This window comes from Neovison vison, chromosome 2 (assembly GCF_020171115.1).
Source record: "Neovison vison isolate M4711 chromosome 2, ASM_NN_V1, whole genome shotgun sequence".
Classification (NCBI taxonomy): domain Eukaryota; kingdom Metazoa; phylum Chordata; class Mammalia; order Carnivora; family Mustelidae; genus Neogale; species Neogale vison.
In genome coordinates, this window is record NC_058092.1 from 198,588,567 (window position 1) to 198,731,541 (window position 142,975).

The following is a 142,975-nucleotide window of genomic DNA, read 5'->3' on the forward strand; positions in this document are numbered from 1 at the left end:
GAGTAGGCTTCCCTCTGAGGAGAGTCCGAGAGGTCGCGTGTCTTCTCAGAATGAGAGATGATGAAGGATGGGCTCAGGTGTCCTGGCTAGATAGGTCTTCCATCCCCAAAGCCTGTCATCTTGTTCGCTTTTGTTCCTTCAGAAATATTCATCAGGGGCCTGCGGCACGATAGGCACTGAATATTCAGGGATGAATAAAACCAGGTTCTTGCTCTCCTGGTTCACAGCCGTTTTGAGGGAGAGGCCCAAACAGGTAGTTATCCTCTGGTGCCATAAAGGCATGGATTCTTCATAAGTGAGAGACTTTTGAATTGCTCACAAGAGCTTCCCTTCTGGATAGTTTAAGTGGAAAAGGAATTTATGAGCAGCCATTGGATAACTCCCAGAATCCTGTGTCAGATGAAAATTTTGCCTCAAATAATGCCATAGGACGAACCCTGAACTCAGTGCACTAGAACAGGTCTTTCTTTGCAACCAGCTGGTGTTGCTAAGGGAGCGAGCAGGTCCAGTTTCTAAGTTATGAGGCATCTTGGATTTGAGAATAGAAAGGGCTTTTGTGAGCATATAATCTTCTGTAGAGAGTTAGGAAACAATAGTTCTCATTATAGACCTGTGGTGAGGTTGCAAGCAGGGACCTCCTAGCTTCTCATTTTTCCTCTTTTGCTGAATTCAAATGGAGCGGACGCCAAATTCTCTTTAAAGAGACAGGTGCATTAAAAGTAAAAAAGAAAAAAAAAAGAAAAGAAAAGAAACAAATCCCAGAGCAATTGTAAAAGTGCCTTAGGAGTCTGTCTGTTTTATCAGAATGCTCAAAAGTTTATTCCAGCAAAAAGGATTTGGAGGGGCTGAGGACACATTCAGGGTCCTGGCCAAGTCCCTCTGCCAGCCAGTGCCCCCGTCCCCAGCTGCCACCTCAGCTGGACAGAAGCCACCTCCCGGGGAGGCCACGGGACCACCCGTGCTGCTCTGGCTGTCACCCCAGGGGGAGAGAGCCTCTCTGTAATCTCAGGAGATCTGCTCCTGCCCTCCGTGGCCTCTGAGCTCCGTCAGCTCAGCCGAAATGAGGGATGAACTGCGTGGTTCCACTGAAACCCGCTCCCCTGCCGGGCACTAGCTGGACACAACCGAGTTTCCTGAGCTGTCTGCTTGGCTCCAGCTTTTCTGGAGGCTCCCATCTGGCCACCTCAGGCTAGCTTTGGGATGGACCTCAAGACCATCCTGTGCCCAAAGAGTGGGCGTTCCAAAGGGATTACAGGGCAGAGAAATCCTCTAAGTCTTTTCTGAAGGCAGAAGGTGACTCAGTGACTCAGCATGGAAAGAAAGTTCAGGGCAGGACTTGAATTAAAAAAAAAAAAAGAAAAAGATTAAAGCATCAGGACCCCCTGAGAGGCTGGCCTGGGGCCACACAGGTTGCACTAAGCACGCTCTGGGGGTGGCCTCTGGGACCTTGCTTCGGGCCCACCCACAGCTGCACTCATGGCTCAGGGATTCTATACCCGTTGTTCAAGTATTTAAACCACTTGTGGATTTAAGACAATGGCCTCTCATTCTTTGACCTTCTTCCTGTGGACAGCTGGGGACTGTGTCTGCTTCCCTCAAAGCTGGGCTGGCCTGTGATGTCTTTGACAGATAGGGCACGGTGAATGTGATCTGTGTGCCTCTTGAGGTGCCTCCCAGAAGGCCATGCGGCACTGACCTGCCACGTATGGAGCCCCGTGATCCTCTGCGTACCGGGCAGGCTGCAAGTTGGAGCGCTGGAGGACAGTTCCAGCTGAGCCTAGCCTTCTAGCCCTTAGGGAAAGAAGCTTCCAGATGACTTCAGGATCCTGCCTTAGAGTTCCACCAAACCTTTGGGTCTTCCCCACGGAGCCCCAGACTTGCTGTAGAAGAGTTGAGCTATCTACGCTGGGCCCTGGCTGAATTTCCAACCATGACCATCATAAAATGATGGTTTTACACCAGCTGTAGGGTGGTTTGAAATGCAGCAAGTAACTGGGACTGAATTCCTGCATTGAAAGTTGAGGGAACTGAGCTCAGAGGAAGAGAGGAAGTGATTAGGTCAGAGTCACACAGCCAGCACAGGGCAGAACTGGAGCCTACTTTTCACCTGTGTGAGCTCAGTGGGCCTGCTGTGCCATCTCTCGGATCTGCCTGACTCCTCAGGGTCATACTTCAAGAGGGAGTTTGCAAACTAGAACATGTTTAGAAGATGTAGCCCCAAACCAGGCTCTGGGAGGACAGTTAAGGGACCGGGGAAGTTTAGCTTTGACAGACGATGTCTTAGTGGAATCTATGGGTTGTCTTTGGATAGGCGGGGAGGATAGGAAAAGATAGGCACTGTGGCCCTAGATGGAGACTCAAGATCAGAGGGCTGCGTGGGGCAGGGTTTGGCTCAGTTAAAGGAAGAGCTCTGCTGAATCCTCCTGCTGGAAGAAGACTGGGCTGTCCAAGGAGGCTGGGAGTTCCCATTCCTGGGGGGCAGTCGAGGACATCTGGATCCCCCTGAATGGAAGCCATGAAACAAGCAAGCCACAGGTTGGAATAGGAGCATAAGACTTTTTACCCCCCACCCCCCACATCTGAGAGATCAGGATTTAGGTGATAGGAAGGATCCTCATTTACTCGATTGTCCCCAGGGTACAGAGGGCACAGTCTGATCAGTGTGTCCCCATGGGGAAATGTCCACCTGTGTGCTCAGGTTTGATTCACCCCCCCCCACCGCGAAGCTCTTTATAATAACATTTCTTTTATGAACACTGACAAATTAAATTGGTCCTGCTCTGATCACTTCTAGAAATCCAAAGGCACTTAGCTTCAAGTGTACAAGATTTATTATTCTGGAAACACCAGCAGAGGCGTCTCTGCATCTTGGCATCAGGTCGGAATAAGAAATTCTCCATGCTGGTGTCAGGGAAGGAAAAAGCAGCTCCGCTGAGCAAGGACTGGGCAAGCCTGGGCTCCTTAGAGTTTAGTGCCCTTGGGTTGGGACATTGATGTGCAGCTTTCTCTGTAGGTAGAGAATTTTCATTCTGCCTATAGCCTAATGTTTTTAGATGAACGGATATTAGTGGCATCCCAGTCGGCCGGAATGCCTGTGTTTCTTTCTTGGCGGCTCGCATGTGTGTGCCCTGAAACATATGAGCTCTCCTAGTCTCCCTGTGGCCTTTCAGGGAGGCTCATCTGCTAAGATGCTTGTTAAAATTCCTTATCCTCTGGCCTCTTCTCTGCAGGTCCTGATTTAGTAGATGGGGTGGGACTGGGTATCTGTGTGAGCAGGGCCCAGGTTACTCTGTGACCAGTTGAGCTCAGGAAAACTCATGGGTAGGGAAGAAGAAACAGCCCCTTGTGCCGAAGTGTTTATCTGGCCAGATTATGCTAGGGTTGGCCCTGCGCTCATACCTGGAACTGACTTGAAAGCACCAGAAGCTGGGAGATAGAAGACTGAAAGGCAAGTTGGGGGTCCCTACCCTCCCATCCCCCCCATTGCACGGCCAAGGTTGAGCAGGCAGGGTCTGGTGGCTCCAGCTTCTTGGCCTTTGCTCTATCCCGGGCCTTCAGGAGTCGCTGCCCACCAAGTTCAGCAGGGCATTCTTGTAGTCGCCACTGGTGTCTCCCTGAGGACAGGAGAGACAGGGAGTCACAAAAGGTATTTGCCAGCTGCGGTTATTACAACAGTCCTGCTCCTTGGGGCAAGGCCTGGCACGTCCCTCTGCAGTTCCTATGCTGCAGGCCCACACGATGCCTCCTGTCTTTCCTTGTTTGCCATCTGGGGATACTTCTTTGTATCTCCTTTTGATTCTCTTACTAACTACCAGGCAGCTTCATGTAGGAAATGAGTCACAGACACAGCTCTGCTCTGGAGCAAGGAAGGCATTTTGACGGCCTCCAGCCCCACTGGCTGCCCCAGGGCTCTGCCCTTTATTCCATTCAGGACCCCAAAGTGTCTAACTATTCGTTTATTTGACATGACCGGTCATTTACTCAACACCTCCCGCTGCAGGTGGGAACTGCGGGGTGCCCAGTGGAGGCAGAGGGTGCAGTGGGCAGAGCCCGGCTTTGGGTCCACGCAGAACCTGGACCACGCCCTGACGCCGCGGCTGGGACGAGTCCTGTCACCACCTTGAGACTTCTTCTCATCTGTCAGATGACACTGATGCTGATATGAGTCTTGCTGAGATGTGGTGAGGCGTAAACAGCAGGAGAAGCGTGGGCTTGCCCGCACAGTGGCTGGCTCACGTCAGGGTCAAGCGGCGTCTGTCTCCCAGTAGGATTGACCCCACATGGCCATGGCTGAACCCCGTTTCTCTGGTCTACCATGCCCCCTTGCTGTCAGGCAGGTCCTGATAGGTCTGATTGGTTTAAGATCTGCACACAGCCAGGGGAAACAGAGGAGGGCATATCACCCAACACCCTTCTTATGTGCTTGACGAAAATGGGAGCAAGAGGCTGTGGTATTCATCAAGGCCACATGGCAAGTGATGGTGCTGGGCTAGTTCCACTGTTCTATGCGCCGTAGCTGTTTATGCCTCATGGGAATCACGTAGTCCTTAACTTTTAGTCAAATTTGCTTGTGCAATCATTTGGGCCTGAAATATTCTGGTAGATTTTCAACCACATTTTAAATTTATCCTTTTCTTCCCTTCCTCCTCCCTTCCTTCCTTCCTTCCTTCCTTCCTTCTTTGCTTCCCCGCCTTCCTTCCTTTCCTCCCTCCTTTCCCTTCCTCCCTTCCTTCCTTGCTTTCTTTCCACAATGTTTTGTAATAAGGTATTTTTTTTTCTGTGTTGTTTTGTGTTTTTTAGAAAACTATTCATCCTGTCTATCTTTTTAAAAGCGTGGGTATAGGGGCACCTGGGAGGCTCAGTGGGTTAAAGCCTCTGCCTTTGGCTCGGGTCATGATTCCAGAGTCCTGGGATCGAGCCCCACATCAGGCTCTCTGCTCAGCAGGGAACCTCCTTCCTTCTCTCTCTCTGCCTGCCTCTCTGCCTACTTGCGATTTCTGTCTGTCAAATGAATAAATAAAAAAAACTTTTAAAAAAAGCATGGGTATACAATTATACATAGGGCTTTTATAAATTTTCCATATTAATTTCTATGCAGGAGTTTTGAAAGTTGGTATCACTGTTGGAAATCATTTTTGCTTTATGACATCTACAGAGAGTGGTCTATACTAAAAAGAAAGTATTTGGCCACGGAAGTCACAACTCCAACTCAGTTTTCTTAAGCGGCACCTGTAGGCAAAACCTAAAGAGGGTGGGCTTCTTGTGTGTCTAGACAGGGGACTCCATTATCGATTACATTGATCATGTGCTAAATAGCCTGCTAAACCTTTTTCCACCGTGATTGGATCCACTCCACCACTTGGATCCTGGACGGATCCAAGTGACCCTTCTGTCTCAGTGTGGTTGTTCTTCTGAAGTCTGACTGTGGCTCTATTCAACTGTGGTGGTGAGAAGGTAGAGGAATCTCCGTGATGGCCACAGGAGCCACGGATGGGTGAAAAAATTCCTAACTCTCTGTCAGGACTGGGTGTTGGGAAAACCATCAGCAGCTTGGGCTGGTCTGCGGATAGCCCTCCTGTCTTTTGACCAGAGTGGCCGGAAAGCCAAAAACAAAACAAAGAGAATTCTATTGTCCCTCACTCCTACCTATCCGTTACCCCTTTCTGAAATGTCTTTAGGGAGAAATGTCTTTTTAACATATTGTGAGTTATGTGTTTATTGGAAATTGAGGCTGACAACAGACATTTGTAGAGTAACCTGACATGACCTAAGGGTCAATGAAGACTCAGGGATGTACTTCTCGAGGTTCGACTTCTCTTAATGATATGGTCAAGGCCTCATTTGCATTAATTTCTAGAAGAACTATTTCTCTCAACAGTATGGCCTTGTGATGGTGTGAGGATCACTGTGTGTTTTCTCAGCTCTAGAACGTTCCCTGACTGGCATCTAGTTAGGTAGCCTGCTGGAACCCATCTGATTTGTCTCCTTAAAATTGTGCTGCTTCACGATTTTGCTGAAGGGCTACTTCAGTCTGGATTTTAAAGGCTGCTGCCTGATTCCTACTGAACTATTCACTGTCATTGACATTCAGATGTGGTCTCCTTGGCAAGGGTTCATTGTGTCCTTTCCAAAGGAGCAAGTGTAACTCGAATGCAAAGCCAACTCTGGGGGCCAAGTACAGGGGTTTCCATGGTCTGGTCCCTGTGCGTCCCCCCAAGCCCCCTCCAGGCCCTAGCCACACTGACCCCCTTGCCGAGCTCTATATATACTGTGTGGCTATGAATGCACGGGTGTGACTCTCACCAGGAAGGGATGGACACATGTTACGTAGGACTCTAGTCCCAGTATCCAGGTCCCCCAGTAATGTCTGCTTCAAACCGGGGGTAGGGTTGGGGACCCCGACTTACCACGATCATGCTGCTGAGGGTCTTGCCGTACATCTTTGTGAACTGACACTTGATGAGATTTAAGTCGATCTCACTTCTCGAAACGATGTTTCTTATGAGGGTCCCGTCGCGCGTCCCTGCTCCCTGGACAAGACGCAATAGTCAACAGTCACTGCCCGTATTTCTGGTGCAGCTCTGTGATGAGGGACTGACCTGTGCCCTGGGGCAAGGGGGCTTTCACAGGGGCCCAGAGATGCGGGAATGAGCCTCTGCTTCAGGGGCCAAAGCACTGCGAGGGGGGCTTCAGTGACTCAGAGTTTCTGTTCCCTTCATCTCTTCTCCCTCACCCTTGTGTGTCTTTATTGGGAGCCCAATGCTTCAAAGTGACGTGTGTGTTTGGTTTGCCACATCAGCTTCTAGACACAGAATACTCACTGCTCTAAAAGTAAGACTTCTTCCTAGAGGAGCAATGCCAGGAAATTCAGCTTACCGGGCCAATTCTCAAGCAGGACCTTCCTGCCTACATCCATCTTTGACTAGTCTTGGGTTAGACGGCACCTGCGGCCAAGGGAACTCCATGCCCCCTCTCACTTCCTGCCCAGACCACTTGGGGTTCTCACTTCCAGTGGTGTTAAGTGGGCACTGACTTCAGGCTCAGGGAATTCCTCTACATTCCTCTACCTTCCAGTTTGGTTCCAGGTGCCAGAAACTCCACCTACTACAGGAGGCTGGACTGGTTCTGCCAGTCACCAGCTATGTGACCTTGACCCAAACCTTGGTTTCACCACCTCTAGCACTGCAGTTATGACCTAGGTCTCCCAGGATTGCTGCAAGGAGTCGATGCAATGCACACCTGTGAAAATACCTGCTCAAATTCAGCCTTTGGGAGCTGGAGCTTCCCCTCCCCAGACTCAGTTTACCCTTTGAGAGCTATAGCGTTCTGATCACAAGAGGCTGGAATTAGAGAAGACACAGGTGTCGAAGGCAGCAGTGGCTCTGAGCGCCTTGGCTTGGCAGCGGCCGCTGAGTAGCCTGAGAACAAGGGGTACCAAAGACGGAAGAGTTACCTTCAGGGCGTTGTAAAGTCGCTCTGCGAAGTAGCTGTGCAGGTTCCGGGTGCATTTCACTGGCAAACAGGAAAGCTCTGTTAAAACTTGAGGTTGTAGGTGGCATTGGTGTGTGTGTATTTATTTATGTCTTGCCTTGGATCTTAAGGGTGAGTGTCATGAAGTTTTTGGCCTATTTATTTATGTGTTGCTTAGTTCCAAAATGGGAGGCTTGGCATTGGGTGGGGTAGGACAGGGAAGGAAGCCTAGGTCACTGGGCACAGGTCTAAAGGCACAGAGCGGGCAGGCAGAGGGTGAGGTGAAAATGTCCTGGGGTCTGCGGGGCTGGCCGCTCTGAGCATGGCTCTGTCCAGCCCCACCCCTGGGCTCTTACACTCCGGAACCAGCTTTGCCAGGCACCCAGCCACTCCATGGGATTCAGGGTGCCCACTTTACACCGCCACTCATCAGGAAGGTTTCTGCGTTTGAGTTTCCACGTGACAGTGGGGCACTGCCCTGGAGCACTGGGGCACCCAGAGACATCTGGCCCACAGAGTGGGCCCCTGTTTGCTTTCACAGATGCTTCTTCAGAGGTTCGGCACCTGCGTCAGGGAGCTCGGCACTTAAGCTCAGGGCAGCAGAAAGAGCGTGGGCTTTGTGTGAAGGAGGCAGGAGTTTGGCTCTTCCCTGATGGCATGGTATGACTTCATTCTTTGACTTGTCTGCTCTGCACTGTCCTCGTCTGTGGTGTGAATTGTGGGAGTGTTCAAGGGCAAGGGGGTAGGAAGCGCCCGGGGCAGGATGGCACTGTGCACCTTTGCTTTTCCTCTCTGGAAGATTTATTCAGGAGGTTGTTCAAATTCAGTGCATGGGGCTAACTTGCTGAGCCTGGGGCAGGGGGACGCTGCGCTGCTCCAACATAGATGGTTTTTATCACAGCAGCCAAAGCCTGCCGGAGATGGTCAGATGTCCCAGTCCACTCTGAAAGACCTGGACATCTGGATCTCCCCGGGCTGCCCGTCACAAAATGGTGAGAGCTCTGTGTGGAGGGGAGCACCCTAACCCTGGGGGCCTGTCCTTGGCTCCATCCTGGATGGGAGGAGAGGAAAGTCTCCCTGCCTCTGGGCCTCCGCTCCTCACTGTGCAATGACTTCTTTCACGATGGTCTTGGTTTTGTCTGGAACAGGTCCTCCTAAGTAGACCTGACATCATGCTGGAGGGAAGGTTCTCGGTGCTGCCCAGGATCAGACTATCAGTCATTGAGTCTGGACTCCAACTACACATCATCATTTCTTTAGTGAGAGCAGCACCCTGGCTAAGGTCCAGACAGGTGACTTTCTTTAGGGCTTTATGATCAGAACCAGGGTGTTCTCTGTGTGGCCACCGTGGGTGAGCACAGGCCCTGGGTTGGGCATAATCCTGCAAGTGCACACACATGTTCACATCCTCACGTGTTCTCACCTGCACCATGCTCACACTCATGCTTGCACATGCACACAGCACAGGGGTTATGGGGGCAGGACCCGGCTAACTGAAGACACGAGGGCAGGATAGTCCCAGGATCCTGGGCTGAAGGGTACATGCGTGTCTGGCCTGGAGGCGGGGAGGGGGAGAGGGTCCATGGAAAGTGGACATAGGGACCCACTCATTTGCTCTTGCCACCCCAGGCGCTGCCCCCCTGCTGAGCCCAGTGGCTGCAGACACCTGTGGGTCTGAGCACCAAGCCCTATGTCTTACCCACTGTGAGCATGGCCTCCTCCAAGGAGCCATGGGTCTCACTCTGGATGCTGTCCTCAATGCTCTTGCCGGCAATTTTCTCATATTCCTCGAACACTGCAGAGAGACGTCTTCTCTTGTGGGATATGCAGATCTCAGGGCGACACCCCCAGCATCTCAGATCCGAGATTGCACATCCATGTGTCACCCCGGACCTCCACTTGGTTGCCCGGGAAAGGGTCCAAGTCTCCCTGGCTCTCTCCCCAGCATCGCTACCAGATGAGGACGTACACTGGATGGCCCACGTGAAGGGATGGGCCGTGTGGCCAGGGCCCCCAGCTGGAGCCTGACAGTGCCTCCCCCACCCTGGTACCTCTCATCAGGTGTGTGGCACTGCGCGTGCACAGGATGGTGATGAATTTCATCTCATCTGTCCCATGAATCTTCTCGCCTGCCGCATACAGATCCTAGCATTGGGGCAGCCACAAGAAGCCAGTGAAGGAGAGCAAGGAGGTGATGGTCAGCCTCCATCTACCTACCAGGTCAGAATTTTCTTCTCTTGCTATCCCTGAGATGCTAAAATCCCTTCTGGGTATGGGGCCAGAAGCTGCTCTAGGAACTCCCCTGCCCCCATCCCGGGGCTTTGCTCTGCTTCTGAGCATCCCCAGCACTCTGCCAGCAGACTGAAGTATAGTGATCTGAATAGTCCCATCTGGTCCCCACGTTCGGGGCTGTTCCTGCTAGAACAGCGCTTCAGTGGAGCCCTCCCAAGCTACTCCCTCCCTGTTCCTGACTCTCCCCAAACACTCTCACTTTCCTTCTGGAACCCAAGAGGGTAAAGTTCTGCAGAGAGTTGAGCTGGGTTCCAGCCTAGCCTAGTGTCAAAGAAAGCCCGCATGGAGAGAGGGGCTGCGTAGGGCTTCCAGCCACCAGCCACCAGCGGATGGGGCAGTTGGCGCACGGGGCGGTAGCTGCTGAGAGTATATGTATGTAGCCTCACCTGTGCATCTTGGACGGCCTGTCCTGGGTCCACAAAGCCACTCACGTCATCCCTGCTGCCCTAGGAACAGAAGGGGAGGCATGTAAGGCAGGCTAGTCCAGCAGAGTAACTGGGGCAGAGGGGAAAGCTGGGTGGGAGGGCAGGCAGGGCTCTACTGCTTTTTGGCCATGGCAACTTTAGCAGGTTAGTTACCCTCTCCAGGGCCAGATTTTGTCGTCTATAAAGTGATAGTAGTAAGGGATGCCTCGTAGGGAGCCGGGGGATTCAGTGAGCTGAGATGAGCAGAGTTCCAGGCATGGGGCATGGTGGGTAGGACCTGCTGGGTGACAGGGTAGTCTCCTCCTGGTTCTGGGGTGTCCCCTTGTGGCTGGGTCAGTGACATGTGGTGGTGAGAATCCTCCAGCCACGCTGAGAGCTATCCAAGGAGCCCGGTCACTGGCGCTCTACCCAGGTCCTGAACTCCCCCCACCCCAGCAGCTCTCCCCAAGGACTGATCCTTGGAGCCCAGCTGTTGGGGGGTCCTTCAGGCAAGGGACTCCCAGGAGCCTAGGCGCTGATACCTGTAGGAGGCACACCAGGATCCTTTCCAGGTAGCCGCTGGTGTCTCCTCGGATATCTTCCTCCAGGCTGGACCCATAGTCTGCGGGGGAAACAGGACCACAAGGCATGGACTGGCTTCCCTCCTCCCAGCCCGGGTTTCCCACACTTCTCCCAGTTCAAGCAGTCTGGTAGGGGCGAGTCATCGGAGTGGACACACCGCCCAGGGGTCTGAGTGGCAGGGGCTCCACCACCTGGCGGTCATTCAGAAGGAGAACGTAACACAGGCTGCCAGCATAGATCGAAGCACAGAGCGAGGTCAGGCGGAAAGACCCGCAGGGGACCACGGAGCTCGCTTCGTATGTGGTTTGGCAAAGCCAGAATCTTCAGGCAGATTGTCTGTCGGGCAGACCACATGGAGGCCAGGATGGCCTCTGGTCAGCTTGCATCTCGAAGGCTCCACAACAGCCTGTGGTCCATAGCCCGCACTGCAGCAGGGGCAACCTGTGCCTGGCCAGGAAGGAGCCAGCCCCATCCAGGGCTGACACAGCCTGAGACCCACAGTGCCATGCCCTCGAGGGGCAGAGAGTTTAGGGGTACATATCCCTCCCTCTGCAGCCTATGGGCTTCAGGGGGGCATAGAGACCATCAGACCACAGGACTGGGCACACAGCAGGTGCTCAGCACCCATGTGTAGAAAGGCCCAGAAAGGGTCTTTTCCAGCGAAGGCCCAGGGCACTGCTTGTCCCTCATCCCCTCTCAGGCTGCCAAAGCTTGTGGCCATTCCCAAGCAAGCCCTTAGGACCAGGCCCCGCGTCCTCCCTTACCCTCCTCATAGGCCTTCATTATCTCCCGCAGCTGGTTCTTGGTCCGAGAAGCCAGGATTTCAATGATGACACCCTCTTCGGTCCCCAAGCCCTGTGGACAAAAATCTCTGTCTGCTGGAGAGCTCCACTGGGCTTGCCTCTTCTGTCCCTACCCTCCTCTGTCAAGAGGCGAGAGGAAGAGCCTCAGGAAGAATGGGTCTGTGCTCTGCCCCCCTCTGATGGGGGCTTCTGCTGGAGGGTGTTACTGGGGGATGTCGCCTGTGTTTGTCCCCAGGGGCAGATCCTGCGGGCAGGGGAGGCAATGGGAGAGTTCTGTCTCAGCTCTGCCCTCCGTGCTGGGTGATCTCTAGCACGTCACTCCACCTCGCCGAGCCTAGGGGTCCTCATCTGTCTTCGGGTAACGAGCCGGCCCAGCCCAAAGGTGGATCGGAGAGAACAGGTGGGAAAGGCCAGGCGTGCACACCCAGTGAGTGTCCTTTCGACGGCGATGATTAGAGTCGCTGGGCCCTGACTCCCTCCTCATTCTCTGCCAGTGCTAGAGGAACCAAGGGAGTCACAAGAGATGACAGGAGGAAGAGGACGGGGAAGAGGCTGCAGAGGTCGCCCTGTCATTCCCGCACACCTGGTGTGGCCCTGTCCTGAGAAGTGCTGATTCTGGCTTCCTGGTGGCCGCAGGACAGCAAAAGCTGGCCTGTCTGGGCGGCAGGCTGCAGGCTCCCCAGGCTGGGCCGTTCCGAAGGGTGGTTCACCGGGAGCTTGGAGGTCCCGTGCCAGGGTCTCTAGGGGAGCGCGTCCCCAGCTGTGGCCCCAGCCAGCCCTTGTAACATTCCTGCCCCTCCCCCCGGCTACCTTCATGGCATCGTGCAGCTCCTTGGCTTCGAATCTGTACGGAGGGTACATGAGGGCCACGATGAGCCTCTCGAACTTGCCGCTCAGCTCCGACTGCAAGGTCTCGGTGAGATCCTAATGTGAGCAGAAGGAAGAGCAATGATCTGGACATTTGCCTCCCCAGGGGCAGGCAGCTGGGTGGCAGCCAGTCCTGGAGGCTCCGGAGGGCCTCTTGCAGGCTCTACTTTGAGCGGGAGCTGGGGTTTCGGGGGCCAACGGTGCAGCTTCTATGAGCAGCATTACCTTTACCCGTGAACTGGACCGTGAGACTCCCGCCTTCTACCATTGCTTAGGGGACTGGTGGAGAGATGTGCGTGGCTCGACTCAGCTCTCACGGCCATGCTGGGCACATTATAAGCCCGAAATATGTGTTTGTCATTGCTCACCATCAAATCCCGTCATAGCCCGTGGGCACTCAACAAATTCAGGAATGAATTAAGGAATCCGTTTCATGTGGGTCTGCTTCTAAGGGCACCAGTCTCCACAAGGAGCCACAAGGCTATACCCTGCTGAGATCAGTATAGCCAAGGACCAAGGGCCTTGTTGGACCTGGATTTAAATCCCAACCTTCTTGCTTATAGGCTCTGGGATCTTTGTAGAGCTTATTCTTAGAACATCAGTTTCCCTAATGATGAACGTAGGGAATAATGCACAGTTGTGAATGTTAAGAGAAAAAAATTAAGAAAAAAAAAAAAGAAAGAAAGGGAAGGAAGGAAGACAGGAAGAAAGAAAGACGTGCATTGACACCCCTTGGAATGTTGGGGCTTCATCATTCACCTTCTGACATTCAATCTCCAAACTAAGGACATGCAGCGACAGAAGCTTCTGGAAGCCGAGGCTATCTGTGCCTTGTTTCTGTGTTTAGGTAGTACCCCCAGTGCCTGGCTCTATCCTAGGGTCGTGGAGGGAGGGAAATGAGAAAGAGGGTCCAGCGCATGTGTTCCCTGCCCCTGGAGCTCCCCTGAGGCAGAGGGAGCAGGCACAGACATGGGAGCTCTAACGTGAGAAGAGAGTGGACAGGTCATAGCACAGAAAGTAGCCTGGCCGGCTCCTCTGCACGTAGGTGAGAGGAGGATTCCCAGGCTTTGGGAACAGCGTGAGCAAAGCATAGAAGCAGGGTGGGGAGCCATAAATAATGTAACCAGATAAAACACAGGATGGCAAGTGAAATTTTAATTTCAGATACACAATTAATAATATTTTTAGTTTAAGCATGCCCTCTGTGCCTCATGCTTTTAGAAGCTGGTCTCTAGCCGAAGGCCTGGTCCAGAAAAAAGCTGCCTGCCAGGCGGTCTCTGGTCACAGCAGCCCCTCAGCCTCCCAAGGAAAGCCTCCTGTCCTCCTTTTACCTTGCCAAATTGCGCCTTGAAGGACTTGGCAATTTGCTGCCGCTGAGCGTTGCTTCTCTTCGTGAGCACATCGATGATGGCCTGCTCATTGGTCCCTGCAGGGGTGCACAGTGTGAACATTCCTATGGCCCCCAAGGGGGCTGAGGAGGAGGGCGAGAAGCTGCTGGGTGGCCAAGCAGTGGGTGCACAACTCATGGATAGCTCCCAGAACTGACAATGTTCATGGTGTAGATAGAACACCCAAACAGAAAATCCATCTATCCCTCCCCTGCCTCCCACCCACAAGATGTTGGGGTGCTGCCTGAGGCCAGTCTCAGAGTGGTAGAGCTGAGGTCCCTCTGATCATTGATCTGCCCTGGACATCCTCCAGGGCCTTTGGTGTTCAGATAGGAGGACCTTCTACCCTGTTCTCTCTCGGGCTGGTGGTAGCAGGGGCAAGTCAGGACTGAGGGCCCAGCAAACTGGGTCTGAGTCCTGGTCCAGCTGTCTCATTGCCCAGAGCATCTGCTCTCTCCTTTGGGAAGTGGGGGTAACAGCAGAGATCTCACAGGAAACAGAGGTCATGAACACAACGTCAAGGTTCATCTAGGAAGGAGGGCAACCCCTTGCTTGCTTCAGGAATGTGCATCCTGGAGACTGGAAAGAGGCTGCCTATGCCCAGCCCGAGCTGAGTGGGGAAGTCCAGCTTGGCCCTACAGGTCCAGGGTTCCCGAGGCCATTCTGTGAGTGTGAAAGCTCTGAAGAGTGGGGTACAGTTGCGGACACAGGGTTGCGCAGGCACGCACAGCTGATGGTGACCCCTTCCCTCCCTCCTGACTCAGGGAGGCACAACCACTCTCCCTCTTCTACAGCTGTGCAGGGCGGGGTGTAGACCAGTGCTGGGATGGGAGCACCCATGTGCTTCTCTGGGCTGGACTCCATCTCGGGAGTGCAGTGTCCCCTGGCTACCCGTCTCCAGAGCTGTGGGGCTCGTAGTCTTGAGCAGAGTGGCCAGACCCCAGAGAGGCCCGTGGGCAGGTCTGCAGACATCCACTTACCGATCCCCTTCATGGCTTTGTAGAGGGTCTCTGCATCGGGGTCCGGGTTAAAGTGGGGGCTGCCCTTCACAGTAATCCCCTCCTGTTCCACCTGCAAAAGAGCCCAAGCTTGTTCCAAGTGGGAAGGCTGGCGGGGGTGGGTGGGAGGGAGGCAGATCACCAGCCCATCACAGCGGAGGCTTGGGTCCCTCCTGCCCCAGCCTGGCATGGGTCTCTGTGACGGTCTGCCTTGGATGAAGAGAGGCCTGAGAGATCCTTCCTGGCCCAGGACTGTAGCTCCTGGATATGACAGTTACCAGCAGATATGTGTCAAGGAAGGGGTGCCTCGGTCCACTTGGCACTGAGTTGCCCTATGGTTCTTCCATTTTGGGGCTGCGGAGGCCTGGGGGGTGGGTGTGGAGGCCCTGTGTGGCCCTTACTGCCTTGGCTAAGGGGAGGACTGTCCTGTCAGCTCCAGCCTCAAGGAAGAAGGAGGGCCCCTCTGAGGAGGAGTGAGGCAGGACTGAGCTCGTCTGCGTCCAGGGCCACCGTGAGTGGGGGGAATCTCAGCCTTCAGCACCAGGGCCAGCCCTGTGAAGCTGGCGTACATTGACCCTAGAAGGTGGCTGGTGCTGTGTCTGTGTGCAGACCCGCTGCCCAGCCTTCAGGGTCAGGAGGAAGGAAGCACTGGAGGAAGTCCTAGGAGAGGGGGCTGGCCCCAGAGAAGGCCAGCAGTGATTTTATTGGGGTGACAAGACACAGAAATGACCACGAGTGTGCTCCTGGCCACCTGGCTGTCTTCAGAAGGGTCGCACAGTTTTCCTTGCCTCAGCCTCCTTGCCAGACCTGTCCCTGGATCTTTTGTGATAGGATTCCCGTGGCTAGCGGGAGGTTCCTAGTGGGTAACAGGAACTTGGGAGAAGGGGTGGGGACACCGCAGGGTGTGCGTACAGGGGTTATGAAGGAACACAAAGGGCAGGATGTCCTATGGGAGGTAGCTTTCTTGGGTTTAGGCAGGCTGCATCTAATCTCCTGGGATGGGGTGGGCGGTGGGGGGTGGGTGTCTGTGACTCAAGCCAGGCCCTCAGAGGCGTCAGCTGGGTAGGAAGCTACCATTAAGTGAGAGTACTGTGAGAGACCATACCTGCCTGGCCTGGCTGTGAGGGTTTGCTGCTTCCCCTCTGGGCTCTGTGGCTGCCATGTCACCTCCACAGAATGGCTCTTTGATTAATAGGCTGACACCAGCCAGAACCGCAGCTTGTGGGAAGAAGCCACAGAATCTTTCCTGCCCCCGCTCCCGCCCTGGGGTGTGGGCTGTGGATCAGGCCAAGCCTCTCCCCGCTGGCGTCATCTGAGGGCAAACAGCAGGCCCTGCCCACCCACACCCGAGAGCTCCCTCCAGCACCATCGACAGGCACTCCTGTTGGTGGGAAAGGGCCACATACCCCCAAACCACAGGACAATGGGCGAGTAAGGACAGGCTTCGTGGAGCTGAATGTGCTGCTTTGAAAGTATGCAGACAAGGTTGGGAAGAGAAGTGTGGTTTGAGGTCAAGCTGCCTTCTTTCCGAGAAGTGGGTGTTCACAAGCAGGTAGAGATCCAACAGCCCAGAGCCTTTACAAGTACGCAGGCTCATGGAGGACAGAAGGTTAGGTTTAGAAAGAACGGCATGAGGCTCTGGAAATTGTGAAGTAAACACAATAACCAAAGTTCTTGGGCCCTTGATCTGAGCCAGATCTCTAATCCCAGGGCTTGCCTGAGGGCTCTTTAGCCTTGTGCCCTGTAGAATTTCTCGGGTAAAAATAAGTAATCTTTCTTAAGTATGTGTTTTTAGAAGGCTGGTAGAGGAGTGGAGGGAGATTGGAGATGGGCACTGAATTTGAAGAAGACTCAGAGATTCCTCAGTGGAAAGGAGTTTAGTCCCACCGTGTTTGGTCTCCCATGAAACTATTCACTTCCTCCTCCTTCTTTTTTTTTTTTTTTTTAAGATTTTATTTATTTATTTGACAGAGAGAGGTCACAAGTAGGCAGAGAGGCAGGCAGAGAGAGAGGAGGAAGCAGGCTCACTGCTGAGCAGAGAGCCTGATGCGGGACTCGATCCCAGGACCCTGAGATCATGACCTGAGCCGAAGGCAGCGGCTCAACCCACTGAGCCACCCAGGGGCCCCTCACTTCCTCCTTCTGTCTGCCCCTCATCCACTCATCTGCTTTCCCACCTTCCCACCCACCAACCCACTCATTCATTCATCTATTCATCCATTCTCCCCCCGGATACTCAAAGGCCACATCCATCCATCCATCCAACCATTTATTCATTCATTTAATCACCATGTCCATCCTTCTATCCATCCTTACATCCATCTAATCACCCGTCCAGCCATTCATTTAATCACTGTATCCATCCATCCATCCTTCCATCCTTCAAGCTCTAATTAGATCCTGAAAATGCCTGGCAGATTGCCATCTGTGGGGCTATCGGTAGGGATAGCGCTTTTGAGTAAAAGGTGAAAGGTCTTTCTGTTCCCTTTGCTTGAATTTCCAATGTCTGCTAACATTTTTTCCTATCTCATTTTTGAGCACCGTATTTCTCAGCAAGAAGTGTTAGAAATAATCCCTTGTGCAGATTCAACCCAGAAGAGCCTGTATGGTCCCAGAGGTGGCCCAGTTGTGTGCACGCATACACAGTATCCCTTGTTTGTGGAATTGGAGCTGCCGTGACCACCCTTAGCCACTGAGCGGCTGCTTTGTGCCAGGCCTCTGTGTTCGATGCCTCCAGGGCCAGAAGTACGGTGCTCATCCTCCTGGACCTCTCTAACCATGAATGCCTCATTTTACAGGCAAGGGAGCTGGGCTTAGAGTGCTTGTCAAGCTGATGTGGCTACCAAGACCCACAGCCTGACTCAGAAGCTGAGCTCTGTCTACTTCCCCCTGCTCTACTGATGACTCAACTTTTTCGGGACAGGGAATTTTCCCGGACATCTTTACTGAAGGAAGCCTTGTCCACAGGAATCCAGGTGATCTGGGAGGGAGTGCGAGGTCTGGGGACCACCCGTGAGGGGCTGTCTCCCTGCCCCCAGGCCAACACATGGTGCTGGGCAGCAGAGACTGGCCAGACCATGGGACTGAGTCCCTGGGAGCAGCCCCTTTAGTGGATCCGAGGTCGGCTCTGGGGGGAACGGTTGTCAACCCCCTTCCCAGAGGGTTGTGATTTTTGAGGCATTGAGGAGCCTCAGTCTCTCTTCCTTCTCTGTGATTTTAGGGGATTAAAAAGTACAATTATCTGGAATCAGACCCCTGAACATCAGCAGGGGGGGGGTAGGGCACCAGATCTAACTATCTGAAAGGCCCCGCTGTTAGAGAACCTGCCGGGGCCCCATGCCCAGACTGGCTTGTCCAGACAGGAATATTTTCACTGAGAAGGTGACTCAGTCCTGCCTGTGACTCTGTCTGTGAGAGCTGGGTTCTGAGGAGCTGCCCCACCTTTGCCTTCCCCCGTCACGAGGCTGCCCTGGGGAACCTGCGAGACAGAACTTCATTTCCGTAAGAGAGGCACAGACAGGTCCCTCCAGCTGATCTAGCTGATACCCTCACCCCTGAACACCCCTAGTCCTGGTCCTGGTCTGGCTGGGGGCCCAGAGGACATCTTGTCCTTAGCCAGTCACAGACGGGCTCTGCCTGTGGTCTTACTGCCCCAAGCCAGCTCTCCCGTAGGCTGTGGGCTGCCAAGGCCCCCAGTCTGGGCTCTGGAATTGGTCTGCTCTGATTCTAACCCAGACTCTACCACTTGCTTGTGCGGCAACTCTGGGCATCCGCTGAGGCTCCTTGTGCTTCCGTTCTTCATCTGTGAATAAAGACACTGTCATCCATGTTGTAGAGGTGTTCCAAGGCTTACGCAAGACACTTAGAAGTGAGATGCTTAGAGGAATGTCTGGTGCACAGTAGGTGCTCGGTTAGGGTCACCATTAACCTGCCAGGTGGGCCAGGTCCCTGCAAGGAGGCTTCTGCCTGCCTGGCTGGCTGGGGGCCCTGGTCCTCTGGGAGCAAGGCCCAGAATCAGGCCATCCAGGGCAGCAGCCTGTCCCTGTCCCTAGCTGCCTCTCTGTCCTGTCTGTCCAGGCCTGGCATGTCTGAACCCATCAGCCCCTGGGTTGTGCCATTTGTGACAAAGAGATTTCCTGAAGCAGGATAAGGCTGGGTCATCCACTGTGGCTCACAGAGTGCCTGGAGGCGGGGGTAGAGACACCCCTGACTGCTTGCTGTGGGACCCAGAGGTCACTTGGTGTCTCTGAGACTCAGTGTCCTCATCCGTGAAAAGGGAAGAGCAGTCCTGATGTCCTGGGCTGCCTGGGGGATGAAATGAAGGAGGTGTGCCTGGCCAGAAGATGTCATCGACTTGTCATCTTTGTGTCTTCAGCTCATGAGGATGAGATGGCCTCGACTCAAACCCAGATGAAACACTCCCAAGAATCTGGTAGTTCAGCTGTGAGGTGGGAGACTTGGGGACAGGCTGTGCTGTCTTCCCCGCCTCAGTCCTCCAGAACTCTATAAAGCATAGGTTTCAGACACTCAAGGCCTCTGTAGGCCAGGTCCTCTTACCCTCCCTCCTTTCTCCTCAATCTTATTGAATAAACACTATGGATTCCTAGAAGACTGTCTGCCCTCCCATGTCTTAAGTTGTGGGCATCGTTGAGATCTCCACCATCAGCCGATTTGATTGTGTTGCTCACCAGCTCAAGTGCCTTCAGTGGCTCCCCACTGCTCTTAAGGTAAAGCCCAAGCCCCTTATCCTGCCATGTGAGGCTTTGTAGGAGCTGTCCTGCCTGCTTCTCTAGGTCTATCTTCCCTGATTCCTCTGCCCACCCCACCCCCCATAGGGTCCTCAGGCCATGAAGAGCTACTTCTCTCCAAAGCCAAGCTTCCCTACCCCCACCGCCCCTGGGCCTTTGCACATACTTTTCCCTCTGCAAGGAATAATCTGCCTGATTCTCCTCAAACACATGTGTGTGCACACATACCACATACATGCACATCTCACTCAAACATGACACCCCCTAGCTTCGAGCAGCCTAACACTTCCTGTCGCGGCTCTTCCTCTGGGCTCCCCCTCCCCTCAGCTTCCTTAGGTGTGTCTCAAGGTTCCTTTATCTGGGGGTGCCTGGGTGGCTCAGCTGGTTAAGTGTCTGCCTTTGGCTCAGGTCATGGTCTCCTAGTCCTTGGATTGAGCCCTGCATTGGGTTCCCAGCTCACTGGAGAGTCGGCTTCTCTCTCCCCCTTGCCTCTCCCCCTGCTTGTGTTTTCTCTGTCTCTCTTTCAGATGAATAAATTAAAAAAAAATCTTTTAAGAAGAAAAGGTTCCTTTATCTATCTCACTAGCTGTGAGTGCCTCTAGGGCTGGGACAGTTTCTTCTCTCTTTCCCCCTCAGTGGGCAGCCTGGTGCTTGGCCAGCAGATAGCATGCCTCTCTCCACCAGCACTCTGCAGGAACCCCACAGCCTGCCGCGGCTTGCTCCCCACTTACCCAGGCTTTCCACCAGGCCATCTTGTTCTCTCGATTGTCTTTCCCAGGGAAATGAAGATCTACAAGTCGACCTTCCTTCTACTCGGGAGATCCCACAAAACTGGCTCCCACACAAGAAGCCAGGTCCTTGGGGCTGGGTGTTGGGTGTGGTGGCGAAAGTGGGGCCTCAGGCCCCACCCCTTCCCCTCTGGGCTCCGCCTGGCTCTGGGTCCCTCCCAGGGCTCCCTGGCCGCACCCAGCTACCACCCGGAGCCCGCCTGTGGAATGCTGCCACTCACTGCCAGATGTCTGGGCTGAGGCTGTAATGTCAACTGGAAATTCTGAGTCGCAGCCTTTGACCGCCCCACTTAGTAACCACAGCTGTAGTTTTAGACCGTCTTTGCCGGACCTGAGCTGTAGAAAAAAGGGAAGGATACTATGCCTCCCTTTCTTTAATTGCACAGTTTCTACACCACTAACAGTGTAGTGGGGAGCTCGGCAGAGGACGTAAGTATGAGCAGCCTCCATTTTTGGGGGGTTTCCCTTAAGTCTGGAGACTTCTTTAATCCCTGAGACCCATCTGTCCCCTTTATTCTTTGCCTCAGCCCTCGGCAAGTGTGAGTTCCGTGTCCTTCAGGAAGAAACAGGCTCCAGGACTCAGATCATCTGCGCGAGTCTGTTCGGGAGAAGCAGAGCCCTCACCCACCAGTTCTCCCAGCCCCGCTCCACGCCTGCCCTGGGCGGGGTCCCGCGGGACGCCACAACTGCCCGCCGAGGGAGGCGGACAGGGCCACTGGGAAGAGGTTAATTTTTTCCTCTCTGGAAGAGTTTTTTTTTTTAAACTCTCCCTGGGTCCCCTGACTAGAATGTTCCGCAGCAGACTTTCTCCATCCAACTCTTAACCTGCCCTTCAGGGGAAACACCAGTGCCTCAGGGACCACCCCTAGGTGCCTCCGTCGGGGGAGGCTGGGGCTTTGAGGACACCCTGCCGTCTGAGTGAAAGCTGGCTCCGTGCTGGTGTGATCGTTTTGTATTCGGGGAAACCTTTCAGAGTAACAGATACAGGTTGTCCCTTGATGCAAAGTTGTCCGGTTTCCTGACTCTGAGTCTAGTACTCTTTGCTCTGCGCTCACGGTGTCTCCAGGCTGTTCTTTCTGGAAGTAGGGGCTGGGGTGGGTGGGGACCAAGCTGGGCCGGTCTGCAGGGCGGGGCAGGCACCACCCAGAGCGGCCGGAGGACTAGGGATGACTACTAGAGAGAACCGTGGGATGCCATCTGAAGAGGAAGCGTTCATTCTGCCTCTGGTCACATGGACTGAGAAAGGTCTACCCCCGCCTTTGGATGCCCAGACTTCCCATTCTTCTTGGGAGTCCTTTGGTCATAAGTGAGGTGCCCTCCCTGGTGGGCCTTCTCGGGACTTCAGCTGCCCACACCCATGTGCCTGTTAGGGGGTGTCCGTACCATGGCCTGGGCATGTCTGGGTAATAGGTACCCTCTGGGAGGCTGTGGTCAAAGTCTAGTTATGAGGATGACCTGAGATAGGGCCGGCATGGTAGGCCCTGAGCAGAGCCGGGAGAGCCATGCCAGGCACTGAGACCAGGACAGGCCACAGAGATTGGTGCAGACGTGACCTGGCTCTCTGAGGGTCTGCGGTGCACAGTGACCCAGACAGGTCACCGGATGAGACCAAGCCTCAACAGCGTTTGTGCTCTCTCCTCAGGCTCTGTGCAGACTGCTCCAACAGCCAGAACCTCACCTTCTTTCCCCAGCCTGTCTCTTGCTCCCCTTCTGGGATATCCTGCACCTTTTGCCAGCCTTTTTAGTCTCATGATTACCACCCTAACTGACCCCCAGGACTCCTTCCTGGACCCTCTGTTCTTCCCCTTCCTCATCAGTGGTTCTAAGCCTTGGCTGTCCTTTGGAATCAAGGATTTGATTCCGAAGATTTGATTCCAAGGACTTGGAATCAAGGATTTGGGCAACTCCCACCCCAGAGATGAAAGTCCAGAGGCCCCATCTGTTCCTCCAGGGTCTCTGGGCTCAGCAGCCCCTTTCCTGGATCGCCCACTGGGTCCCACATGCCGTGGGCCTCTGTCCTCATGCCGACTCTGGAGCCTCTCACCTGCCCACTTGTACCCACATTCTGCCCTTATGCCTGCTTTCCCCTCCTGAATGGCCTTTCCTCACTCTTGGGTAGATGTGGGCAGCTCCCTGAGCCCTACTGAGTGAGCCCCGGGCCCAGGGAGCAGAGAATGGACTGCGGGCCCCTCCCTGGGGTGCCTGTCTGAATTCTCTGGGAGAGCTCCCCATGGAGGAAATCATCATAGCCTGTCCTTGCCACAGCCCGGGCAGACAGTGTGAAGACCACACCCAGGCACAAGGCTGGCCAAAGCTGCCCCAGTGCACTGGCGGTGCTCCTAGCTAGGCTGAGCTGGACTTCTCTTGAGTAATATTATGATCTTGGAGTGCCAAGATCCTCTGCGCCATATTTCACTCATGGCTCAGGGGTGACAGGAGCTGCCGTGCTCCCACTCAGCTGAGCGTGGGTGTGGGAGGGTACCATGTAGACATGGATGACGCGGGAGCAACAGACTCGGAATGAAGGCAACACAAGCAGAGGGCGGTTTTCTCTGGAAGGGCGTGTGGGGCCGAGGAAGGTGTTTTTAAGGAAGGAGGGGGATTGAACGTGGTTAGTGCTCTTGGAGTGCAGAGAAGGATGAGGATGCAGGAGAGGGAACAGAACAGGGACACCAGTTCCATAAGAGGCAGGTAGGGAAGGGGAGTCAGGGTATGAGCAGAGACTCTGGCATTAGTCAGGAAAGAAAACCCAAAGCCCAACTCCAACCCTCTGTTGTGAAATTTGAGGGAAATGGGCAGGGAATGGGGGCATGTCAGGAAAGAAAGGGCTTTGTTTCCACTGCTCTGAGGTGGTATTTGTCTGGAGACGATTAGGGGTGCTGAGTGTGGGGTGAAGTAGTGAGGTCAGAGGCAGGTGGTTTGAAATTGTCATTGTGGTGAAAATTAACCTCTGGCAGGTATCCCTCTTGAGTATTGATCCCAGACTTGGAGTCCCCCTGACAGGTCAGGCCTGAGTGAAGACCCCCTTGGTCCAGGAACATGGGACTTGTTTTAAGCAGCTGCGTACAGACCTAGGAATGCATTCTGTCCCATCCAGAGTGCGAGTTCTCCATCTTTGATCAGCCCCACCAGCCCTTCCAGAACCTTCTAGAGAGTCTGCTGACTCTCTCTCTTAACAGAGCACTCAGTGGGTTTCTCTCCTGGTGTTTGCTCTCTGGCCTGGTGAGTCAGCAAACATGGCTTTGTTCCTTTGTGTGTTTGAGCTCCAGAGCCTTTGTTTTATCCTTTAACCACTGGGGATGAAAGAATGGGCTGCCATGGCTGTAGCTCCTCATTGTTTCCTCGTTTATTAATTTCCCCCTTCTGGTTTCCATCTCAGTCAACAGGGACAGCATCTGCAGATATGTCTCTCGATTGAGTCCATTTTTTCTCTTCAATTATGTCAAATCATATTAAATTTCTAATTTAATGCCATTTTAAAACCTTGATCTTCCTTAAACTCTACCATTTTCATAATTAGTTGTTCTTGTCTTCTAGTTTTTATTTCTTTATTTTGTTTGAACATTTCACACACTCTTTTTTTTTATTTCCCTTTTAGGTTGCTCTATTATCTCTACATTCTGGGCCCCGAGTCTCTTTGTTTCTTTTATCTGCTGGCTCTCCTTGGCTAGGTATGTAGGATTTTTCTTCCCTCTTGAACTCATCTTCAGCAGGAAATGTTTTCCATGAGACGCTGCCGCTCCCAGTAGCCCGGATGGGGGAGGGACAGGGCCATGTTTGGCTTTGCTGGAACCTGGGAGATTCTGTTAGGTCCAGATAGACTCCAATGCTATCTTCTCAGCTCAGGTTTCCCACAGCATGCACACCATGCTGCTGACTTGGGACCCTCATTTCCCACAAGAACTTGGGACATGTGGTCCTGCTCTGTGTCATGGCTTGGGCTGGAGATGAGGGTTTGTGTCCTGTTTTATGGGGAGCACTGCCCTCTGCAGCTCTGACATAAAACGGAGCAGACCCAGCTCTCTGTGTGCCTGAGCACTGAGACTTCACCTCTCAGCTCCTCTGGCCAGGACACAAGTCTTTTTATTTATCTGTTTATTTATTTTTAAGATTTTATGTATTTATTTGACAGAGAGACAGAGAGTACAAGGAGGCAGAGGAGCAGGCAGAGGGAGAGGGAGAGGGAGAGGGAGAAGCAGACCATCTGCTGAGCAGGGAGCCCGATGCGGGGCTCGACCCCAGGACCCTGGGATCACGACCTGAGCTGAAGGCAGCCGCTTAACCTGCTGAGCCACCCAGGTGCCCCTGATGTAAGTCTTGTGTTCAAGACTTGACATAAGTCAAGTGTTCAAAGTCTAAGAGCCATTCACTGTTGTGAATTCATTTAAGTTCAAGTTTCTCCTTCTTCCTCCTCCTCCTCTTCTTCTTACATCTCTGGCAATTAGAACATGGCTTTCCTTATTTTTTTAACTGGAATTTGTGTTAAAAGTTGTTCTTAGCATTGAGGATTCAGGGGAGATGGGCAGGCACTTGCTTCTGAGGGCACGAGCCTGGCAGCGGTATGGGTTTCCCCCCGGAGGGTGTTCCTCAGCCCAGGACAGGCACAGGAGAGGCAAACAGTTGGTTTCATCCACTTGACTCAGAGGTTTTACCCTGGGCATGTGACACAAAGAAATGAGGCCAGGGAAGATCAGCATATTGGAGGGAGGTTGACCTGGGTGCTGGGCCCTGGGGCCTGTGCTGGAAAGAAAGTGGGGATGACTGTGGGTAGGAGGTCCTGATGGGTTAAAAAACAATGGGGTGGGAACAGTAAGTCAATAAACTGGACATGTACACAATGTTGGCAAGAGGGAGATATCTCAGTTGTGAGGTTGGTGGCTTACAAGGCTCAGGGTGTGGTCAGGGGTAGGCAGGTGGCTTGTAGGGCAAACAGGTGGAGGCCGAGAGGTCAAGGATAAAAGGTCATGGTGTTGGGTGTGACATCCCATGGATGTTGAGGTTTGCTGGGATAACAGTGGGCATTGGGCTGCATGGCCATGTTAGCTAAATACGAGGTCTATAGTTCAAAGGAAGGAGAGAGATGGTTGGAGGGAGAGGGCACAGAGTGGCACAGCAGAGTGGCAGGGCTCTTCCCTGAGTCCTTGACTGTGAGCAAGACCCATGCCCTGGGGCCCACTGGGCTCTGGAACGGGGGCTGAAGCGGGTCACTGGCACGGACCTGGCTGCCCCAGCTGCAAGTCTGCTTAGAACAGGAGGCGGCATGGGAGGCCTGTGGGTTGGAAAAGTACTTGTTGAGGGTTTAGGGCACTGCAGGTCCCGCCATCCCCTGCCAAGTACTCTCCCATTTCTCCAAGTTTAAAAGAAATATCTGCAGTTTCCAGAAAAAGGAAAAATAGTGTCATCAATGATGGTGTGGCAGAAAGCAACACTTAACGGACATGCAATTAACTAAGTGGTGATGCAAACATCTCCACGTTTGTTCCATGGTTCTGCTGACAGCGGACGGTTTAAGATAGATTTTTAAGCTAGGCTAGTAAAGGAGTATAAGCTTTGAGCGCCATCTTCTGGAACAATCCACCACATCATCCTGGCCTCCCGTCATTCTCATGCCCATCCTCAATGAGGCAACTGGGCACCTAATGCTCGAGGCCACAAGTTAGGACAGCCTCTGGGGTGGGGGGCACTGCAGGAGATGCCCATCGCCTCCTGTGCCTTCCCTCCTCTGGGACCCCAGGGGACTTGTGCTGACTGAGCCCCAAGCCCATCTCGGAGTGGGCTCCTGGCCCCAGCTCCCTGAAAGGAAGAGGTCCCTAAGCTTCTTCTTTATGGCCTCCTGTCTGTGAGGTAGCTCTCTCACCACCAGCCATCTGCTTGCTGACCCAGAGTGTGCTTCCCAGGGATGTCCCCCACCCATGGGTAGCGGGAAAGAAAAAAATGAAGGGTCAGGATTTCCGGTTACAAGAAATCCATTTTTAGATTTGAGAATCCCATCTCACCTTTGAGCTCACGAGCTGCAACCCTGGGCATTCTGCCTGTTGTCGGAGTCCCCAGAATTTCCGCAAGGGTCATGAACATGGCCCCCCAGAATGTTGAGTCACCAACATGCTTTTCTTCAGCTCCTCACTTGTCAAAAGAGAAGATGAGTCCCCACGGTCCCTTCCCGATCTTGCCATCTGACCTGAGCAACTAGGTCCTGACCCAGTATTGTCTCCGATTCCCAGGAGCTGCCACTTGGGAGCCCTCACTGTGTGTGTGAGGATGGGGCACTGTGCACTCTTCATGCTCCATCTCCACGTAGCTGTCGTCTCTACAGCGGGTACAGTGGCCTGCCCGTGGTCACCCAGATGGTCCTTAACCATGGAGTCTTTTCACAAGATCCCCCGTGTCCCCCAGAGCCCACCACTTGGAAGGGGACTCCTGACAATATCTGTTGATTAATGGCTGTTACGGGCTGTACTGTGTCCCCTCCAGATTAATCTGTGGATGCCCTAATCTCCTCAGTACATCGGAATGTGACTATTTGGAGATGGGGTCTTTAATTTTTTAAAAATTTGACAGGCAGAGGTCACAAGTAGGCATAAAGGCAGGTAGAGAGAGGGAAGAGGAAGCAGGCTCCCCATGGAGCAGAAAGCCTGATGGGGGGCTCGATCCCAGGATACTGGGATCATGACCTGAGCTGAAGGCAGTGGCTTAACCAACTGAGCCACTCAGGAGCCCCTGGTGATGGGTTCTTTAAAGAGAGCAAAATTAGATGAGGTCACTAGGGTTGGCCCTGTTCTCAGATGACTGTTGTCCTTAAGCGGGAGATAAGGACACACAGAGCAGAGGCCTATGAAGGCCTAGGAAGAGCTGGCCATTTACAAACCAAGTAGAGAGGCCTCAGCAAGCACTAAACCTGCAGACACCTTGATCTTGGACTTTTAACCTCCCAAATTGTAAGAAAATAAATTTCTGCTCTTTAAGCCACTGAGTCTCCGGTATTTTGTTCAGGCAGCCCGTGCAAACACGGTACCCCTAGATGGACAGACACCGCACATCCCGTCTGCTGTTAACTGAGCCCAGACTGCACACAAGGGACCAGCCTTCTCTGTCTCCCACCACTGTCCAAGCCCAGCCCCCTCCCCCGGCTGGCATAGGCTGGGTCTGTAGGTCAGAGGCAGCAGGTGGATGTGGGACCCCGAGAGAAAGGGCAGGTGCCAGGGGCAGGTGAGAGTGGACCCTGAGAGGATCCTACTTGCTCACATGGCTCAGCTTCTTGGGGCATCAGGAATCCAAAGACACTGAGAGAAAGGAGCAGGAGTGAAGAATGGCAGGCGATGAGGGGCCACTCACTGAGAGACAGATGGATCAGGCTCCCCATTGTGTGGCAGGATGTTGGAAGCAACTGCTCAGCCCATGGTCACACCCTCGACCTGCTCCCACACCCTGTGCTGGGCCTGACAGCAGCCGTGTGCCCACAGAGACATCCTTCCCCCATGGGCACAGCACTGGGGAGCAGCCTTTCAACTAGAGCAGGGTCCGGCAACTGGAGATTGTGGGCCACTGGGCAGCTGAGGGCACAGGGAGGCAGAGATGGGAGCGAGAGAGCAGGATGGACAGAACTCAGAGACCACAAGGCCCAGAGGCGGACATGTTTGCAGGAGAGCCTGAAAGAGAAGTTGTTGTTCCCATGGGCTTTCCAGTGCCTGGTCTCGCCTGGACTGGTGGCCTCTCTGACCACAGGTCCGGACCTGTGGCCAATGTCATTCTGTTCTGCTGCAGCCCGCTGTGCGGTCAGGCTGTGCTCTCCTGCAGGGGGACCCCTTATGGGAGGATGTCGCCAACCTTCCCATGGAAATTGTGAGCAAGCTGGGGGCTCATTCTGAAGTGGTCTGTGAAATTTTTGTGAGCTTTGCGGCTCACCTGAGAGATTCACGACTTCACAGTAGAATTCTTCATATTGAAGAATGTAGATTTCATATGCTCCCCAGGGCTCCTCCTCCTCCAGGGTTGGACCAAAGTCCTGTCTGCAGGAGGCCTGCATGGCTGTTCCCAAACCACCCAGTGCCAGGCCTGCACAGGCCTTCCGTCCTAGTGGCTCTGGCGAGGTTAGGTCCCTGGGCCTTCTTGACACAAGGTAGAAGACAGATGGAGCTCAGACCACTTGCTTCCTGATGCAAATGGCCAGATGGTACCAAGGGCCTGGCCACCTGCTTGGGGTGTGGAATGGGAAGCAAGGATAGTGAGGGGAGCTGATGGATGTTTCTGGAGACTAATTTAGTGCCTGAGCAGATCTCTGAGAACAGCACAGCAGGAAGCACCGGGTGGTGATTGAGAAGTAGTGTTTCCTTCTGCCCCACTGGCCGCCTCAACATCCCGGGCCCACTCTGGGGGGTCCCGGTGCACGGACTGTGACAGGGGAGGAGTTCCAGCATGGAGATGTGTTTGAGTGCACTGTGGCTTGCACACTCATGAAGGAGGCCTGTGGCTGAGCCGGCTGGGATCTGAGGGAAGCTTCCAGCTTCCAGAAGCACAAGCTTTGGCCCAGGTCCACTCTGTGTCTATAGGGGCCACTCCAAGTGACACCGAGAGGTATTCAGAAAATGTCTGAGGGAAGGAGTAAGCATTGCCCAGTATATTCCCCCTTGCACATGTTTCAGCTCAGGACAGCTCAGATGTCAGACATTTTCTAAATATGTCCTGCCCTGCCCCAAAACCTCAGGCAGGAGGTGGAGACAGGTGATCTTCAAGTCAGCTCTCAGCAGTGGGCTGTGCCCCTTTCTCCTTCACAAAAGCTAGGAGCCGCAGGTTGATGACAAGCCGGAAGATCTGCTGAGCTAGATCCCGGGACGGCAGGGCGGGAGCATGGGTCCAGGAAGGGGTCTCCAAAGAAGCTCCCTTTTCCTGATGCCTCCTGATACTGTCCCCACCAGAAGCAAGGCCAGGGTCCATGGCTGTGGGGCTGGGGTGGGGGGTGGTGGGGGCAGGCCTGTGTTCCTCTCAGATGTCCGTGCCTACTTCCCTACTCAGCTCAGGGATGAGGAAGGAGCGATGAGCCCAGGTTCGTATTGGCTAAAAGTAAGACAGCTCCCAGTGCCCGCTAATGAACAGGCATGTTGATGTTGGTCAGGACCAGACCTTTCTCCAGATGGGGTCATGGAGGCTCGGAGATGGCCAAGTACCATCCTATGGTTCAATGTAGCTACAACGTTGGAGCTCAGAGCCAGTTAGAAAAGTGTCCTTGGACCTCTCAGGCCGGGATCATGCTTTCACCAGTTACAGACAAAAGACCCCACTTTTTGGGAAGAGATGAAATCTCTCTGTACACATTCATGTTGTTCTAACTCCCATTCTGTAAAAAAATGTTTCACACATTTTTCTTGGTATCACAAGTACAATGAACATGTTGTCCCCGATTCTCAGAAGACTGAGAGTCGAACCACCTTTTCAGAGCTGGATGTGGCCGCTCTTGGCTCATTCGTGCTTGGCCCGTGAGCACCAGCTGCTCTGTGAAGGTGGTCCAGAGCCAGTGGTCCCATCCCACACTGCACAGGTGTCTGTGACCTACCTATCCGGAGCCTTCCCCATGGGGCTGCACAAGTGCAGGGCCACCTGCCGCTGGGTGTCCTGCATCCCCACTCCCCGCACTCCGTGTTTACACCACCTGTGGTTTTCACTCTTGTAACCCCAGAGCGAACCCAGGCATTGACTAGGGCCTCCCATTCCATGAAGGACCTTGGGAAGTGGGGCCTGGAGCAGTTGTTTGTTCTCTTTCACGCACCTATATAGTTGTTCTGGAATGGGGCCCAGAGCGGGGTCCAGTGAAACTATGAGTCCATGCCTCAGGGTTAAGCCTCCTCCTCTACTTCCTCCATTTTGAATTGGCTTATTTCTCTGAGACATGGTGCACCTAGCATTTTGTGCCAGGAAAAGCTCTCTTAGAAACAGCTTGTGAGGGGCACCTGGGTGGCTTAGCCCAGGTCATGATCTCAGGGTCCTGGGGTCGAGCACCACATCGGGCTCTCTGCTCAGTGGGGAGCCTGCTTCCCCCCTCTCTCTGCCTGCTTCTCTGCCTACTTGTGACCTCTCTCTCTCTATCAAATAAAACAACAACAACAAAAACCAGCTTGTGAGATGGATGGGCTGGGGGACACGCCAAGGGCCCACAATGGGGTGGGAGATGTTCTCAGTCACTGTTCCCGTCCTGGCTGGTGGCAGGACATGGATCTGTGGCCCAGGCCATGACAGGACGGGGAGGTCGGGAAGGGGTCCTTGAGAAAGAGCAGCTCCAGATACAAATGCTTCGGAGAGTTACACTGCAAACACTCTCCACATACTTATACACGGGCCATGCCAGGTAAGACTTTTACTTATTTATTTTTGTTTTAAATTAGGGTCATGGCTATCCAGCCACTTTAATCCATACAGATTAAAAACCCAAACCTGACTTTTTTTTTTTTTTTTACCTACACTTGTCTTACAGAAATTCCACTGAAAAGCGTTAATTATGACATTGAAGGATATGAGGGTGGAGGCAGAGAGGACTTTCATTTCCTATCAGCGTAGGTTGGAGATGACTGGGTATGGTCCCGTCGAGGGCTCATGGCCAATAGTGGAGGGTGTACATTCTAGGGAAATGGAGAGGGTCCTCTAACATTCTTCTGGGCTTAGGGACTATCTGGGGTAGCTGGAAAAGAGAAGTTGCCCTGGTGTGGTTGGTGAGCTGTAGGGGGTTTGCCTCTTTCTAGGACACATTCAGAAGTGGGGGTAGCCAAACTATGAAAACGAGGACTGCGGAGTGAAGGAGGGGAGAGACTCAAGTTTTCCCTCTGCACAAAGTTAGGGAACAAAACACAGCATTGCATTCATATTTCAGAGACATTGGGGCATTTTTTTCAAGGAGCAGAATTTGGCCAGGACCCCGGGCGTTGCAGCCCTTGGTGACCGATGAAGAGCTGGCTGTGGGAGGTGGGAGGCATCCATGTCTGCATCCAGCAGACACTAGGGCGCTCTGTCCTGGCAGGAGCAGGATAGACACGTCTCACACAGTGCAGCGATGTTCTCCCGGTAACAAACTCTCTTGCTGATCAGCAATAGATTCCAACTCCTTTGACTGCAAACCAAGACTCAATACATATGTCTAATTCAGTGCACAAGGGCTCTTAATAATCTGGGGGTTTTGGTGCATTAGAGGCTGGGCTAAGGGGGCGGGAGTGACAAAGTGGTTCCGCAGACTGCCCGGGTCGGGGTAGAGATCAGCGGCAGCATCCGGGAGGGGAGCCGGGAGCACGTGGGGAGGGGGCGCTGGCACCGTGAGTAGCAGCTGTTGATGGGGAAGCATGCCTGGCTGGACGGAAGGCAGACCTTCCCGCTGCAGGGCAACTGCCTGCAGAGGGGTTTCACTAGGGTGAAGTTGAAGCACCGGCCCTGCAGGGAAGAGGAGAGAGAGACAGTCGCTGAGATGGCGCTGGAGCAGAACGCTGGGGTTTCTCCGGCTGCTGGGGCCTGCCGGGCACCTTCTCTACTTAAGCCTATGCTGTTCCTGTTGCCCAGATCCCCACTGACCCCTCTGCTGGATCTGTGGGAGCCTGTTGGTCCCCAGAAAGACCCTTCAGTCCTCACGTGCAGTGAGGCAGACTTGGGACTTCTGTGGACCTGTCATTCATTCATTCGAAGTGTTACCTTGAGTGCCTGTGAGTGACAGAGGGCCCGGACAGCTGCTTTCTCTTATTGGGACTGTCATCATCATCACCCTCGTTTTAAAAATCCTTCCAGGGGCGCCTGGGTGGCTCAGTGGGTTAAACCTCTGCCTTTGGCTCAGGTATGATCCCAGGGTCCTGAGATAGAGCCCTGCATTGGCCTCTCTGCTCAGCAGGGAGCCTGCTTCCCCTCCACCACCCCGCCTGCCTCTCTGCCTACTTGTGATCTCTCTCTGTCAAATAAATAAATAAAATCTTTAAAAAAATCCTTCCAAACCCTTGAGAATGACCTTGGCTTTCCCTCTTAATGTAGCTACATTAGAAAAACACATACTTAAAACCTCTGAGACCCATTGGGTTTCTAAGTGTGTTCTCAATGAACCTGGGACACCTGGAGCCAGACCTTATCCTTTTTCACACCCACAAGGAAGTTTAGCCAATTGAACTTTTGGGAAACACACACTTGGGGACCTGCACCCCTCTGTGCAGAGTGGAGATGAGCCCAGAGATGGGCAAGGACTCCTTGTGGTGACTTTTGCTAGTGGGACAGCAAGACCCACATACATTTTAAACTGTCACTTTCTAGGCCACATTCTATGCAACATCACCTTAGCGTCCATTAGGTTAATATTTTATTTTTCCCATGTAAGTATTTTTGCTTTTCCTGATCGTAAAAGGTAACACTTGCCCGTTGTAGAGAATCCAGACAATACAGACAAACGTGTACAAGGAAACAGAAGTTGCTTGTTTTCTAACCACCCACGGTAACCACTCTGAATAGAATCTTGAACTCTCTGCAGATAGCAAGTTCTTTGATCCTTGATCAGCAATCCCATTTAAGATCTCTACTCCCTAGCTGGCCATTCTCACTTCCGGACCCACAGCCCCGGCGTGTGTTCTGGGGCCGCCCTCCAGCTGGCTCCCCATATTATCCCTGCTCGCTTCCCCTGCCTCCTTCTCCCCAGCCTCCAGGGCATCAGGCCCAGCCTTAGGGTCTACTCGGCCCAGACCCTGTCCTGAGCCACCTGTGTGTCTCCAGTCACCTGTCCATTCTCACCTTCTTGTGTACCCACGGACCATCCAGGCCCTCAGGCTCCCTGTTTAGGCCTGCTCGACTGTGTCCATTCCCCTGGTCACCTTGTTCTGCACTCCCCTAGCTCAGACCGCATGGGATCCTCCCCTCCGAGCAACCCCCTAGCTCCATCCTTGCCCCAGGATCACATCAAAAGCTTCTAAACTATTCTTAACTGTTCTTGTGTGTGTGTGTGTGTGTGTGTGTGCGTGTGTAAACTTAAAATCAGTTTTTCCTAAACATGTTCTTTACAATTCCACTAAAGGAGAACTAAGCCCATGAGTTCCTCCAGGAAAAGCTGGCAATGGGGTCTAGGTTTTCATGTTCTCAAATCTTTCTAGCGATGAGTAAAGCTCTGTGGCTTCGTCACAGGTCAGTACACTCGTGCTGTCCAGATGCATGGGAGTGCTGCTTTGAGAATAGATTGGAATCTTGTATCTTACCTTTATTTCTGCCTCTTTTATTTCTGCTTATTTACTCCAAAATGTGAACAGATTATTCTAGACCTAGCAACTGCTGGGGGATCCCTCTGATTTTGTTAAGAGATGACTGTGGGGCACCGGTGCGGAGGTCCACCCTCTCCCCCATGCCTGAGCCTATCCCTGGGAGCTGCCGGCTGGATCTGCCCACAGGTAGCTGGGAGGAATGAGGGGCCCCGTGTGTTGGGGAACCCTGGAGGGACACAGAGACCCTGAATCTGTGGTGCAAGTGTCAAGGGGTGAGTGGAGGAGTTTGGACATTGCGGGGGGTCTCCTTCCTCTCTGCCTTCTTACCATTTGATGATCTAAGCCAGTGACCCATCACTTCTTCCGTCAGCTCAGGCCTGCACAGGTGAAGGACTATCCTTGAATCTACTGGCAAACAGTCACTTGCTAGCCCTAACCTCCGGTGCTTTAAAGCATTATTATTTTAACCATTATTGCATTTCCTGCTACTTCATGAGGAATATGTGCATGTGTGCACGTGTCCTTGCACGTGCTTGGGCATGCCTCTGTGTGTGTGTGTGTGTGTGTGAGAGAGAGAGAGAGAGAGAGATTGAGATTGTGTGAATTTTGGGTCAGGGAGGGTTGCAGAGCGCAGGGGAGCCAGCTGCTATCACAATCCCAGAGCTGCATGTGAGAACTTCCCCAAGTTCACTGGCTTGACAGTTGCCTGTCAAGTTCAGCTTTCCTGGGAGGGGGATAAAGCCATGTCCCAGCTTTGTCACACACGCATCCCTGGTGCAGCTCCCTCTGTAGGTAAGGTCAAAGACTCAGGAGCTCCTTGACTACGAATGCATCGTAAGGCCCATCTGTATTCAGCTCTGCTTGTTCCCTGGAGAAACTCTTTTCTGGCAAACATGCCCAAGGTCTGTCAGCAGCATATTAGGAAAGTAAGGTGTTGACATTCACAACTGTTTGCCCATCTAAGACACTGCACTGTGGACAGAAGTACATTCCACATGTTTCCCTACTGCCCTCATAGTCTGGTACAGGGTCAGAGCATGAACTTGGACGTGAGCCTCCCCCGGGGTCATTCATTGCCCTACCACAGCCCTCCACAACCCTGTCACTTCAAGTCCATCACTAACTTCAGAGGCTCAGTTTCCACAGCTGTGACATGCTGAGAAGTGACCACATTGCAGAAGAGAGATACAGTCATATGGCCGCAAGGCGCTGGGCTGCTGGTGTTGTCCCAAGAGCTTCACACGGGGGCCATTCTGGGCAGGAGACTTAACTGTGTGGGACTCAGCTCTCTCTCCCATGGAGGTGTGGGAGATGGAGGAGTCAGTTGTATAGAGCCCTCAGGACAGTGTCCGGCCTGTCTGTGGGCTTTGTGTAAATGGCAGGGCTCCTGGAAAGGAGCTGCTATGCAGAGAGCCTCTCGGGGGGCACACAGATTACACACTCCGGGACACAGTTCTAGGACTGTGGGCAGCACCTGCAGTGGGGGAGGGTAAGGGGGCCTGATTTACCTGGCGGAACTAACAGTACCAGCATCTGTGAACTAGTGCGCTGCTCTGGGATAAGGCAAGGACTGAAGAGACACTGATCTCACAGGGGAGCCAGGGTTTGGGTCAAGATTAAGCAAATAGACTGAGTCTTGCTGTACCATTTTGTATATGTCAATAGGGAAAGTCAGTCTAGAAAGGAAAGTTTTTAGAAAAAATCTGGGGATTTAAAGGTAGTAGGGGTGGTGGTGCGGAGAGTCGTAGTCATTTTACAAACATCTGCAGTATCTGCTTTCCCACGTGGAAGCCCCAGGCCACGCCCATCTCTAACCCCGAGCAGCCTGGGCTAGGGGTCTGGGCTTGGGGCCGCGTTGGTATGCAGAGACTGCAGGTCCCAGTGATATTCAGACCCTTTGGTTTCTGGTTGACTAGGGCCTGGGACCAGTGCATTGAAGGCTTAAAGAGAAGGTGCCAGAACCCTGCACATACTGTAGTCCTGGGGGCCTACCAATACTCAGGACTCCAGGAGGATGGTGGGAGGGACAAGGTCAGGAGGGGACAGATGAGTGGGGAGGGAGCCCCCTCCCACAGGGCTTAGTTAATGGGCTCCCAGGTCTGCTCAGGATGAGAGGACTGACTTCAGACAGCCCTGGGTGCTGAACTTGCTCTCCGTTAGACTTTGCTGCTTTCCTGACCTCTCGGACAGTGTGTGGCTATCGACACACACACGGGGTCCCTCCTGGCTACAGAGGGGGCTGGGCCAGCTCCAGAGCTGGCATGGCAGTGGTCTGGCAGAGCCGTGGGCAGCTGGCAGTGCCCCACAATGCATGAGTCTGAATTCTGCCACCCTTCATCTGGGGTCTTAGGAATGTGACCCTTCTGGAAGGTCGTTCAGCACCCTGCCCTCACCTGGATGGGTAGGATGGCCCTTTCTGGTATCCCTTCCTTGTTCTCCATCTGGTCTCAGGACTCCCTCCATGTCTTGCTCCATCCCTCTGCCCTGAGTGGGCACCGCTGGGTGGATTCAGGGCACAGGGTTGGTGTGGTGCTCATGTGACCATCATGGGGCTGCGATTCTGGGAAGAGGCTCCAGGAGAATCAGATGGAGAAGGGAATTCTGTGTGAGCATGGCTGGGACTGAGGGCCCTGTTCAGACCCAGAGCCCAGAGCCTAGCCCCAGAGGAGCCCTGGCACCTCTGACACCACATGGAGGCCCTGCTGGGGGTCAGCACGCATCGGGGATGTCTCCTCAGCAGTGTCCTAAGCTCTTCAGGCCTGCCCAGGACTCCGAAATGCCACCTGGTACCAAGGGAGAGCCGTGCTTGCCTGATCCAAAGAAGTGACTTATGTGGTTCTCACTAGGGCTTCTGGGGACTTCAATGTCCTCCAGGCCCCTGGGCCAGTCTGTGCAAAGGGTCTGAGACCCTTTGCATGGTCAGCCATGGTGAGCCAGGAGCATGGTCTTCGTGGCCCATCAGTCTGAGCCTTGTGGGTGTTTGTGGGGTAACCATCACGGGATCAGGATCCTGACCTGACAGGCGGCAGGGCAAGGAGAGGGGTGGAGCCAGGGTCTGGGGTTCAAGTCTAGTTGCACATGGAGTTGCTGGCAGGAGTACATAGTCAAAATATGTAGCATTCTTAGACTGGCAGCTGGCCCACAGGAAGATCTGAGAACAACAAGCTGTCACTAATATTCAGTTCCATGGAGGACACCTGTAATAAGCTGGCTTCTCCCTGTTGTCCCAGGCAATGACACAAGGAGGGACTCTACTACCTGGTAAAAGCTTTCAGTGTTGGCCAACAACATGGGGTGTCACCATGCCCTCCACTAGTTCTGGCATAAGAGTGAGCCATGCAGGAGAGTCTCAGTGGATGGGGGCAGCCAGCAGACCTCCAGTGGCGAGCTCAGTGGGGAGGGATGATGGTCAGGGGCCAGGAGAACTCTGTGGCTGGCCTCCCTTTACAGCTTCTTTGACTTAAGTTTGGAGGCACTGGGTCATAAGAACTTTCCTGTTATTCTGGAGAGGATGTGCATGAAAATGTAGGTGCCAGACCCAAATCGGCCTGTGAGCCTCATGAACACCACCTCTCCACGTCTTGGCATCCTCCCTGGCAGATGCCTGGACACAATCTCTGACCCACAGTCCCAGAGTGCAATGGTCAAGGGCAAAGAGCAAAGTCCTGCTGGCCCATGGAGAGCATCCCTGTGCCCCTGCTTACCTTTCTTTTAGGCTGACACCATATCAATGGCACTTGGTTGCAGCTTTGAACAAAGTCACACAGGGTATCCAGTTTGCCCTGAAAAGCAGATGTGGCCATGGGGAAGCTGTAGGCATGGCGTTCACCTCCAAAGGGTATAGTCCTCTCTGACTTGAGATGGTCCCAGAGGGCTCTGTCCCCAGGAAGACACTGAGGGAGCCCTGCAGCATCTACCTGGGGCAGGGGCCTGGTGACCTTGTGTGTTTGGGGTCTCTGGAGTCTGAAACATGTCTTCCTCACGCTTGGGCTGCCTGGGGCCTCCTCATTCCTGTCCTCACAGCCCCCTGTAGGGTTGGGTCTCCCTCACTGGGTGGGGGCCTAGCACGTCCTGGAGTGAGAACATTTCCTGCAGACCTTGTCCTCCACGAGGCTCTGGTCTCTTCATGTCACTGGGTCCCCAGGACAATGGAGTTAGCTCAGTCCCTCACTCAGCTGAGCGGACGAATGCAAGGCTTGCAGGAGCCACTGGTATTTCTGGATACTTTTAATAGTGAACAAACCTTGCTCAGAATTCTCCTGTGAAAAATTTCCTTATTTACCCCAAAGATGCAGAAGTAGTGAAAAGAAGGGCCATATGTATCCCAATGTTCATAGCAGCAATGGCCACAGTCGCCAAACTGTGGAAAGAGCTGGGATGACCTTCAAAAGACGAATGGATAAAGAAGATGTGGTCCATATATACAATGGAAAATTATGCCCGCATCAGAAAGGACAAATACCCAACTTTTGTATCAACATGGACAGGACTGGAGGAGATTATGCTGAGTGAAATAAGTCAAGCAGAGAGAGTCAATTATCATATGGTTTCACTTATTTGTGGAGCATCAGGAATAACACGGAGGACATTAAGAGAAGGAAAGGAGAAGTGAAGCAGGGGGGAATCGGAGGGGGAGACTGTGGACTCTGAGAAACAAACTGAGGGTTTTAGAGGGGAGGGATGTGGAGGGATGCGTGAGCCTGGTGATGGGTATTAAGGAGAGCATGTATTGCATGGGACACTGGGTTATATGTAAACAATGAATTGTTATATGTAAACAATGAATCATGGAACACTGCATCAAAAACTAATGATGTACTGTACGGTGACTAACATAACATCTGACCCATAGGAGCCTGTTTATGACTGAGTTTGTGTTTCGTCATCCCCCTGCTGGTGCTGAACACCAAGCCATTGCTGGAGCTGCTCAGCAGCTCTTAAGCAAGCCAAGGACTGGCAGGCTGTAGCCAGCTACCAGCTTCTGCAAACCTGGGCCCATGCTGAGGGGGAAACCCTAGTGCTGGGCCCCACGTGGTAGTGGTGGCAGAAGCCCTCCCTTTCTGTTCTCTCCTGGGCCTGGGGATCAGGGTTCTCTCTGCTTTTTCTCAGTGCCAAGGGATCAATGTCAGTTTCAGTAAAGTTCATTTCCACCCCAGCCATAGTTTCTGGGTCCAGGCCTGTGGAGCATGATGCGGCTGCCCTCATTCTCCCTCGGCCCCACCTGCAGGGTGACCGCACCCTCTCTAATGCCCCTCTTACCTCTATCCGTCTTATTCCACCTCCTTGACACCCACAGGGGATGACCATCGTTGGGCACGACTCCATACATTTCCTCGCTGGCTCCTAGGAAGAGAAAGCAGAGTCTGCTCCTGGGTCTGGCAGCTCCTCAGTGTAGACCCATGACATCTAACCTCTTAGCACCTGTCCAAGCTCTGCCCACTCAAAAAAGCACAAGAGAGTTTTCAAGGACAAATGAGGAGCACCCTGCACCAGGACAGTGTTCTCCATGTGAAAATAAGCAAACTCCTTTTGTTTGCAGAAATGGCTTTACCCGCCCTTGGGGGAGAAGCCCAGTCTTGGGTTTGTGCAGTGTACAGGAGGGCTGTCTGGGTGGGAGCAATGGCAGGGGACGGGGCCGCACTCACCTGACCCTGGCAGATCCTTTCTCAGCACGTGGCACTGCACCCAGTCCCTGTACAGCCATAGGTGGTGAGGCCTGCTTCCTACCAGCCATGAGGCTCCGGAACCCTCTTCGGGACACTGAGTCCCCATATAACTCCTTCTTCTGGGGCCTGGTTTGGGCCCCCACCCTGGGATATCCAAGTCTGCTCCCCTGACCCTGGCTCTCTGTGCTCACCTGGACTGGGTCTGCCTCCCACCTCGATGCCAGGTAAGACAACTTCCAACCTCCACAGCCCCTCATGTCCCTAGAGTCCCACCCTAGCCAAGCTCCTGGCCCTGCCAGGGGACAGGGATGGAGATCAACGATATGCAGCCCAACAAACATCAGAGTCCAGGCAGAGGGCCAACGTTTGAAGTCTAAGGTTCCTATTCTCAAAGTTCACCCGACTCTCTCAAAAAGTCCTTTGGAAATTGATCCAAAGTCCATGTATTTTAATAGGGATCCCAGTGCTTGCTGAAACGGGCTACCTCAAGTTCAGGGGCAAAGGCCCTGGAGCAGCAGAGCTGCACACATGGGAAGGGTGTTATGAATCCCAAGTCCTTCTGAGGTCCTCCCCTGTCCCTTGGTTACTCTCTTCTTTCTGCCAGCTCTCTTTGCGCAGGGAGCTGCGCAGGGAGGTGCTGGGGCAGGGGGTGCAAATATCCCACAGGCAGCAGGAACCCTTGTGTGTGGAGTTCAGTGTGGGCATCGAGGATGCAGACCGCATCAGGACCAAAATCATGACTTACCCTTTCTATTATATGCACCGCTGGTATCTCCTTTTTCTAGAATGTTAAAGAGACATGAACATAGGCTGGAGTGGCATGGAGGGAGCTGGCTCCACCATGCAGACAGGAGGGGTCCCTATAAAGTAGCAGTTGGACAGAACACAGACTTTGGAGTGTCACTCTGCAAGCCACTGCCCATGGGTCTCTGGTCAACCAGCTGCACCGCCTGGAGCCTCAGGCTCCTGAGTTATTCAAGGGGGATTGGAGCTCCCTGGAGGGTGCATGGGGAGATAGCCGGACTAGGCTCCCTGGTCCGTGGCAGAGGGAGCTCCACCTCTCCCGCAATGAGACCTGCTTGTGTTCTGCAGGTTTGTTCTGTCCTTTCCCACCATCTGCCATCCCCTCTTCCTTCACCAGCTCTGGCTGGGGCTCTCTCAAACCCAGCGGCCAGTGTGTCTGCACTCCTCCCTTCCCCCCAGGACCAGTATTTGTCCTTTGCTAAGGCTCTGCTTGCCACACACTATGAAGGTGACATTTTACCCTCCACCCCCAGATACCCATCCAGACCAGACACAGGACTGTAAGTTCCTGAGGGCAAGGCTGGTGTCAGGTCCATTCCTGGGCCTCTATGGCCAGCAAGGGGCCCAGCATGCCCTGACCCTTAGCAAGGAGGAAGGAAGGCCAGACATCCTGGTTGAGGGCAAAGATTCTTGTTGGTGTCTGAGGCTCAGTTGTCCCAGAGGTCAGGACCCCTGCCAGCCAGCAGGATTCTCCCTTGGGGCTCTCAGTGCCTCCTGCAAGACCCACCCTCTTCCCTCAGCACCAGAGGCCTTGTCTGGTGCTCAGTCTGTCTGAGTCTCCAGAAGCCTGGCTGCTGTGAGGCCTCCCTGGCATCTGGGTCCTGGAGTGGCTTCTCCCCAGCGTCCAGGGCAGCTCATAGGCCACCTCCAGAGACATGCGTGAGGCCGGCGGCCCTTAGACACATGGTGAGTCTCTGCCTGGGAGCAGAAGACAGGCTGTGCCTCTGGTTGTTCCTGTAGGACCTGGTTGCTGATGGGCAGCTGCCACAGGCAGAATCTGGGGGTGAGGCTGGGAGGCTGAGTCCCTCATGCTGTTGGCATGGTGCCAGGAATGGGACTATGTTTGAGATGTTACTTACCTTTTTGAAGCAATATCGCCAGATGCACCAGATAAGAAACGGGAGTAAGACCAGGCCTATGACGATCCCAGCCAAGACGACAGGGTTCATATCTGGAAGATATGTTTTGCTAGGTGATGGTGTGACAGGCTGGACTGGTAGTAGAGGGACATTTGGAACGGGAAGTGGAATCTGTTCTGGCGCATTCTGCAGAAAGCACACATGTCAGCAACAGGGGTGGGCATGAGTGACCTCTTACTGGGAGCATACCCTAGTACCCACACCAGACCTCCCCATCCACCTATTCCCATGGATCTCAGATTTCCCCACCCCAGGGAACACTGAAGGCTGGAGGACAGAGACAGCACCCAGAGAGCCACTGAAGAGCCCTGGGCCACAGAGTGCACCACCAGCCCTGCTCAGAGGCTTTGTCCCAGAGCCCCGACCAGGGAGCAGAATCCCCATGGTGGGACAAAGCCAGCCCTCTCTACACCCCTCGGTGGACATGCTGCACAGCCCTGTCCTAAGCTAAGTGGTCTCCTTTCCCAGAGGCAGGGGAGGGAGATGCCTGAGGGTCTGTGTCCAGGAGACAAAGCGGCTGAAGGGAGAGGCAGGGTCAGAGCCCAGGGTGGTGTGGCTCCTCCTGAGGTCTTTCTGACATGTGTCTGCAGGGGGCGGGCTGTCAGCTGGTGGGACTCCTGATGGGCACATGGGTGAGTCAGTCTGCTGATTCAGGAATGTATGTCTGGGCATAAGCGAAGACACAGTCGGAGGACTGTCAGCACTGCTGGGACTCACCCTGGCTGGGACAAGACACTACGGTGGTGGCAATTAGGCACCATCATCCCTCCTCCCAGGCAGCTGTCTTCTCCATCCTAATGCTCTCTGTCACCCATGTCATGGTGCCCTATGCCAGGTATCCAGAAGACATGGAGCTCTGAGGAGGAGGAACCTGGGAGCAGAACCTTCTTTGCTTATGTGCCTGTCCTTGAGCTGAGCCCCAGGCCCTTCCCACAGCCTTGGTTGCTTCCCCTTCCATTGCAGGAGAGTAGGGTTAGAGAGCGCTAGCAGAGAGGGACAGCTGAGGATCACGAAAAAGCAGTGGAGGTAGAGGGGAGGCTGATGGTCTCTGCCAAATGACTGCGTGGGGCGTGGTTCCCAAGTGGGATGGGGCTTGGGCCAGTGATGGGCATGTGTGGGTTCAGCTGTACCAGCAGCTGCATTTGTATGGTGGAAACACACTTGGCCCCACCCTCCAGATGTCCTGTGTCCGGAACCTGGATTTGGAGTGTCCCAGTGTCCTAGAGGTCCTAGACTCTGGCTCCTAGCCCACAGCGCCCCAGGCTCTCTCAGCTGCCTGTCTGGAATGCAGGATGGAGCTCTGAGCTTCCCCCCAAAACAGCTGGGCCAGGGGAGGTGGCAAGGGGGGAGGCATGTGTCAGAGGCTCAGCATCATTTCTAGGCTCAGGGCTCTGGCTGTCCTCTTTCATGTGCCTCCAGTGACATGAGTTTCTGCAAGGCCTGGACAGGTGGCTGCATTGCAGGGACTCCTGTGGTCCCACTCTCAGGGCACCTGAGAAGCCTGAGTGTGGGGGCAGCTTGCCGATGACAGGCTGAGGGCTCTAAGCTGGCTATGAGAAGCTGCCCCAGCTGCCTGTCTGCAGGAGCCACTACTCAGGCCCTTGGCATCCTATCCTTCCCTCTTTCCCCCCAGGGTGTGTGCTCCTTCAGTGTAGGTGTTCTGGACAGCCCAGGAGGGAGGCTGAAGTCTTACCCTGGGGCTCACACAGTTCTTGCTCGTGATGTTAGCACCGGTGCTGATGAAGTTGATGCCATTATTTAGGCTGACTTCAACGAAGACCACCCTAAAGCAGAGAAATGGCAGAAAGTGATCAGCAGCCTGGGTGGGCACAGTTCTTGCACTCTGCTCAAACCACAGCCAGCGGCTCTCCTTGCACTGATTTGCTCATTGCACTGTGGGATCACCAGTGAGCACACGACATGGGGAAAGGGAGGGGCTCATCATAAACACTTGAGTTTAACCTCTGCAGTGAAGACTGACCAGGCATGGGGAGCCGTACATGAGGTCAGATGTCCTTGTGGTCATGGGCTAAGTTCCCAGGGAGAGTGGCTTGGTGACATTGGATTCCTCTCCATTTACAGAGTATGTTGGCTTAGCTCTCACCAGCGGCCTGGAACTGAGATACCATTCCTGGAGCCATCATCTCTAGTATCCTCCCTCCTCAGCAAAGACCCCACAGCAGGTCCCTGAGCGTCTTGTGTGACCACCGACAAGGACGAGTGTTAACAATGCCTTGAGCCTTCTCGAGAGACATGTTTTCCCCAGCACAGGTGGCATGCCACATTCTATATACCTTATAGTGATGGAAACTGTACATGTGTGGCCCCTGACCTGAGCACTTACTGATCTGGATTATCTATCTTTACTCCTGGGCAGATCACGGTGTTTTCCTCCACGGTGGTGGCTTTTTTACCTAAATGAAAATCATGAGAGAATACTGTCAATGGCATGTCCACCCACCCATCTCTCCCTTTCAGCTGGTCCCCAGCAAGCAGAGCTAACACTCTGGTGGATACCAGCTTCTCTTTCTGCCTTCCTCTGGGCCCCTACTGTGCACCAGGCCTGTGCAATGCTCTGGTTGAATGGAAAAGGCAGCCTGAGTCCCAGCTCCCTAGGGTCTTACATCTGAGGGACTGGAGGGAGACAGACTAAAAACTAACTAACAAAGAACAAAACAAATGTAGATGCAGAGAGTGACAAGTTCTGAGACAACAAGAAGCAGCGGAAGGCACAGAGAGTGGACGGGAAGGGGCAGGTGCTTACGAATGGGGGACCTGTCCTGACCTTTAGAGACACCATTTCCCTTAGGGGACTGAAACATTCATCCTGCAGTGATGCATTGGCCGGAAGTAGCTCTGGGTTGACCAGATGGCCCTGCAGGAAGATGTCACTGAACATACTATAATCAAGTCAAATAATGGCATCAGGGGGGGAACTGGGAAGGCAAAGGACGACGCAGCAAGTCTTCCTGCCCCCCAGATCTCTGGGGAGAATCACACCCACGTCAGCACTGAGGGCACATCTGCCTGTCCACCCGTGTACTTCCTCAAGCCACTCGACCCTATAGAGGTACGCCTGAGCCTGTTTCCCAAACGTTGGTTTACATAGGCAACATGGCTTAGTTAGTTCAGCTACCATATTGGCCTCATTTTACGGTAGAGAAAAGAGAGGCTGAGAATAGATTCCTCATTTGGTGAAGGTCACACATGTGACATATGCCTGTGCCAGGATTCCAGGGTCCGGGCCTGGCAGCTGGCAGCCTCTCTCCGTCCCAGGTGATGTACCCTCCGTGGAAACTACCAGTGCACCTGGCCCACGCTCAGAGCCCCAGGGCTGCTTCTGTTTCTACCAGCAATCTCCAGGGATTTGGGTCCTTGTCACTCAAGGCAAGTGAGTGCTGAGCCAAGGGAGGGGAGAGCAGCTCTGGGGCACACCCCGCACCCAGAGCCATTCTCAGTAGGGGAAAGCCCTGCTCCAAGAGGCTCTTGTGTTTTGGGGTTGATGACTTCCCAACTTCTCGGTCAGATCCCTCCTTCCCCTTGTCCACGGGGATCTATCCTCACAATGTTCACAGTGCATGGTCAGCAAGGGCTCTGAAGGCCTGGCTGGCTGAGGGGAAGGCAGCCTGAGGAGGGGGATTTGTCACTTGGAGGCACCACCAATGGGGCTACTTACTGAAGGACTTATTTTCGCTGAAGATGAATTTACAAATAACTTCATCCTTCTTTTTTGCGTTATTAAAGCCTGTTCCAGTAATCATCAATTCATAGTTTTCTGCAAAGACAACATTCAAAAGGCTGTGTGAGGCGGGGCTGAGGGCACCTCTGTCTTCCATGGCAGGCCACCCCCAAAATGGAATGCTTAGGGATTCCTATGAGGAAGCAAACATGTCAAAACCAAGACGTGTGATTCCCCTGGACCAGATCCTCACCCGGTGTCACCAAGGGTGCACTTTGAGTGTCAGGGGAGGCTTAGGTTCTTGAGGGGCCTCTCACCTCCCCTCCTGACATTCAGAGCTCATTCAGAGCCCCTGCCTCTTGCTCTGCATATCCTATGAGTCTGTGACCCTGCGGAGAAGAATCCCACAGGGAAGGAGAGCTCCTATCTTTTTTTTTTTTTTAAAGATTTATTTATTTATTTATTTTTTGACAGAGAGAAATCACAAGTAGACCGAGAGGCAGACAGAGAGAGAGAGAGAGAAGCAGGCTCCCTGCTGAGCAGAGAGCCCGATGCGGGACTCGATTCCAGGACCCTGAGATCATGACCTGAGCCGAAGGCAGCGGCTTTACCCACTGAGCCACCCAGGCGCCCCAGGAGAGCTCCTATCTTTGCCAGGGTTCTGAAACTCTACAGATGATTTTCCCCTGCCTCCTCCTGATAGGCTACAACCAACCCACGTGGGGTTCAGCAAACACTTCCTCTATCAGTGTGGAGACAGGTGAAGGCCTTAGACCCCAAACAAGGTGTTACAGCTCCCCTGGAGCTTCTGGGCTTCTGAAGCAAAACCAGGGGGCAGCTGGTGGGCCTGGCCCTCTGGGAGTTCACCAGGCTAACATGCAGGTCTTCAGCGGCAAGCCCAAGGTCATTAGCCTCCACCACTGCCTCCTGTCCCAGCTGGGCTAACTCCCCTTCCTGAAGCTTGATTTGCCCTAGCTCAATTTACTCTCTAGATATAATTCTTCATATTAGCAGAACTGGACCGGCTGTCCCAATTCCTCCTTTTTCCCGTCTCCCCGAAGCTTCCATTGATCAGGGCACTGTCAGCAAATGCTCTGCTTTGAAGCACATAGATTCTAGACCCGTGGCCTGACGCTGGCCTGTTGATGTGGGCTTTTAGGCTTTCAGGTGTTTTCCAAAAATGAGAGTTAGCATTGTAAAACCCACACATTTTCTTAGTAATCCAGATCACTAGCTTTCTTGGAAAGCAGGAACAGCTTGGAAAGCAGGAACAGCTGAGTTTGTAGTTCCATATGCCACTGTTTCAGTTTGGGGGGGCACTCCCCGTGGCCAGCACCTGCTTACTCCAGCACACCCCACACTGCAGCCTTTCATCCCGACCCACCCCTCCTGCTCGTGGCACCAGCCTGGCCCCTGACAGATGGAACTGGCCCACTCAGGGCTGACTTGTCTCTAAGTGACGTGTCTTCTCCCACACACAGTTGCCGAATCTCACAATGCTGCTTTGAATTTGATTGTACCAGGCTCCCTGTCATACCCTCTGAGGACCTGACCCTCCATGACACAGGGTTCTGAGATTGGCCAGGAAGGAGCACTTGGGATTGTCTCCTGTGAACCCTTTTGCCAGCCCAGCTAGGGCCACCCCAAGAGCAGCTGCTGCCCCTCAGTATCACAGAAGTAGCATTTACACTTTACATCCCAGGATTTTTTATTGCAAAGAAGTATTTCCTTGCAAGACAGAACTGTAAACGCATAACCCACATTGTTATTAGATACAGGCAGAGAAGGGAAAATTCAACGGGCTGTGTGTGGCTGTAGGTGAGATCAGGCTCCAGAGGAGACCAAAACAGCAAGTAGACTCTTCCTGCCACTAGCAAACAGGCCGAAGGAACCAGAAGTGGGCGAATCTGTGCCAGGCCAAGGTGTGTAACGCCGGTGTTCATCCAAAATAACCCTCCTCACTAACAGCATATACTATGGGATGATTTTTATTTTCCCTCACCTCCCAACATGCCCGCACTAGGCATTATGCCCTAAGTTACACAGAAGGAAGCTGAGGCTAAGAGAGGGCAGGTGGCTTTCCCTGAAGCCCTGGCAGGTACAGGGCTAGGATCTGATCTCATATGCCCAAGGCAAGTCCCCCTTCTGCCCCCTCTGCTCTTCTCTTAGTTCTGAGCAGCTATCACCAGTTTGCCCAGGATATAGGGCGGCTGCTGAGGGCAGGGCTGCCTGACAGCCTGGGACCTCACAGAGCCTGCACTCCACGGGAATCTTGCACACTGTCCTTCTGCCCACATGCCCCCTTCCCATGAGGTGTGCACCGTAGCCCTCGGGGCCCTCCTCAGTCATCACTCCTGCTCTGTAGCAGTGCCATCTATGTCCCCAGGCCCTGCTGCTCTCAGAGGGTCCTGTCACTTTGGCAAAACTCTGTAAGTGGAAAGCAGGGTGATGGGCTCAGATTTTTGAGTAGAAGAGATGTGGAGTTAAAGGATTTTGCTCTGTCCAGTAACTGCGCCTTCTGCTCCAAGACCCCCCACCCAATTCCTCCAACAGTAACCACCACTGGATGAAAATGAAGCACAGACTAACATCGGCTTGAGGGAGCTGCATTTCCTACACACGGGGCCACTGCATCGCAGCGGTTGGGTGTCATGAGGACCCGGATCCCCTGGAAGGGAGACTGGTCCTGCTGGATGGAGAATTTTCTTTCTGGAGAAGAAGTTGTACAGTGGGCCTCCCAGGGCTCCAGAGAGAGGAGCTCCCCAAGAAGGCCAGGAGGAAACCAGCAGTGAGGAAGGGCAACCCACTGACCATGCGACTGACAAGGTCACACGAGTGGACGTGACTGCCCTGGGGAGGGTCAGGCTGTCGGAATACCCCCTGCTGCTCGGCACATGCTCTTTGGGAGAAATCCGACCCTACTGACCAATATTTATCCTGTGTGTCCTCTTCATGCTGCAATCCTACTTGTGGGATTGACTCAGGGAATCCTGACCCATGCCCACAGAGAGTGAGCCTCACGGTGTTCACAGCCTGCTGTAGCCACATGTTAGGAACAACCAGAATATTGACCGGGGAGACTAGTGAAAGAAACTTCCTCCATCTGTAGAATGGAATATGTGCTGATGGTTGGGGAATGTTACATACTGCATGACCCCATTCATGTAAAAACATCCTTGGAAAGCACATTTAGATAGCTCTGTATAGACCTACGATGAACTGTCTATGGTAGTTATCTCTGGCAGACAGAGGATGGGATGAAAGGGGAGCTTGATCATGGTAGATGGATAGCAGCTACCCACGTTGGTGGCAAAGGTGTCTCTGCCCGGCACCGTGGGTCCTGCCTTCCCCCTCTGGGGGCTCCTGCCCCACACAGCCCGCCCTGCCCTTGCACACAGTGCAGCCCTGCTCACTGGATCTCCGAGGAGAGCCCTCCTCTGCCCTGGGTCCTGCTACGTGCCACCACGGACTCGCTCTGGGCCAGTCACAGACAGAAAAAAGAATGACAAGGTGCCCCCTCCAGCCTTCCTCCCTGACACAAAACTCCAAGTCCAGCCAGCACACACACAGGAAGGATGAATCTCCAAACCACCGTGCCAAGAGTACCAGAGCAAGCATGATGTTCAAACACAGTGTTCGTACCACATGAGTCCACCGAGAGGATGTTTTAAAGGAGCAAACTAGCCTATGGGAGAAAAACTGAGAAGGGCAGTTGCCTTCAGGATGGGGGGAGGGCGGCAAGGATCGCCTGACAAGTGATCTGAGGGGTTTTCTGTGTCTTCCTGGGGCGTGCATTTACCAGAAGTCTTCAAATGATACACTAAAGTTTGCTGCAGTTTAAAAAAGAGAACTCTTAACAAATATCGGTGTAAATAGTGAAATACATACAGAATGATGGGTTTTGGGGATGAGGTAGCCTGATGCCTGTAACTGGTTTGAAACGCAGAAAAAAATAAGATGCACTGTGTCTGTATTTGTGTGTGGGCATAGATGGGTGTGTTTGCAAGACAGAGAGAGAGCACTAGATAGACAAAATTATAATGAAATATGGTCAGATATGAACTCTAAAACCCAGGTAGTAGAGATGGGGCTGTTTCTTGTACTGGTGTTTTCACTTTGCTGTAGGTTTGGAAATTTCCTTCACAAAGTCCGAGAAAATATCAAAGTACTGAATGGTAAAAATAAACGGTGACACAGCCAAGGCAAAGTCACGGCAGGTACAAAGTGACAAGTGACTAATGAGAGGGACAGACCAAGGGCTGTGTGAATCCAGAGGGGCCAGTGAATCAGGGAAGGGGCAAGGGGCAGACTCCTGGGAGTGAGGCCTCAAAGGAGGGGTGGACTGAACCCTGGAAAGTAGATGGAAGGGCTTGCAGGAAGCCCAGTGTCACCCCTCACCCCAGCCTTAGAGCTGAGGGAAGACCTGCCTGGCCTTGATGGGGGCTAGGGACCTCACACTCTCAGGCCAGGCTGGGGTTTGGGAAGAGGCTTGCTCAGTGCCCTCGGGCCCTGTGTAGGAGATGCCAGCCTGAGCCACCACAGTGGAGAAACTACGAGTCTGTGCTCACCCCTGCCAGCTTTTCTAGGTGCTCTGGCCTTGGGATTTATTCACCACGCAAAGACCAGACACTCACACAAGTCACACTAACACCAAACACCCCCACAGGGCCAGAGGGCACTGAGCCGAGGATGGGCTGGAGACCAGGCATAGAGGCAGGAAGGCTAGCAGAGGCCTCTGCCTCACCCTGGAGAGCACCCTGAGGGGCTGAAAAGGTCCTGAGTCTCATGCTCGTCCCCTGTCTGCTTCCCAAGGCTCCCTGACCCACTGATTTATTTCAACTGACAGCCTGATGAAATGCCTCCTTTGATTTCATTTGGGGTCCAGGATCCTGCCTTGAGCTTGGCCTCCCAGTGACTGTCACGTTGTGGCAGCTTCCTCAAGAGGGCAACAATTGAAAAGGTCAGAACAGGAAATGCTGAGTTAAGCTGTCAGTGGGTGTGCGGCAGGCACCTGTCACCCCGGCCTGGCCACCATGGGGGACGGACGATGACTGTCATTTGCACCTGCAGTTTGACAGGCTGCTGCGATGCCATGGCCTGTGCGTGTCCAGGGGACATAATCAGAGAAACGAAGCTGTCAGGTCAGCTACACGGCTCAGTGCTTTAAACCAGAAGAGCCTACTTGTGTGGGGTCTCTTGCCCACCTCCCTCCTCGCGCAGCAGGTTGGTGCAGAAGAGAGGAGGAATCATAGAGCTGCGGGCCCACAGCTTATTTGGCTGGAGATGCTTTCATCGGGATGATTTCCCCACACCCTCCACACATGGCCTCAGCCCTGGGGTCGGGGGCACCATGATGATGGGAATATTAGTACCACTACTCCTGCTTAGGGCTGACCAACTTCTAGATCCTGTGCCAGTCCTCATAAAATCCCCTGGCCTTCCATCTCACATCTGCTCAGGGGTGTTATTATTGCTACTTCTGGGAGACAAGAGGGGAGCACACAGATGTTCAGTGGTTTGTTCCGGGTGGCACGTTCATGGGCAGCACAGCCAGATGTGAACACAGGTCTGTCTGACCCCATGGTCTGTGGCAGTATGCCCCTACAGTTAGGAGTGCAGAGGCCAGAGCCAGCCTCTGGGTCTGCATCTGGCTAGATCCAGCTCAGTGCTGTTAGCAGTGGAAGAAATGTGCTTCTCCATCCACTTCCGCTGTACTGATCCCCAGTGGGCACACACAGAGCCCATTACAGAGAGAGGGCTTCTGTCCCAGTAGTCACTGCATAGGAGTTCTCACCAGACTGACACAGAGACCCCTGGATGGGGAGAGGGCACCCTTGTGAAGTTCCAGATGTGAGGGAGAGGGGTTCCCCATATAACCACTGGATGAGATGTTAGCTGTATCTGTGTGGATGCCTTCTGTCTGGCTGTGTTCCCAGTATGACGCTGGCCATTGAACTGTGTCCAATTCTTTAGTCATCCATTGAGATAATGTTTCTCTTCTGCACATTGCTGATGTGGTAAGTTACATTGATATTTTAAATACTGAATCGGATTTGTGTTGTAGGAGTGGTCACTAATTATTCTTGTTGTGCTGTGCTTTTTATATATTCTCAGATTTCATTTTACAGTTCTCTGTTGAAGGTTTGTAAATATATTTTTTTTCTTGTTACATATTCAACTTTTGGTTTTCAGGTTTAAAAAAATTACCACATGAAACTTCTTTGGTAATCATTTTGCCGTATGTGCATATGAAATAATGGTACTAGTTTAAACTTATGCAGAGAGGCGTATGTTCATTACATCAAAACCCAACAAACAGAGTCACAGGCATACCTGCATGACGGTCCCTGGCATGCACACCTCACAGAAAGATCTACTTACTTCTATAACCCATGTACCTTTCTCTAAACCACCCCTTGCATACACACACTACCCACTGAAACTCACAGCGCACACATGCTCCCACCGCGTGTACCATGCAGCCAGCACGTACAACACCGCCCCGCACCCGCCCCGTGTTGACAACAGTGACTCCAGCTCTTACCTCCTGCACAGAAGGAGGAAGGCTCCACTTTTGTAATATCAATACAAGACTTAGCTGCGAGCTGGAATAGAGTGGGGGGTGGCAGGTCAGGGACAGTAACGGGGGGTTGTGGTGAGATGTCACCCCATTCCCTTTCTCTCGTCCCTCACTCACTTTTCCTACAATGTTTCGTAGTTCCTTAAATCCATTGTCCACTGAAAACACGTGGTCTGGGCTGTCAGCAATCTCCAACAGCTATAAGACAGAGGAGGTGCCTGGGGCCCATGGCCAGAGGTTGAGGACACAGAAGTCCCCATCCCAGGAAAGAGTCTCTTCCCTCAAGTCATGTTAGACTCCGACGGACAGACTCTGGCATCGGCCAGCAGCCCACCCTTCAGAAAGGGAACGCCCTTCCACCAGCACCATCGGCAGCAGGTTTTACACACTTGTCATTTGTTTCTGCAGTGGCTATCTGCTGTCCAGACACTAGTGGTAGGTTACATATCCATCCTCGTGTAACCCTGGGAAAACTGCCTATGAAAGCTTTCTCCATCTAGGCTCACAGGTGGCACCTGGTTACCTGCTTGGAATTACCTGGTCTTTCCTATAGTCTTTTACACCAATGCTGTAAACAGTGGCCCCCAGTCTCCGAGACTCTTCAGCCTAAGAGAATGAAAGTGTTGAGTATAAGTCACCAGCTATGTGGAGCAGAATACTGGTAACAATGGATGGGACTCACTTCGAACTTGGTATCCTCAAAGGGCTGTGGCAGCAGAGTTCCGTCGGTCAGAGAGATAATCACGATGGGAATCTTTTTCCCTGCAGAAGCAGCATGCAGTGGCCTGATCAGTAAAGGCCCCCAGGGTGACTCTCCACAGGCTGCTGGAGCACAGTGCTGCTCCCCACACTTCCTCCTCCAGAGGAAAGGCCCCCCGACCCGAGCACCCACCATCAGCGATGTCTGGAGGGCTAGCAGCCCAGCCCTGGAGGGAGAAGGGCCTTAGCCAGCCTACATTATAGATGACAGCGCTGAGCCTCACTCTGGCCCTTCCTACTGAACCGTCACTATGACCAGACGTACGACCCTTGCTCTGAAAGGTAACTCCAGCTACTTCACTGCACAAGCATCAGCCTTTCAGTTGAGCAAAGGGACGGACAGCCAGACTCAACTGTACCAGATGTCCCACAGGGCAGTGGAAAGCCTGGCTCTGGCTCAGGGCAGTGCCCTCAGAAAGTCCTGCTCTATCTGTGCACCCAGGGATCCAGAAGACAAGGTGGAGACTCTCGTGCTGTGGAGCCCATGGCCAGCTCAGTGCATTTCCCCACCAGGCCCACACTTCCTTCCCGGCAAGGGCTGTAACCCTGCAGTCTAGACGAAGATGGTTCTGTGCAGAGGACAGCCTTTTCCAGTGCTGGGGACACAGTCACAGGATGACATTAGCCAGAGGGAAGGAACCGAAGGGAAAGGAGCCAGGGCCAGAAATGTGGTGGAGACAAAGTGTGTGCAGCAAGGGTGAAATCCAGCGCTTTTTTCTGAAAATGGAATCTTGTCTGCTCTCAGTCCCCTAGCTTTTCTGTTTTCTTGTTCAGGCAGCCCAAGTGTAGTTCAAGCACCTCTCAGTTACCAAGAACCTAGAAGGTGCACGTATGGCCCCATGTTACTCTGAGACACATCACTAGGGTTGGTTTTCATCCTCCCTGCACAGAGGAGGGACCCATGGCCCAGAGAGGACAATACCTTGTTCCAAGAGTCAGTGATAGTAAGGTCAGTGATAGTAAGTAAGTAAGACGAGTGTCTGCACCAGACCTCCCTGAGGCTCAGGCCTGCTCTGCCCCCACACCTGCCCACAGTGAAGTCACCAGGCAACTTACCTTTAGTGTTTTCTTGTTCAATCTGCTCATTTGCCTGCAAGGAAATGAAGGAGTATTGGGGGAGGGCAGTAGGAGGACCCAGGAACACTCTAAGAACTCCATAAAGCAGAAGTCCTCAGAACTCTAGTTTCAGTACCATTTTAAATCCTTCCTGCATGTGTGTGGCTCCCGAAGGCACTATATTCTGGAGTTCAGCAAGACTGTCACGTATTTCATTTCTGAAAAAAATCAGAAAAGGGGTTGTGGTGGTATGAGGTGTGGATTATTCAAGCAAGTCCAAGCTAACCCTCATGCAGTGTTGGTGGGAATGGAAAGTAGTGCAGCCATGCTGGGAAACAGTGTGAACATTCCTCAAAAAATTAAAAATAGAATTATCATATGAACCATTAATTCCACAATGGGGTATTTACCAAAGAAAATGAAAACACTGACTCAAAAAGATATCTGCACCTTCATGTTCACTGCAAAATTATTTACAAAAGTCATGATATGGAAGCAACTCAAGTGTCTAATGATAGATGAATGGATAAAGAAGTTTGGTTTATGCCATCTAGGAATATTATTCAGCCATAAAAACCATGAGGTCTTGCCATTTACAAAAACATGGATGGATCTGAAGTTATTATGCTAAAGGATTGAGTCAGATAGAAAAATACCACATGATTTAACTTATATGTGAACTCAAAAAACAAAACAAAGAAGCAACAATCAAACAAAAAAGCAGGAATAGACTCATTAACTTAGAGAACTATCTGATGGTTGCCAGAGGGGTAGGGGTTGGAGGGAGGGTTAAAATGGGTCAAGATGAGTGAGAGATACAAGCTTCCAGTTATGGAATGAAAAAGTCACAGGGATGAAGGGTAGAGCATAAAGGATATAGTCTATGATATTGTAACGATGTTGTATGGTGATAAATGGTAGCTACACTTGTGGTGAGCGTAACATACATATGGAATTGTGCAATCACTATACTACACTACATATAATATAACTTTGTGTGTTAGCTATACTTCAAAAAAAAAAAAGAAGAAGAAAGAAAAGCAAAATAAAGCAGCCCCAAGCCATCCTGGAGCCACCTTAGGGGACTTTAACACTCCCCTCACCGAAATGGACAGATCATCTAAGCAAAAGATCAACAAGGAAATAAAGGCTTTAAATGACACACTGGACCAGATGGACATCACAGATATATCCAGAACATTCCATCCCCAAGCAACAGAATTGGGGTATTCTGTTTTGAAAAGTCGTTCTGCACTTCTCCAGTGCACATGGAACATTCTCCAGAAGAGATGACATTCTGGGTCACAAATCAGGTCTCAGCTGGTACCAAAAGATTTGGGTCATTCCCTGCATATTTTCAGACCACAATGCTTTGAAACTAGAACTTAACCACAAAAGGAAAGTTGGAAGGAACTCAAATACATGGAGGCTAAAGAGCATCCTTCTAAAGAATGAATGGGTGTGGTGCAAAAATAATGAATACTGTTATGCTGAAAATAAAAAATAAATTAAAAAAAAGAATGAATGGATCAACCAGGAAATTAAGGAAGAATTTTAAAAATTCATGGAAACAAATGAAAATGAAAACACAACTGTTCAAAATCTTTGGGATGCATCAAAGACAGTAAGAAGAGTATATAACAATACAAGCCTTTCTCAAGAAAGAAGAAAGGCCTCAAATACACAACCTAACCCTACACCTAAAGGAGCTGGAGAAAAAAACAGTGAAAAAAAATCTGAAAGGTGGTTAAGTGTAATTTGGGCTTGATATATTTTTTTTTAATTTTAAGATTTTATTTTTTAGAGCAATTTTAGGTTTACAATAAAATTGGAGGGAAGGTACAGCGATTTCTCATAACCCCCCTGTCTGCACACATGCATAGCCTTTCCCATCATCTGTATCACTAACCAGAATGGTACATTTTTTACTAAGGATGAACCTACATTGATACATTATAATTATCCAAAGTCCATAATTTACCCTATGACTCATTCTTGTGTGTATTTTCTATGGGTTTGGACAAATGTATAAGGACATATTACATCATTATATCAGACGAGAACGGGCGCGTTCAGGGTGGTATGGCCGTAGACTACATCATTATATCATACACAGTATTTTCACTATCCTAAAAATCCTCTTTTCTTTGCCCATTTATCACTCCACTTCCCTACCTCTGGTAACCACTAATCCTTTTACTGTCTCCATAATTTTGTCTTTTCCAGAATATCACGCATTTGAAATCATACAGTATATACCCTTCCCAAATTGGCTTCTTTCACTAAGAAATGTGCATTTATGGTTCCTCTTGTCTTTTTTTTCCAATTTATTTATTTTCAGAAAAACAGTATTCATTATTTTTTCACCACACCCAGTGCTCCATGCAAGCTGTGCCCTCTATAATACCCACCACCTGGTACCCCAACCTCCCACCCCCCCGCCACTTCAAACCCCTCAGATTGTTTTTCAGAGTCCATAGTCTCTCACGGTTCATCTCCGCTTAATTTGGGCTTGATATTAAAGGCAGCCACAAGCTGTTCTGGACCCACTGTGCTGAGTGTACATCTGTCTGGCTGGGGCAGGACACAAGCCAAGTAGCCCGGTCATGACCTTTGGCCCTCTGTCCTTGATATTGACAGGCCAAGTTCAGGCCTCCGCTCTCTCCCATTGGGTGAGAATATGGTGGGAGAGGCTGCTTTGATAGTCCCATGAGTATGGCCTGGCTTTCTCTGCAATCATCACTGTCTTGGGCACACAGACCTGGGGGACCCCCCAAGACCCAGGGTGACTGTGGGGCACACCCATGGAGGTGTCACTGTAAATCCCACTCACAATGTGATGGGCAGGGTTTCTAGAAGCTACCAGGTCCCTCAGGAAGGCACACTATCCTCCAACAGGTAAGGCTGAGTTTTGAAAAGTTGTTCTGCTGATTGATGCTCCTGCTCTGTCCCATCCTCCACTGCCAAAGATCCCTGAGGTTGACATGGTCTCCCCAAGCTTCTTTCCCTTCTGGACTGGTGCTAAAAGAAGTAGCAAGCTGCTTCGTGAGCACACTAGGGCTCCTGAGTTCATGTGCTCCTGAAAAAGGCCAAAGCCTGAAGTGGCCCTGAGGAGTGATCACTTGGCTGCCATGGGTCTGTGGCCAGACAAGTGCTGTGAAGGCAGATCTCATGGGTGGGATGGGGACACAGGAGAGGCTGGGGGTTTAGGTTCAGGCTAATCTCATGTGACGAGCTGGGCTGGTATAGCCAGTCTAGGAGAGTGTGGACCTGAGAAGGCTTCTCACTGTGGAGAGTACAGATGTTGCTATGGGGGAGACCTGAGAGCCCCAGGTCCAGCCCCACCCAGCCCAGCCCACCCAACCCAGGAGGTGAGGCCTGGGACCTGGGGCCAGTGGAAGCCACACCAGGCACTACCTGTCTAGCAGAAGCACTCTCCCCTTCTCTCTCATCAAACACTGGAAGATTTGTATTTTGTGACAGCATCCCAAATACGGGGGAACTCTCATCTCTTACCACTGTCTAGCCCAACAGGCTCCCTCCAGGGAGTGCTGCCCCTCTGGCCCTACTCCCAGCTCTGTCCATGGGAGGGACACCAGGCTCCTTGTCCCCTAGCAGTCTCTCTTCCTCTTTAATACCTGTCTCAACTCTCCATCTTGGAGCCTCTCCATCTCTCTCCTGTTGTCACCCTCCTGGGCAACACCTCTGGGTTTTTCTAGCTTCTGGGCCATCTGGCTTTTCCAACATCCAGATGAAACCCCTCTTGGACTATGTCTTCTCAGCCTACTTGATCCTAGCCAGGAAGGGCTCAGAAAGCACCAAGCAAGGTTCTAGCCTTGGTCCCACCTTCTCTGTAGAACCCCCAGAGTCACACTTGTATCAGGTAACATTGCCTCCTCCAGGATTCTCTCTGAATGTCAGGGTCCACCTGGGCTCTCAGCCATAGGCTTCCTCAACTCCTAGGCAGTGGGGCACGTTTGGGAAGGCCCAGTCTCAGGTGGAGCCTAACTCCAGTCAAGATTCTCTGGGTTTCTCAGGAGTTGACAGCCTTAGGACCCTGATCTGAGTGTGAGCTCTCTTCTCAGCTGCACATCGTGTCCCATCTCATTTCACATCTTTTCCACTCCTCTGGGTACACTGCCACTTCTGAAACCTCGTTTGTGGAAGACGTCATGTTTTCTGTCCAGAGAAAACCAGGAGGCCCTCCCTAAGCCCCCACAGAGCTTCTCACATCTGGGCCCTGAGACTCCCACCTTAGAGAAGGCAGAAGCCTTCCCCACCCCAGTGACAGCTCTTCCACAAGAGCCCCCTGCCCAACAGCCATGCATCTCTCTGCCACTTGCCAGCGTCACCCCCAATGGACTTGCTTCCTTCCACTCAGCTCATATCCACTCAGGCCTCTCTGTTCTAAACACATAACCACGCATATGCACAAATCTGTGCCTCCACTAATGCTTGGAGCAGCCATCCCACTCCCCGCTTTTCTTGGAGTCAGAGATGAGAGTGCTTTCTGTATGCACTGACATCATGACACCCTTGTCCTGCAGTCTGGTTGTTCTTGCTTACTCTGCTGCTCCTGGCTTCTCTCCATGGTCCTGGATGGTGGCTCTGTGACTCAAACTCTGGCACCCATCCAGTCCTAAGGATATTCACCCTCTCTTTGCTGCTTAACTTTCTCTGTGTTGAGTTCCAATCATTTGTGCCCTCAAGAATCTTAACTTCCTTAACCAGCTACGCAGAAGCTCTATAAGTCCCTTCTTCTAGGCTTTTGGGCAAACTGTTGGCCCCACCGTGACCCACCTAGGCTTTGGGCATGTCATGTCTTTCTCAGTTCTGATGTTCAGGACTCTACTCATGGGCTCCCCTGTCTCAGACCCACCATGAAAGTAAGATCCTCTTCACTGAGACCATCAATAATTTGATGTTGCTCATCCTTTCCTCCTTGGTTATGACTGTTTGACTGGCACTGCCACTGGCCCAGGGCAGAGAGTGACACATGACCACAGATCCTTAATGCAGTTCACTGTTTGTAAAGGAACCATACACCTGTTCTATACCATCCTGGGAGTCCTCACAGCCAGTCTGTTCTAAGAAGATGGAAGAATGCACAAACAAAGAGTCAGGACAGGTGAAAGGTAGGGCTTAGGAGTGGAGATGATCTAGTAGCACAGGGTGGCCAATGTCAGAGCAGCTGGGAGTCAGAAAGGGTTTGGGAGCTAGATCTGTGAGTCAGGGTGCACAATGAGGGTAGTCTAGGCCTGCCCAGCCTGCACTCCAGTGGGCTCCTCCCTGTGGTCTCAGGGAACTCATTTGGTCCCTGGCTCTTTCTGTAGTCCTACCCTCTGAGCCTGCCTTGGGGGTCACCATGTCAACACTTACCTGTCTGATGTGAGTTTCATGAGAGTATGGCCCTCTGTGGAGTAGGTGATGAAAGACATCCGCTGGTTTGGGCTGAGGAAGAAGAATGTGTGTGTGAGAAGTCATAGAAAGAGGCTCAAAATGAAGACAATGAGCAGCCAGGGAGGGGGTGCATGACAGTTCCCCTGCTCTCACCCTAATTCTTATCCTTTGGGGCCCATTTCCCAAACCCCAGAAATTCCCATAACTTTAGTAAGGAATTCAGAGACCTGTAAGATATCTGGCCTTTCTGGAAGAGTGTGCCAGAATGGCATCTTGATCCATCCTTACCTCACAACACCCAATAGTGTTTTTCTGTCAGTCTGCTTCTCTCTTTTTCTCTCTTATGTACATGTGTGTGCAGGTGCACACACACACACACACTACACACAAACACACAGAGGCACTCACACAGGCAGCTGCATTTACAAGGAGACAGAGAAACATCTGCACACTCATGTAGGAGGATCTCCCACATGACCTCTCTTCTCTAACATTCTTTGGAACATCATTGTCCTTCCTTTCTTGCCTGTTTTCCCCACTTCCTCCCTCCTCCTTTCAAAGAAATTATTTTCCCTCTTGGCAGCCATTCATCTACATCCCTCCTGGCCTGTATCCCTACATCCCTACATCCCTCCAGGCTTTCCTTCTCCTGGCCATTGTCTTCTGGTATGCTGACTCTCATCCTTGGCTAAATTGGTACCACAGGTCTCTAGCTGAGTTTCCCTACTGCTCTTGGCTCTTGTTTCCACTCATTTTACCCATTTCCGTCAGACTTTTCTTCTTAATACACAACCTTGATCATGTCAAACACTTCAACAAGAACTATCTGTAGCTCCCTTTTGCTCACAACATGAAACCTAGGCCACATGGCATGGCACTATGAGCTATTATGGCCTTGGCTCCAAGCCAACATGCCCAGTCTCATCTCTTAGTCCCCTCTTGAGATAACCCTACTCTGCAGCCAAACAGACCACTCATTTCATAAGAAGTATTCTTGATGGTTCCTGTTGCCCTGTCTTTCCCATCAAAACCTAGTTGATATTGCCACATCTCCTGGGAAGCCATCCTTGAATTAAAATTTTTCCTTTTTCTGTAAGCTTTCATATAAGTCCTTTGCCTTTTTATTTTGGCCCCTGACACCTTTAACCAGGTGTTTAATTACTGTGTTCCTGGTTTTCCTGTTTCCTAATCTGTTAGGTACTCAGGGCATATTACCGTGTCTCCAGTAATATGGCCTGACTGTCAGGCAGGAGCCAAGTAAAGTTGCTGAGGCCCTTGGAATCCCTGTGATCTCTCCTTTCTTGCTTCAGAACTTCACTCTGGGCTCTGTGTTCTTGACTGGAGGGATTCCCATGCCCACTGAGTCTAAAGAGCTCTGTAATATGTCTGGCAGAAGGAAACAACACTCTATTAACACAGAGAAGCCATACTTGTCAAACTTATTGACCAAATCTTCCACCATGTCATAGATGTCCATCCAGTTGTTGTTCACACTGCCCGACCTGAAAATGAAGAAACACGAGTCAGAGAGATGAGTCACATCTGTTGTGTAGGGATAGTTCCTGTCTTCTCTGCCTTCCTGCAGGTCCTTTAGCAAACTCCTCACCTCTACTCTCCTCAACATAACCAAAGCCTGCCTAGTGACCTAGTGGGTCTCCCTTGTAGTGACTTTCATTGGTGTGAGTTGTGGGAAAGTTGTCTAACAGTATCTGTATGCTTGGGCTGAGGAACTTCAAAGGATGAGGGACTTGTGGTAGCAAACCAGGATGTATGGTCATGCTAGGTGGGGTCGCTGGACAAGAAACAAGGGAGGATGCATTGGTTGGTAAAGTCTCCAGTGATTCTGATTTGTTGGCTTTCCTGGTTGCCCATTGTCTCTCAGATGTCTACTCCTCCCCTGCTCCTTGAAGGTGTCTGTGGTTGGGCTGGAGGCAGAGCTCTTGGGCACCACATCCCAACAAAATGCTCCTGGATTTTCCTTTATATCCTTCCTTTGCCTCCTCTAGGCTATATCTAAAACTATCAGCAGGTGGTTTCTAACGAAGTCAGGATTATCATTCATGGAGTATGTATATAATAGACACTTTACAAGCTTGATTTCTAACTCCAGAACAGCCCTATGATATCAGCAGTATTCCCATTTTACAGATGAGACTCACAGGTTATGGCATCTGCCACAATATTAATAGTGAGCATGGATCTGAATGCAGATCTAGCTTTAAAACCCATGCTCTACCCATTACACTAGGCAGATCAAGGTGACTCTGGTTGAGTAAGAAAGTACTAGACTCTGACAACCAACCCACAATGCAGACTTCTTTTTAGAAGCTTCCATGTTAAAGTGCAAGACAACTTCCTTAATTAATGGAAACTCTGTCTACTCTCCTTCTCATTACTTTTCTCTCCTGTTTTTCCTCTGAATGAAGAGGATATTTCAAAGAAGATTTACAGGAATTAAGAATCTTCAACTCACCCACCCTCTCTGGGGAAGTTTCCAGTTTGTGATGATTTTGAAGAAAGGTTTAGACTCCAGAAACCTTTAGATCAACGTGAGTGCTCCTGGGCAGTGGAAAATACTGCAGGGACAATCAGGCCACTAGGAAGGAGGCAATATGGAACAGCAACTATGTGGGCTTCCAGCACATAGAGCTCCAATCCTGTTCTAGTGTCTCACTCTTAAATAAGAATGAAGAGCACCAGCAGACGTTTGAAGACATCTCCATCATCGAAGCTTGAGGCCAAAACACACTAATGATATAACTATGCTGGAAGAATGGAAAGGATGGGGGGAAGTCATGTAGAGAACCTAAGCTGTAAGAAAGACAAATTCTCTCCCTCAGAAGACAATAGTTAGTAAATCTCAAACAGCAACAAACAGCATCAGTACTAGCATAGGATTAGAAACAGCATAATACTAGACAAAAAAAATCTGCAAAATGACAGATAAAAAACAAGACCCAGCTACTTGCTGCCCACCAGAGATTTGTTCAGCTTTAAAGACACATGTATGTTCAATATGAAGGGACTGGAGGTATTCCATGCAAGTAGAACATAAAAAATTATAGTTACACTTATATCAGACAAAATAGACTTTAAAAAAAAAGATTTTATTTGTTTATTTGTCAGAGAGAGAGAAGGAGAGCGAGCACAGGCAGATAGAGTGGAAGGCAGAGTCAGAGGGAGAAGCAGGCTCCCTGCAGAGCAAGGAGCCCGATGTGGGACTCGATTCCAGGACGCTGGGATCATGACCTGAGCCGAAGGCAACTGCTTAACCAACTGAGCCACCCAGGCGTCCCGACAAAATAGACTTTAAGCAAAAAAACAGGAACAGAATCAAAGAAAGCTATCATATAATGATAAAAGAGTAAATACATCAAGATGATACAAAAATCATAAATATATACACACACAACAAGAGCACCTAAATATATTAAGCAATATTAACAGATCTGAAGGAAGGAAAGGTAACAACACAAAAATAGCAACTTTAATACCCTAGGTTCCAGTGATGGATAGATCATCTAGACAGAAAAGCAACAAGAAAGTCTTGGAATTGAACCATACTATGGCCAAGTGGACTTAAAAGACATATATAAAACATTTCAATCAACTGTTGCAGAATACACATCCTTTTCAAGTCCACACAGATTATTCTCCAGGATAGATCCTATGATAGGACACCAAACCAGTCTTAGCAAATTTAAAAAGATTTAAGTCATAGCTGTCTTTTTGAACAACATGGAATAAAAAACAAGAGACAATCTGGAAAACAAACATATATTTATGGAAATTAAACATACTTTTGCATGACCAATGAGTCAAAGAAGATTAGAATGGGAAAAAGAAACAAATAGAAGAAAAAATCCTAATGGAAACTAATGGGAATGGAAACAAATAGGTGGGAGGTTGAGGTACCAGGTGGTGGGTATTATAGAGGGCACGGCTTGCATGGAGCACTGGGTGTGGTGAAAAAATAATGAATAATGTTTTTCTGAAAATAAATAAATTGGAAAAAAAACCCTATAGAATACTGCAGAAGCAGTTCTGAGAGGAAAATGAATAATGAGGAATGCATATATTAAGGAATTAGCAAAATGTCAAATAAAATATTTTACTTTACATGTCAAGGAACTAGAAAAAAAAAAGAACCAATGAATCCCAAAGTTAGGAGAGAACAAAATAAAAAAGGTGCTGAAATAAATAAATTTAATTTAGAAAGAGGAGATATTGCAACTGATACTACAGAAATACTTAGAATCATAAGAAACTAGTCAGAGTAATTATACATCCACGAATTAGAAAACCTACAGCAAATGGATAAATTCCTAGAGACATACAATGTGCCAAAACTGAAACAAAAAGAAGCATAACTTTTGTAGCAACATGGACGGGACTGGAAGAGATTCTGCTGAGTGAAATTTAAGTCAAGCAGAGAGAGTCAATTATCATATGGTTTCACTTATTTGTGGAGCATAACAAATAGCATGGAGGACATGGGGAGTTAGAGAGGAGAAGGGAGTTGGGGGAAATTGGAAGGGGAGGTGAACCATGAGAGACTATGGACTCTGAAAAACAATCTGAGGGTTTTGAAGGGGCGGGGGCTGGGAGGTCGGGGTACCAGGTGGTGGGTATTATAGAGGGCACGGATTGCATGGAGCACTGGGTGTGGTGAAAAAATAATGAATACTGTTATGCTGAAAATAAAAAATAAATTTAAAAAATCTGAATAGACCTATAGACCTGAATAGACCTAGTAAAGAGATTGAATCAGTAATTATAAATTTCCTAGAAGAGAAAAGCCTGGGACCAGAAGGTTTCGTAGGTTGATATGAACAAACATTTAATGAAGAGTTAACACCAATCTCTCCCAAACACTTCAAAAAAATTGAAGAACACCTCCAGACTCATTCTATGAGATCTGCATTATCCCAAAATCAAAGCCATACTAATATTTCAAGTACAGATGAATAACCCATATGAATATGGACGCAAAAAACCTCAACAAAAGAATCTAGCAAACTGAATTTAACAACATATTAAAAGATTTATATTCCATGACCAAGTAGGATGTATTTCCACAATGGAAACATGGTTCAATGCAAAAATCAAACAATGTAATTAACAGAATAGAATATGATAGGCTTAATAGATCAAAAAAACAAATTCCATGATCATTCCAATTTATGAGGAAAAGCATTTGAAAAAATCCACATATGTCACAAAAATGCTCTGTTTAGGAATGAGAGAAAAGTTCTATGAGAAACATAATAAGAGCCATATATGAAAAACCCATGGCTGACATATCAGTGGTGAAAGACTAAAAGCTTTTCCTAAGATCAAAAGTAATACAAAAATGCCCAGTTCCATCATTTCATTTCAATAGAATATTGGAAGTTCTAGCTGGATCAATTAGTCAAGGACAAGAAATAAAGGCATCCATATTGAAAGGGAAGGTGTAAAATTGTCTCTGTTCTTGGACAATATGATCTTACATGTAGAAAACCCCATAGATTCCATACACACAAAAACTGTTCGACTAATAAAAGAAATAAGCAAAGTTACAGGATACAGAATTAACATTAAAAAATCAGTTACATTTTGATATGCACTAACAATGAACATTCCAAAAAAGGAAATTAAGAAAACAAATCCATTTATAATATTATCAAACAGAACAAAATACTTGTGAATAAAATTAACCAAAGAGGCAGAAGACTAGTACATTGAAAACTATAATACATGGCTAAAAGAAATTTAAAGACTCAAATCATTGGAGAGACCTTACATATTCAATGGAAGACTTAGTATCTTAAAGCTGGCAATAGTAGCCAAGGGCATCTATGGGCTTAGTGCAATCTTTCTCAAAATCTCAACATTTTTTTTTTATTTTGGCAGAAACTGAACAATTCATTCTAAAATTCATATGGAATCTTAAGAGACCTCAGATATCTAAAAAACATCTTGGGGTAAGTGGGTGGTTTGGTTGGTTAAATACCTAGCTCTTGGTTTCAGTTCAGGTCATGATCTCAGGATTATGGGATCAAGCCCTACAGACTCTTCCCTTAGCAGGGGGTCTGTCTGAGATTCTATTCCTCTGCCCAACCCCCTGCTTAAGCTTGTGTGCACCCGTGTACATGCTCTCTCTCTCTCATTCTCAAATAAATAAATCTTTTTTCCCCCAAATAAATAAACAAATCTTAAAAAAAGTTCTTGAATAAAAACAAAGTTTGTGGACTCACATTTTCTGGTTTCAAAATTTATTACAAAGCTACAATAATCATTGTCTGAGAAATTTCCACTCCATTTTCCAGTGTGGCTGTACCAGTTTGCATTCCCACCAACAGTGTAAGTGGGTTCCCCTTTCTCCATATCCTTACCAAAACCTGTTGTTTACTGTGTTGTTAATTTTAGCCATTCTGACCGGAGAGAGTTGATACCCCTTATACTTTTGATTTATATTACCCTGATGATGAATGATGTTGAGCATCTTTTCATGGGCCCCTGGCCATCTGGATGTCTTCTTTGGAAAGAAGTCTATTCATGCTATTTTGCCTAATTTCTAAACTGGATGGCTTGTTTTTTAAGTGTTCATTTGATAAGCTCTTTATCTGTTTTGGATCTTACCCTTTACTAGAGAGGTCATTTGCAAATATCTTCACCTATCCCAAAGGTTGCCTTTTAGTTTAGTTGATTATTTCCTTCAATGTTCAGAAGGTTTTCCTCGTGATGAAGCCCAGATACTTTATTTTAAATCTATTTCCCTTACCTCAGGAGACATACTTATTAAGACTTTTGTACACTGGGTATGGTGCATAAACAATGAATCTTGGAACACTGAAAAAATAAAATAAAATAAAATAAAATAATAAGATTTTCGTATAACTAAAGTCAAAGAAGTTACTGCCTGTGTAATCCTCTAAGATTTAAGGAAACTACCCTATGCCTCAGCAATTGCACCTCTAGGTACTTACCCAGTGGACACAAAAATACAGACTCAAGGGTCACATGCACCCCAATGTTTATAGCAGGTTTATCAACAATAGCCAAACTATAGGCTGAGCTCAACTGTCCACCCATTGAGGAAAGGATAAAAGAGTTGGGACATATATAGACATGTATATATAGTTGTGACATATGGAGTGAGAGTGCTCCAATGCTAATGAAATGCTAATGAAATAAGTCAGTCAGAAAAAGAAAATAACATATGACTTCACACAGATGTGGAACTTAGGAAACAGAACAAGTTAACAGGGAACAGAGAGAGAAGCAAACCATGAGACACTCAACAATACAGAACAAACAGGGTAGATGGAGGGAGCTAGGTTGGGGGTGGTCTAAATAGGTGATGGGTGGGCACTTGTTGCGATGAGTATGGGTTGTTATAAGTAAGCAAAGAAACACTAAATTCGACTCCTGAAGTGACTATTCCACTAAATGTTAATTAATTAGAATTTAAATAAAAATCAAAATAAACAACAACAAGAATCTCAGAGCTACAATAATCAAAATAGTGTAATACTGGCATAAAGACAGACATATAGACTAATGCAATAGAATAACGAGCATTGAAATAAACCCTCATATGTATGTTCAATTGATTTTTTAACAAGGATATCAAGAACATTCAATGTGGCAAGGACACTATTTTCAAAAAATAGTGCTGGGAAAACTGGATGTCTACATGTAATAATGTAGTTGGGCTCTTACCTTATGTCATATATAAAGATTAACTTAAATGAATAAAAAACTTAAATGTAAGAACTAAAAGGATTAAACTTTTATTTTCTTTTATTTTTATCTAAAATTTATAATTTAATTTACATCTATTCAATGTACTTGTTCCTAACAGTTTTGTTGAGATTACCCATAAAAACTTTATGAGACATGGGGAGGATCAATGAAATAGGCAATGGGAATTAAGGGGTCCACTTGTTCTGATGTGCACAGGTGATGGATGGAAGTGATGGGTCACTATAATGTGCACATGAAACTAATAGAACGTGGTGTGTTAACTAACTGAAATTAAAATAAAAATTAAAAAAACCCTGATGAAACATAAAAGTTCATTATTCTCCCAAGTTATTTTTTTAAAACATTTTGGAACAGAGATCATATCTACTTATTTTAGTAAACCAAGACACATGAAAGTTTTAATTTTAATGCTTATAACTAAAGCCATGTCTATTTTACTTAAACCAGTAACTAAGTATTTGCCTAGATCATATGAATTTGAAATATATTTAGGTTAGTTTCTATCTTTCTTACAGTTTTAGAATACCCAATCCCTATAAGTACTGTCTCCAAACCAAGGAAATAGAGCTCATTACAAATTAGTTTGGACAATATCCATCCAGAGAGAAAAATATCTCACACTGATAACATATATTTGTGGACACACAGATCATGCTCATGGATCAGAAGAATAAACATTGTTAAAATGTCTATGCTGCCCAGAACAATCTATACTTTCAATGCCATCCAGATCAAAATACCATTGGCATTTTTCAAAGAGTTGGAACAAACAATCCTAAAATTTGCATGCAACCAGAAAAGACCATGAATCACCAAGGAAATGTTGAAAAATAAAAACAAAGCTGGGGGCATCACGTTGCCTGATTTCAAGCTATATTACAAAGCTGTGATCACCAAGACAGCATTGTTCTGGCACAGAAAGAGACACATAGACTAGTGGAACAGAATAGAGAGCCCACATGTGGACCCTCAACTCTAGGTCAGATAATCTTTGACAAATCAGGAAAAAATATCCAATGGAAAAAAGACAGTCTCTTCAATAAATGGTGCTGAGAAAATTGGACAGCTATATACAGAAGAATGAAAACCAACTATTCCCTTACACCATACACAAAGATAAACTCAAAATGGATGAAAGACCTCAATGTGAGACAGGAATCCATCAAACCCTAGAGGGGAACATAGGCAGTAGTCTCTTCAACATTGGCCACAGCTTCTTTCAAGACATGTCTCCAAAGGCAAGGGAAACAAAAGTGAAAATGAGCTTTCTTGAATTCATCAAGATAAAAAGTTTCTGCACAGGAAAGGAAACAATCAATAAAAAAAAGGCAACCCATGGAATGGGAGAAGATATTTGCAAATGACACTACAGACAAAGAGCTGATATCCAAGATATCAAAGAACTTCTCAAAGTCAGCCCCCAAAAAACAAACAATCAAGTTAAAAAAATGGGCAGAAAACATGAACAGACACTTCTCCAAAGAAGACATACAAACAGCTAATAGGCACATGAGAAAATGTTCACCATCATTAGCCATCACGGAAATTCAAATCAAAACCACATTGAGGAGGGAGGAGCAAGATGGCAGAAGAGTAGACCTAAATTTCATCTGGTCCCAGGAATTCAGTTGGATAGTTACCAAACCATTCTCAACACATCCAATTGAACAGGAGATGGAAGAGAAGAATAGCAACAATTCTAAGAACATAAAAGTGACCACTTTCTAGAAGGTAGGACATGTGGATAAGTGAATCTGAGGCAACATACAGGAAGAGAGACTGCAGGGGGCTGGGGCTGGCTCCCAGCAAGCAGTAGAGTAGTGGAGTACAAAATGGGAACTTTTAGAAGTCTGCTCCACAGAGGGAGGTCGCTCCAGAGGTTGAGCAGGGGTGGAACCCTCATGGGGACAGTGTGGTCTCAGGACCCCTGGGGTCACAGAAAGACCAGGGGTGTCTGAATGTGGCAGAGTTCCCAGGTATCAGAGTGGGGAAGCCAGCCGCAGAGATGGAGCTGAGGATGGGCTCTCAGTTCAAGGTTACCTTATATCATGGGACTATGACTTTTTGAGCAGGGACCTCACAAGCAGCAGATCTGGGAAGGGCCCCTCCTTCCTCTACCAGGGGGAGTGGCATGGGAGTGTGCTGCAGGAATCTGCTGGGTTTGGAGACTCCAAATGGGCTGTGTGCCAGAGAAGAAATGCTCAGTCACAGGCCAGGTCAACTCAGATTGTGGCCAGAGACCAGGGAGATGGGACAGATTGAGTGCTTTTCTCTGAGGGCACACTGAAGAGTGGCGCCTCAATCTCTCAGCTCCTACAGGGCCTGGCCAGAGACTGGGAGGCCACCATCTTTATTCTTGCCCTCTAAAGCTGTACAGAAATAATTCAGGGAACAAAAGCTACTGAGAGTGAACCCAAGCAGACTGTTCAGTTGGGCATCTGGCAAGGCAAAGACATTTGAAAATCACTGCAACAGGCCCTTCCCCCAGAAGATCAACAAGAACATTCATCCAAGACCAAGTTCATCAATCAATGAGAACTGTAAAACACTGGTGCTAGGGGAATACAGCACATAGAATTTGTGTCTTTTTACCCATGATTCTTTAGTCTTTCAAAGTTAAATTTTTAAAAATTTTGCTACTTTTTTCTTTTTCTTTTTAAAAAAATGTTTCCTCTTTCCTATTTTAACATATTCTATCTTATCAATACCTTTGTAAAAATCTTTTTTAATTTTCATTTTTATAGTCATATTCTATCCCTTCATTGTATTTAACCTCATTTTTTGTATACATGTAAGTTTTTCTTTCTTTAAAATTTTGGATACAGTTTCTTCTAACAGAACGAAATATGCCCTAGATCTACTGTATGGCTTTGTTTTAGTCTCCAGCCTGATCAAATTATCTCCTTTTTTTTCTTCCCTTTTTTTCAACCAACTTCCTATCTTATCAATTCCTTTTATGGAACCTTTTAAAATTTTTCACATTTACAGTCATAGTCCATCCCTTCATCATGTTTACTCTTCTTTTTGTATATATATGTTATTCTTTCTTCAAAATTTTGGGAGGCAGTTTCTTCTAACAGACCAAAATACACCCAAAATCAAGTGTGTGGCTTTGTTCTATATTAGGTTAATAGAACAAAGCCACATACTTGTATATATACATGTACACATGTATATATATATACATATATGTATATATATATATATATATATATATATATATATATATAGTTTTTTTCTCATTTTTTTCTCTCCTGCCCCCCTTTCCAGTTTCAGGTTTCTTCCAATTTGGTTACTGTATGTTTTCTGGAGTCATTGTTAGCCTTTTAGTATTTTGTTCTTTCATTCATCTATTATCTGAAAAAAATGACAAGGCAGAAGAGCTCACTTCAAAAAAAAAAAACAAGAGACAGTACTGATGGACAGGGACTTAATCTATGCAGACATTAGTAAGATTTCAGAACTAGAGTTCAGAATGATGATTATCAAGACATTATCTGGGTTAGAAAAAAGCATAGAAGAGGTCTTTTATCCATTTTGAGTTGATCTTTGTGTACGGTGTAAGAGAATGTTCGAGTTTCATTCTTCTACATATAGCTGTCCAATTTTCCCATCACCATTTATTGAAGAGACTGTCTTTTTTCCACTGTATATTTTTTCCCGTTTTGTCAAAGATTATTTGACCACAGAGTTGAGGGTCCATGTCTGGGCTCTCTACTCTGCTCCACTGGTCTATGTGTCTGTTTTTATGCCAGTACCATGCTGTCTTGGTGATCATAGCTTTGTAGTAAAGCTTGAAATCAGGTAACATGATGCCCCCAGCTTTTTTTTTTCAACATTTCCTTAGCAATTTGGGGTCTCTTCTGATTCCATACAAATTTTAGGATTATTTGCTCCAGCTCTTTGAAAAATACCTGTGGAATTTTGATTGGAATGGCATTAAAAGTACAGGTTGCTCTAGGCAGTATAGACATTTTAATAATGTTTATTCTTCCAATCCAAGAGCATGGAATGGTCTTCCATCTTTTTGTGTCTACTTCGATTCCTGTCAGGAGTGTTCTGTAGTTCCTTGAGTACAGATCCTTTACCTCTTTGGTTAGGTTTATTCCCAGGTATCTTATGGTTCTTGGTGCTATAGTAAATGGAATGGATTCTCTAAATTCCCTTTCTGTATTTTCATTGTTAGTGTATAAGAAAGCACCTGATTTCTGTACATTGACTTTGTATCCAGGATCCTAGAGGAGAACATAGGCAGTATCCTCTTTGATATCAGCCACAGCAACTTCTTTCAAGATATGTCTCCAAAGGAAAGGAAACAAAAGCGAAAATGAACTTTGGGACTTCATCAAGATCAAAAGCTTCTGCACAGCAAAGGAAACAGTCAACAAAACAAAGAGGCAACCCACGGAATGGGAGAAGATATTTGCAAATGACAGTACAGACAAAAGGTTGATATTCAGGATCTATAAAGAACTCCTCAAACTCAACACACACAAAACAGATAATCATGTCAAAAAATGGGCAGTAGACATGAACAGTCACTTCTCCAATGAAGACATACAAATGGCTATCAGACACATGAAAAGATGTTCATAATCACTAGCCATCAGGGAGATTCAAATTAAAACCACATTGAGATATCCTCTTACACCAGTTAAAATGGCCAAAATTAGCAAGACAGGATACAATGTGTGTTGGAGAGGATGTGGAGAAAGGGGAACCCTCTCACACTGTTGGTGGGAATGCAAGTTAGTGCAGTCACTTTGGGGAACAGTGTGGAGATTCCTCAAGAAATTAAAAATAGAGATTGTCTATGACCCTGCAAGTGCACTCCTGGGTATTTACCCCAAAGATACAGATGTAGTGAAAAGAAGGGTCATCTGTACCCCAATGTTTATAACAGCAATGACCATTGTCGCCAAACTGTGGAAAGAACCAAGATGCCCTTCAACGGATGAATGGATAAGGAAGATGTGGTCCATCTACACTATGGAGCATTATGCCTCCATCAGAAAGGATGAATACCCAACTTTTGTAGCAACATGGATGGGACTGGAAGAGATTCTGCTGAGTGAAATAAGTCAAGTAGAGAGAGTCAACTATCATATGGCTTCACTTATTTATGGAGCATAACAAATAACATGGAGGACAAGGGGAGATGGAGAGGAGAAGGGAGTTGGGGGAAATTGGAAGGGGAGCTGAACCACGAGAGACTATGGACTCTGAAAAACAATCTGAGGGTTTTGAAGGGGCAGGGGGTGGGAGGTTGGGTGAGCCTGGTGGTGGTGGGTATTATGGAGGGCATGTATTGCATGGAGCACTGGGTGTGGTGCATAAACAATGAATTCGGTTATACTGAAAAGAAATTAAAAAAAAACATAGAATATTCCTTTCTGGAGAAATATAGGAACTAAAATCTAACCAAGTTGAAATTAAAAAAGCTATTAATGAGGTGCAATAAAAAATGGAGACTCTTGCTGTTGGATAATGAAGCAGAAGAGAGAATTAGTGATATAGAAGGTCAAATGATGGAGGATAAAGAAGCTGAGAAGAAGAGGGAAAAACAACTACTGGATCACAAGGGAAGAATTTGAGAGATAAGTGATACCATAAGATGAAACAATATTAGAATAATTGGGACTGCAGAAGAAGAAGAAAGGGAGAGAGGGGCAGAAGGTATATTGGAGCAAATTATATCACAGAACTACTACTCTTTGGGGAAGGAAAGAAACATCAAAATCCAGGGGGCACAGAGAATCCCCCTCAAAATCAATAAAAATAGGTTAATATCCTGTCATCTAATAGTAAAACTTACAAGTCTCAGAGACAAAGAGATAAACTTGAAAGCAGCTTGGGAAAAGAGGTCTGTAACCTACAATAGTAGATATATTAGACTGGCAGCAGATCTATCCAAGAGACCAGGCAGGCCAGAAAGGACTGGTATGATATATTCAGAGCACTAAATAAGAAAAATATGCAGCCAAGAATATTTTATCCAGCTAGGCTGACTTTGAAAATAGAAGGAGGACTAAAAACCTTCCAGAACAAAAAAAAAAACTAAAAGAATTTGTGAACACCAAACCAGCCCTACAGGAAATATTGAAAGGGATCCTCTAGGCAAAGAGATAGTCTAAAAGTAACAAACCAGAAAGGAACATAGACAATATACAGTAACAGTCACCTTATACATGACACAATGGCATTAATTTAATATCTTTCAGTAGTTACCCTGAATGTAAATGGGCTAAATACCTAATCAAAAGATACAGGGTATCAGAATGGATTAAAAAAACAAGATGCATCAATATTCAAGAAACTCATTTTGGACCAAAAAACTCCTCTAGATTTAAAGTGAGGAGGTGGAAAACAATTTACCATGCTAACGGACAACAAAAGAAAGCTGGAGTGGCAATCCTTCTATCAGACAAATTAGATTTTAAGCCAAAGACTATAATAAGAGATGAGGAAGGACACTGTATTATACTTAAAAGGTCTGTCCAACAAGAAGATCTAACAGTTTTAAATATCTATGCCCCTAACATGGGAGCAGACAACTATATAGACCAATAAATAACAAAATCAAAGAAACACACTGACAATAATACAATGACAGTAGGGGACTTTAACACCCCCCTCACTGAAATGGACAGATCATCTAAGCAAAAGATCAACAAGGAAATAAAGGCCTCAAATGACACACTGGACCAGATGGACATCACAGATTTATTCAGATCATTCCATCCCCAAGCAACAGAATACACATTCTTCTCTAGTGGAACATTCTCCAGAATAGATCACATCCTGGGTCACAAATCAGGTCTCAGCTGGTACCAAAAGACGGGGATCATTCCCTGTATATTTTCAGACCACAGTGCTTTGGAACTAGAATTCAACCACAAGAGGAAAGTTGGGAGGAACTCAAATACATGGAGGCTAAAGAGCATCCTTCTAAAAAATGAATGGATCACCCAGGAAATTAAGCAAGAATTTTAAAAATTCATGGAAACAAATGAAAATGAAAACACAACTGTTCAAAATCTTTGGGATGCAGCAAAGGTGGTCCTGTACAGAGAGTGTATAGCAATACAAGCCTTTCTCAAGAAACAAGAAAGGCCTCAAATACACAACCTAACACCTAATGGAAGCTGGAGAAAAAAACAGCAAATAAAGCCTAATCCCAGCAGGAAAAGAGAAATAATAAAGATCAGAGCAGAAATCAATGAAAAAGAAACCAAAAGAACAGTAGAACAGATAAATGAAACTAAGAACTGGTTCTTTGAAAGAATTAATAAGATTGCTAAACCCCTGGCCAGGCTTATCAAAAAGAAAAGAAAAGGATCCAAGTTAATAAAATCATGAATGAGAGAGGAGAGATCACAACCAACACCAAAGAAATACAAACAATTATAAGCACATATTATAAGCAACTATGCACCAGCAAATTTGACAATCTGGAAGAAATGGATGCATTCGTAGAGATGTATAAACTACCACAACTGAACCAGGAAGAAAGAAAACCTTAACAGACCCATAACCAGTAAGGAGATTGAAGCAGTCACCAAAAATCTCCCAAGAAAGAAGAGCCCAGGGCCAGGCAGCTTTCCCAGGGGAATTCTACCACATTTAAAGAAGAATTAATACCTATTCTCCTGAAATGGTTCCAAAAAACAGAAATGGAAGGAAAACTTCCAAATTCACTTTATGAAGCCAGCATTCCTTCGATCCCCAAACCAGACAAGACCCCACGAAAAAGAATTACAGACCAATATCCCTGATGAACACTGATGCAAAAATTCTCATCAAAATACGAGCCAATAGGATCCTACATTAAAAGGATTATTCACCATGACCAAGTGGGATTTATTCCTGGGCTGCAAGGTTGGTTCAACATGTGCAAATCAATCAATGTGATACAATACATTAATAAAAAAAGAAAAAGAACCATATGATATTCTCAATAGATGTTGAAAAAGCATTTGACGCATTACAGGATCCTTTATTGATCAAAACTCTTCACAGTGTAGGGATAGAGGGACATACCTTAATATCATAAAAGTCATCTATGAATAGACCACAGGGAATATCATTCTCAATAGGGAAAAACTGAGAGCTTTTGCCTTAATGTCAGGAACTATGGCAGGGCTGTTCACTGTCACCACTGCTATTCAACATAGTACCAGAAGTCTTAGCCTTAGCAATCAGACAGAAATAAGAAATAAAAGGTATCCGAACCGACGCCAAACTCTCGCTCTTTGCTGATGATACGATACTTTATGTAGAAAACCCCAAAGACAACCACTCCAAAACTGCTAGACCTTGGTGGGGGACAAGATGGCGGGGAAGTAGGAGGAGGCACCTTTTCAACTTGTACCCCAAAGTGAGCTGATTACCTACCAAAGAACTCCAATCATCCATGAAATCAGCCTGAGATCAGAATTATACACGTCTGGATCTCTACAGGGGGAGAAGATGCCAGTGGGCAGGTAAAGTGGAGTAGGAATGGCGACTGATATCGGAAGATAAACAAAAGGGGGAGGGAGCCACCAGAGGCGACCAGTTGGAAAGTAATACCCCAATACGAGCGAGAGTGCCCTGCGTCTGGGGACCAGCATTAACTTGGAGACTGGTTGAAAGCACTCCAAAAGAGCAAAGGATCTCGGGGGGAAATTGCGGGAATCCGGACGGCTAGGGACAGGGGCTTAAGTCTCCGTTCCCAGGACAGCCTCCCCTGGCACTGAGGCAGAGAGAGTGCGGCAGAGAAACCAGCTCTTGGTCCCTAAGCTGTCAATGTGCCCGAGGTCCATTTCCTGTGAGGGGATGGGAGCCACGACGGGCGGCAGAATGCTCGAGCCCTGCTATAGAGCCTGAGATACTCCCCTGAGAGAGGTATAAAGGCCCAGCTGGTGCCCTTTGATACACGCCATTGTTTCAGAGCCTGCACCAAACTCTCCCCACAGAGAGGTGCCCGAAGGCCCAGCCTGGTGCTCTCGGACCTGCGCCCCATTTTCAGAGCCTGAGACCTGTGCGCAAAACTCAGCCTCCCCTGAAATTGGTGCGCGCAAGCCAGGCGCTCTTAGACCCAGAAAGACCAGGCACTCCCAGCCCGGGCCAGTGGGAAAATCTCAGTGTGCAGTCGCTGCTTGGAACCTCTCTGGCGGTCTGGAGTTGCCCAGACAGCCGCCACTGCCTTGGCTTTGGGTACAAGCAAAAGATCCTGTGTCCCCAGGGACCGCGACTTGGAACCTGCTCTGCCAGTGGCCAAGGGGGAACTTATTTAGGCTCTGCAGCCAGACTGAGGCTTCTCTCTGAGAGGAGGTCAGGGTGCGGTTTGTTTTCCTCTAAAACTACAAAAACCATCAAAAGCGGTCAAAGTGAGAAAAAAAGTGAACAAACATAAAAACTGCCAGAAAACAAAAGCCTAAAAAAAAAAACAAAACAGTTTCCTCAGAGCTCACCCCCTTGAGGGGGGCGGGAGGACTTAAGTCAGGGAACATCATTGACTGAAAACCCACGTGGCAGGCCCCTCCCCCAGAAAGCAAACCAAGAAAGAAAAAAAAAAAAAAAAAGAGAGAGAGAGAGAAAAAAAAAAGGACTACAAGAGAACAACCACTACTTCATAGGAAAACTTTTAGTTTTCATTCATTCCCACTATTCTGGTTCATTTTTTTTTTTATATATAGGTAATTTTTTTAACCTAATAGCCATCACAGAGAGCTGTCCAGTACATCAAATTCCGTAATAACCTTCTAACCTGAGCTTTTTGATACATACACCTATGTTTTTCTTTCACATTTCTATTTTTTGAATTCCTTCTTTTTAAAAAAAAATTTAGTTTAGTTTAGTCTAGTTTATTCCTTTTTATTTTTATTTTCTAATATTCATATAGAGTTAAACTTCAAAGTAATCCCCTTTCACCAATGAATACTACCCCTATAGGTAAACTAATTTTTAATCCCCCTTTATCTTAGGAAAGTTGAGTCCTTTAACAAAGATATCAAGATACATCCAGGAAGAATCAAAACAACCTTCCTCGCACACACTGAGAATTTATAACCACTCTCCCATCTTTTTCTTCCACAAGTGTTTCTGTGTTTTTGTGTTTGTCCTGATAGCATATAAATCTTACACTTGGGGTTCTATTTGACGAAGTTCTTCCTTTATTTGCATATATATATATATATTTTCTCTTGTCATATACTTTTATCAGTCTTTTTGTTTGTCTGTTTTTGTTTGTCTACTTCATAAATCTTACCTTGGGGCCCATTTGGGCTGAACCTTCTCTTTCATCTTCCCTTTCTTTCCTGTCTCTCTTTTTTATCTCTTTTTCTTTTTCTTTTCTTTTGTCTCTCGTTTGGGTGGGGGATCCTGATTGCTCAGAAGTGTTCCAGGGTGCACCTTGACTGCACCACGGTTAATACATCCAGCTACATCTGTTCAGTCATCTCCCACCAAAATGACTAGGAGGAGGAATGCCCAACAGAAGAAAAACACAGAGGATGGACCTTCTGCAACAGAGCTAATGGATATCAACATAGACAATATGTCAGAAAGAGAATTCAGGCTAACAATTATGCAGGCAATAGCTAGGTTGGAGAAAGCCATGGATGACCAAACAGAATTGATTAGGGCCAAGCTGAAAGCGACCAGACAGGATGTTCACAATGTTAGGGCGGAACTTAAAGCTACCAGGGAGGAGGTTCACAATGCTCTCAATGAGTTCCAATCTAATCTAAACTCTCTCAAAGCTAGGGTAACTGAGACAGAAGATAGAATTAGTGATCTGGAAGACAAACAGATAGAGAGAAAGGATCAGGAGGAAGCCTGGAACAAACAGCTTAGAAACCACGAAAACAGAATCAGGGAAATAAATGACGCCATGAAGCGTTCCAACGTCAGAATTATTGGAATCCCTGAAGGGGAGGAGAAAGAAAGAAGTCTAGAAGATATAGTGGAACAAGTCTTTCATGAAAATTTTCCCAATCTCGCGAATGGAACCAGCGTTCATGTACTAGAGGTGAACGGACTTCACCCAAGATTATACATCCCCAAAAAAATCACGACACCTGATAGTCAAATTGAGGAATTATAATTGTAGGTATAATCTCTTGAAAGCCGCCAGGGCAAAGAGGCTCCTTACTTACAGAGGGAAGCCCATCAGAATAATGTCAGACCTGTCCACAGAGACCTGACAAGCCAGAAAAGGCTGGCAAGATATATTCAGGGCACTAAATGAGAAGAACATGTAACCAAGAAAACTTTATCCAGCAAGACTGACATTCAAAATGGATGGAGAGATAAAGAGTTTTCAAGACCAGCAAGCCTTAAAAGACTATGCAACCACCAAGCCAACACTGCAGGAAATATTAAGGGGGGTTCTATAAAAGAGGAAAAATCCTAAGAATAGTGTTGAACAGAAATATAGAGACAACCTACAGAAAGAAAGACTTCAAAGGTAACTCAATGTCAATAACATATCTATCAATAATCACTCTCAATGTGAATGGCCTAAATGCGCCCATAAAACGGCATAGGGTTGCAGATTAGATAAAACGACAGGACTCATCCATATATTGTCTACAAGAGACCCATTTGAACCTAAAGATACACCCAGACTGAAAGTGAAGGGATGGAGAAGCATTTTTCATGCCAATGGGCCTCAAAAGAAGGCTGGGGTAGTGATTCTCATATCAGATAAATCAGATTTTAAACTAAAGACTGTAGTCAGAGCTACAGAGGGACACTACATAACCCTTTAAAGGACTATCCACCAAGATGATCTAACAATTGTAAATATCTGTGCCCCCAATATGGGAGCAGCCAATTACATAAGAAAACTGTTAATCAAGATAAAGAGTCATATTGATATGAATACACTAATCGTAGGAGATCTTAACATGCCTCTCTCAGAAATAGATAATCGAAGCAGAAAATCAATAAAGAAACAAGAGCATTGAATGACACATTGAACCAGATGGACCTCATAGATATAAACAGAACATTCCACCTTAAAACAACAGAATACTCATTCTTTTCAAGTGCACACGGAACCTTCTCAAGAATAGACCACATACTGGGTCACAAATCAGGACTCAACTGATACCAAAAGACTGAGATTATTCCCTGCATATTCTCAGATCACAATGCTTTGAAACTGGAGCTTGATCACAAGGAAAAGTTCAGAAGGAACTCAAACACCTGGAAGCTAAAGACCACCTTGCTTAAGAATGCTTGGATCAACCAGGAGATCAAAGAAGAACTGAAACAATTCATGGAAACCAATGAGAATGAAGACACTTCGGTCCAAAACCTATGGGATACAGCAAAGGCGGTCCTAAGGGGAAAATACATAGCCATCCAAGCCTCCCTCAAAAAAATTGAAAAATCCAGAACACACCAGCTGTCTCTACACCTTAAAGAACTGGAGGATCAACAACAAATCAAACCAACTCCACACATAAGAAGGGAAATCACCAAGATTAGAGCTGAGATCAATGAGGTAGAAACCAAAGATACAGTAGAAAGAATCAATGAAATTAGAAGTTGGTTTTTTGAAAGAATCAATAAGATTGAAAAGCCACTGGCCACACTAATCCAAAAGAAAAGAGAGAAAGCCCAAATTCATAAAATTATGAATGAAAAGGGAGAGATCACAACTAACACCAAGGAAGTAGAAACAATCATCAGAAGTTATTATTAACAGTTATATGCCAATAAGCTTAACAACCTTGATGAAATGGTTGCATTCCTGGAAAACTATAAACTCACAAAATTGAACCAGGAAGAAATCGACAATCTGAATAGACCGATATCTAGTAATGAGATTGAAACAGTGATCAAAAACCTCCCAAAAAACAAGAGCCCAGGACCTGATGGATTCCCTGGGGAATTCTACCAATCTTTCAAAGAAGAAATAACACCTATTCTCCTGAAGCTGTTTCAAAAAATTGAAGCAGAAGGAAAACGTCCAGACTCAGAATTTCAATGAAGCCAGCATTACCCTGATCCCCAAACCAGGCAAAGACCCTACCAAAAAGGAGAATTTCAGAACAATACCACTGAATATGGATGCCAAGATTCTCAACAAGATCCTAGCAAACAGGATCCAACAGCACATTAAAAAGATTATCCACCATGACCAGGTGGGATTCATCCCTGGGCTACAAGGATGGTTCAACATTCGCAAGTCAATGTGATAGAACAAATTAATATGAGAAGAGAGAAGAACCACATGGTCCTCTCAATTGATGCAGAAAAAGCATTTGACAAAATCCAACATCCGTTCCTGATTAAAACGGTTCAAAGTATAGGGATAGAGGGAACATTCCTGAACCTCATCAAATCTATGTATGAAAGACCCACAGCAAATATCATCCTCAATGGGAAAAAGCTTGCAGCCTTCCCGCTGAGATCAGGAACAAGACAAGGATGCCCACTTTCACCACTCTTGTTCAACATAGTATTAGAAGTCCTAGCAACAGCAATCAGACAACAAAGAGAAATAAAAACGTATCCAAATTGGCAATGAAGAAGTCAAACTCTCTCTCTTCGCAGATGACATGATTCTTTATATGGAAAACCCAAAAGACTCCACCCCCAAACTACTAGAACTCATACAGCAATTCAGCAACATGGCAGGACACAAAGTCAATGTGCAGAAATCAGTGGCTTTCTTATACACTAACAATGAAAATACAGAAAGGGAAATTAGAGAATCGATTCCATTTACTATAGCACCAAGAACCATAAGATACCTGGGAATAAACCTAACCAAAGAGGTAAAGGATCTGTACTTGAGGAACTACAGAACACTCATGAAAGTAATTGAAGAAGACACAAATAGATGGAAGACCACTCCATGCTCTTGGATCGGAAGAATAAACATTGTTAAAATGTCTATACTGCCTAGAGCAATCTATACTTTTAATGCCATTCCGATCAAAAGTCCACCAGTACTCTTCAAAGAGCTGGAGAAAATAATCCAGAAATTTGTCTGGCATCAGAAGAGACCCCGAATCGCTAAGGAAATGTTGAAAAACAAAAATAAAACTGGGGGCATCTCATTACCTGATTTCAAGCTTTATTACAAAGCTGTGATCACCAAGACAGCATGATACTGGCATAAAAACAGACGCATAGACCAGTGGAACAGAGTAGAGAGCCCAGATATGGACCCTCAACTCTATGGTCAATTAATCTTCGACAAAACAGGAAAAAATATACAGTGGAAAAAAGACAGTCTCTTCAATAAATGGTGCTGGGAAAACTGGACAGCTATATGTGGAAGAATGAAATTTGACCATTCTCTTACACCGTACACAAAGATAAACTCAAAATGGATAAAAGACCTCAACGTGAGACAGGAATCCATCAGAATCCTAGAGGAGAACATAGGCAGTAATCTCTTCGATATTAGCCACAGCAACTTCTTTCAAGATATGTCTCCAAAGGCAAAGGAAACAAAAGCGAAAATAAACTTTCGGGACTTCATCAAAATCAAAAGCTTCTGCACAGCAAAGGAAACAGTAAAAAAAAACAAAGAGGCAACCCATGGAATGGGAAAAGATATTTGCAAATGACAGTACAGACAAAAGGTTGATATCCAGGATCTATAATGAACTTCTCAAACTCAACACACACACAAAACAGGCAATCATATTAAAAAAATGGGCAGAAGATATGAACAGACACTTCTTCAATCAAGACATACAAATGGTTATCAGACACATGAAAAAATGTTCATCATCACTAGCCCTCAGGGAGATTCAAATTAAAACCACATTGAGATATCACCGTATACCAGTTAGAACGGCCAAAATTACCAAGACAGGAAACAACATGTGTTGGAGGGGATGTGGAGAAAGGGGAACCCTCTCACACTGTTGGTGGGAATGCAGGTTGGTTGAGCCTCTTTAGAGAACAGTGTGGAGATTCCTCAAGAAATTAAAAATAGATCTTCCCTATGACCCTTCCATTGCACTACTGGGTATTTACCCCAAAGATACAGATTTCGTGAAAAGAAGGGCAATCTGTACCCCAATGTTTATAGCAGCAATGGCCACGGTCACCAAACTGTGGAAAGAACCAAGATGCCCTTCAATGGACGAATGGATAAGGAAAATGTGGTCCATATACACTATGGAGTATTATGCCTCCATCAGAAAGGATGAATACCCACAACTTTTGTACCAACATGTTCGGGACTGGAAGAGATTATGATGAGTGAAATAAGTCAAGCAGAGAAAGTCAATTATCATAAGGTTTCACTTATTGTGGAGCATAACAAATAGCATGGAGGACAAGGGGAGTTAGAGAGGAGAAGGGAGTTGGGGTAAATCGGAAGGGGAGGTGAATCATCAGAGACTATGGACTCTGAAAAACAATCTGAGGGGTTTGAAGTGGCGGGGGGGTGGGAGGTTGGGGTACCAGGTGGTGGGTATTATAGAGCGCACGGAATGCATGGAGCACTGGGTGTGGTGAAAAAATAATGAACACTATTATGCTGAAAATAAATAAATTTAATTTAAAAAAAAGAAACTGCTAGACCTCATACAGGAATTCATTACAGTGTCAGGATATAAAATCAATGCACAGAAATAATTTGCATTTCAATACACCAATGACAAGACAGAAGAAAGAGCAATTAAGGAGTTGGGTGCATTTGCAATTGCACCCAAAACCATAAGATACATAGGAATAAATCTAACCAAAGAAGAAAAACATATACTCAGAAAACTATGAAGTACTCATGAAAGAAATTGAGGAAGACAAGAAGAAATGGAAAAACTTTCCATGCTCATGGATTGGTAGAAAAATTTTGTGAAAATGTCTATGCTACCAAGAGCAATCTACACATTTAATGCAATCCCTATCAAAATTCCATTAGGTTTTTTCAAAGAAATGGAACAAATAAATCTAAAATTTGTATGGAATCAGAAAAGACCCTAAATTGTCAGAGGAATGTTGAAAAAGAAAAAAGAAAAAGTTGGAGGCATCACAATTCCAGACTTTAAGCACTGCTACAAAGCTGTAATAATCAAGACAGTATGGCAGTGGCTGAAAAACAGGCATTCAGATCAATGGAACAGAATAGAGAGCCCAGAAGTGGATCCTCAACTCTATGGCCAACGGATCTTCGACAAAGCAGGAAAAAATGTCCAGTGAAAAAAAAAAGACAGTTTCTTCAACAAATGTTGTTGGGAAAATTGGACTGCCACATGCAGAAGAATGAAACTGGACCATTTCCTTACACCACATACAAAAATAGACTCAAAATGGATGAAAGACCTCAATGTGAGAAAGGAATCCATCAAAATCCTTGAGAACACAGTCAGCATCCTTCCTTACCTCAGTCACAGCAACTTCTTCTTGGAAACACCGTCAAAGACAAGGGAAGCAAGGACAAAGATGAACTTTTGGGAATTCATCAAGATCAAAAGCTTTTGCACAGAAAAGTAAACTCTGTTGCACAGAGTCAACAAAACCAAAGGACAACTGACAAAATGGGAGAAGATATCTGTAAATGACATATCAGATAAAGGGCTAGTATCTAAAATTTATAAAGAACATACCAAACTCAACACCCAAAGAACAAAGAATCCAATCAAGAAATGTACAGGAGCGTTGCAGAGACATTTCTGCAAAGAAGACATTCAAATGGCCAACAGACATGAGAAAGTGCTCTACATCACTCAGCATCAGGGAAATCCAAATCAAAACCACACAGTGAGATACCACCTCATCAGAATGCCTAAAATTAAGTCAGGAATTGACAGGTGTTGACGAGAATGCAGAAAAAGGGGAACCCTCCTACACTGTTGGTGGAAATGCAAGGTGGTGCAGACACTCTGGAATATAGTATGGAAGTTTCTCAAAAAGTTGAAAATAGAGCTACTCTATGACACTGCAATTACACTACTGGGTATTTACCCTAAAGATATAAATGCAGTGATCTGAAGGGGCACATATACCCAAATGTTTAGAGCGGCAATATCTACAATAGCCAAACTATGGAAAGAGCTTAGATGTTCATCAATAGATGAATGTATAAAGAAGATGTGGTATCTATATACAATGGAATACTATGCAGTCATCAAAAACCATGAAATCTTGCCATTTGCAACAACGTGAATGGAACTAGAGGGTATTATGCTAAGCGAAATGAGTCGATCAAAGTAAGACAATTATCATATGATCTCACTGATATGAGGAATTTGAGAAAAAATACAGAGAATCCTAGGGGAAGGGAGGGTAAAACGAAACAAGATGGAACCAGAGAGGTAGACAAACCATAAGAGATTCTTAATCTCAGGAAACAAGCTAAGGGTTGCCAGAGGGATGGGTGTGGGAGGGATGGGATGGTTGTGTGATGGATATTGGGGAGGGTATGTGCTATGGTGAGTGCTGTCAAATGTGTATGAATGATGAATCCCAGACCTGTACCACTGAAACAAATAATACATTATAAGTTAATAAAAAAAACCCTCACATTGAGATACCATCTTACATAAGTTAGAATGGCAAAAATTGACAAAGCAAGAAAAAACAAGTGTTAGAGAGGTTGTGGACAAAGGGGAACCCTCTTACACTGTTGTGGGAATGCAAGTTGGTACTGCCACTTTGGAAAAAGTATTGATCTTCCTCAAAAAATTAAAAATAGTGCTATCCTATGACTCAGAAATTTCACTACTGGGTATTTACCCAAAGATACAGATGTAGTGAAGAGAAAGGACCCCTGCACGCCCCTGTTCATAGTGGCTATGTCCACAATAGCCAAAGTATGGAAAGAGCCGAGATGCCCTTCAACAGATGAATGGATAGAGAAGATGTGATCCCTATACACAATGGAATATTGCTCAGCCATCAGAAGGGATGAATACCAACTTTGCATCAACATGGATAGGACTGGAGGAGATTATGCTAAGTGAAATAAGTCAAGCAGAGAAAGTCAATTATCATAAGGTTTCACTTATTTGTGGAACATAAGGAATGGCATGGAGAATATTAGAAGGAAGGAAAAAATGAAGGGTGGGAAATGGAAGGGGAGACAAACCACAAGAGACTATGGACTCTGAGAAACAAAACTGAGGATTTTAGAAGAGAGGGGGTGGTGGATGGGTGAACCTGGTGATGGGTATTTAAGGAGAGCATAGATTGCATGGAGCACTGGGTGTTATTCACAATCGATCAATTAGGGAACACTACATCAAAAACTAATGATGTACTGTATGGTGACTATCATAACATAAAAAATACAAACTGCTAAAAAAATTAGTAAAATACATACTGCTAAAGGGATCTTGTGCCTAAACTCTAGCATAGTCTTAATCATTCCAGGGATACAAAAATATATTAATGTTTTCTCCATACATGTTAGTGACTCTAGGGTCTGTGCAAAGGTATGTATGTAAACTTTAAGAAGAAAACACAGAGAAAAAGCCTTTTGATGTTGGATTTGGTAATGGTATTTTGGATATCACATCCAAAACACAAGCAATAAAAGAAAAATAGATAAACCAACCATCAAAATTAAAAACTTTTGTACAAACGATAGCATAAAAAAATGAAAAGATAACCTAATGAATGAGAGAGAACATTAGCAAATCGTATATTTGAAAAGGAATTGCTATCTAGAGCATATAAGAATTCCTACAACTCTCTTACCCTGTCGGTGGGAATGCAAGTTGGTGCAGCCTCTTTGGAGAACAGTGTGGAGATTCCTCAAGAAATTAAAAATAGAACTTCTCTGAAAAACAGTCTGAGGGGTTTGAAGTGGCGGGGGGGTGGGAGGTTGGGGTACCAGGTGGTGGGTATTATAGAGGGCACAGCTTGCATGGAGCACTGGGTGTGGTGAAAAAATAATGAATACTGTTTTTCTGAAAATAAATAAATTGGGAAAAAAAAATAGAACTTCCCTATGACCCTTCCATTGCACTACTGGGTATTTACCCCAAAGATACAGATGTCGTGAATAGAAGGGCCATCTGTACCCCAATGTTTATAGCAGCAATGGCCACAGTCGCCAAACTGTGGAAAGAACCAAGGTGCCCTTCAACAGACGAATGGATAAGGAAGATGTGGTCCATATACACTATGGAGTATTATGCCTCCATCAGAAAGGACGAATACCCAACTTTTGTAGCAACATGGACGGGACTGGAAGAGATTCATCTGAGTGAAATAAGTCAAGCGGAGAGAGTCAATTATCATATGGTTTCACTTATTTGTGGAGCATAACAAATAGCATGGAGGACATGGGGAGATAGAGAGGAGAAGGGAGTTGGGGGAAATTGGAAGGGGAGGTGAACCATGAGAGGCTATGGACTCTGAAAAATAATCTGAGGTTTTTGAAGGGGTGGGGGGTGGGAGGTTGGGATACCAGGTGGTGGGTATTATAGAGGGCAATGATTGCATGGAGCACTGGGTGTGGTGCAAAAATAATGAATACTGTTATGCTGAAAATAAAAAATAAACTAAAAAAAAAGAATTCTTACAACTCAACAATAAAAACAAAACAACTGAATTCAAAAATGGGCAAAGGAGTTCAATAGGCATTTCTCCAAAGAAAATGTACAAACAGAAGATGGTGAAGGACATCCCAAGTTTGTCTGGTTCCTCAAATACACCTAGATAGTTGTCTAATCATTCTAAACACCTGAGAAGTCAATTGACGATCTGAGAAAAGAAATGCTGCAAGTCTACAGGTAGAAAAGTGACCATCTTTTGGAAGTTAGGAAGTTAGATGAATCCAGGGAGAAATAGCTGAGGATACTGCATAGGTAGGAGCATGCTTCTGGAGCAGTAGAGTGTAAAATCAGAACTTCTTGCAGTGTATTACATTGGGGAATGTCCCTGGCTTAAAGGTATTCAGGGGGCAAAGTGGAGTGGTATCCCAGATGGGACAGTGTGATTGTAGGATCCCCACGGTCACAAGAACAGGTATGCCCAAATGTGGCAGAGTTCCCAGGCATCAGAGCAAGGAAGCTGGGTGAGAACAGCGAGTCTAGGTGCCAGTTTTCTGCTCTGCGATGCCTTAAACTGTGAACCATTGCAGAGTTGTGTGACTGCTTTCCTGGGAGGGTCCAGCAAAAGGCAATAGTGAGGCAAGACCCTCTCTCATCACTTGGAGAGGAATAGCTTGTATCTGAACTGCAGGAGTCAGAAAAATTTGGAGTTTTGAAACTCGGTCATGCGTCTGAGATAAAAATGCTCAGTCACAGGCTGGGTGAACCCAGATTAGCAATGAAAACCAGGGAGACAAGAGTCATTGACTACTTTTCTGTGAGGGCTCAATGAAGAGTTGGGGGAGTGAGTTTTCAGCTCCAGGACTAGAGAGCAGGGCCGCATCAGCACTGAAAGCCTTCAAGGAGGAAAACAGTGCCACAGAGTGGAGTCCAGAGCTGCTTACGCCAAGCCCTAACTCCCTTCACACTGGAGGTACATTTCCACCAGAGTGAATGCCACTGAGAGTCAGTGCAACAGGCCTCCCCTCTAGAAGACCAACACAAACAATTGTCTCACACCAAGTTTACAGATCATAGAAGGCTGCAAAACTTCAGCTCTTGGTGGGAAAACAGTATACAGCATTCTTTATTCTTTAGGCTTTCAATATTATTTTTTTCAGTTATATTCTTATTTTTTAAATTCTTTTAAATTTTGTGTTTATATGTACAAATTATATACATATTTATTTTTTTCCCCATCATTGTATTTCACTTTATATTAAAAGTCTTTTTTTTCTTATTTTTGGGTCTAGTTTTTAAAATTTTTATTATTTTTTCTATTTTTAAATTTTATATTTATTTTTTAAATTTAAATTCAGTTAACTGAGGTATAGTACATCATTGGGTTTTATATAATATTCAAAGATTCATCAGTTCACTATAACACCCTGTGCTCATCACATCATATGCCCTCCTTAATGTCCATCACTCAGTTACCCCATCCCCCACCCACCTCCCTTTCTGCAACTCTCAGTTTGTTTCCTGGAGTCAAGTGTCTCATATAGTTTTTATCCCTCTCTGATTTCTTCCCATTCAGTTCCCCCCCACACCCCTAGTGTCCTCTGCACTATTCCTTATGTTCCACATATGAGCAAAAGCATATAATTGTGTTTCTCTTATTGACTTATTTCACTTAGCATAGTACTGTCCAGTTCCATCAAGTTGATGTAAGTGGATCTTGTTTCCTTTAACAAGAAGACTAAAACATACCCAGGATCTGGTTTGTTTTGTTTTCTTTTATTTATTTTGTTTTTGTCTTTGTTTGCTTTGTCTTTTTTTATTGTTATTATTGTTTTTTTTTCTCCTCCTCTCTTTTCTTTTCTGGAGAAAATGACAAGATGGAGAAATTCACCCCCAAAGAAAGAAAATCAGGTAGTACTCCCTGCCAGGGATTTAATCAATACAGATATAAGTAAGATGTCTGAATTAGAATTTTAAAATGATTCTAGATACTAGATAGGCTTGAAAAAAGCATGGAAGACACTAAGGAATTCCTTACCTAGAAATAAATGAAATAAAATCTGGTCAGTCCAAAATTAAAAATTCTATAACTGTGATGCAGTCCAAAGTGGAGGACATAAAAATGAGGATGAATGAGCAGAAGAAAGAGTCAGTGCTATAGCAGATTTATATCTGTAAAATATAAAATCTTTACATGATGGAAAATAATGAAGCTGAAAAGAAGAAAGAAAAAAAAACCCATTAGATCACAAAGAGAGACTTATTTCCATAAAGCAAAATAATAGCTGGATAATAGGGGTCCCAGAAGATGAAGAGAGGGAGAAAGGGGCAGAAGGTTTATTTGAACAAATTATAGTTGAGAACTTCTCTAATCTGGGGGAAGGAAACAGGCATTCAGCTCCAGGAGGCACAGAGAGCCCCTTTCAAAATCAATAAAAATAGGTCAACACCCTGACATACAATAGTGAAGCTTACAAATTTCAAAGATAAAGAGAAAATCCCAAAGCAGCTGGGTACAAGAGGCCCTGAATCTACAAGGGCAGACGCATAAGGTTGGTAGCAGACCTGCCCACAAAGACCCGGCAGGCCAGAAAGGACTGGCATGATATATTCAACATGCTAAACTGGAAAGTATGCAGCCAATAATACTTTATCCAGCAAGGCTGTCATTAAGGATAGTTGGAGAGGTAAAGAGTTTCCAGGAGAAACAAAAACTAAAGGACTATGTGATCACTAAACCAGCCCTGCAACAAATATTAAAGGGATCCTGTGAGCTCAAAAGTAACAGAGAAGAGAGAGAGAGAGAGAGAGAGAGAGAGAGAGAGAGAATGCCCCAAAGTAGTAAAGACCAGAAAGGAACAGAGACAATTAACAGGAACAGCAATTTTACAGGTAATACAATGGCACTAAATTAATATCTTTCAATAATTACTCTGAATGTGAATGGGCTAAATGTTCCAATCAAAAGATATAGGATATCAGATTGGATTAAAAAAAAGACACATTGATGTGCTGCTTATAAGAGACTCATTTTAGACCCAGAGACACCTCCAGACTGAAAGTGAGGGGGTGGAGAACAATTTATCATGCTAATGGACATCAAAAGAAAGCTGAGGTAGCCATCCTTATTATCAGACAAACTAGATTTTAAAGCGAAGACTGTAATAAGAGATGAAGAAGGATACTATATCATAATAAAGGGGTTTATCCAAGATCTAACAGTTGTAAATATTTATGCCTCTAACTTGGGAGAAGCCAAATATACAAACCAATTAATAACAAAATTAAAGAAACTGACTGATAATAATAAAATAATATTAGAGGACTTTAATATCTCACCCATGAAAATGGCAAATCATGGAAGCAGAACAATAACAAGGAAACAAGTGTTTTGGATGACACACTAGACTAATTGGACTTCACAGATATATTTAGAGCATTTCATCCAAAAGCAGAAGAATACACATTCTTCTTGAGTGTATATGGGGCATTCTCCAGAATAGATCACATGCTAAGTCACAAATCAGGTCTCAGTCAGTACCAAAAGACTGGGATCACTCCCTGCATATTTTCAAACCACAATGCTATAAAACTTGAAGTCAACCACATGAAAAAATTTGGAATGACCACAAATATGTGGAGGTTAAAGAACATTCTACTGTAGAATGAATGGGTCAACCAAGAAATTAAAGAAGTATTAAAAAAATTTATTATTAAAGCAAATGAAAATGAAAACATAACAGTTAAATTCCTTTGGGATGCAGCAAAGGTGGTCCTGAGGGAAGTATATAGCAACACAGTGAGAGAAGTCTCAAACACAAGACCCAACCTTACACCCAGGAACTGGAAAAAGATGAGAAAATAGAGCCTAAATCAGAAATAATAAAGATTAGAGCAGAAATCAATGATACAGAAATACATAAAAAAAATCAATGAAACTAGGAGCTGGTTCTTTGAAAGAATTAGCAAGATTGATAGACCCCTAGCTGGACTTATCAAAAAGAAAAGGACAAACATAAATAAAATCATGAATGGGGGGCCTGGGTGGCTCAGTGGGTTAATGCCTCTGCCTTTGGCTCAGGTCCTGTTCCCAGGGTCCTGGTATGGAGCCCAACATCAGGCTCTCTGCTCAGCAGGGAGCCTGCTTCCTCCTCTCTCTCTCTGCCTGCCTCTCTGCCTACCTGTGATCTCTGTCAAATAAATAAATAAAATATTAAAAAAATAAAATCATAAATGAAAGAGGAAGGATCACAACCAACACTGAAGAAATACAAACAGTTATAAGAGAATATTATGAGCATTTATATGCCAACAAATGAAGAAATATATAAATTCCTAGAAACATATAAACTACCAAAGCTGAAACAGGAAGAAGTAGAAAACCTGAACAGATCCAAAAGCAGCAAAGAAATTGAATCAGTAATCAAAAAATCTCCCAACAAACAAGAGTCTTCCTAACCCCAACCCTAATGCCTAAGAGAGAAATCATCACCTCCCTGGGCTGGGCCAAATATCATTGAGGCAAGACCTGCTCAGAGCAATTCAGAAGTCCCTTCACTAGACAGTGAGGAGGAACTTATTCCAGTGGACAGAGCGGCTCCCAGCTCTGCTGGTTTTGTTTAGAAGCCGGTGGCTGGCCACACACTTGCCCCCCCTCCCAACCCCTAGGTCATCAGCCTCCACAGAGAATAAGAGGAACCAGAGGCAGTACAGCCTGGGATGCTGTAATCAGGGTACACAGGAAGCCAGAGTCCTGTCATCCCTACCAGCCTGGGAGCTACTTCATCCAACTTCCAGATCCCACCCCCTTTCCAGGAGATAGCAAGTGCAAATATTTTCCCTACTCTACATCCCAGAGTGGTTTTGAGGAGGAAGTGTAAGTGGGAGGGTTTTGGAAACCAAAACGTGCTTTAATAATATTATTCTCATACCACTGATAGTATTGACCCAGTAAAGTTCATTCTCAATCCAACACGCCAGTTAGAAACGAATATCCACCCAGGATGAATATCCACCCCCTTTCCTTCTCTGAGGGCCACAAGGTGCTCAATGCACAACCCAGCTTCCCAGGACAACAGCTGGCCAGACCTAGCTGTTCTGGAAGTGCTCTAAATCCGGAACATGGTCTCCAAGGGGTTGAAGAAGGAAGCAAAAGTCTGGGAAGGAAAGCAAAGGATTTTCTAAGCAGTGTCAGTCTGAGAATGTCCACCAGAAGCAACAGGGCAATCTCTCTGGTACCCAGTAAAAATAGAATCCATGTGGGTGAAAAGCAACACAAGCAAAAAACCATACAGACAGAAACTGAAACCCAGGGAGCTTCTAACTAGAAGGAGCTTCTAGCAATCACCTGCCCCTCCAGCTGTTTAAGGGACATGCAGGGCACAGATCCAGGCTCTGTCAGAGGAGGGACTGAGAGCCACCCCAAAACCCTATTGTGGCCTTTTCTCCTTTCCAAAAGGAAAAGTCCCAGAGAATAAATTCTTGGGGGCATTCCTTCTGTCTCAAGAACGAGTCTGCAGAGATTTCTTGAGGGGAAGAATCCCCTTTCCCTCCCCTCACAGAAGCTGGCATCCCCTTTGGCCCCCTCTTGCACATATTAGCCTCAGGGATCGCTCTGCCTTTGGGGCATTGGGTAGGGCAGGAGCGCCACTCACTTGTCCAAGATGAAGTAAAGATCAAAATTACTCTGGCATTTTTTGGACTCGTCTATCCGGGTCTCCGGTAAATAGCGGCTGGGACCGCTGTTGGGTTGGAGGACTTTCCCATGTGGGCGGGGGTTGTGGTGTTGGCTTTTCCTGCTCTGACCGGGTTCATTCATGTCTCTGGGGGCCTTGATCGTGTGCAGGAAGCTTCCGGCTCTCAGCAGCGGAGGCGGCAATACCAGCAGCAGGAAGAGTGCAGGGCCTGGCAAACCCAGGCTGCGGCTCCCCATTTTCTGGACCGCTCTCGCGATGTTGCTGGATGCTGGCCACTTCAGGTCGCCTCAGGCTGCTGTCTCCGTGGAATCCTCCTGTGCCAAGGAGGACTCTGCCTCTCCAGCCCTTTCCCAAGACCCACTTCAAGCCTCCACCTGCTACCTGCCCTTTGGGCGGAAGAGGTAAGTGGCTGGCTCTGGGGCGATGGCCCCACTACCTGCGCTTTCCTTCCTCCGTGCCCCCAGGGCAGAAGGCCTTGTTATGATGGGCAGGAGGGTTGGCATGGTGACTTTATGACCTGCCGCTCTGCTCAGTGTCCTGCCTTCTGACAACCCCAGGCAAGAGTCCTGGGATCTTTGGGTGGGGGCGGGGAATGGGGTGGGATAAGATGAGGCCGCCATTTGTCTCTTATCCTAAACCCTCCAGGTGGGCATTAAAATCCTCAAGATCCTGCTTTTTTATAACTCAAAGGTGGCAGCTGAGGTGGCTTAGATGGGGACATCCCTGTGGGTGAAGAGGTCAGGAGCTGGGAGACTAGAGTAAAGTAATCATCATTGATGTGAACACTGAAGCCACCCATGGACATGGAAGGATCTAGAAGGTCTAGAAGGTGCAAGCATTCCAAAGTCCTTTGTGAATGAGGGACATTCCAGTTATCTACTGCTGTGTAACAAACCACCTGCAAATTAATGACATAAAACAAGAACCGTTTCCTATGTGCACAGTGTCTGTGGATCAGAAATGCAAAGAGGGCTGAGTGGAGATGGCTTGTCTCTGCTTCATGGAAAAACATGGAAAACCCATTTGCTCTTTCATATAAATTTTAGAAGCACTATATAAATCTCATATAAATTTTAGATCTTCTTCTTCTTACCTCTTTTCATTTAGATCATAGGCTTATGATTCTTCTAAATTGATTCTAGATAACTTTACACACTGTAGCCTCTGAGAACAGTAGGAGCTGATAATTGCCATGAGCAATACTTTCAAAATATCCAGTTTTGAATTTAGATTGGCTATTGGCCATTTGTTTTAGTTGCCTGATCTTATGAAAAGTCTCCCAAAATTTTTAATACTTGATTACAGTAACACTGTAATTAATTTAATTAATAAATTAAATTAATTAATTGATCATTAAATGTATAGATACTCTTTGGTCTGATTTGAATCTGCCATCTGGACTCCCAGTATCAGTGAACCTGGCAATGTCTCCATTTATTTATATCTTTTCCAGTGCCTTGGATATAAATTTCCCTATGAAGACCCTGTCTTTATTTGTCAAGTGCTTTCCCTAAATATCTTATATTTTTCCTCTTAATGTAAAGGACATTTTAAAAATAAAGCTTTTAAACTTTTATTGGTGTTGTGGGGAGATGTAATGATTATTCATACAATTTGCTAAGCTCCCTAATTCTAACATATATCTGTAGAGCAGTTTTGGTTTCCATAAAAAACAGAAACCAAAGAAATTATTCTGGCTGGTTCTCTAATGCCATGTTGTCTGGAACCTGTGAGGGAGGCATTCTTGACTTTTATAAGAATACTTTTAACATATCAACGTGAAAAATCCCATTTATGCTTAGCGAAGTAAGTCAATTGGAGAAAGACAACTATCATATGTTCTCCTTGATATGAAGTGGAGAGGCAACATGGGAGGTTTGGGGGGTAGGAAAAGAAAAATGAAACAAGATGGGATCAGGAGGGAGACAAACCTTAAGAGACTCTTAATCTCACAAAACAAACTGAGGGTTGCGGGGCGGGGGGGAGGGGACTCGTGAGAGGGTGGTGGGGTTATGGACATTGGGGAAGGTATGTGCTTGGTGAGTGCTGTGAAATGTGTAAACCTGGCAATTCACAGAACTGTACCCCTGGGGCTAATAATACATTATATGTTAATAAAAAAATTTAAAAATTTAATAAAAAAATTTAAAAAAATACTATTTATGAAAGGCTTTTGGTGGAAATTCTTTATCAGATTAGGCAGCTTCCATACTCTGCTTGGTTTGTTACAAATTATGCATAAATGATTAATTTTTCCTAAGAAGAATTAAATTTTTTTTCTGCATATTTCATGATGCATATATATTTTTCAACAGTAATCTATTCATATGATTAATTGCACCAATGCATGGTAAAACTAATTTTAACATTTTACAAACAAAACCTAACATGGCCATGGTAATTTTTTTTTTAAAGATTTTATTTATTTATTTGACAGCGAGAGATCACAAGTTGGCAGAGAGGCAGGCAGAGAGAGAGGAAGGGAAGCAGGCTCCCTGCTGAGCAGAGAGCCTGATGCGGGACTCAATCCTAGGACCCTGAGATCAAGACCTGAGCCGAAGGCAGTGGCTTAACCCACTGAGCCACCCAGGCGCCCCGGCCATGGTAATTTTTTAAAACACTGTTTGATTGAGTTTATTATTAGTTTATAATTTTTAAATTTTTTACCTATAAGCATGAGAGAAATCAGTTTATAATTTCTTATTTTTGTCCTGTCCTTATCTAGTTTGGATATTATGTAATACTAACTTAATAAAATGAACTTGGAAGTGTTTTTACTTTCTTTTCTCTTGGAAAGACTTCAAATATGATCACCATAATCAACTCCTTGAATATTTGGTAGTATATTATCTGTGCCTGTTTTCTTCATGGGAAGTTGATAAACTACTCATATAATTTATTTAATATATACTGAATATTATGATTGAATTCTGTCCCTGTAGTTAGAGATACAGTCTTTAAGAAGGTGATGAAGTTTAAATGAGATAATTAAGTGTGGGCCCTTAATCCCATAGGACAGGTGTCCTCATAAGAAAAATGCCAGAGCTCTCTTCCCACGCACACACCAAGAAAGTAGCCACCTGTAATTTGGGAAGAGAATCCGCATTGGAAGTCAACCCTGCTAACACTTTGATCTTGGACTTCCAGTGTCTAGACTATGAGAAAATAAATTTCTGTTGTTTAAGCCATCTAGCCTGTGGTACGTAGTTTCAGTAGGCAAAACAGACCAACAAATTGCATTATTTAGTACTTCCATTTATTTTACAAGTCATTTTAGGTATCACATTTTCCAGGAATTTGGACATCTCTTTGCATATATTGGTATAAAGTTGTTCAGAAATATTTGATTTTTATATTTCTGCTCTATCTGTAGTGATAGCTTCCTTATAATTCCTACTCTAACTTAATTATGTCTTTTCTTACTCTATGCATTCACAACAGGGAGGATATTGCCCCCATGGTGAGGAAAATTAGTCTTACTTTTTAAAAGTATGAAAACAATACATCAAGAGATACAGAATATGCCTGTGGCACTCCATAATTATTATTGTTGTTGTTGTTGTTAGTTTTACCTCCTTTTATCTCATCCAATTTATGTTTAAAAAGTCATTTTGTAGAATTTCCCACATTTTAGATTTGGTTGATTCTTTCCTAATCATCTCACTAACATTTATTCTATCATCAAATTTCCTGTAAGCCAGTTTTTAGGAGCTAGAAGCTTGGTGAATCTCAGGTTCATTTTTGTTATGATATTGTTCTTCCTACATTATATCAGGAGACACATGTTGTTTGATAGTTGCACTTTTAATGATGCTGTGATTGGTCAAATGGATTGGATTTGTGAGCCTGTTACCACCATTAAGTCCTCCAACAACATTTTATCTCATGGTTAAATCCCTTGAAAACATTTTATATGACGGTTAGAATGACTGTAGATAGATGTCTAAATCTTCAATAAGAGTTGCAAAATGGTGATTTCAAATTTTATTATTTCTAATGCATTTATTAGCTGAGATTCTCTTTTTCCCAGTTTTATTTAGATATAATTGACGTATAGCATTGTGTAAGTTTAATGTTTATAGTATAACAATTTGACATATAATTGTGAAATAATTAGCAAAATAAATTTAGTTAATACCCATCATTTCATATAGATACAGAAAAAAAAGAAAAAAGAAAAAAATTTCCTGTGATGAGAATTCTTAGAATCTACTCTTTCAACAACTTTCAAATATACTGTAAAGCACTGTTGTTCTTTACACCCCTATTACTTATTTATCTTATAATGGAGTTTGAACATTTTGACCAACTTTACCCAGTTCCTCCTCCCATCTCTGTCTCTGGTAATCACAAATATGATCTCTTTTTCTATGTTTAAATTTTTTAAAAAATTTCACATGTAAGTGAGATCATACAGATTTTTCCTTCTCTTTCTGATTTATTTCACTTAAAATAATGCTCTCAAGTTTCATCTATGTTGTTACAAATGGCAAGATTTCCTTTTTTAATGGTTAAAATATATATACATAATGGCTGAAATATATCTACAAATATATATTTATCTATATCTATATCTATATATCTATCACACAATCCCTTGATGGCCTACTAGGTTGCTTGCATGTCTTGCTTATTGCATATAATGGAGCAATAAACATAGGGGTACAAATCTCTTTGACTTAGTATTGTTGTTTCCCTCACGTATTTTCCCAGAGGCGGGATTGCTGGATCATATAGTTGTTCTGTTTTTGAATTTTTTTTTTTTTTTGGCAAGAGCAATGTTGTTTATAAAATTTATCAGAAGAAATAATTTAGAAGAAAATAATTTATCTTATACATGTTCTGTGCATTTTAGATATAATCCAATGATAGCTTGAAATGAATGGTATTCCCAAATCAAAAAAAAAATGGGTGTCAGAGATACCTGTTAATCTGAGTTTTATTCATCAACTCACAATCAGCTCTCATCCCATGATGTTCTGTGACATCTCTGTCTGTTTTCTGGCTGCTTACCGACCTCCTATCAGATATATAGTCTGCTTAAGCCACTTATTTTTAAGTAATGGAAAGATAACTTTTCTATCTGTGTGGCAAGGGGCCACCAGTTTACTAACAAGACACTCTAGATGATGACTGAGTACGAGAAAAGATGACGAATACTTCCTCTGAGCACCAAACATTTATATTTATAATTATTGGTAGCTTTTTAAAATGTAAAATAAGCTTTATTGTTCTTTAAAAGAGTTCAGGGTTTGGCTTTATTTTATTTATTTATTTTTTACTTAAATTCAATTAGCCAACATATAGTACATCCTTAGTTTTTGGTGTAGTGTTCAATGATTCATTAGTTGTGTATAACACCCAATGCTCATCACGTCACATGCCCTCCTTAATGCTCATCACCCAGTTACCCCGTCCCCCCTTACCTCCCTTTCTACAACCCTCAGTTTGTTTCCCAGAGTCAAGGGTCTCTCACAGTTTGACTCCCTCCCTGATTTCTTCCTATTCAGTTTTTCCTCCCTTTCCCTATGTTTGTCTGTGCTATTTCTTATATGCCACATATGAGTGAAACCAAATGATAATTGTCTTTCTCTAATTGGGTTTGGTTTTAAATCAGGTTGCACACCTTTCATCAGTCTGACATCTCTCTCGTGGGCTTCAGCTAACAATACTTCATTATATAATTATTGGTCGTTTAAAAGAGGGAGAATGTGGCTCAATAGAAAGGTAAAAGTAAAATCTGGAAATACAGAGTTTCTTTGAGGTATAAATAAAAGGCCAATATTTCCAATTTTTCCAGATTTGAGTCATCTTGAAGTCTCCTTTTTACTTTTTTGGCTTTCTCTAATTGGGCTCACATCTACTACTCTACTCACTTTCCCATATAGACTTGTGCTTTATACCCATTTAGAATACTGGATTATCTAGTACATGTTTGCATATTCAATATAACATCCAAGCTGCTTAACTGAAAATATTTTCTCAAATATTTTGAGAATGAGTATGGGAGAAACAGGAAAGAATTCTATCAAATTAAGGAAAATAATTTGGCTTAATATGCTTGTTGTAGAATAGATCCATTTTTTATAATAAGGACTGTAAATACGTTCATACTTTTGAATAGTAACAGAGGGACAATGTTATTTTTTTTTCTACCATGTCATTGATGAGCTTACTTATTTAACCCTTCATAATTTCCAAAGCGGATAAAAGAGAAGCAGCCAGGACAGTTAAAACAGCTGTTGTCACCGAGAATCTGTATTTAGTTAAATTCTGGACACGCTTTGAGATTAACTATATGTATCTATGTTTTAGTAATCTTTCTGATAAGTGGCAGTGTATAGGTTTATAACAAGAACTATCTAAATTAAAAAGACAAAACATTGTAAGTATGCTAAATGACAGAAATAGTCAGAAAATACTCCATAATGGTAACACTATCAGTGTTTCTAATCACATTAACAATTCCAGATAAATTGTTACATTAATTTAAAGCACTGCCAAATTAGCTGTATAATTTCTGAATGTTAATTTAATTAGTGACAACAAATAAACAACAGTTTTCAAGAAATTTATCACAGGAGAAAATAGAAGCCAGCTTATTAAATCCATTTGTATGTTTTCATGTGATGGAGTATATAGCCCAGTGCCACAGAAATGTCATTCTTGGGGACAAAGAATATATGAGTAGATTAAAATTTATATCACTGTCTCATCATTATGTAAACTTATTTTTTCAGACACACATTAGAGAAATATTAGCATACATTATTCCACATGAAATTGTATTTAGCTAAATATAGGAATAAAATAGTAGATTCCTTTATAATGCTGTTTATGTAGGTTAGACTATGCTGGGAGTCATAGTACTGAACTAACATTTCCTTATTCTTTTTTTTTTTTCCAATTTATTTATTTTCAGAAAAACAGTATGCATTATTTTTTCACCACACCCAGTGCTCCATGCAAGCTGTGCCCTCTATAATACCCACCACCTGGTACCCCAACCTCCCACCCCCCCGCCACTTCAAACCCCTCAGATTGTTTTTCAGAGTCCATAGTCTCTCACGGTTCATCTCCCCTTCCAATTTACCCAAAAGCAAATACCCTCCCCAATGTCCATAACCCTACACCCCTTCTCCCAACCCCCCTCCCCCCAGCAACCCACAGTTTGTTTCGTGAGATTAAGAGTCACTTATGGTTTGTCTCCCTCCCTATCCCATCTTGTTTCATGGATTCTTCTCCTACCCACTTAAGCCCCCATGTTGCATCACCATTCCCTCATATCAGGGAGATCATATGATAGTTGTCTTTCTCCGCTTGACTTATTTCGCTAAGCATGATACGCTCTAGTTCCATCCATGTTGTCGCAAATGGCAAGATTTCGTTTCTTTTGATGGCTGCATAGTATTCCATTGTGTATATATACCACATCTTCTTGATCCATTCATCTGTTGATGGACATCTAGGTTCTTTCCATAGTTTGGCTATTGTGGACATTGCTGCTATAAACATTCGGGTGCACGTGCCCCTTTGGATCACTACGTTTGTATCTTTAGGGTAAATTCCCAGTAGTGCAATTGCTGGGTCATAGGGCAGTTCTATTTTCAACATTTTGAGGAACCTCCATGCTGTTTTCCAGAGGGGTTGCACCAGCTTGCATTCCCACCAACAGTGTAGGAGGGTTCCCCTTTCTCTGCATCCTTGCCAGCATCTGTCATTTCCTGACTTGTTGATTTTAGCCATTCTGACTGGTGTGAGGAGATATCTCATTGTGGTTTTGATTTGTATTTTTCTGATGCCGAGTGATATGGAGCACTTTTTCATGTGTCTGTTGGCCATCTGGATGTCTTCTTTGCAGAAACGTCTGTTCATGTCCTCTGCCCATTTCTTGATTGGATTATTTGTTCTTTGGGTGTTGAGTTTGTTAAGTTCTTTATAGATTTTGGACACTAGTCCTTTATCTGATATGTCGTTTGCAAATATCTTCTCCCATTCTGTCAGTTGTCTTTTGGTTTTGTTAACTGTTTCCTTTGCTGTGCAAAAGTTTTTGATTTTGATGAAATCCCAAAAGTTCATTTTTGCCCTTGCTTCCCTTGCCTTTGGCGATGTTCCTAGGAAGATGTTGCTGCGGTTGAGGTCAAAGAGGTTGCTGCCTGTGTTCTCCTCAAGGATTTTGATGGATTCCTTTCTCACATTGAGGTCCTTAATCCATTTTGAATCTATTTTTGTGTGTGGTGTAAGGAAATGGTCCAATTTCATTTTTCTGCACGTGGCTGTCCAATTTTCCCAACACCATTTATTGAAGAGGCTGTCTTTTTTCCATTGGACATTCTTTCCTGCTTTGTCGAAGATTAGTTGACCATAGAGTTGAGGGTCTATTTCTGGGCTCTCTATTCTGTTCCATTGGTCTATGTGTCTGTTTTTGTGCCAGTACCATGCTGTCTTGATGATGACAGCTTTGTAATAAAGCTTGAAGTCCGGAATTGTGATGCCACCAACTTTGGCTTTGTTTTTCAATATCCCTTTGGCTATTCGAGGTCTTTTCTGGTTCCATATAAATTTTAAAATTATTTGTTCCATTTCTTTGAAAAAGATGGATGGTACTTTGATAGGAATTGCATTAAATGTGTAGATTGCTTTAGGTAGCATAGACATTTTCACAATATTTATTCTTCCAATCCAGGAGCATGGAACATTTTTCCATTTCTTTGCGTCTTCCTCAATTTCTTTCATGAGTACTTTATAGTTTTCTGAGTATAGATTCTTAGCCTCTTTGGTTAGGTTTATTCCTAGGTATCTTATGGTCTGGGGTGCAATTGTAAATGGGATTGACTCCTTAATTTCTCTTTCTTCTGTCTTGTTGTTGGTGTAGAGAAATGCAACTGATTTCTGTGCATTGATCTTATATCCTGACACTTTACTGAATTCTTGTACAAGTTCTAGCAGTTTTGGAGTGGAGTCTTTTGGGTTTTCCACATAGAGTATCATATCATCTGCGAAGAGTGATAATTTGACTTCTTCTTTGCCGATTTGGATGCCTTTAATTTCCTTTTGTTGTCTGATTGCTGAGGCTAGGACTTCTAGTACTATGTTGAATAGCAGTGGTGATAATGGACATCCCTGCCGTGTTCCTGACCTTAGTGGAAAAGCTTTCAGTTTTTCTCCATTGAGAATGATATTTGCAGTGGGTTTTTCATAGATGGCTTTGATGATATTGAGGTATGTGCCCTCTATCCCTACACTTTGAAGGGTTTTGATCAGAAAGGGATGCTGTACTTTGTCAAATGCTTTTTCAGCATCTATTGAGAGTATCATATGGTTCTTGTTCTTTCTTTTATTGATGTGTTGTATCACATTGACTGATTTGCGGATGTTGAACCAACCTTGCAGCCCTGGGATAAATCCCACTTGGTCGTGGTGAATAATCCTTTTAATGTACTGTTGAATCCTATTGGCTAGTATTTTGGTGAGAATTTTTGCATCTGTGTTCATCAAGGATATTGGTCTATAGCTCTCTTTTTTGATGGGATCCTTGTCTGGTTTTGGGATCAAGGTGATGTTGGCCTCATAAAATGAGTTTGGGAGTTTTCCTTCTATTTCTATTTTTGGGAACAGTTTCAGGAGAATAGGAATTAGTTCTTCTTTAAATGTTTGGTAGAATTCCCCCGGGAAGCCATCTGGCCCTGGGCTTTTGTTTGTTTGGAGATTTTTAATGACTGTTTCAATCTCCTTACTGGTTATGGGTCTGTTCAGGCTTTCTATTTCTTCCTGGTTCAATTTTGGTAGTTTATATGTTTCTAGGAATGCATCCATTTCTTCCAGATTGTCAAATTTGTTGGCGTAGAGTTGCTCGTAGTATGTTCTTATAATAGTTTGTATTTCTTTGGTGTTAGTTGTGATCTCTCCTCTTTCATTCATGATTTTATTTAATTGGGTCCTTTCTCTTTTCTTTTTGATAAGTCTGGCCAAGGGTTTATCAATTTTATTAATTCTTTCAAAGAACCAGCTCCTAGTTTGGTTGATTTGTTCTATTGTTTTTTTGGTTTCTATTTCATTGATTTCTGCTCTGATCTTTATGATTTCTCTTCTCCTGCTGGGCTTAGGGTGTCTTTCTTGTTCTTTCTCCAGCTCCTTTAGGTGTAGGGTTAGGTTGTGTACCTGAGACCTTTCTTGTTTCTTGAGTAAAGCTTGTACCGCTATATATTTTCCTCTCAGGACTGCCTTTGTTGTGTCCCACAGATTTTGAACTGTTGTATTTTCATTATCATTTGTTTCCATGATTTTTTTCAATTCTTCTTTAATTTCCCGGTTGACCCATTCATTCTTTAGAAGGATGCTGTTTAGTCTCCATGTATTTGTGTTCTTTCCAAACTTCCTCTTGTGGTTGAGTTCTAGCTTCAGAGAATTGTGGTCTGAAAATATGCAGGGAATGATCCCAATCTTTTGATACCGGTTGAGTCCTGATTTAGGACCGAGGATGTGATCTATTCTGGAGAATGTTCCATGTGCACTAGAGAAGAATGTGTATTCTGTTGCTTTGGGATGAAATGTTCTGAATATATCTGTGATGTCCATCTCATCCAGTGTATCATTTAAGGCCTTTATTTCCCTGTTGATCTTTTGCTTGGATGATCTGTCCATTTCCGTGAGGGGAGTGTTAAAGTCCCCTACTATTATTGTATTATTGTTGATGTGTTTCTTTGATTTTGTTATTAATTGGTTTATATAGTTGGCTGCGCCCACGTTGGGGGCATAGATATTTAAAATTGTTAGATCTTCTTGTTGGACAGACCCTTTGAGTATGATATAGTGTCCTTCCTCATCTGTTATTATAGTCTTTGGCTTAAAATCTAATTGATCTGATATAAGGATTGCCACTCCTGCTTTTTTCTGATGTCCATTAGCATGGTAAATTCTTTTCCACCCCCTCACTTTAAGTCTGGAGGTGTCTTCGGGTTTAAAATGAGTTTCTTGGAGGCAACATATAGATGGGTTTTGTTTTTTTATCCATTCTGATACCCTGTGTCTTTTGATTGGGGCATTTAGCCCATTCACATTCAGGGTAACTATTGAGAGATATGATTTTAGTGCCATTGTATTGCCTGTAAGGTGACTGTTACTGTATATTGTCTCTGTTCCTTTCTGATCTACCACTTGTAGGCTCTCTCTTTGCTTAGAGGACCCCTTTCAGTATTTCCTGTAGAGCTGGTTTGGTGTTTGCAAATTCTTTCAGTTTTTGTTTGTCCTGGAAGCTTTTAATCTCTCCTTCTATTTTCAATGATAGCCTAGCTGGATATAGTATTCTTGGGAGCATGTTTTTCTCGTTTAGTGCTCTGAAAATATCATGCCAGCTCTTTCTGGCCTGCCAGGTCTCTGTGGATAAGTCAGCTGCCAATCTAATACTTTTACCATTGTATGTTACAGACTTCTTTTCCCGGGCTGCTTTCAGGATTTTCTCTTTGTCACTAAGGCTTGTAAATTTTACTATTAGGTGACGGGGTGTGGGCCTATTCTTATTGATTTTGAGGGGCGTTCTCTGAACCTCCTGAATTTTGATGCTCGTTCCCTTTGCCATATTGGGGAAATTCTCCCCAATAATTCTCTCCAGTATACCTTCTGCTCCCCTCTCTCTTTCTTCTTCTTCTGGAATCCCAATTATTCTAATGTTGTTTCGTCTTATGGTGTCACTTATCTCTCGAATTCTCCCCTCATGGTCCAGTAGCTGTTTGTCCCTCTTTTGCTCAGCTTCTTTATTCTCTGTCATTTGGTCTTCTAGATCACTAATTCTTTCTTCTGCCTCATTTATCCTAGCAGTGAGGGCCTCCATTTTTGATTGAACTTCATTAATAGCTTTTTTTATTTCAACTTGGTTAGATTTTAGTTCTTTTATTTCTCCAGAAAGGGCTTTTATATCTCTGGAGAGGGTTTCTCTAATATCTTCCATGCCTTTTTCAAGCCCGGCTATAACCTTGAGAATTGTCATTTTGAACTCTAGATCTGACATATTACCAATGTCTGTATTGATTAGGTCCCTAGCCTTTGGTACTGCCTCTTGTTCTTTTTTTTGTTGTGAATTTTTCTGCCTTGTCATTTTGTCCAGCTAAGAGTATATGAAGGAGCAAGTAAAATACTAAAAGGGTGGCAACAATCCCAGGAAAATATGCTTTAACCAAATCAGAAGAGATCCCATATCGTGAGGGGGGATTTCTCCCCCCTCACGATTGGGTGAGGGATCTCCTCTGATTGGGATCTCCTTTGATTGGGATCTCCCAATCTCTTCTGATTGGGATCTCTTCTGATTTGGGGATAAAAAGAGGTTCAAAAAGAAAGAAAGAAAAAAAAGAGAAAAAGAATTAAAAAAAAGATTGAATTAAAAATTCAATCAAGAATTATTTATTTATTTATTTATTTGTTTGTTTATTGGCTAGTAAAACATTTTTGGTAAGAATCTCAGTATTCCTTCCATTACAAGGTTATTCACATGGTGCCTCCTGAACAATTCGACCACCTCTATCAATCAAGAATTTAAAAAATAATTAAGAAAAATAAAGATTGAAGAGATTAGGATCTCTTCTGATTTGGGGATAAAAAGAGGTTCAAAAAGAAAGAAAAAAAAGAAAAAAAAGAATTAAAAAAAAGAAAATGAATAAAGAAAAGTATAAAAAAGAAAAAAATATATGTATTTGATAATCTAGTTAAAAAACGTTATAAAAGAAAAGGGTAAAAGTTATAAAAAATTTTAGCAGAAGAAGAGAAAAGAAAATGAAAAAGAAAAAAATTAAATTAACTGCAAGACTAAAAAATCACAGGCAGAAAGCCATGAGTTCCGTAGTTTGTTTTCTCCTCCTCTGGAATTCTGCTGCTCTCTCCTTGGTATTGAAACTGCACTCCTTGGTAGGTGAACTTGGTCTTGCCTGGATTTCTTGTTGATCTTCTGGGGGAGGGGCCTGGTGTAGTGATTCTCAAGTGTCTTTGCCCCAGGCGGAATTACACCGCCCTTACCAGGGGCCGGGCTGAGTGATCTGCTCGGCTTTGCTTTCAGGAGCTTTTGTTCCCTGAGTGCTTTCCGTAGAGTTCCGGAGGACGGGAATACAAATGGCGGCCTCCTGGTCTCCGCCCCGGAGGAGCCGAGAGCCCGGGGCCCCGCTCCCCTGTGCGCCCTCAGCGAACAGCTCCTAGTAACTCGCGTCTGCCTAACCTCCGGCCGCTCACCGAGATTGCGACCGGTTCAAGGCAACTCCGAGCTGCGAGCTTACTGTCGGCTCTGTCTCTGCAGCCGGCTTTCCCGTTCCAATATCCGCAAGCTCTGCGACACTCAGACACCCCCGATCCTTCTGTGACCCCGCGGGACCTGAGGTCACGCCGACCCCGTGTGGGCTTCGCCCTGGTTTAGCATCCGGAGCGATGTCCCTCAGCGGAACAGACTTTTAAAAGTCCTGATTTTGCGCTCCGTTGCTCCGCCGCTTGCCGGGAGCCGGCCCCTCCCCCCGGGGTCTATCTTCCCGTCGCTTTGGATTCACTTCTCCGCCAGTCCTACCTTTCAGAAAGTGGTTGTTTTTCTGTTTCTAGAATTGCTGTTCTTCTTCTCTTCGATCTGCCATTGGATTTGCAGGTGTTTGCAATCTTTAGATAAGCTCTCTAGCTGATCTCCTGCTAGCTGAGGTAGTCTCAGCCTGCTACTTCTCCGCCATCTTGACTCCTCTCCCATAGTATTTCTTTACTCCTTTTAACTCCATTTTCTTTTTGTTTTTCCAGTGGGATGATTTCAAATGACCTGTCCTTAAATCACTGGGATATTAAGTAAATTATTCAAGAGGTTAAAACAGTCAGTGAGTGGGGAAACAGGCTTTATTCATATTTCAAACACATTTCAGGCTTTTTTCGTAGAGGAAAATTTGTACCAAGCCCCATGCATCCAGGCCCTTCATGACAGATGAAGACCAACTTGCAGGGAGTGGGAGACATTCATGTCTGCATCCATAGACCAGGTGCTTTTTCCTGGCAGGAACACTACTGATACATCTCATACAATAGAGTGTTGCTCACCAGGTAAACAAACTCTCTTGTCGATCACCAACAATTCTAACTCTTTTGACCATATATCAAGACTCTTTATATATGTCCAATTCAGTACACAAAGGGCTCTTAACAGTCTTGGGTTTGGGGGGCTTTACAGGCAAGACTATGGGGGTGGGAGTGACAAAGTAGTTCTGCAGAGTGCCTCAGAAGGGGGAGAGATCAATGGCAGCGTCATGGAGGGTGGCTGGGAGTATATGGTAGGGGGGTATTGGCACTGTGCACAGCAGCTGTTGAGGGGCAAACATCCCTGGTTGGGTGGAAGGCAGGGCAACTGCCTGCAGAGGGGCTTCAGTGGGGTGAAGTTGAAACACTGACCCTGCAGAGAAGAAAGGAGAGAGAAGGTTACTGAAAAGGTATTGGGAGATGGAATCGGAATGCTTTGGTGTCCTTGGCTCAAGGGAGTTCTGGTTCACGACCCATCAAGACCAACATGGTAGGACCTTGTTGATACCCTTCAACAGGGTATCTGTTACTCACTCTCCCTGAGTGCTGGCCTCCAGGCTGGACTACCATTCCAAAACTCAGTTCAGGTTATAGAAGTCTTCCCTGCCTCCCCCAGGAGGCCCCAGTGTTCTGACTCCAGATCCAGACTCCCTCTGTTCTGGTTTTGAACTTGTCTGCTTCCTCTGGACTGGCAGCCTCAGAAATGAGAACAAAGCTTGACTGCCACAGCAGCACAAGCCTTGCCACGGTTCTTTCAGTGATTGTGTGCTGGAGGGTTGATTTCTCACCACAGGTCTGAGGTCAGGCTCTGGGCCCCCAGGCCAAGGGCAGCTGGGGGCACCCTCAAATGGGTGATGGACTGTGGAGGCAGCAGCAAACCCAAACTCTTTGGCTTGGGAAGAGAACAATAGAGATGTTTGGGACAGAACAGTCTGCCTGTGGTTCACTGGCATCCCCTCTGGACCCTAGCTCCGAATCAGCTGAGGAGTCCCAGCTTAAAGGCTCAGAAAGCCAGGGAGGGGTCCTGGGCGTGCTGGCCATCTGACAGCATTTCTGGCCCCTCTAGCTCCAGGAGATACAGAGAGTGGATAAGAAAGGTCCTGCATCTTCCACAGGCAGCAGACCTGAGAGGAGGGAGACCATGTTGGGCTTTCTCAGACCCCCAGCTTCCTTCCAGGGAGCAGTTCTTCTAGAGCCATTAATTCAAATTCAAATTTGATTTACTTCAAATAAATTTGAAACAAATTTAATTCAAATAAACCTATTGACACAGCAAGGCAGCCACACATTTAGGAACACTAACTGGGTAAAGCCCCTGGGTGTGGCCCTCATTTGAGTGGTCCTTGCACACCCCCACACAACACAGACACTTGTACCTCCAGGGCCCCATGTCCTTTTGCTCATTATGTGCTACATGAAGTGCAAAGTGTCAGATAAGAGGGTCCCTACTCTCAAAGGAGCTTCTAGGTCATTGGCTTGCAGTGGTCAATTGAATAATGGCCCTGAAAGATATCAACGTCCTAGGAACTTGTGGCTATTTGGGTTACACTGGAAGAGGACCTTTGTGATGTGATTAAGTCAAGGAGCTTGAGATGAGGAGATTTTCCTGGGTTATCTGAATGGGCTGACAGGTGAGCCCAGGTTCTTGAAAGAGGGAGACCTACCCACAGAAGAGGAGAAGGTGATGGGAAGGGTGAAGCAGAGGGAGATTCAAGGTGCTACTCTGTTGGCATATGGGTGGAGGAAGGGGCCAGGAGCCAGAGAATCCTGGGAATGCAGTTCTGGAAGTAGAAAAGGCAGGAAACGGATTGTTTTTTCCAGACCCTCCAGAAAAAGCACAGTCTCAGAGAGAACTGGATTTCTACTGGGGAAACCTGTTTCACACTTCCAGCCTCCAGAGCTGAGAGGACTCCACAACTGAAAACTTGTTTTCAGCTGCTGAGTTTGTGACACTGTGTTAGAGCAGCCACAGAAGAGTAGCATCTTATAACACCAGAGGACCGACAGTAAAAACACAGTCATTCACTACACTGGAGGAAAGAGCAGACTGAACCCACAGAACACAGCCGTGTTCAGCATTTGGGCTGCGTCATCAGATCCAGCTCTCAGCAGTGTGGAGCCTGGTCTGGGAGGGGCTCAAGCCACGATGAGGGTCTCATCCACAGACGATGTGTGCAGACTCAGGAGACAGGAGAGGGAGTGGCTTTCCCAGCCCAACTGTCTATTGCCAAAGAGACCCTGGGCAGGCTTTGACCCTCAAAGTCATATGGGAGGGGACAGATGAGTGGGGAGGGAGCCCCCTCCCCCAGGGCTTAGTTAATGGGCTCCCAGGTCTGCTCAGGATGAAAGGATTGACTTCAGACAGCCCTGGGTGCTGAACTTGCTCTCCACTGGACTTTGCTGCTTTCTTGACCTCTCAGACAGTGTTTGGCCATCGGCACACACACAGGGTCCCTCCTGGCTACAGAAGGGGCTGGGCCAGCACCAGAGCTGGCATGGCAGTGGTCTGGCAGAGCCGTGGGCAGCTGGCAGTGCCCCACAATGCATGAGTCTGAATTCTGCCACCCTTCATCTGGGGTCTTAGGCATGTGACCCTTCTGGAAGGTCGTTCAGCACCCTGCCCTCACCTGGATGGGTAGGATGGCCCTTTCTGGTATCCCTTCCTTGTTCTCCATCTGGTCTCAGGCCTCCCTCCAAGTCTTGCTACATCCCTCCGCCCTGAGTGGGCACCGCTGGGTGGATTCAGGGCACAGGGTTGGTGTGGTGCTCATGTGACCATCATGGGGCTGCGATTCTGGGAAGAGGCTCCAGGAGAATCAGATGGAGAAGGGAATTCTGTGTGAGCATGGCTGGGACTGAGGGCCCTGTTCAGACCCAGAGCCCAGAGCCTAGCCCCAGAGGAGCCCTGGCACCTCTGACACCACATGGAGGCCCTGCTGGGGGTCAGCACGCATCGGGGATGTCTCCTCAGCAGTGTCCCAAGCCCCTCAGGCCTACCCAGGACTCCGAAATGCCCACCTGGTACCGAGGGAGAGCCGTGCTTGCCTGATCCAAAGAAGTGACTTATGTGGTTCTCACTAGGGCTTCTGGGGACTTCAATGTCCTCCAGGCCCCTGGGCCAGTCTGTGCAAAGGGTCTGAGACCTGGAAGCCAGGTGAGCCAGGAGCATGGTCTTCGTGGGCCCTCAGTCTGAGCCTTGTGGGTGTTTGTGGGGTAACCATCATGGGATCAAGATCCTGACCTGACAGGGGGCAAGGCAGGCAGAAGGGTGGAGCCAGAGTCTGGGGTTCAAGACTAGCTCTGCCACTCCCAGGCTTTGTGACCTGGGGTAAGTCACTAGACCTCTCTGTGCCTTAGCACCCCCTTTGGAAAGAAAGGCATATTAGTAGTAGGAGTATTAGGAGTTATTGGCAGGAGTACATAGTGAAAATATGTAGCATTTTTAGACTGACAGCTGGCCCACAGAAGGGACTTAGAACAACAAGTTGTCACTAATATTCAGTTCCATGGAGGGCACCTGTAACAAGCTGGCTTCTCCCTGTTGTCACAGGCAATGACACAAGGAGGACTCTACTATCTGGTAAGGCAGTCAGTGTTGGCCAACAACATGGGGGTGTCACCATGCCCTCCACTAGTTCTGGCATAAGAGTGAGCCATGCAGGAGAGTCTCAGTGGATGGAGGCAGCCAGCAGACCTCCAGTGGGGAGCTCAGTGAGGAGGGATGATGGTTGGGCCAGGAGAAGTTTCTGGCTTGCCTCCCTTTACAGCTTCTTTGACTTAGGTTTGGAGGCACTGGGTCATAAGAACTTTCCTGTTATTCTGGAGAGGATGTGCATGAAAATGCAGGTGCCAGACCCAAATCGGCCCGTGAGGCTCATGAACACCATCTCTCCACGTCTTGGCATCCTCCTGGTAGGTGCCTGGACAGGATCTCTGATCCATAGTCCCTGAGTGCAATGGTCAAGGGCAAAGAGCAAAGGCCTGCTGGCCCATGGAGAGCATCCCTGTACCCCTGCTTACCTGGTCACGGGGCTGACACCATATCAATGGCAGCTGGTTGCAGCTTTGAACAAAGTCACACAGGGTGTCCAGTTTGTCCTGAGAAGCAGATGTGGCCATGAGGAAGCTGCAGGCATGGCGGTCACCTCCAGAGGGTATAGTCCTCTCTGGCTTGAGATGGTCCCAGAGGGTTCTATCCCCAGGAACACACTGAGGGAGCCCTGCAGCGTCTAACTGGGGTAGGGGCCTGGTGACCTTGTGTGTTTGGGGTCTCTGGAATCTGAAACATATCTTCCTCATGCTGGGCTGCTTCAGGCCTCCCTATCCCTGTCTTCAAAGCCCCCTGCAGGGTTGGGCACCCCCTCACCGGGTGGCAGCCTAGCACATCCTGGAGTGAGAACATTTCCTGCAGGCCTTTTCCTCCACGAGGCCCTGGTCCCTCTATGTCACTGGGTCCCCAGGACAATGGAGTAAGCTCAGTCCCTCACCCTGCTGAGCAGACACATGAAAGGCTCGCAGGAGCCACTGGTATTTCTGGATACTTTTAATAGTGAACAAACCTTGCTCAGAATTCTCCTGTGAAAAATTTTGTTTCTGACCCATGGGAGCCTGCTTATGACTGAGCTTGTGTTTCGTCATCCCCCTGCTGGCTGGTGAACCCCAAGCCATTGCTGGAGCTGCTGAGCCGCTCTGAACGAGCCCGGGACTGCCAAGCTATAGCCAGCTACCAACTTCTGCAAACCTGGGCCCATGCCAAGGGGGAGACACTAGTGCTGGGCCCCGTGAGGTAGTGGAGGCAGGGACCATCCCTTCTGTTCTCTCCTGGGCCTGGGGATCAGGATGCAGTCTGCTTTTTCTCTAGTGCCAAGGGATCAGTGTCCATTTCCATAAACTTCATCTCCCCGAAGCCATGGTTCCCGTGGGCCATGAACAGACTGCTCCATTTTCTTCCTCGGCCTACCTGGTGGTCACAGCACCCTCCCTAATGCTCTTCTTACCTCTATGCGACTCATGTCTTCCTCGTAGGGACAACAAGGGATGACCACTGGAGTGCATCTCTGTATACACGTGTCTGACTCCTACGAAGAGAAAGCACAGCTTGCTTCTTTGTCAGCAGCTCCTGGACAGAGGCACATGACATGTGGCCCCTCAGTGGCCACTCAGGAAAAGAGCACTGCTAGGAGGTTTAGAGGAGCCTCAAGGAGCACCGTGCTCTGTGACAGTCTCCCCAGGGGAAAAACAAGCAAACCCAATGCACTTGCAAATATGGCACTTTCCCAGAAGACCACCAAACTTTACCCTGTCCCTTTGGTCTCCTGGGGCTACCACTGGGGGAGAAGCCCAGTCGTGTGTTTCTGCAGTGTACAGGAGGGCTGTCCGGGTGGGAGTACTGGCAGGGGATGGGGCCACACTCACCCGACCCTGGCAGATTCTTTCTTAGCACGTGGCACTGCACCCAGTCCCTGTACAGCCACAGGCAGTGAGGCCTGCTTCCTACCAGCCGTCAGACTCTGGTACCCTCTTCAGGACACGGTGTACCCATATAACTCTTTCTTCCAAAACCAGGTTTCGGCTCGCACCTTGAGATATCCAAGCCTGCTCCCTGACCCTGGTTCTCTGTGCTCACCTGGACTGGGTCTGCCTCCCAGCTCGATGCCAGGTAAGACACCTTCCAACCTCCATAACCCCTCATGTTCGTAGAGTCCCACCCTAGCCAAGCTCCTGGCCTGCCAGGGGACAGGGGTGGAGATCAACGATATGCAGCACAACATACATCAGCGTTTGGGCAGAGGACCAATGTTTGAAATCTAAGGTTCCTATTCTCAAAGTTCACCCAACTCGCTCAAACAGTCTTTTGGAAATTGACCCAAAGTCCCTATATTTTAATAGGGATCCCGGTGCTTGCTGAAATGGGCTACCTCAAGTTGCTAAATCGGGAGCCAAAGCCCTGGAGCAGCAGAGCTGCACACATGGGAAGGATGTTATGAGTCCCAAGTACTTCTGAGCCCCCCCCCCCCGACCGTCCCTCAGTTACTCTCTTCTTTCTGCCAGCTCTCTTTGCGCAGGGACCTGGGAGGTGCTGGGGCAGGGGGGGTGCAAATATCCCACAGGCAGCAGGAGCCCTTGTGTGTGAGGTTCAGTGTGGGCATCGAGGATGCAGACCGCTTCAGGACCAAAATCATGACTTACCCTTTCTATTATCTCCATTGGTGGTGGCTCCTTGTCAGTCTAGAATGTTAAAAAGAGACACGGACAGAGGCTGGAGTGGCACGGAGGGAGCTGGTTCCACCATGCAGACAGGAGGGGACCTTATTCAGTAGCAGGAAAACGGAACATGGACTTTAGGGTGACAGTCTATGAGCCCACTGCCCATGATCTCTGGCTAACCAGGTGCACCGCCCTGAGCCTCAGGCTCCTGGGTTATTCAAAGGGGATCAGAGCTCCCTCCAGGGTGCACGGGGAGACAATTGGAGTAGGCTTCCTGGTCCTTGGCAGAGGCACCCCAGCTGGTAGTTTTTGTCAGCAGCCTTTCCATCACATGAAGATGGGAGAACTTCCCCCTCCTCCCTTCTCCCCTTCCCGTACCTACCCATTCCTAGCAACCGTCTCTGATTCCCCCTATGGGCTGGCAGTGCCCACCTCCTCTTTCTGTCCTCACACCTCCCCTTCTGCCACAATGGGACCTGCTTGTGTCCTGCATGTTTGTTCTATCCTTTCCCACCGTCTGCCATCCCCTCTTCCTTCACCAGCTCTGGCCGGGGCCCTCTCAAACCCAGCGGCCAGTGTGTCTGCGCTCCTCCTTCCCGCAGGGCCAGTGTCTGTCCTTTGCTAAGGCTCTGCTTGCCAAACGCTATGAAGGTGACAATTTACCCTCCACCCCCAGGTACCCATCCAGACCAGACACAGGACAGTGAGCTCCTGAGGGCAAAGCTGGTGGCAGGTCCATTCCTGTCCCTCTGTGGCCAGCAAGGGGCCTAGCATGCTCTGGCCCTTAGCAAGGAGGAAGGAAGGCCAGACCCATTGCACAAGGGCAGAGATTCTTGTTGGTGTCCGAGGATCAGCTGTCCCAGAGGTCAGGACCCCAGCCAGCCAGCAGGATTCTCCCTTGAGGCTCTCAGTGCCTCCTGCAGGGCCCACGCTCTTCCCTGAGAGGGCTTGTGTGGTGCACGGTCTGCCTGAGCCTTCAGAGGTCTCGCTGCTGTGAGGCCTCCCTGGCACCTGAACTCTAAGGTGGCTTCTCCACCAGCGTCCAGGGCAGCTCACAGGCCACCTCCAGAGACATGCGTGAGGCCGGCAGCCCTTAGACACATGGTGAGTCTCTGCCTGGGAGAAGAAGATAGGCTGTGTCTCTGGTTGTTCCTGTGAGGACCTGGTTGCTGATGGGCAGCTGCCACAGGCAGAATCTGGGGGTGGAACGGGCTTGGGTCCCTTGTGGTTTGGGTGAGCCACTTCACAGGCTGTGTGGCCAGGGCTCACTCACATTCGTGCAGCAGCAGATGCCGAAGATAACCACCGGGATGATGAGCAGGGTGGAGACGAGCGCTGCGTAGAGAGATTTGTCAAGGATTGGCTTTTCTGTGACCACCATGGCCTCTGTGGACTCTGGTGTGACTATTGCTTTCCCACTTATCTCCCATGAGACGGTGGTGGACACTGTGATCGTCTGCGTGGTTGTCATGGATGTTGTGGTCGTCCACCTGGTCTTCGTGGTCGTCGTGGTCGTCGTGGTCGTCGTGGTCGTCGTGGTCGTCGTGGTCGTCGTGGTCGTCGTAGTCGTCGTGGTTGTTGTGGTAGTCTGTGTGGTTGTCGTGGTTGTTGTGGGTGTTGTGGTTGTCAGTGTGGTCATCGTGGTTGAAATGGGCATCATGGGCATCCTCATGGTTGTCATGGTGTTTGTGGTCATCATAGGTGTGGTCATCGAGGGCATCGTGGTTCTTTCTGCAGACTTTAATGGGTCCTCCTGCAACATATAGACATGTCAGCGACAGGGGTGGGCAAGAGTGACCTCTTATGGGGAGCATACCCTAGTAACCACGCAGATCTCCCCATCAACCTATTCCCATGGACTTCAGATTTCCCCACCCCAGGAAACACTGAAGGCTGGAGAACAGAGACAGCACCCAGAGAACCACTATGGAGCCCTGGGCCACAGAGTGCACCACTAGCCCTGTTCAGAGGCTCTGTCCCAGAGCCCTGACCAGGGAGCAGAATCCCCATGGTGGGACAAAGCCAGTCTGCACCTCTCGATGGACATGCTGCAAAGCCCTGTCCTAAACCAAGTGGTCTCCTTTCCCAGAGGCAGGGGAGGGAGAGGGCTGAGGGTCTGTGTCCAGGAGACAAGCAGCTGAAGGGGGAGGCAGGGTCAGGGCCCAGGGTGGTGTGACTCCTCCTGAGGTCTTTCTGACATGTGTCTGCAGGGGGAAGGCTGTCAGTTGGTGGGACTCCTGATGGGCACATGGGTGAGTCAGTCTGCTGATCCAGAAATGTATGTCCAGGCACAAGTGAAGACAGAGTTGGAGGACTGTCAGCACTGCTGAAACCTTCCCAGGCTGGGACTGGACACTAGGGTGGTGGCAATTAGGCACCATCATCCCTCCTCCCAGGTAGCTGTTTTCTCCATCCTAACACTCTCTGTCACCCATGTCATGGTGCCCTATGCCAGGTGTCGAGGAGATATGGAGCTCTGAGGAGGAGGAACCTGGGAGCAGAACCTTCTTCCCCCATGTGCCTGTCCCTGAGCTGAGCCCCAAACCCTTTCCACAGCCCTGCTTGCTTCCTCTTCCATTCCAGAGGAGTCAGGTAAGAGAGCACTAGCAGAGAGGGACAGTTGAAGATCACAAGAAAACAGCAGAGGCAGAGGGGAGGCCCTGACAGGGGCTGTTCCCCATGTGAGCTGGGGCTTGGGCCAGTGATGGGCATGTGTAGGTTCAGCTGTACCAGCAGCTGCATTCATATGGTGGAAACACACCTGGCCCCATCCTCCAGATGCCCTGTGTCTGGGACCTGGATTTGGAGTGACCCAGTGTCCCAGAGGTCCTGGACTCTGGCTCCTAGCCCACAGTCCCCCAGGCTCTCTCAGCTGCCTGTCTGGAATGCAGGATGGAGCCCTGAGCTCCCCACCAAAATAGCAGGGCCAGGGGAGGTGGCAAGGGGGGAGGCAGGTGTCAGAGGCTCAGCACCATTTCTAGAGTCTGCTCAAGGCTCTAGCTTTCCCCTTTCATGTGCCTCCAATGACACTTGGATCACAGAGAGCAGTTTCTGCAAGGCCGGGACAGGTGGCTGCATTGCAGGGACTCCTGTGAACCTGCTCTCAGGGCACCTCAGAAGCCTGTGTGGGGGAATGGCTTGCTGATGACAGGCTGAGGGCCCCAAGCTGGCTGTGAGGAGCTGCCCTAGCTTTGTATTTGCAGGAGCCACCTCTTGAGACTGCCTGGGACATTCTTGCCCTTTCTGCTTCCCTGGTGTCTGCTCCTTCTGTGCAGTGGTTCTGGTCAGCCCAGGAGGGAGGTAGCCACCCTACATTAGCACTCACACAGTTGGTGCCGCTGATAATCATGCTGCCTTGGAATGTGTCTCCAGTATCCATGCTGTATCTCACGACGAGCTCCCTAAAGTGTAGAAAAGCAGATGGTGATCACTAGTATGGATAGTATACTTCTCGCACTTGAGTCAGCCATAGTCATTAGTTTTGTTTATTGCAATGACTTTGATCATCAGGCACTGGATCCATCAGTGAGCATATAGCATAAGTAAGGGGGGCTTACCTTAAGCACTACAAGGTCAGTTCTGCAGTGATGACTGACCAGGCATGAGGAGTCTTACATCGGGTCTGATACCCTCATGGCCATGTGCTAAGTTTCAAGGGAGGGCTGCTTGGTGTCACCCTCTTGACCACAGAGTACATCATCTCCCGAATCCTACCTTCCTCAGCAGAGCCAGGGATAGGGGAATCCTTGAATACCTCTGGGGACAATGAGCAAGAGTAGGTCCTGAGCATGCCTGGAGCCCTCCCTGAATTAGACATGTGCTGCCTGTAGCTTGGCATCCGACATTCTGTACACCTCCCATGGTGGAAAAATGTCCATCTGGCCCCTGACCTGAGGCACTTACTGATCTTCCTTCTCAAATATGAATCCAGGGCAAATTATACTGCGTGACGTTACCTCATTTGCTCTTCTATCTAAAAGAAAATCACAAGAATAATATCAATGGCATGTTCATTCATCCATCTCTTCCTTTCTGCCAGCCCCTGGCAAGCAGAGTTAACACTTTGAAAGACACCAGCTTCTCTTCTCTGTCTTCCTCTGAGCCCCTACTGTGCACCAGGTTCTCTAGAATGTTCTGGCTGGATGGAAAAGGATGGTTGAGTCCCAAGGGCCTTACATTGGAGGGACTGGAGGGAGATAGACATTGAAATAACTAACAAGGAACAAAATAAATGGAGACAGTGAAAAGTGCTGAGACAAGAAGCAAGGGGAGGACAGAGAGTGGAAGGGAAAAGACACATCTTGGGAATGGGGGCACCTGTCCTGTCCTTAAGAGATACCATTTCCTTTTACAGAAACAAAAATCTGTATTCTTCACTGATGTGATGGCTGGGATTTGTTTCAAAGTAGTCCATGGTGAAGGAGTCAATAAAGCCCGATGGTCCAGCATTGATAATTATTGAAAGTAGGTGAAGTTGTGTCAAGTTCATTCTACAATTTTTGTTACTTTTCTTTACTGTTGAAAATTTCCATTCCAAATAAAGTCTCTTTGAGGAGAGGATTCTAGAACTGAAACCAGGTGAGGGGAAAGCCAGGGAAAGATCCAAGGAAAGAGTGTCTGGCTTCTGTGAATAGCATGTGCCAAGGGCCTGGGGCATAACTAGCTGAGCTTTTGTGGAGAGAAGTAAGTGAGGAGAGGTGGGCAGGGCACTGTGAGCCCTGGGAAGGGGTTTGCATTTTATTCTAAGATGATGAATCTGACCAGGGGCTGGCCAGATCCGGGTACGTGTTGGACATTGAGGCAATAGTGGAGTGTTGGAGTGAAAGCAAAGAGGAAGCAGAGTTGATTGGCAGGGTTTGGCCACAATGCCTGGGTGGATGGTGGTGCCATTTAGTGAGGTAGCAAAGCCTGAGGAAGGAAGAGGGCCTCTCCTTGTCTTTGTTTGTGTGTTTTTTTCTTTTTCTTAATGGCACCCTGGGAATTGGCACATAAGAAGCTTAGAACAGTTCTCTTCTCATAGTGTCCACAGTGTATGGTCAGCAAGGACTTTGAAGACCCGGGTGGCTGAGGGGAAGGCAGCCTGAGGTGGGGAATTTGTCCCTTTGAGGAACCAAGGGGATTACTTACTGGGTAAAGGATCGCTATCCAAAGTATATTCGCAAACAAAGTTCTCTAAGTTGCTTGGATCTGGGACAGGTACCTCAAATCCCACATCATAGGTATCTGCAAAGGCAACATCCAAAGGTCTCTATGAGACAGGGCTAAGAGTTACTTTCCCTCTGATCTGCTAGTTATAGCAGGTCCTCCCAAAACCCCATTCCCAGGAACTCCTTCTGAGGAAAGCAACTATCCTGCTCCTTCTGCTCCAACACCCCCTACCCAATTCCAACCACCACAGGAAGAAAATGAATCCAAGGACAGACTAACATCAGCTTGTGGGAGCTGCATTTCCTACACAGGGGGCCACTGCATTGAAGCGGTTGGGTGGTATGAGGACCTGGATCCTCTGGAAGGGGAGACTGGTCCTTCTGGATGGAGAATTTTCTTTCTGGAGAAGAAGTTGTACAGCAGGCCTCCCAGGGCTCCAGAGAGAAGAGCTCCCCAAGAAGGCATGAGGGCAGCTCCCCAAGAAGTCCAGGAGGAAACCAGCAATGAGGAAGGGCAATCCACTGACCATGAGACTGACAAGGGCACACGAGTAGAAGTGACCGCCCTGGGGAGGGTCTGGGAACACCCCCTGCTGCTTGGCACAGGCTCTTTGGGAGAAATCCAACTCTACTGACCAATGTTTATCCTGTGTGTCCTCTTCATGCTGCAGTCCTACTTGTGGGATTGACCCAGGGAATCCTGACCCATGCCCACAGTAAGTGAGCCTCATGTTTTTCACAGCCAGCTACAGCCACATGTTAGGAACAACCAGAATATTGACCAGGGAGAGTAGTGAAAGAGATTTCCTCCATCTGTAGAATGGAGTATGTGCTGATGGTTGGGAAATGTTACATACTTCATGACCCCATTCATGTAAAAACATCCTTGGAAAGCATATGTAGATAGCTTTGTATAGACATACGATGAACTGTCTGTGGTAGTTATTTCTGGAGGATGAGATGAAAAGAGAACTTGATCATGGTAGATGAATAGCAGCTACCCATGCTGGTGGCAAAGGTGTCTCTGCGCTGCACCATGGGTCTTTCCTTCCCCCTCTGGTGGCTCCTGCCCCACACAGCCCATCCTGCTCTCTGCACACAGTGAGTCTCCTGGCCACCCTGAAGGCCCTGCATGACCCCATTTATGTAACAACATCCCTGAAAAGCATATTTAGATAGCTGTGTACAGGCACATGATCAGCCATCTGGTGGAGTTATCTGTGGGAGAGAGATGGATGGGACACATGGGAACTTGATCATAGTGGGGTAGAGAAAGGTTCACTAAATGGACTGGCTGCAGGCATGGCCCTGCATTGTGTAGCTGGTCTTGCATTCCTTCTTCAGGCTCCCCCTGCCCAGCTGAACCTGCACATACTCCACACAAAGATTCTACCTGCCACCCTTCAGGACCTGCCCACTGAATCTCAGCGGAAAACCCTCCTCTGCCCTGGGTCCTACTATGTGTCCCCATAGATGTGCCCTGTCTGTTCTTTGCAGACATTCACTCTGGTTCCCATCACATATGGGAAAAAGAGTGACAAGGTGCCAGCAACATCCGGCTTCAGTGGGCAAGAAAGCCTCAAATATACCCAGAAAACACAGGGGAAGGCTGAATCTCCAAACTACTGCGCCTAGTGCCTCAACCAAACACAGTGTTTCTAGTGCCTGAGTCCATTAAGGAGATTTTTTTTTTACAGAGCAAACTAGCCTATGCAAGGAAAATCAGAATACTAACAGCCTTCAGCTGGCAGGAGCAAGATTTGCTGAACAAGGGTTTAGTGTGGATTTTCTGGAAGCCACCATAATGGTCTGTGTTTTCATGGGGGATGGAGTCACACCAGCATTTTGTACTTTTGTCAGAAATCATGAAATGATACACTTTTGTCATATTTCAGAAAAAAATCTCTTAGTAAATATTAGCCCCCTGTGTAAGATATGTAGATGAAAGGGTTTGGTGAAGTAGACTTATACCTGTAATTTACTTTAAAATGCAACAAAAATTAAGAATGGATTCATGGAGAGAGGGAGCAAGTGCACTAGATAGATAAAATTATAATGAAATATCAGATATTAAATATGAACTGCAAAATCCAGGTAGTGGAGATGGGGCTGTTCCTTGTACTGGTGTTTCCACTTTGCTGTAAGCTTGGAAATTTCTTTCAGAGTCTAGGAAAATATCAAAGAACTGAATGACAAAAATAAACCATGACACAGCCAAGCCAAAGTCACGGCACATAGAAAGTGACAAGTGACTAATAAGAGGGACAGACAAAGGGCTGTGGGAATCCAGAGGGGCTGGTGAAGCAGGGAAGGGGCAAGGGGCAGACTCCTGGGAATGAGGCCTCAAAGTCCACCTTTCCAGGGTGGACTAGACCCTGGAAAGTGGACAGAGGGGCTTGCAGGAAGCCCAATGTCACCTCGTGCCCCAGCCTTAGAACTGAGGGAAGACCTGGCTGGCCTTGATGGAGGCTGGGACCTCACACTCCCAGGCCAGGCTGGGGTTTGGGAAGGGGCCTGCTCAGAGCCTTCAGGGTCCTGTGTAGGAGATGTCACCTGAGCCACAGTGAGTCTCTGCTCATCCCTGACAGCTTTTCTAGGTGCTCTGGCCCTGGGATTTATTCACCATGCAAAGACCAGACACTCACACAAGTCACACTAACACCAAACACACACTCAGTCACACTAACACTCAGATGAACATAGACTCCCACACATTTGAGCCCATGAGCACAGTTGCACATGTACACTCACATGCACACACTCCCCAAACCCTTCTATATAGAACAGTGGCCGCATCTCTTACCAAATAAACAGACAAAGTAAATGCCAGGTGAATTCAATTTCTTACAGGTATTGGCCACAAGCTGGAAGAGAGAAAGGAGTAGCAGGTCAGGGACAGTGGATTGTGGTAGCATGGTGAGAAGCCTCCTTGTCCCCTTCTCACATTTAATGCAGACTCACCGATTGATAAGCGAGATCCATTTCCTTGAGCCCCTTTGTTGCATACACCTGGGATTCTCTTCCTGTAATGTCAACTAGCTACAAGGAGGAAGAAGTGTCATGGACTCACAGGAAGTGGTAACTATGAGGTGTTCACAAGCAGTTGAAGACACAGAAGTCCCCATTCCAGGAGACAGTCTTTTGCTTATAGATTCTGAGGGCCAGACCCTGGTGTCGGCCGGCAGCTCACCCTTCGGGAAAGGAAAGCCCTTACACATGTACCTGGGGCATGTAGGTTTAACACAACAATTGTCATCCATTTCTGCAGTGGCTATCTGCTGTCTAGACACTAGGGGTGGGTTAGAGGTCCATCCTCATGTAACCCTGGGAAAACCACCTATGAAAGCTTTCTCCATCTAGGCTCACAGGTGGCACCTGGTTACCTGCTCGTAATTACCTGCTCTCTGTCATAATCGTTGAAAGTCATGAAGTAAAGTGAGCCCTTCATCCTCCGAGCCTCCTCAGCCTAAGACAAATAAGACTTTGAGTATAAGATACTTGAAACATGCAGCAAAATGCTAATAATGATGGGCTGGACTCACTTCGGCCTTGATCATCGGTATTGATGATGGTTTCAGTGGTGCAGTGGTCACCGCAATAATCAGGCTGCCCTTTCGTGGGTCTGCAGAGGAGGCAGGGAGTGTCCTGATCAGTAAAGGCCCCCAGGGTGACTCTCCACAGGCTGCTGGAGCACAGTGCTGCTCCCCACACTTCCTCCTCCAGAGGAAAGGCCCCCCGACCCGAGCACCCACCATCAGCGATGTCTGGAGGGCTAGCAGCCCAGCCCTGGAGGGAGAAGGGCCTTAGCCAGGACCTACATTATAGATGACAGCGCTGAGCCTCCCTCTGGCCCTTCCTACTGAACCGTCACTATGACCAGACGTACGACCCTTGCTCTGAAAGGTAACTCCAGCTACTTCACTGCATAAGCATCAGCCTTTCAGTTGAGCAAAGGACGGACAGCCAGACTCGACTGTACCAGATGTCCCTCAGGGCAGTGGAAAGCCTGGCTCTGGCTCAGGGCAGTGCCCTCAGAAAGTCCTGCTCTATCTGTGCACCCAGGGATCCAGAAGAGAAGGTGGAGACTCTTGGGCTGTGGAGCCCATGGCCAGCTCAGTGCATTTCCCCACCAGGCCCTCACTTCCTTCCCGGCAAGGGCTGTAACCCTGCAGTCTAGACGAAGATGGTTCTGGGCAGAGGACAGCCTTTTCCAGTGCTGGGGACACAGTCACAGGATGACATTAGCCAGAGGGAAGGAACCGAAGGGAAAGGAGCCAGGGCCAGAAATGTGGTGGAGACAAAGTGTGGGTAGCGACGGTGAAATCCAGTGCTTTTTTTCTAAAAATGGAATCTTGTCTGCTCTTGGTCCCCTAGCTTTTCTGTTTTCTTGTTCAGGCAGCCCAAGTGTAGTTCAAGCACCTCTCAGTTACCAAGAACCTAGAAGGTGCACGTATGGCCCCATGTTACTCTGAGACACATCACTAGGGTTGGTTTTCATCCTCCCTGCACAGAGGAGGATACCCATGGCCCAGAGAGGACAACATCTTGTTCCAAGAGTCAGTGATAGTAACGGTCTGCACCAGACCTCCCTGAGGCCCAGGCCTGCTCTGCCCCTACAACCTGCCCACAGTGAGGTCACCAGGCAGCTTACTTATGAGATGCTCTTTTCGAAGGTCCTCATTTACCTGCAAGGAAATGAAGGAGTATTGGTGGAGGGCAGTGGGAGGACCCAGGGATACTCTGAGAATTCCATAAAGCAGAAGTCCTCAGAGCTCTAGAGTTAGTACCTTTACAAATCCTGTCTCCAATAGGTTTTCTCCTGAAAGTTGTACTGTCTTAAGATTTTTAAGAGCTTCTTCAAATTTCTTTCTGAAAAAATCAGAAAAAGTGTTGAAATGTAATTTGGTCTTAATATTAAAGGCAGCCCCAAGTCGTTCTGGAGCCACTGTGCTGTGTGTACATGTCTGGCTAGGACAGGACACAAGTCAAGTAGCCCAGTCATGACCTTCAGCCCCCTGTCCTTGATATTGACAGGCCACGTTCAGGCCTCCACTGTCTCCCATCGGGTGAGAATATGGTGGGAGATGCTGCTTTGCTAGTCCCATGGGTATGGCCTGGCTTTCTCTGCACTTGTCACAGTCTCAGGTACACAGACCTGGGGGACCCCCAAGGCCCCAGGGTGAATGTGGGGCACACCCATGGAAGTGTCACTGTGAATCCCACTCACAATGTAATGGGCAGGGCTGCTAGAAGTTACTAGGTCCCTCAGGAAGGCGCACTATCCTCCAACATGTAAGACTGAGTTTGGAAAAGTCATCCTGCTGATTGATGCTCCTGTCCTGTCCCATCCTCCACTGCCACAGACCCCTGAGGTTGACATGGTCTCCCCAAGCTTCTTTCCCTTCTGGACTGGTGCTAAAGGAAGTATCAAGCTGCTTCATGAGCACACTAGGGCTCCTGAGTTCAAGTGCTCCTGGAAAAGGCCAAAGCCTGGGGAAGTGGCCCTGAGGAGTGATCCCCGGGCTGCCACAGTTCTGTGGCCAGACAGCTGCTGTGAAGGCAGAACTCATGGGTGAGACTGGGATACATGAGGGGTCTGGGTGTTTAGGTTCAGGCCAACCCCATGTGATGAGCTAGGCTGGCACAGCCAGTCTAGGAGAGTGTGGACCTGAGAAGGCTTTTCATTGTGGAGAGTTCAGGTGTTGCTATGGGGGAGACCTGAGAGCCCCAGGTCCAGCCCCACCCAGCCCAGCCCAGCCCAGCCCAGGAGGTGAGGCCTGGGACCTGGGGCCAGTGGAAGCCACACCAGGCACTACCTGTCTAGCAGAAGCACTCTCCCCTTCTCTCTCATCATACACTGGAAGATTTGTATTTTGTGACAGCGTCCCAAATACGGGGGAACTCTCATCTCTTACCACTGTCTAGCCCAACAGGCTCCCTCCAGGGAGTGCTACCCCTCTGGCCCAACTCCCAGCTCTGTCCGTGGGAGGGACACCAGGCTCCTTGTCCCCTAGCAGTCTCTCTTCCTCTTTAATACCTGTCTCAACCCCTTGGAGCCTCTCCATTTCTCTCCTGTTGTCACCCTCCTGGGCAACACCTCTGGGTCTTCTTAGCCCCTGTGCCATCTGGTTTCTTCAACATCCGGGAAAAAAACCCCTCTTGGACTATGTCTCCTCAGCCTACTCGATCCTAGCAGGATGGGCTCAGAAAGCACCAAGCAAGGTCCTAGCCTTGGTCCCACCTTCTCTGAAGAACCTCCAGAGTCACATTTGTATCAGGTAACATTGTCCCATCCAGGATTTTCTCTGAATGCCAGGGTCTACCTGGGCTCTCAGCCATAGGCTTCCTCAACACCTAGGGAGTGGGGCACGTTTGGGAAGGCCCAGTCTCAGGTGGAGCCTAACTCCTGTCAAGATTCGATGGGTTTCTCAGGAGCTGACAGCCTTAGGACCCTGATCTGTGTGTGAGCTCTCTTTCCAGCTGCACATCGTGTCCCATCTCATTTCACATCTTTTCTACTCCCCTGAGTACACTGCCACTCCTGAAACCTCATTTGTGGAAGATGTCATTATGTTTCCTGTCCAGAGAGGACCAGGAGGCCCTCCTTCAGTCTCCACACAGCTTCTCACATGGGTCCTGAGACTCCCACCTTAGAAAAGGCAGAAGACTTCCCCTCCCCGGTGACTGCTCTTTCACCAGAGCCCCCTGTCCAACAGCCTTGCATCTCTCTGCCACCTGCCAACGTCACCCCCAAAGGACTTGTTTCCTTCCACTCAGCTCATATCCACTCAGTTCTCTATGTCCTAAACACATAACCACACATATGCACAAATCTGTGCCTCCACTAATGCTTGGAGCAGCCATCCCACTCATTGCTTTTCCTGGAGTCAGAGATGAGAGTGCTGTCTGCATGCACTGACATCACCACTGTGCACACCTGGTTTCTCTCCATGGTACTGAATGGTGGGTCTATGTCTTAAATCCTGGGTCCATTCAGTCCTAAGGGTGCTCAACCTCTCTTTGGTCCTTCTCGCTCTCTAAATTGGGATTCAGCCATTTATGTCCATGAGAATCTTAACCTTTCAGCGACTCAGAAGCTCCGTAACTTCCTATCTCCAGGTTTTTGAGAAAACTGCTTAGCGCACCATGACCCACCCTCAATCATTCTATCCCAACTTGGTGTTCAGGATTCCACTCATTGGTTCCCCTGTCCCAGACCTACTAAGGGACCAATATCTGCTTCACTGATACCCATCAACACTTTGATGCTGCCCATCCCATCCCTTCCCCCCTGCTACTGACTTTGTCTCTCCCTGCCCCACTGGCCCAGGGCAGAAAGTGACACACAAGAGCAAGTACCCATCATTGGTAATGCTCATAAGTAAGCCACACATCTGTCCTACCCCATCCAGGGAGTCCTCACTGACAGCCACTTCTAAGAACAGGGAAGGGCATAGAGAGAAGAACTCAGACATGTGATCACAGAGCTTAGAGGGACAGGGATGGTCTACCAGTTCAGGGCTGGCCATTTTCAGAGCAGCCAGGGGTCAGAGAAAAGAGAGGAGTCAGAGCTTGGGGGTCAATGTGCACAATGAAGGAATCTCAGGCCAGCCCATGCACACACCATTGGGATTCCCACTGTGGTCTCAGGGAACCTCTCAGCTCCCTTGATCTTTCTGGGGTCTCACCCACTAAGGCCTGCCTTGGAGGTCGACGTGGCACTTGCCTGTGTATGGTGAGTGGCAATTGGGTCTCACCCTGTGAATTGTAGGTGACTATGCCAATCCTCACGGCTGGGCTAGGGAGGAAGGACATGCTTGTGAGAAGCCATCGACACAGTTTCAAATGAAACCAGTGGCAATCAGGGAGGGAATGCATGAGAATTTCCCTGTCCCCATCTCAACTGTTCTGTTTTGGGCCCTGCTTTCCAAACCCCAGAAATTCTTGTAACTTTAGCAAAGAAATTCTGAGGCCTGTGAAATAGGCAGCCTTTCTGGAAGACTGTGTGAGAATGGCATCCTGAATCACCCTTACACTCTCTCCAAAAGACACACACACACACACACACACACACACAGGCATATGCACAGTGCAACTCAAGGAGATAGACACCTTCACACTCTTGCAAGAGGGCCTCCCAAATGGCCTCTCCTCTACTGCAACATACTTTGGAACTCCTTCCCCACCTCTCTCTCTTCTAGAAAAGTTATTCTCTCTTTTGGTAACCATGCATATACATCCCTTCATTTCCTCCCCTTGGTCACTGTTTTCTGGTCTGCTGACTCTCATTATTCCTTAGCTAAACTGCTTTTGGTTCTTCTCCCAACTCATTTACCACTATTATCAGACTTTTTTTTTTTCTTAGAGCACAACTTTGGTATTTTCACACCCTTAAACAAGAATTATCTGTGGCTTCCTATAGCTCACAGCAGAAAATTCAAGCCCCATGACCTGGCATGAGTCACTGTGTTTTGGCTCTATGCTGACCCATCTGGCTTTATCTCTCAGCCCTCCCCTGCATTATAACCCTATCCTGCACCCAAAGAGACCTCTTACTCCATAAGAAATCTCCCTGATAGTTCCTGTTACCCTGTTTTTTTCCCATCTTTAAAAAATCAGATCAAATTTCACATCCCCTGGGAAGCCATCATTGAACTTTTTCTGTGAATTCTTAATTTTTCCTTAAAGCTGCCGTAAGTCATTTGCCTTTTCTTTTGGCCCCTGGCATTTAAGCAAGTGTTTATTTACTGCTACTGTTTTGCTTGTTTCCTAATCTGTTAGGTTCTCAAGGTCAGACTGTATCCCCAACAATATGGCCTGACTCTCAGGCAGGAGCCAGTCAAAGCTGCCATGAACCAATGGAATGACTGATCTGTCCTTTCCTATTTCAAGACACTGCCCTGGGCTCTGTGCTCCTGACTGGAGGGATGCTCATGCCTACTAAGCTAAAGAGCTGTGTACTCCGCCTGGCAGAGGGAAACACAAGCCTACTTTGTGAACCTCTTCAGCATTTCCTCCACAAGTCTCTGTGATTCTTCCCAGTATTCTTTTGCAGTTTCTGACCTGAAAGCCAAAACAACATTGATCAGAGGGATTATGTGCCTCCATCAGGTAGGCAGTATTTCTGCCTCCCTACCTCCCACAGTCCCTTTGGCAAGCTCATCTCCAGCCCACATAACTGATGTCTTCCAAACACCTTAGTGGGTTACCTTGGTGGTGACTATCATCAGTGGAAGTGGTAAGGAAGATGACCACATAGACCCATGCTTGAGGATGAGGGACTTTGGATACAAACCCAGATGGTTGGTCATGTTAGATGAGGCTATTAGGCAAGGAAGGAAGGAGGATAGAAAAGTCCCCACTGATTCTGATACGTTGTTCTATTGTCCGCCCTTCCCACTTACCAACACATTGGTAGAAGTCCTGACCTCAGCACAGAGGATGTGCTACTAGGACTATTTTATTTCCCTCTTTCCTATCAGCCTGCAAAGCTGAGCCATTCTGGATGCATGAGGACTTTCCTAGCCCCACTGCCAGGGTAGGGACTGGAATAGACCCAGGACAGTGCTGTTCTGGTGTCATCATGCTACAACCAGAAGGGAAAGCTACAGGTCTCTCCTGTCCCTACTTTCAGATTCTTGGTTCCGGTTGGTTCCCACATTAATCCCTGGATGGAGAATAGGAGAGTAAAGAAGGTTGATCTCTCATGATGGCTCCTTCTGCCTAGGTGGGAAGAACTTTATTATGCCTTAGCTGCCCAGGGTTCAAAATTCTTTGTAATGTCATATCTCTGTAGGTCTGCACAATTCCAGTTTCTGGAGGTTTATTGACAAGTGTTTTTGTCAGGGTTCTATGGATGGTTAGAGTGAAACAGACTGGTGCTGGTGCCTGGATTCTTTCCCTGGGTCTGTGAATGGTTCCTGCCTTTTACATGTCCTATGTCAGAGAACATAAGCCAGAGTCAGAGAACATATGTCAGAATCAGAGAAACCCGCAAGGAGGCTCTTCCTTTTCTTCCAATGATCCCTATGTTCATTTACATTCCCAATGTCATGTTTACATGTTTTTACATGTGTCCCGCACATCGAAAAGCATCCTTTCTCCACTCCACCATTCCTTCTGCCTCCTCTAAGCTACTTCTAAAACTGTCACTAGATAGTGAGGGAAACAAGGATAGATGATCCTAAGTATGTCCGGATTATCATTCATGGAGCCTGTGTATATGAGACACTTTACATTAAAGATTTCCAATTCCAGAGCAGGCTTGTGATACCAGAATTATTTCCATTTTACAGTCAAGAAAACTGAGGCTCTCATAGTTCAAAGAATTTGGCACAATTTCCATGGGTAGCATAGATCTGACTCCAGATCCAGTTGTAAAGCTCATGCTCTCCCTGTTCGACTGGGCAGACTGGGATGACACTGACAGAGGACAGTTGGAAGAGAGGCAAGCAAAAGTGGCCCCCATCCTAAGAGGAAATCACCCTTTAGAGGATTTTACACCACCCAGGAAAGAACCCTCCACCCGTTCCCGTGTGATAGATGACAAAACCCTGATTGGATGATAGGTGCAGGGAGGATTAATCAGATTAAAACAGCCCACCAACAAGCTCATAAAAACACTTAGACTTAAAAACTCCAGTGGCAACTCCTCTCGGATCCCTTCCCTCTTCAGGAGCTTTGTACTGTCACTTTACTATGGCTCAATAAAGTTTGCTCTGCTGCCCACCACTCTTCATCTGGTCTATCTCTTCATACTTGGCAGCAGTGTGACCAAGAATGGCAGGCACTAAAGAAGGAAATCCTGTAACAATAGGAAAGTTTGGTGGCATTTTTAATCACCCTTCCCCCATTCTTTTTCCAGTCTGGTGGCAGTTTGAGTCCTGATCTGTGGTCCAGTTCCAACTTCTTGAATCAGAGGGAGCAGTGTGGGCCTCACTTATAAATTATTGTGTACATCTTTTCTCTAAACTTGCTGTGGGGGTTAATTTAGGATTTGTAAAGGTAGTTGTGGACACAGATAAATTTAGAAAGCTACACATATGCTCATCCAGAAGCATATTCTGTGAACACTTTAAACTTTCACCTTTGGATGGTTCAGTGGGTTAAAGCCTCTGCCTTCAGCTCAGGTCATGATCCCAGGGTCCTGGGATTGAGCCCCACATCAGGCTCTCTACTCAAGCGGGGAGCCTGCTTCCTCCCCTCTCTCTGCCTGCCTCTCTGACTACTTGTGATCTCTGTCTGTCAAATAAATAAAATCTTTTAAAAAAATAAATAAACTTTCACCTTCGGTTGATCCCTAGGTTCAGAACAAGTCTAGTTAAGTGGTAAAGGAAAGCCCAGTAAATAACATCTACCTAATTGGAAGTGGAAGAGGTTCTCTTCTCTGTTTCTTGTGGGTTTTTTTTTTTTTTTAATGTTACGGTGTTTTTATATTTGTTTCAAACTGCCGGCATTCAAAGGAATTGCTGTCCAAATATAAGCTGAAAATCAGCCAAAGAAACAGAAACTTCAGTGTCCCCACACAAGATACATTCTTTGAAAATGTAATTTGGAACGATCTCAAAACAAATGAACTTCTACACATGTAGAAGGAGCAAAACACCCCTGAGACCAGTGAGTATTTTTTTTTTTTTAGAAAATCTTATTTCTACAGTTACTACATTGTAATAATCCAAATCAAACTTCCAACAACAGCCAAAATCACAGAATGTACAAAGAAAGAACATTGTTCATTCAAAGAACTAAATAAATTTACAGAATCCATCCTTGGGGAAGTCAAGGCATCAGATTTAAAGCTGGTATAGCCACTCTGGAAACACTCTGGAGGCTCCACAGGAAGTTAAAAATAGAACTACTCTATGACCCAGTAATTGTTCTACTAGGTATTTACTACAAAGATATAGATGTGGTGAAATTAAGAGGAACCTGCACTCCAATGTTCATAGCAGCAACATCCACAATAACCCAATTGTGGAAAGAGCCAGATGTCCTTCAACAGATGAATGGAGGGGCGCCTGGGTGGCTCAGTGCGTTAAGCTGCTGCCTTCGGCTCAGGTCATGATCTCAGGGTCCTGGGATCGAGTCCCGCGTCGGGCTCTCTGCTCAGCAGGGAGCCTGCTTCCCTCTCTCTCTCTCTAGCCTGCCTCTCCATCTACTTGTGATTTCTCTCTGTCAAATAAATAAATAAAATCTTTTAAAAAAAACAGATGAATGGATAAAGAAGATGTGACATATAAATATATATATGTATGAATATGACTCAACCATCAGAAATGATGGATACTTATAATTTATATCGATGTAGATGGAACTGGAGGGTATTGTGCTAAGTGAAATAAGTTAACCATTTTGAGTCTATTTTTGTGTGTGGTATAAGGAAGTGGTCCCGTTTCATTCTTCTGCATGTGGTTGTCTGATTTTCCCAGCACCATTTATTAAAGAGATTGTTGTTTTCCCATGGGATATTCTTTCCTGCTTTGTCAAAGATTAGTTGACCATGCTGTCAGGGGTCTATCTTTGGGTTTGCTATTCTGTGCCATTGATCTATGTGTCTGTTTTTGATCCAGTACCATGATGTCTTGATGATCACAGCTTTGTAATATAGCTTGAAGTGAGGCTTTGTGATGCCACCAGCATGGACTTTCTTTTTTTCCAACATTCCCCTGGCTATTTAGGGTCTTTTCTGGTTCCATACAAATTTTAGGATTATTTGTTCCAGCTCTGTGAAAAAAGTTGATAGTATTTTTGATAGGGATTGCATTGAATGTGCAGATTGCTCTGGGTAGCATAGACATTTTCACAATATTTATTATTCTAATTCATGAGCATGGACTATTTTTCCATTTGTGTCTTCTTCAACTTCTTTCATGAGTGTTTTGTAATTCCTCGAGTATAGATCCTTTACTTCTTTGCTTAGGTTTATTCATAGGTATCTTATGGGTTTTCGTGCTATTGTAAAGGGAATTGATTCCCTAATTTCTCTTTCTACAGTCACATTGTTAGTGTACAGAAAAGCAACTGATTTCCGTGCATTGATTTTGTATCCTGCCACATCACTGAATTGCTGTATGAGTTGTAGTAATTTTGGGGTGGAGTCTTTTGGGTTTTCCATAAAAAGTACCATGTCATCTGCAAAGACTGAGAGTTTTACTTCTTTGCCAATTTTAATGCCTTTTATTTCTTTTTGCTGAAGTTAGGACTTCTAGTAATATGTTGAAACAATAATGGTGAGAGTTAGCATGCTTGTCATGTTCCTGACCTTAGGGAAAAACTCTCAGTTTTTCTCCATTGGGAATGATACTGTGGGCTTTTTGTAGGTGGCTTTTATGATATTGAGGTAAGTTCCCTTTGTCCTTACACTGTGAAGAGTTTTAATCAAGAAAGGATGTTGTGGGTATTAAGGAGGGCAAATATTGCATGGAGTACTGAGTGTTGTATGTAAGCAATGAATCTTGGAACACTACATTAAAAACTAATAAGGTATTTTGTGGTGACTAACATAACACAATAAAAAAAGGGAAAGGATTTGTATTTTGTCAAATGCTTTTTCTGCATTAATCGAGAGGATCATATGATTCTCATCCTTTTATTAATGTGAGGTACCATGTTGATTTTCAAGTGTTGAACCACCCTTGCAGTCCAGGAATAAATTCCACTTGGTTGTGGTGAATAATCTTTTTAATGTACTGTTGGATCCTATTGGCCAGTATGGGTATTTTTTAAATTTATTTTTTATTTATTTTCAACATAACAGTATTCATTATTTTTGCACCACACCCAGTGCTCCATGCAATCCGTGCCCTCTATAATACCCACCACCTGGTACCCCAACCTCCCACCCCCCGCCCCTTCAAAACCCTCAGATTGTTTTTCAGAGTCCATAGTCTCTCATAGTATGGGTATTTTGACATCCATGTTCATCAGGGATATCGGTCCATAATTCTTTTTTGCTGGTGTCTTTGTCTGGCTTTGGGATCAAGGTGAGGCTGGCCTCCTAAAGAAGTTTGGACCTACTCCTTCCATTTCCATTTTTTAGAAAAGAGCTTCAAAATTGGAAGGGGAGGTGAACCATGAGAGACTATGGACTCTGAAAAACAATCTGAGGGTTTTGAAGGGGTGGGGGGTGGGAGGTTGGGGGAACCAGGTGGAGGGTATTAGAGAGGGCACGGATTGCATGGAGCACTGGGTGTGGTGCAAAAACAATGAATACTGTTACACTGAAAAGAAGTAAAAAAATTAAAAAAAAAGCGCTTCCGTAGAATTGGTATTATTTCTTCTTTAAATACTTGGTAGAATTCCCCTGGGAAGCCATAAGGCCCTGGACTCTTGTTTTTTGGGAAGTTTTGATTACTCCTTTAATTTCCCTGCTGATTATGGGATCTGTCCAGATTTTCTATTTCTTCCTGTTTCAGTTCTGGTAGTTTATAAGTTTCTAGGATTGCATCCATTTCTTTCAAATTGCCCAATTTTTTGGCATATAGTTGCTTATATATGTTCTTAAAATTGACCATATTTCATTGGTCTTGGCTGTGATCTCTACTTTTACATTCATGATTTTACTAATTTGGGTCCTTTATCTTTTCTTTTTGATAAGTCTGGCTAGGGGTTTATTGATCTTATTAATTCTTTCAAAGAACCAGCTTCTAGTTTCATTGATCTGTTCTACTGTTCTGGTTTCTATTTCATTCACTTCTATTTCATTCTGCTTGAATCTTTTTTTTTTCATTCTGCTTGAATCTTAACCTTAATTATTTCTTAATCTTAATTATTTCTTTTCTTCTGCTTGGTTTAGGCTTTATTAGCTGTTCTTTCTCCAGCTCCTTTAGGTGTAAGGTTAACTTTTATATTTGAGATTTTTCCAATTTTTGAGAGAGGCATGCATTGCAATGTACTTCCATCTTAGAACCCCCTTTCCTGTATCCAAACATTTTGAACAGTTGTGTTTTCATTTTTATTAGCATCTATGAACTTTTAAATGATTTTTTTAAAATTTTATTTATTTATCAGAGAGAGGGAGGGAGAGAGAGCGAGCACAGGCAGACAGAATGGCAGGCAGAGGCAGAGGGAGAAGCAGGCTCCCTGCCAAGCAAGGAACCCGATGTGGGACTCGATCCCAGGACGCTGGGATCATGACCTGAGCCGAAGGCAGCTGCTTAACCAACTGAGCCACCCAGGCGTCCCATAGCATCTATGAACTTTTAAAATTATTCTTTAATTTCCTGGTTGACCGATTCATTCTTTTTTTAAATTAACAATGAATTATTTGTTTCAGGGGAACAATCTGATGTCCTGTGTCTTTTGACTGGGATATTTAGCCCATTTACACTCAGAGTAACTATTGAAAGATATGAATTTAGTGATATTGTATTACCTGTAAAGTCCCTGTTTCTGTAAATTGTCTGTTCCTTTCTGGTTTATGTTACTCTTTGGCTCTCTCCTTGCTTATAGGGTCTCTCTTTTATATTTCTTGCAGGGCTGGTTTGGTGGTCACATATTCTTTCAGTTTGTTTATCCTGGAAGCTCTTTATTTCTCCTTCCATTCTGAATGATATCCTTGCTGGATAAAGTATTCTTGGCTGCATGTTTTTCTCATTAAGTACCATATATATATATGATATATGATATATGATATATATCATATCGGCCCTTTCTTGCCTACCATGGCTCTGTGGATAGGTCTGATGCAGGTCTCATGTTCCTACTTCTGTAGGTTAGGAACCTCTTTTCTTGAGCTTCTTTCAGTATTTTTTCTTTGTCTCTGAAATTTGGAAGCTTCACTATTATATATCAGAGTGATCTATTTTTTATTGATTTGGGGAGAGGTCCTTTCTACCTCTTGGACACGAATGCTTGTTTCCTTCCCCAGATTAGGAAACTTCTAAGCTATGACTTGGTCAAATACACCTTCTGCTGCCACCCACCCCACCTCCATCTTCATCCTCAGTGATTCCAATAATTCTGATGTTGGTATGTTTTGTAGCATCACTGATTTCTGGAGCACTGGGTGTGGTGCATAAACAATGAATTTTGGAACATTGAAAAAAATAAAATTAAATTAAAAAAATCCTCTCTTCATGCCTATTAGTTGTTTTTCTCTCTTTACCTCAGCTTCCTTCCTTTCCATCAATTTTTCTTCTGTGTCACTGACTCTCTCTTTTGCCTCATTAACCCTAGCTGTTAGAGCATCCAATTTAGACTGCCTTTCAGTTAGAAAGTTTTTAATTTGGGGCTAATTAAATCTCCTTTCTGCAGTAACAGATTCTTTAGTGTCTTTTGCCCTTTTCTTCCAGTCCAACTAATAACTTTATAATTGTTATCTTGAATTCCAGGTCTGACATTTTACTTATATCCATATCAGTTAGATCTGTGGCAGAGAGTATTACTTCTTTATTTTGTTGTGAATTCCTACTTTTAGTCAATTTTCCCAGAGAAGAATGGATATACGAATGAACAATAAAAAATATCAACCATGACTCAAGCAAACTACACACTAGAAAAATCCTAAGAAGTCAGAAACCAAAACAGAAGAGCAAAATAATAAATGAAATAAAAAAGAAAAAAGGAGGGGAGGGGAAGAGAGAATATAAACTCACTAGGTGGACAAAACAGGGTGATCCACCTGTTCCTGAGTGTATTTTGGTCTATGTGTTAGAAGACACTAAATCCCAAAATTGTAAAGAAAGCAAAACTTTGTGTATATATATATATATATATATGTATATACATACACACACACACATTAAAATTGAATAGAGTGAAAGGAAGTCAAAATAAGTGAATAAAATCAGAAACCAAAATGAGTGAATAAAATTGAATAGAGTGAAAGGAAAAGTGAAAGGAAGCCAAAAATGAAGAATAGATCTATAAAATGTAAATGCAAAAAATGAAAGTTTAAAAAAAGTTTAAAAAGAGAGTTAAAAAAAGACTTAAAAAACAAAGAGTTGATAAGAAACTAGTTGAAAAGGGAAAAAAGAAATGAAAAATTTTAAACTGAGAGATAAATGAATCATGAGAAAAAGGCCTCAAATTCTATATACTGTTTTCCTTGGCACTGAATTTTTAAAGTCTTGTGGGGTCTGTATACTTGCTCTGCTCCTCTTCTTTCAGTTGGTCTTCTGGTGGGGGGGAGCCTGCTGTGCTGCTTCTCAGGTGTCTCTCCTGGGTGGAGTAGCCCCAACCCTTGCCAGGTATCTGACCTCAGTGTAAGCTAGTCCTTTGTATGTCATTTGTGTGTCATTTGTTCCCTTAAGACTTTCTGTGCCTCTTTAGAGGATCAAAACAAAAATGGCTACACCTGTTCTCCAGCCCTAGAACCAAAAGACGCAGTTCCTTCTCCTTAGTAAACTCTCGGGGATCAAGGCTCTCTACTTTTTTGTGTGCCAAACTCTGCAGACTCTGGTGGTGCATGCCCACAGCAGTCCTCCAGGGGGAAGTTGTAGGGTCCTGTGTTAATGCTCTCTGTAGGGCCGTGGTGCTGAGAACAGTGGCTGGATCCTGTGTGCACCCATTCTGCCCCCCTCAGGGGATGGTGAATGGTCTCTGTGTTTCCAGTCCTCTGCAGGGTCCACAGGCAAGAGAGTGGCCACCCAATTGGCCTGGCTTACAGTTTATGGCAATTCCAAGAAATCAATGTCTTGGTAATATCTTATCTGTCATTATTGAGCTGAGAGCCCCCTTCTGGGCTCACTGACCAGAACAAGTTTCCCCTTTCCGCTGCTTTGGAACTTGACCAGCTCAGGAGTCCCTGTTAATTCTATGACTCCGGGGATCCTGAGACCACATTGTCCCACCTAGAAATCTTCTCATTTAATCCCCTGAGCACCATTCAGACAGGGATGTCTCTCACTGGAGCAGATTTCTAAGGATTCTGATTTTGTCCTCTGGAGATATATCACTTTCTGATAGCCAGCTTACAGAGGGTCCCTCCCCACTCCATTTATCTTCTGGTATCTTTCCTCAGATTCACTTCTCTGTATCTCCTACCTTGGAAAAAGTGGTCACTTTTCTACTTCCAGGGTTTTGGTTACTCTCTTCCTACATCTGAGGTTGAATTCATGGGTGTTCAGAATGATTTCATAGTTATCTAGCTAAATTCAAGGGACCTATGAAATGAGGTCCCTTACTTTTCCACCATCTTGCTTCCTCCCTTGCGCTGATTTCTTTTCTTTTCTTTCTTTCTTTTTTTTTTTAATAAACTTCTCTTTACCAATTTCAAAATGATGTCTTTTTAACCTCAGGATGACTTTGGGATATTTAAGAGGGTCCCTGGAACATCTCAAAATATTTTTTGCTCTCCTTATAAAAGAGACATATTAAACTAATTTTGCTAGTTTGACATGTTGAATTACATGGGAAGCATTCTCAAATAAGAAGATGTGTTAAACTTTTTTTAGGTTATACTTGTATGGATCTATGTTATTAAGGTAAGTTCCAGAAATTGTATGGAATTCCAAGAAATCAATGTCTTGGTAATATCTTATCTGTCATAATTCTAATTATGGTCTTAAGAAGTATGTCAAAGAAAAAGTGAAATTTCTTGTCAATTGCACTGTAATGAACCCTCATCAGATCTTTAATATTCCAGCTTTTAAGCTTTTTAAGTCTTTTGACATTTATAGACAGTTACTGCTTTACACTAGTGGCTTTGCAGGATTAGTTTCTGTTCAAAGAGATTTATGGAAAGGACCTTTTCTGGTAACTTTCCAGGTACAAGTTTCAGATAACTTTAAGGTGATATCACTGAAGTGGGGGAGAATTTTCTGAACACTAATGGAGAAACTGATGGATTCATAGAATTTCTAACAGAAGATTAAACATTAATCAAGAATTAATTACATAGTACTAGAAGAACTCATGAGGATTATTATGAATTTATGATCCTTTTTTATTTTATTTATTTTGTTTTATTTTTTAAAGATTTTTTAAAATGTATTTATTTGAAAGAGAGAGGTCACAAACAGGCAGGCAGAGAGAAAGAGAGAGGAGGAAGCAGGCTCCCCACTGAGCAGGGAGCCCGATGCGGTAATCGATCCCAGCACCCTGAGATCATGACCTGAGCCGAAGGTAGAGGCTTTAACCCACTGAGACACCCAGGCGCCCCTATGATCTTATTTTTAAACATTGCTGGCTTTTCTGTTCCTCCATCTCCAGATTTAAGGAGTCATTTTTATCCTTTCTTTTAATCTAATTATAATTTATAGAAATTTAGTAAACAAACTTTTTACTGAAAATAAAATATCTTTTACTCTCTATCTGATCCTTCTGTTCTTCAGAAAATTTTAAGTATTCATTTTTTAAAGATAATCTATTTATTTATTATTCTGAAAGAGTGAAGGGAGGGGTAGAAGTGGAGAGGGAGAGAATCCAAAGCAGACTGTACAGAGGCAGGTGGGGCTCGATCTCAGGACTCTGAGCTCATGACCTTAGCTGAAACCAAGAGTTGGATGCTCAACTGACTGAACCGCTCAGGTGCTCCTTGAGTATTCTTACTTTACATGACAATATAGGTATTTGTGGAAGCTAAATAAGAATCTGATTTCCTTTTAACAGGATGAAATTGGGCAAGTGATTGGTTTGGCTTCTTAGCTTAAAAAAAAATCTAATCACAAAATCACAGAAAACAACAATGACAAAATCTAATCAAAGATTTCTTATTACCAGAATTAAAAATGAGGTGGACCCTAATAGAGACAATAAGTCCTCTTAGATATCATCAAAGCTTTAACTGGTATATCATATCTGAGATTATACTTAAAATAATTATTCTTCCTGCACTTATGGAAATAATTAAGCCCAGTTTAATGAGACTAAAGTGATTTCATAAATTATTCTTACTGGGATTATTTTTGCTAGAAATTGGGATAATGGTAAAGAGGAAGATTATGTTTCAATAAAAACTGTTTTTTGTCTTTCTGTAAAAAGCAGTAAAATCTATAACACACCCTCATGGAGATCAGATTCTAGCTAGACCTGTTCTTGTCTTTGTGGTGTTGCTATCTACCTGTAAAATGTAATGGATCCTAACTTCTATTTTCCTTCAATATCTGTGTACAGTTCTCTGAATTAATGCTTCCAATTTGCTCCCACCCTTCTGATTTGGAATCACCAAGATCAGAAACTGCTCTTTTCCCAAAGCCCTGCAAAACTGAGCTGGATAACTCGATATAAGCTTCATAGAAATCAACACAATGTCTCATGCACAGGAAACATTTGTGTGGTAGGCCACTCAGAACAATCATTTGAACATCCATTGACATCACCAGGAACATTCAAACTACACAAGATGCTTTAAGCTCACATTTAAGAGCCCTATGTCTGCACACCTTCTCAATTGACAGCTTTCTGGTCTCAGAATCTGGTTTGTAGTCTGCTCTAACCCTTAATTTTTCTTTTGTTCTCATTAAAATGCATCTTATTAAATACCTGAATGTTCACATGGTATAGGTCTAACTTTAGGAGCCCCTCTGTAACAATATCTCATTAAATGAGATACAACTGTTTAACTGAATTGACCTATTCTCAAGAATAGGGGACAACTTCAATGAGATGGAACAAACTGTAACTTAACTTCTAGACTGCAAAACTTCTGAAATTAAAAAAAAAAGGTGAATGAATGAACAGTAGCATAATATCTAAGGCAAAAGTCATTAGACTAGGTGGTTCTAATGTCTTGGTAACCTGTATAAGAAAACCAATAAAAAACAGCTAATTGGGCTTTTCCCAAATCAAGTAACTACTTAAACTATTATATTAAAATAATTTCTTTGTTTTTCTTTTACATCTTCTCTATATAAATCTTGGCACTAGATCCTGCCAATGTAGTGTTCCTAACAACTTGTTTGGTGTGACTTAATGTAAATCCATGTATACTTTAATTCTTAAAAATTACAAAGTGCCTCAGTTTATCTTTTAACATCAGAAAAAGAAGCTATGAGACATGTCATCCACAGTGCACTCACAGTGACATACCCATGTTGTTGGCATGATGGATCCAAAGAACTGCCTGTCTTGTCTATACCAGCCCTTCCTACTCCAACTGTGCCACATATGTAGGAGCTTTGGGAGAGTCTGTATCCCTTTTCTCTCATTTGGCACACCTGATCTTGTTTCCCACTTGTTTTCCCCCAGCCTGTCAGGCTTCCTGTGAACTTCTAGAATTTTCCCCTTTAATTCCACTCATGTGCCATCCGTCCCATTTCCTACCTAATCCTTAAGGAATATAGGAGTTCTTTCAGGAACACAGATCCGATCCATCTCTCTTCTGATAAAAGTATTTCTTTCAATGAATCCCACAGATTCCCTTAAGATATAACACACATTGCTCAGATAAGCCCAAGGGCCCACCATTGGCCAGCCCCTTCCTTCTTCCTCCTCCTCTACCTTCCCTCCCTCCTCATACTCTGAGATCATCTGAGGGTCTCACACTCAGGACTTTACACAGGCCATTCCCTTAACCTGGAGTTTCCTGGCCCTCAAAGGGAGTCAGCCCTGGGGCAATGGTAGAGCTCACTAATTTTCATCCAATTCAACTTAATGAATCTAATGAATAAGGTGGAAATGAACCACTCAAGACCTTCCTACAGACAGCGATTCTCAGGGACCCACGCAGCCTTGGACTCTTTGGCATGGGCTTTGGAGGAAGACATTCCAGGATTTCAATTACTGCTCCATGTCTTCCCTTCTGAGGGCTTTAGGGGGTCATTTCTGGCCCTGAGTGACCTTTTTTCCCCCTCATTGGTGAAATAGAAAATATTTACCCACAGTGGAGAGGAAGACTCAGTGATGAAGCTACTTTTTCTCCTTCCCCTTGTTCCCAGTCTACAGCCACATTTGGGCTCCCCCATCCAAACTGTCTGTATTCCTCAAGATAGATTCAGAATCTAGCCACTCTGCACCTCCACTTTTACCCCACGGGTCCACACCACCATCATCTTCCTGGATCCCCAGAGACCCCTGCAGTGGTCTCCTGGCGGGTTCTGTCCTTCGTCCCCTCAATTGTGATCCTTTCAGACCAAGATCTAGTTGTATGCCCTCTCTGCTCAAAAACACCCTCTTATTTCCCTCTACCTTTTAGTCTGCCAGCCCTGCCTTCCCTGACCACTTCATCAGAAAGGCCCCTCCCTCAGTACTTTCATCTTCCTTCCCTGATTCTCCCGTGGTGCTTATCCCACCTAATACACTACTTCCTCTCCTCTTTGATTTATTCCCTCGCTAGTCATGGAAACTCCAGGAGGACAAGGACTTTGTCCAGTTTTGTCTGCTGCCTTACCTGCACATCCAAATAGTGACTGATGTATAGCAGTTGCTCAGACATTATTTGTGAGTGGATGAATTGTTAAGGGAATGAATGAACAAACAGGACTGTTCATCACATAGGCCCCAGAGAACCTTGGAAGTGTCACCAGCACAGGCATTTGACCTGTATCCTGCCACCCAAGAGGGCATGTCAGAAGAGAGTCAAGCCAGGGAGTCAGGGCTTTGTCAGGGGCCCCTGTAGTGCCAGGGAGTCCCCAGCCCTGGTGTGCCCGACTCTGCTTTCCCTAGCAGCATTTTATACTCATCTTCTATGATTCCACGAGACGCTATGTTGGGCAAACTGCATACAAACTCCCCTTCATTCTCATCACAACCTGGTGAGTTGGGTATGAAGATCCCCATCAAGAGGGGAATCTGAGGCACAGAGAGGTGAAACACGTTGTCCAGGGAGACAGGACTGGTTAGTGCAGTCTGCCTCACTCACCAATGTGGGCAAAAATGATCCTCAGTGGTCATTACTCCCCTTCTTCTGAGAGCAGCAGGGAGAAATGCTGGAGGGATTATGTGCTCACCTTCCAGGAATTTCTCATCAAGTTGGCCCTCAAAAGCAATGCATAAAGCCATCTTCAACCACACTAGTTGTGCCCAGGTCACACAGAGATTATTTCCCTGGGGTTAAGGAGTTTTCTGTGGTTTCAGATAATCTTTGCCTGGTTAACTGCCGGCAGGCTCTAGCCAGACCCCTCACTGATGGCTCTGGGAGCTGTGAAAGTGGTGTATAAGGGCTCTTTCATGGACCCCCTCAGCTCCTCCTCCCATCAGTGCATCCAGCAGGATTCAGTTCTGGCTACCGGGTAACATGTCAGAATAAGGGCTGGGGGGCCTTGATCCTGGAGCATGAGTGAGGGTACAGAGGATTTGATTGCTCCCCTTCCTCCCTTGCCCTCTCAGCCTTCAGAGTAGGGTCCATACCCTTCACATCAACATACAGCTACAGCCAGCTGTGATCAGAGAGAACAGTACCACCTCCCAGCATTTAAAAGCTGAAGGGGGAAAGAGCAGAGCTATGAAAGGGACAAGAAGTGGGGACCTCTTTGTTCAGGAAGCCATTTCTCTGGCACCTTTCTTGTTCCCTCACTGCATACCCTCCTCAGAAGAGAGGAAAGGGAGCATTCCCCTACTATCTAATGATTTGCAACAAACTGACTCAGTTGACATTGAGGAAATCACTAATCCCTCTCAGCCTCGTTTTCGTCACCCTCATAGAGAAATAGAATCTACTTCCCTAAGCTTTGGGAGGCTTAGTTCAGCTCATGGCAGGCATATAGAAATTGCTTAATTACTATTATTTCACAGGCCACACCTATACCCAGAATCCTCCCCAGTACAACCCAGGGCTGGGTTTTGCCCACACTACTAGGGGCATGAAGAAGGGCACTGTAACAGGATGGCAGATGAGGGGGGTCTTTGGAATCACCCACCAGCCTTGGAGTTACTTTATCCAACCTCTAGATCCTGTCCCTTCTCCAGGAGAGTGAAAATGCAAAATGTCTTCCTTAACTCTACATTCTTCCTTACTCTACATTTTAGGATGGTTTTGAGGGTGATGGAAGTATAGTGGATGGGCTTTGGAAACCAAAATGTGCTTCAATGATGACATTATGGACGGTCATATTATTATTACTACTGAAGGGGTCAACCCAACAGACAAGTTGTAAATGGAAACAAGGCAAAACTCAAGTCTTTCCAAACATGAAGATCTACCCCCTTTTCTTCTCTGAGGGCCACAGGGTGCTTAATGCACAGCCCAGCTTCCCAGGATAACACCTGGTCATCCCTAGCTGTTCTGGAAGTGTAAACATTCCGGAATTAGGTCTCCACGTGGTTGAAGAAGGAAACAAAAGCCTTGGCAGGAAAGCAAAGGACTTTCTAAGCAGTGACACTCTGAGAAGGTCCAACAGAACCAACAGGGAATCTCTCTGGAGTCTAATAAAAATAGAATCTACTTGGGTGAAAAGCAACACAAGCAGATAACTGCACAGACAGAATCTGAAACCCAGGGGCGCCTGGGTGGCTCAGTGGGTTAAAGCCTCTGCCTTCAGCTCAGGTCATGATCCCAGGTTCCTGGGATCGAGCCCCACATCGGGCTCTCTTCTCAGCAGGGAGCCTGCTTCCTCCTCTCTCTCTGCCTGCCTCTCTGCCTACTTGTGATCTCTGTCTGTCAAATAAATAAATAAAATCTTTAAAAAAAAAAGAATCTGAAACCCAGTGAGCTTCTAAAAATTGCTGAGAAGGGGCTTCTAACAATCACCTGCCCATCCAGCTGTTTAAGGGGCATGCAGGGCACAGATCCTGGCCATGTCAGAGGAGGGACTGAGAGTCACCCAAAAACTGTACAGTGGCTTTTTTTCCTTTCCAAAAGGAAAATTATCAGGGAATAAATTCTTGGAGCATTCCTTCTACATCAGGAAAAAGGGGTTTTATCTTAGGTGTTAAGACTGTCTCCACCTCTCCTTTCCCAGAGGCTGGGATCTCCTTGAACCACTTCATGCCCTGAGGTCAGAGGTGCCCTGAGGGACATCCAGGGCCAGGGTGGGAGAGCTGCTCACGCGTCCAGGAGGAAGAAGATGTTAAAGGCACTATCGCAGGTTCTCAGATCAGCTTTGTTCCTGTAGTGCCTGGCGCGGTGGTGGGAAGATCTCCCCGCTGGGAGGTGGTGCAGGAAGCTCCCTGTGCTCAGCAGTGGAGGTGGCAGCAACAGGAGCAGGAACAGGGAAAGTGCAGGGCCTGGGATGCAGATGCTGCTGCTCCCTATTTTCTTAGCTGTGCCCGAGACCCCACTCTCTACTGGAGCAGGGGTGGAATTAGTGCTGGCCATGCCCAACCACCACAGGCCTCTGCCTCATCTACTGTCTCCCCCCAAATCTTGTGCCCTGGGGTCTTGTCCCCTGGGGTCTTGTCCCCTCCAGCACTGCCCCAAATTTCTCTGAAAGCCTCCACCTGGTATCTGCCCTTGGGGCGGAAGAGGCAAGTGGCTGTCTCTGGGGTGATGGCCCTACTACCTGAGTGGCTCTTTCCCTGCCCCACAGAGGCAGAATTCCCTGTGATGTCCCTTATGATGGGCAGGAGGGTTGGCATGGTGACTTTGTGACCTGCAGCTCTGCTCAGTACCCTACCTGTTGATAACCCCAGGTGGGAGCCATGGGATCTTTGGGTGGGGATTAGGATGGGGCCATCATTTGTCCCTTATCCCAAACCCTCCAGATATCCATTCAAATCCTCAAGACCCTGCCTTTTTTATAACTGAAAGCAGGCAGCTGAAGCGGACATCCATGTAGGTAAGGAGGTCCAGGAACTGGGAGACTACAGTACAGGTCATTGGTGTGAACACTGACATCACCCATAGACATGGAAAGATCTAGAAGGTCAAGAAGGTTTGTGCAAGCATTCCAAAGTCCTTTGTGAATGAGGGACATTCTGGTTATGTACTGCTATGTAAAAAACCACCCCAATGTAGTGACATACAAGAGAACCATTTCTTACGTGCATAAGTTCTGGGAATCAGAAATGCAGAGAGGGTGACTGGAGATGGTTTGCCTGTACTTCGTGGAAAAATACAGGCATTGACAACTTTGAGTCAAAGGCGATTCCATCACTTAGACTGTGATGGGAAAAATATTTAGAAATTAGTTAATAGATTTATTTTTTTTAAGATTTATTTATTTATTTATTTGACGGAAATCACAAATAGGCAGGCAGGCAGAGAGAGGGGGAAGCAGGTACCTCGCTGAGCAGAGAGCTTGATGCGGGCT

General features: G+C 46.7%; 3 protein-coding genes across 3 annotated transcripts; all 3 read right to left on the minus strand.

Moving 5' to 3' along the window:
* Positions 1-2,813: 2,813 nt before the first annotated feature.
* LOC122900865 (annexin A8) lies at positions 2,814-20,411 on the minus strand. Its single transcript, XM_044239993.1, has 12 exons — positions 20,284-20,411; positions 14,787-14,877; positions 13,750-13,844; positions 12,362-12,475; positions 11,513-11,603; positions 10,709-10,788; positions 10,149-10,208; positions 9,522-9,615; positions 9,170-9,265; positions 7,454-7,512; positions 6,408-6,530; positions 2,814-3,614 (listed from the first exon to the last, which is right to left on the minus strand). Exons 1-12 carry the CDS (start codon positions 20,302-20,304, stop codon positions 3,555-3,557), a joined length of 984 nt encoding a protein of 327 aa, XP_044095928.1. The 5' UTR covers positions 20,305-20,411; the 3' UTR covers positions 2,814-3,554.
* Positions 20,412-29,070: 8,659 nt separating this feature from the next.
* Positions 29,071-91,763, minus strand: ANTXRL (ANTXR like). Its single transcript, XM_044236828.1, has 16 exons — positions 91,486-91,763; positions 60,050-60,121; positions 58,599-58,670; positions 53,356-53,437; positions 53,220-53,253; positions 52,087-52,166; positions 51,942-52,010; positions 51,522-51,602; positions 51,369-51,429; positions 44,822-44,920; positions 43,490-43,559; positions 42,839-42,929; positions 38,796-38,879; positions 34,974-35,010; positions 31,684-31,824; positions 29,071-29,156 (listed from the first exon to the last, which is right to left on the minus strand). The coding sequence occupies exons 1-16, from the start codon at positions 91,761-91,763 to the stop codon at positions 29,071-29,073; spliced, it is 1,437 nt and encodes a 478-aa protein (XP_044092763.1).
* Positions 91,764-105,712: 13,949 nt separating this feature from the next.
* Positions 105,713-142,041, minus strand: LOC122898940 (anthrax toxin receptor-like). Its single transcript, XM_044236599.1, has 17 exons — positions 141,773-142,041; positions 125,898-125,969; positions 124,629-124,704; positions 121,694-121,771; positions 121,558-121,591; positions 120,449-120,528; positions 120,304-120,372; positions 119,868-119,945; positions 119,710-119,770; positions 116,887-116,982; positions 115,663-115,732; positions 115,085-115,160; positions 113,033-113,512; positions 111,742-111,780; positions 110,550-110,630; positions 109,573-109,650; positions 105,713-105,925 (listed from the first exon to the last, which is right to left on the minus strand). Exons 1-17 carry the CDS (start codon positions 142,039-142,041, stop codon positions 105,713-105,715), a joined length of 1,950 nt encoding a protein of 649 aa, XP_044092534.1.
* Between the last annotated feature and the right edge of the window lie 934 nt (positions 142,042-142,975).

What these genes read in the sequence shown, in the direction of transcription:
- LOC122900865 (XM_044239993.1), bottom strand. Translation starts at nt 20,304, where the DNA reads ATGGCCTGGTGGAAAGCCTGG. An exon ending in TGCCACACACCTGATGAGAG is followed by an intron (nt 9,266 to 9,521) that starts GTACCAGGGTGG and finishes GTCTCTCTGCAG; the next exon opens with TGTTCGAGGAATATGAGAAA. An exon ending in CCCTCAGCAGCATGATCGTG is followed by an intron (nt 3,615 to 6,407) that starts GTAAGTCGGGGT and finishes TCCTGTCCTCAG; the next exon opens with GGAGACACCAGTGGCGACTA.
- ANTXRL (XM_044236828.1), bottom strand. Translation starts at nt 91,763, where the DNA reads ATGGGGAGCCGCAGCCTGGGTTTGCCAGGCCCTGCACTCTTCCTGCTG. An exon ending in TGAACAAGAAAACACTAAAG is followed by an intron (nt 52,167 to 53,219) that starts GTAAGTTGCCTG and finishes CTGCTTCTGCAG; the next exon opens with GGAAAAAGATTCCCATCGTG. An exon ending in AGAACTGTGTCCCGGAGTGT is followed by an intron (nt 31,825 to 34,973) that starts GTAATCTGTGTG and finishes GGTGCCCGGCAG; the next exon opens with GCCCCAGCAGCCGGAGAAAC.
- LOC122898940 (XM_044236599.1), bottom strand. Translation starts at nt 142,041, where the DNA reads ATGGCCAGCACTAATTCCACCCCTGCTCCAGTAGAGAGTGGGGTCTCG. An exon ending in TGGATCTCGCTTATCAATCG is followed by an intron (nt 119,771 to 119,867) that starts GTGAGTCTGCAT and finishes TCTCTCTTCCAG; the next exon opens with CTTGTGGCCAATACCTGTAA. An exon ending in GGTGTCAGCCCCGTGACCAG is followed by an intron (nt 105,926 to 109,572) that starts GTAAGCAGGGGT and finishes TCTTCTCTGCAG; the next exon opens with GGTCAGTGTTTCAACTTCAC.